Genomic DNA, 144,179 nt, shown 5'->3' with positions numbered 1-144,179 from the left:
GTTAATTCGGTCACCGACTGAACTGAGTTAGTCAAAACAAATTAAGTAACTCTTTCTTTAACGTTAATTGAACCGTTTTTTTTTAATTATTAACCGAACCAAACAAAGTTTGGTTAATTCAATCGGTGACCAAATTAACCGAAATATTTTATAAGTTTTTTTAATTAGATTAATTTAGGTTTAATAGAGGTATTTTTCATTTGGATTAAAATTTGATTGGGTCTTGAAAGTTTACTGGGTCTAGTGTGATTAAAAAATAGTTGGGTCTTAATTATTAACGGGTTTAAGCTTAAAATATAAATGTAATATATATAATATATTAAATACTTAATATGTTCGATTAATTAGGTTAATTAACTGATTTCGAACCAAATTAACTGATAATCGAACTTTGAAAATTTTACCTGTTAACTAATCTAACATCCATTAATCGGCTAATTAACCGAACTAAATTTTGGTTCGGTCAATCAATTTAGTTAAATCCGAACAATGAACTCCCCTAAGTAGGGGAAAAATATAATATTATGTTTATATTATATCACTACCTTCCCAGACATCTGTGAAAACTAATTATCCATAAGGAATTCAAATCTAATTTTTCCAACTTCAGCCAGAAGCATAGGCCATAGCAGCTTCTATGTGGAGAAAAAAAAATCCAGTCAGCGTTGACTGTAGCAAATCAGTATACCATTTAGAATAAGGATTTTTTTAATATAAATGTAAGAGCCTTGAATACAATAAAAGTAAAAGAGCTTACTTGGAAAATTAAAAAAATTAGTGCTTATTCTATTTTCCATTTTTAATGAAAAGAAAAAACACGCAACTGCTTAATCAATTCCTCATGTAGTGGGAAAAAAATAAGGATAATGGGAAACAAAAATTACCTTGATGATTAACGTAGGGTCAACGAATGTTTCTCTTATCAAACCCCAAGCTTCCACAAGAGTTCTTTGAACTTGAACTGTGTTCGACGGTCACACAAGAACCCAATTCAATGTTTAAAATCATGTCGGACAGTAAAAGCCAGAAAAACAAAACACCTCTTGAGCGCGGGAAACAGGAAAGCAACGGTGAGGGACTCAGCAAAAGCCGGAGAATCACTACAAACAGAGGCCAGAGCCGTGGCCGCAGCGGCGAAACCAACAACCCCTTTTGTTAGCGACTTGATCAGGTCATGAGTGGTGGATTGTTGCGTAGGGGCCTCTGTTTTAACCGATGGATGATGATTATTGTTGCGGTTTAAAGAAGCAGTGGGAAATGAGGCACTCGGTTTTCTGGGAATGCCACGATTCATGGATGAGAACCGATGAGAAAACCGAAGAGTCGTGAGGATTTCAAGAGATCAAAATTCGGGAGATATTTTTGTTTCGGTGAAAGAATAATAATGTTTGGATGGTGGGAAAATTTGAAGTTTGTAAGAAGCTGAAAGTGAATTTCTTTCTATATTTTGCTGGCGGGATTCTGGTGGATCGGGCCCACATGAATCTAACGGTGTGATATTTATTTATTTCCATTTTGTGGCAATGAGATCTGTTGCGTTGCGTGTTTGAGTATCTGTGAAAGGAAGAATCCACCACCGTCTGCAACATACCTACGTATAAGAACAAGTTATATTAAATGGTTCCTTTTGTTCTATTTTCTTCTGATTTTGGCTACTTAACTTTTAATTGTTATGTTCTGATCACACTCTTGTTACATTAATTATGAGATATATTATTAAAAATATTAATTTCTAATTTAATCTTAAAATTTAATCAAAATATTATTTTTTTTAAAATTAATCATTGGCATCTGATCAATTAACCAACTAATTCATATCGGGTATTGTAGAGGTAAGGGTGACCCTCCTAACCCAGTTTGCTCCATTTGCAAACATCAGGATTTAAACCCCTGACCTTGATTAAGGGACCTAATGCCTTATATTACTAGACCAACTGGTTGTTGGTATAAATTTTATAAGAAAAAATTATACACCGAAAATCTTAGAATATATATCAAAATTGAAGGATACATAGAATTTCATGTTCATCTTACTTTATTTATTTTTTTCACTTATAAAATTCTAACTAATATGTTTAAGAACTATGAAGATATTAGTCGTAAATTTCTAACTAATATGTGAATAAGGACTGTCATCTCTATGAAATTATGCTTGAACAAAGTTGCTTTTTAATATTAACTAATGCTGGGTCCGTTAGTCACAAAGTAAAGCTATACCACATATGATATACATAAAATGTTATGAGATGAAGAAAAAAAGTTGGAAGGGAAACTCCAAGCTTCTTGTTCCATCATCCCCATTTGCTGGAACACTCTGTGTCTTAAGCTTTGCTCCAACATCTTTAACCTCGGTGTCTCTCCTTTCGGTATCACGTACTACCTCAAAGCTTTTCTGCAACTGTACTGATATCGCATCACCTCCAAAACCCCATCACCAGATCAAATGAGTTCACCGCCGTCTGCATTTGTTCACAGTCATGGTTGTATCTCCAGTCCACCTTAGAAATTTAACGACCCCCACTAATCATTTTGACATGACTAGGCTAAGGAAACAATGCAAACTAGGAATCAATGAAAATCAGCAAGCTTCCGGTTACAGAGAAGAGAGGGGACTAGATCACAAATAATATATATATATTAGAGTATCATAGATCAGATTTCGAGTCTTTTTTTCCCATGCCCTTCAAAATCACAAGCACAAGAAGAATAATAACACCAATTATCATAATACAAACATTGCTGCTACAGTCATTTTAACTGTCTAATGCAAAATTTACCAGAAAGAAAAGAATTGATAATGCATATAAACTTCTGTCATCTCATGACCATAAGAAATATGTTCGGAAACATGTCAAATGAAAACGGACTAATGTAAGTGAATGTGATACATAAGTTCCTGCCCATATGGAGGAGGGAGCTCGATCTACTGCTGTTTCTCCCGTCTTGCCACTGAACTCTCCCCCTCCTTGAGCTTTCCTGCTGCAGCCCTGGCAGTGGTTGAACGCTCTGACTGAGAGAAGCGAATCATGATTTGCATGAGAACAGTAATAACGGCCAAGCCAATTGCCGACAATGCAATGCCCTTCCATGAGGAGAAAAGTGATGACAATCGGAGGAATCTGAGAGCCCCGAAAGCCATGATACATGCCCAAGAGGATACAACCTGACCAAGTCATGTTAGTTCCAGAAACAACTCTTATGACACTGAAATAGCTAGACAATGCCACATTAACTGAAAATTCATTAATAAGAAAAAGAAAGAGCCTCACTAGAAGAGACTTAATTGGCCGACCAATATCCTGCAATGGTTGGTCACTGAAAGTATCATCAGCAATGTGCTTGTCCAACAACTTGTCCTACAAAAAAAAACAATGAGTAGGAAACTGATGCATAACTACCGCAAGCACAAGAACAAATATGATTAATTGTTACACATAAAAACATGACAATGCACAAGCTTGTCAAGGCTAGAGTAATTCTTCTTTTCTTTTTTGAGAAACAGTGTCTACTAACACAACTAGATGAATAATACCTTCTCCACAAACAGATCTTTACACCATTGTGCAATAGCCTCATCCGTTTCAGGCAGTTCCTTCATGAGGTGTCGTTTTATGTGTACGTGCACCTGCAAACGAGAGAGAATATATCTTAACAGATGAACAAACCCAATACAAAGATCAATGATACCGGTAGGTTTAATCATCATAGCTTCAGAGTAACATATATGTTTCCGCCATAAAAAAAGAAATGGGTAAAGCAAATACTATTTCAGTATGACCTATGACTATTCTTAGTGGGTTGCTTCCAATTCCATACTTCAACCTGCAACTCAACCAATTCCATGTTGCCACAAACCACAAGTAGTTAACTGATTCCTAACATGCTCATGGCCAACAAACTTTTGGCCTTCACTCCTTGGATTCTAAAAGATCAGATAAGAAGCATGCCCTTCACATCGTTAGAAGTGAAGTCCTTGTAAATACTCAAAATCCATGCACAATTATGCAAAAATATTTGACTTGTTTTACATTTGGGATGAACTCTGACTTACCACGGAAGATTCCCCCTTGAAAAGTCTAAGCATTGTAGGTGAAGGTGAGCTTTTTGGAATAGCCACTGTCACATCATAAATGGCTGGGACAAATGAACGCATGTGACTTACAGCTGAAACAAAACCCTGATGCAACACAAGTAATATTGATATTTCAGGCATATGTTTTTCATATGGAATAACAATTAGTAAGGGCCTATAAGAGGAGAGTGGCTATTTTCAAAATAAAGTGCTTCATTATTACAAAAATGTAAAACTACAGCAAACATGATTAACTCTGAACTAGGACCGGGAACATATGTGACAGTGCTATCATAGCTGAGGCTGGCTAAGCATGGAACATGTGCAAAAGAAGCAAACTTGCAAGGCCAGAAACTTAGTGGCTGGCAAGAGTTTACAACAAAATCAATCTATAATGCTTTGAGGTAAAAATATTATGAACCTTGAACTGAAAGAGTGCTAAAACAGACATGCATTAAAAAAAATAAAAAATGAAAAATAACCTATAATTTAACAAAATGATATAGGTAGTATTAGAATATTATGAATCTAGACCGACAGTTCCCCACACACAGAGACATACATGATACGTATATATATATGATACCTAGATAAAGATGATAAGAAATTGAAGAAAACCAGATCAGCAAAATCCAACTTTAGTACGAGGAATCAAAATGTTTCTAAGTCTAGACAATCCTTGTGAGGTCGCATATTCTTGAGCTGCTACAAGCTTTGCTTGCGTAAAGCGAGTTCCCTCTACAAAAAGCGCCAGCCAAAATGGCTGTGGAAAGTCCCTCAATTGTTGTAGGCCTGCCTGCAAATATAATTCCACAAGATTTTGACAAGATAGCTGAGGTAATTTGAAATCAAGCATGCATAAGGACACAGCACAGAAATATTTATGGTCACTATATCTGTATACCGTATAGAGGTATATGTAACCAGCTACATAGTCTGGGCTCTTCATTTTTCATGAAGTACCGTGTCCGAAACTCGGATATGGGGATATGATCCCCAAGGATCCTCCAAATATATGGAAAAATCTAAGAATACCCGTGTCGGATACATATCCATATCCGACACTTGCGCATGAGTCCAAGTAACATTGGTAACCAATGATGAAGGTGTGTGCCTATGCGCTCAGGCACATCCAAAAGGATCAAAAGCCCCTCAAAACCTCCCAGGCGAGGTTCTTTCAAAGAGGCAACACTTGTCTTGCACTTGAATGCACTGCACTTTATTCTAAGCACAGAAAAAGCCAGCTTTGCCGTTCGGACTTTTCAGGTTCCTTTTTTTTCTTTTGAAAGCCAAAATACCATAAATGTTATCTTTATTTTATTAATTAGTCCGACCCACCAACTCTTTTGGGTTAAGAATTCAAAACAAGTTTAAAACATTGTGATGTAACAACCTTCGATCTCACTTAATCTCTTTCAATCTTAATGCTCTGTCTACATCCACTTTTTTTCCTATTCTCTATCTACTCTTCTATTTTCCATCTCTTTTCTCTTTTTTATGTTTGATTTTACAGTAGTATACTTTGTTGTTTAAAATAGAAGACATTGATCTGTTGTAGTAATAAAAACCAGAGCAATGTATGTTTTGTCTCTGCTTTTATGTTATAGTAACTCTTTTGGGATAAGAATTCAAAACAAGCTTTTGGGTTCATAGTTTGTACAGTATACTTTGTTGTGTCAATGTACTGTAATTTACATGTATTACATAATATTTTTTATACATTATATATTATGTAGTGTTTTATTCTAGTCCGATGAGCACTTTTTCCATGCCTTGTGCCTCAGGCTATATGGAGGTCTTAGCGCCTCGAGTGAGCCTAGCTCCCTTGACAACACTATATGTAACTCTTAATAAACATGCATCAACAAAAGTAAAAGAAAACTTCCACCTTTAATGTGTTTTCATCCTTTGCCCAGCTTTCTTTCCAGAAAAAGATACCCAGAAAACCACATTGACCAACCGATGACTTGCACAATCAGACATGGTTCTATTCTTCATAACTAAGCACAACTAAATTAAACTTGATTCTTTATACAGTGAGATTCACAGATGGAAAATAAAGAAAAAAAAATCTAGACTTGAATCACTTCAATGTATGGCCTATCTAATTGTCACTATAAAGAACAAAATTAACTATAGCAAACTCATAATAGCATTTGTTTCATCATTTTGCTTTGGGTAAAAAGAAAGGAAGACGAAAATGTTAACAATCAGAAGTTGAGCCAAATAAACAAAAGTAGATAAGAAAAGGAATAAACTGCTGCTTCGACAGGAAGCTTGTTTATTCATCACCTAGATAAATTTCATAAATTTATATGACCATATTCATGAAAATTTTAAGGTCATGTCATGGTGGGAGGAGAAAGGCGAGAACACGAAGAGGGCGAGGGAGAATCGGGGGAAATGAGACGAGGGTTAGGGATTGAGAATGAGGGATTGGGAATTCTGGCACGTGAAGGAAATGAAGATAACTTACCTCTAGAGCAGATCAGCGGGAATGGATTGGATATGAAGCAATTGGAGCGACCCAAGGAAATTAAAATAGCTGAGCCTAATAGTCCTTATCTGCTAAACAAATGAAGAAGGAAGGAAATTGTTAGAGTCAGTTACAAAGGACAGCCAGCTGGCATCCTTAAGATTCTGATAGATTGTAACTAAATAAAAATGAGCTGGGATGATGTATTTTCCTCAGGATATGAATGAACACGCTTTTCTTCTCTGAAATCTCTCAATTTTCTCTCTATTCCTATTACCTATTTCTCAAATTCTTTTCTATCTATCCCAAACCATAACAATTGGTATCGAGAGCCTTGATTCTGGCAAGTAAATCAAGAGCATGACAAAGAAAAACCAGAGTATGGAAGCTGATTTATCGGGGTTGCAGAAACAGATGGAGGAACTAACAGCCTTGGTGAAATAAGGTCAAGATGAAACTAATCCACCCAAATGGTGGGAGACGCAGAAAAACAGGATTGCTGCACTAGAGGCAAGAATGTCAACTAATCAAGGTTATGTGGAGGAGCTGTTGAAGATTTTAACTGGTAGAGGTGGTGAACAAGAGCAATCTGCAGGTGATCAGGTAAATACTCTTAATAACTCTAAAAATGTGGAGAGAAATCATTTTTTAGTGACTATAGAAAAGGATATAAATCAAGATTCACTTATAAACCTGAGGAACCGTGGATTTTGAATGATAAGCCGGATGCTTGTTTAGCCCTTAAGAACAGTTATAGGCCTGAAAATCAAGTGGGTGAAAACAGTAACAATAGACCTATGATGCATGGACGGAAGCTGAAAACAGGGGACAAGGGGGTTCTTTTAACAGTGTAGGGACTATGTGGCATAGACCCAAAATTGAGTTGCCATTTTTTGAAGGGATAAATCCTAGGGGATGGTTGCAGAAGTGTTTGAAGTATTTTTTTTATGCAATGTTCCTGTAGATCAGAGGGTGGAAGTTGCTACTATGTATCTTACAGGAAAAGCTTAAATATGGTTTGATGGCTATATTATGCAGAAGCATCATGTAACATGGCATGAGTTTGAAGCTGATTTATGTCATAGATTTAGTGATAGGTCTTTTTCTGACATTGTGGAGGAATTCACTAAGCTTACTCATAAAGGATCTGTTGAAGATTATCAAGAAAAGTTTGAGGAGTTGCAACCACACATGCTGTTACAGAATCCTACTTTGGGTGAGGATTTTTTTGTGTCACTTTCTATAAGTGGACTTAGAGAAGACATCAAACATAGAGTAAAAGCTTTAGATCCTAAAAATTTATCTGAGGCATGTAAACAAGCTAAGCTCTATGAGTTATCTGTGGAGTTTGAAAACAGAAAGTTGAGACCTTCCTTTAAAGTCCCACCCTACCCAAACCCCATTATTACTTCCAAGACAACTTCAGTACCACTGCCTACTAAATCCACACCAAATTCCAATCCTAAACAGAATCTCATTGATTATAGAAGGCAAAATAACCTTTGTTTTAAATGTGGAGAAAAATTTCAACCAGGTCATCAGTGTAAAACAAGAAACTTCAATATGATGATTGAAGAGGAAAATCCTATTCCTACAGAATCTGTCCCTACTGACTCAGACCAGCAGATCATGCAAGAGGAGGAAAGCTTGGAAATTTCTATGAATGCAATTACTGGGTGCATTAGTCATAACACATTGAGGATTCAAGGGACAATTCAAGGTAGACCTTTGAACATACTCATTGACAGTGGTAGTACACATAGTTTTTTGACACCACAATGGGCTGATGCTGGCATTCAAGTCCTAACTCCATACCCTTTAGCTATTACAGTAGCTAATGGTCAACAATTATATAGTTCATCAAGATACAACAATGTGGAGTGGCAGATGCAAGGACACTATTTCATACATGACTTTAGACTCCTTAAATTGGGGGGAAGTGATATGGTGTTAGGGGTTGATTGGATGAAGGTCTTTAGTCCAATTTTGATGGACTTCAATCAGATGACAATGAGCTTTCAACATCAGGGTGAGAATATTGTTATACAAGGGCAGCAACCTTCACTGCTTTTGCAGCAGATTTCAGGTGCTACCTTACTGAAAATGATAGCCTCAGATGACGCTATTTTAGGACATATGGTCTTATTGAGTATGATTGAGACTCCTAAACCCATTCCTGTAATTCTTCAACATCTTTTAAAGAGGTATAACACTATTTTTACTGAACCTAAAGGGTTACCACCTAGAAGAGCTCATGATCATGCTATTCCTCTCAAACCTGGGTCTAGTCCTATCAATTTGAGACCATACAGATTTCCTCATAACCAGAAAATAGAAGTGGAACAACAAATTGCTGCTATGTTGTCTTCCTCTATTATTCAACCAAGCAAGAGTCCCTTTGCTTCTCCATGTCTTTTAATTAAAAAGAATGATGGTACTTGGCGGTTTTGTGTTGATTATAGGCAACTAAACAATCTCACAGTAAAGGATAAGTTTCCTATTCCTGTTGTGGAGGATCTATTGGATGAGCTCTATGGGGCATTTTATTTTTCCAAGATTGACTTAAGGTCAGGCTATTGGCAAATCAGAATTAAGGAGGAAGATATCTACAAAACAACATTTAGGACTCATCAAGGGCATTATGAATTCAAGGTAATGCCTTTTGGTCTTACTAATGCTCCTGCCACATTTCAAGCATTAATGAATGATTTATTTAAATCATTTCTTAGAAAGTTTGTTTTGGTGTTCTTTGATGATATCCTAGTTTATAGTAATTCTATGGCAGAACATATTACTCACTTACAGCTAGTTTTGGAGGTTTTGCAAGATAACCAATTGTTTACAAAGCTGTCCAAATGTTTCTTTGGACATACTCAGGTGGAATACTTGGGGCATATTATTTAAGCAGATGGAGTAGCTACAAACCTTAATAAGATAGAAGCTATGAAGAATTGCCCTCTTCCTAGATCTTTAAAGTCTTTGCGTGGATTTTTGGGATTGACTGGTTATTACAGGAGGTTTGTTAAAGATTATGGTGCCATAAGTAAGCCTTTGACTCAACTACTTACTAAGGATAATTTTCAGTGGACCACTACAGCTTTGAATGCTTTTGAATTGTTAAAACAGGCTATGTGTGTTGCTCCTATTTTAGCCTTACCTGATTTCAGCAAAAGTTTCTGTTTGGAAATAGATGTTAGTTCAGGAGGAATTGGTGATGTGCTATCTCAAGAGGGCAGACATATTGCTTATCTAAGTAAGGCCCTAAGTCCTAGACATGATGCCCTCTCTATTTATGAAAGTGAGTATCTTGCTATTTTATTAACAGTTTCTAAGTGGAGGCATTACTTGGAAAGTAATCCTTTTATTATTAAAACTGACCATGAGCCACTGAAGTATCTACTGGAGTAGAAACTGACCACCACAATCCAAAAGAAAGGGTTGACTAAGTTGTTGGGGCTGGACTATTCTATACAGTACAGAAAAGGTAAGTCCAATACTGTAGCAGATGCCTTGTCTAGGCAATGGGAAGATGTTTGGTTACTATCTTACTATGGGAACTACTTTGCTTATTCCTAGCTGGGTACAAGATGTTGAAAACAACTATAAGGAAGATAAAATAGCTGCTGATTGGATTAATATCTTGACTGTGTCACCTAATGTTTGATCCTAATTGGAAATTTTCAAAAGGGATACTTAGATTTAAAAACAGAGTTTACATTGGTTCTAATGGATCTCTTAGACTCCAAATTCTTCAAGTTTTACATGATTCCCCTCATGGAGGTCATTCTGGGACTCAAGCTACTTATCAGAGGATTAGGTCCTATTTTTATTGGCCTAAGCATAAAGCTATGGTAGTCACTTATATCAGATACTGCACAGTTTGTCAGCAAATTAAGGTGGAGCATATATCTAAACCCATACTACTACAACCCCTTCCTATTCCTCAACAAGCTTGGGAGGTGATTACTATGGATTTTATTGAGGGCTTACCTACTTCCTTAAAAAAAATTGTATATTGGTGATAGTTGATAAGTTTACCAAATATAGCCATTTTATGGCATTGTCTCATCCCTACACTGCAGCTGAGGTTGCTAAGCTATATCTAGACAATGTCTACAAGCTCCATGGTCAACCTAAGATGGCTATTTCAGATAGGGATAAAACATTTACTAGTCTCTTTTAGAGAGAGTTAATGAAACAGTTGGGTATTATAACTCTATTCAGCACTGCTTACCATCCTGAAACAGATGGTCAGACAGAGAGAGTTAATCAATATCTTGAGCAATATCTAAGAGGACTCTGTTTTTTGCAACCTAAACAGTGGGCTAAGTGGTTGGCTCATGCGGAGTGGTGGTATAATACTACCTATCACACAGCCTTAAACCTAACACCTTTTCAGGCTCTATATGTTATAAACCTCCTACAATGGTTTGGCAACCAGAGGTTACAGTGCATTATGTGGGTGAATTGATGAAAAGCAGGGAAGAAATAAGGCAATTGGTGAAACATCAACTAGAACAAGCTGCTAATAGAATGAAGCAAGAGGCAGATAAAAAACATACTGAGAGAAGTTTTGCAGTAGGGGATAAGGTTTACCTGAAGTTGCAACCCTATCGTCAAACATCCCTTGCCCTGAAAAAAAAATTTGAAGTTAGCAGCTAAGTTTTATGGACCATACAAAATTATTGATAGAATCAGAGAAGTTGCGTATAAATTAGAATTACCAGAGAACTCTCGGTTGCACCCAGTCTTTCATGTCAGTATGTTGAAGAGGCATATTGGGCCAGCAGTATCATCTTCGACAGAGCCTCCTGTGGTAGATGAATAAGGTCAGTTTCGTATAGAACCAAGTCAAGTTTTAGGCAGAAGAATTATCAATCGAGACAACATGCCAGTTACTCAGTTACTAGTTCGATGGACTAACCTGAACGATTCGCATGACACCTGGGAAGATTATTCGGTGCTCCGTGGTCAGTTTCCATCTTTTGATCCTTGGGGATAAGGATCCTCTCGAGGGGTGGGTATTTTCATGGTGGGAGGAGAAAGGCGAGAACACGAAGAGGGCGAGGGAGAATTGGGGGAAATGAGACGAGGGTTAGGGATTGGGGATTCTGACATGTGAAGGAAATGAAGATAACTTACCTCTAGAGCAGATCAGCGGGAATGGATTGAATATGAAGCAGTTAGAGCGGCCCAAGGAAATTAAAATAGCTGAGCCCAATAGTCCTTATCTGCTAAACAAATGAAGAAGGAAGGAAATTGTTAGAGTCAGTTACAAAGGATAGCCAGCTGGCATCCTTAAGATTATGATAGATTGTAACTAAATAAAAATGAGCTGGGATGATGTATTTTCTCCTCAGGATATGAATGAACACGCTTTTCTTCTCTGAAATCTCTCAATTTTCTCTCTATTCCTATTACCTATTTCTCAAATTCTTTTCTATCTATCCCAAACCATAACAGGTCATTATTATGATTGAGGATGAAATTTAGAAGAATTTTAGGGTTTTCAGAAAGAGAGAAATTTAGATACAGAAAATGTGCTTCATTCATCAGATAAATCCTCAAAAGATCGGTACAAATTATATATCTATAGTACCAGCTGTCAAACAGAATCTCTAACAAAATAACCACCCTATGCTGACTCATCATTCCCTATTCTTTCCCCATACTCTTCTAATAGACCCAAGCCCAACTTAAAAGCCCAACAGTAATTAAAAGAAAATTATCATATAGACCCATTAACCCCTCATATACCTCAGCCGACTCCCCTAATCTCTTCAATTCCCAATTCGTCAGATACCTCGATCCCTAGCCTTCCAGTAAAATCCCTAATTTCCTTCGAGATTTTCCCCAATTTCTACTATTACTTCCCAACTCTTCCCTTCGCGATTTTCCCCAAATCAACACGATCAAACCCTAACCTTCCTGTCATCATAACAATACCCCCTTCTCCAGATGATTCTTGTCCCCAAGGATCGAACTGAGGGAATTGTTGTCTCAATACTGTATAATCCTCCCAAGTTGCCTCTGTCTCTCCCATATTTGTCCACTGAATGAGCAGTTGAATAACTGCGCGATTCTGTCTTGTAATCACTCGTTGATCCAAAAACAAGGGCTGGATAAATCTTCAATTGTCCATTCGATGCGGCCTCTGGAGGATCGATCGAGATAAGTCCTTTGTTCCCCACTTTTTTCTTAAGTAAACTCACGTGAAAAACTGGGTAGATCTTCGAATTTGCTGGCAACTCTAGTTTATAAGCAACTTTACCAATTTTGCTTTGTATCTTGTAGGGTCCAAATAACGAGCAGCAAGCTTCAAATTTCTTTTGAGGGCCAGTGATGTTTGTCTATAGGGTTGAAGCTTCAGGTAAACTTCATCGCCAACTTGAAACTCCATGTCTGTTCGATGCTTGTCACTCATCTGCTTCATTCTGTTAGAAGCTTTAAGTAATTGTTCTCATAGTAGTGAATTTAACTGTTCCCTGTGTTGCATGACATCTTTCACTGCTTCCACCCTAGATTCTGTTGTCCATGTCACATTAGGAGCTTTATACCCATATAAAGCTTCAAATGGTGTCATCTGTAGAGCAGAGTGATAGTTAGTATTGTACCACCACTCAGCCTGAGCTAGCCATTTGGACCAAGTCTTTGGTTTCAAGAAACACATACACCTCAAATACTGTTCCAAGTACTGATTCAACCTCTCTGTCTGGCCATCTGTCTCAGGATGATAGGCAGTACTAAATAAAGTAGTTGAACCCAATTGCTTCATTAATTCTTGCCAAAACAGACTAGTAAAAGATTTGTCCCTATCAGAAATAGCCACCTTAGGAGGACCATGTAACTTGTAAACCTGATCAAGATAAACTCTAGAAACCTCCACTACTGTATAGGGATGAGATAATGGCATAAAATGAGCATATTTAGTGAATTTATCAATCACCGCTAAAACGCAAATATACTTTGTTGAAGGTGGCAATCCTTCAATGAAGTCCATTTTAATCACTTCCCAAGCATTGTTTGGAACTGCAATAGGTTGTAATAACCCTGGCTTAGAAATAGTTCTATTTTAGTCCTCTGACAGATATCACACTGCTGTATATGCTCCTGAACTTGAATTTTCATCCTTGGCCAGAAAAAATAAGATTAATTTTCTGATAAGTAGCTTGAATACCTGAGTGACCTCTTTGTGGTGAATCATGCAAAGCCATAATTATATTCTGCCTCAAATTCCCTTTGCTGCCCACATAAATCCTATTTTTGAAATACAAGACTCCTTTCAGTAATTTCCAGTCCTGTAATTGATCTGGATTAATAACAAGAATAGGTTTATTTTCTTGAGCTAGAGCATCTTCTTCATAACTCTTTTCATATCTTGTACCCAAGTAGGAGTTATAACAGTAACTCTCATTTGAACAAATTCACCAGAATCCATTGTTGTCTAGAGAGTGCATCTGCAGCTTTGTTAGACTTACCCTTCCTATACTGAATAATATAATCCAACCCCAATAACTTTGTAAGTCCCTTCCTCTGAATAGTTTTAGTTAACTTCTGTTCAAGTAAATGTTTCAAGGACTCATGATCTGTTTTAATGACAAAAGAACTATTCTATAGATAATGCCTCCAATGGGAAACTGCCATCAAAATGGCCAAATACTCCTTCTCATAGATTGAGAGATCTGCATGCTTAGGACCTAAAGCTTTACTCAAATAGGCTATAGGTCTTCCTGCTTGAGAAAGAACAGCTCCAATCCCTTTAGAACTAGCATCAGTTTCCAAAAAAAATTTCTGCTCAAAATTAGGCAAAACCAAAACTGGAGCATTACACATAACTCCTTTAGCTTTTCAAAGGCTGTAATAGCTTCTTGAGACCAATAAAACCCATCCTTTTTCAACATATTGGTTAAAGGCTTACTCAGTTCCCCATATCCTCTGATGAATTTTCTGTAGTATCCAGTTAAACCCAAAAATCCTCTTAAAGCTTTCAGATTTTTAGGCAAAGGCCACTGCTGCATGGCTTTAATTTTGGTAGGATCTGTAGCCACCACATCAGCTGATATTAAATGCCCTAGATATTCCACTTGCTGCTGTCCAAAGAAGCACTTACTTCTTTAGCATATAACCTGTTTTTCAACAGCACCTCCAACACTGTTCTCAGGTGTTGTTTATGCTCTGCCAAGCTAGGACTATAAACCAAGATATCATCAAAAATACAAGAACAAACTTCCTTAAATATGCTCCAAACAATCATTCATTAAAGCCTGAAAAGTAGTTGGAGCATTAGTAAGGCCAAATGGCATTACTTTAAATTCATAGTGTCCTTAATGAGTCCTAAAAGCAGTCTTGTAAATATCTTCCTCCTTGATTCTAATTTGCCAATATCCAGACCTCAAATCAATTTTCAAGAAGAAAGCATCCCCATTCAATTCATCTAACAAATCCTCCACTATAGGAATAGGAAACTTATTTTTAACCGTAGTAGAATTAAGTTTCCTATAATCCACACAAAATCTCCAAGTTCCATCTTTCTTTTTAATAAGTAAACATGGAGAAGCAAAATGACTTTTACTCACCTGAATAATAGAAGAGGACAACATCTCAGCAATCTATTTTTCAACTTCAGCCTTATGATGATGAGCAAATCTATAAGGTCTAAGGTTTACTGGTTGTGTTCCCTGTTTAAGGACAATTGCATGATCATGTTGTCTACTAGGAGGCATTCCTCTTGGTTCTTCAAAAACTTCTTTAAACTCTTCTAATAGGTCTTCTAATGGTAAAGGAATTTCACTGCCTTCTACTTCAACACTTAACAAATAAATCTCCCCATTCAATTCAATGTCCTTCTCTGCTAATTCTGTAATTTCTCACCTGTGATAGATCTGATTAATGACAGCTTTTGAGACCCTTTTATAACTACAGTTTCTCCATTCTTCTCAAAACTGATAGTTTTAGTTTTAAAATCCATCATTATAGGGCTGAATTCTTCCATCCAATCCACTCCCAAAACCATATCACTACCTCCCAAAGCTAATACTCTGAAGTCATGCTGAAAATCATAGCCTTGCATCTTCCAGCTCACCTTATTACTCTTAGCAGTACTGAACAACTTCTCACCATTAGCTACTGTGATGACTAATGGTTGGGTATGTACTAATTCAACCCCTTCCTTGGCCCATTTAGGAGTTACAAAACTATGGGTGCTGCCACTATCAATTAGCACATTAATAGGTTTTCCTTTGATAAAACCTTGGATCCTCAGGGTAGTATGTCCCACATTCCCTGTAATAGCATTAATAGAAATTTCCAAGGTCTCTTTAGGTTGATCTTCCCCTCTCCAGTCTCTCATTCTATTAATTCTTGTTCAGCATAATCAGTAGGTTCCTCTTCCTCCATACAGTTGAGCTGTCTCACTTTGCACTGATGTCCTGGAGCAAATTTTTCCCCACATTTAAAACACAAGTTATTGGCTCTCCTGTAATCCAATAAACTCTGTTTGGTACTCGTATTAGGAGGAATTGTCTTAGGTAAAAATCCCTTATTCCCACTGCTCTGTTGAATATTTGAGGGATTATAAGAAAAAAATTTGTTAGCCACTTTATACTTCTTCCCTTCAATCTCATTAGCCAATTCATAAAGTTTTGCTTGCCTGTAAGCTTCAGATAAATTCTTGGGCTCTAACACCTTCACCTTATGCTTTAATTCTTCATTGAGACCACTAATGAAGCTGGAAACAAAATAAGCCTCCCCCAGATGCATGTTCTGTTGCAGTAAATAGGGTTTTAGCTCTTCAAATTTTTCTTGATATTCCTCTACACTCCCCTTCTGCATCAACTTATTGAATTCTTCAATAATATCAGAATAGTTTCTATCCCCAAATCTGTGACACAAATCAGCCTCAAATTCATGCCAAGTAACTCTATATTTCTATAATATGTAACTATCAAACCAGGTTTCATCCTTCCCTACTAAGTACATAGTAGCTATATCCAGTTTTTCCTCATCTGGAATTCCAAACAGATTAAAGAACTTCTGACATTTCCTAATCCAGCCCCTGGATTTGTTACCATCAAACATTGGTAACTCCAATTTGGGTCTCTGTAACACAGAACTTGTATTCCCAAAAGGGTTTTTACAGTAGCTTCTAGTATCAACATATTCATCTCCTCCCCCCTTAGTCTCACTAGAACTACCCATCCTATTTTCTTTGCAACTTGAATTAACAGTTTGATGACCAGTAAACCCTATAGGTTTAGAAGCTAATATTCCTGGTTCATTCGGTTGAAAAGTATATTCTCGTGCTCGCTAAGAACCTTAATCAAGCAGGGTTGTTACCTCCATTTTTGTCCTGTTTCTCAACTGTTGTTGGTTGGTTCTTCACTGACTGAGGTGAAACCTTCTCCTCAGCTGCTTGATTGACCATCTGCAGGATTCTCTACAAATACCCCTGTTCTCAATCAATCCTTCTTCTACTGATTAAATCCTTCCTTCCAACACATCTTTCTGCTCGGTCCACCACGATGGTAAAGATTCCTCTTTCCCTTCCATGGTCTGTTCTGGTACCTCACTGGTTCCAGTCTTCTGTATCTTCCTTGTCTTTCCCAGCGTGAACTACTTGATTTTTTTTGGATCACAAAACACAGCTCTGATTACCAATTGTTATGATTGAGGATGAAATTTAGAAGAATTTTAGGGTTTTCAGAAAGAGAGAAATTTAGATATAAAATGTGCTTCATTCATCAGATAAATCCTCAAAAGATCGGTACAAATTATATATCTACAGTACCAGCTGTCAAAACAGAATCTCTAACAAAATAACCACCCTATACTGACTCACCATTCCTCTTCTTTCCCATACTCTTCTAACAGACCCAAGCCCAACTTAAAAGCCCAACAGTAATTAAAAAGAAAATTATCATATAGACCCATTAACCCTCATATACCTCAGCCGACTCCCCTAATCTCTTCAATTCCCAATTCCTCAGATACCTCGATCCCTAGCCTTCCAGTAAAATCCCTAATTTCCTTCGAGATTTTCCCTAATTTCTGTTGTTGCTTCCCAACTCTTCCCTTCGCGATTTTCCCCAAATCAACATGATCAAACCCTAACCTTCCTGTCATCATAACACATCCCTTCATACTCCAGACAAACTCACTTAACACGTGATAAGCAAACCAAAGTTCTTACTATGACTAAGAATACTAGATTTGCAAGTGAACAATCCTATTCCAGTTTTAAAAGCAGAAGCTAATATTACATAGGAAAAAATTGAGGAACATTGACCATAATGTCAAACTAGTCAACTTAATATTCTTTCTTATCTCTTTAGCTACCTATTGCATTAATTACATCTCACACTTTATACACATTAACATGTAGCTCAAGCACAACCAACTGTGTATGAAAATACTATGCACATGCCATTGTCACTAGCTATTACCAGTTAAAATTGAAGACAAATATGAGTATCATATGAAACTAAAAGAAATGGTGACAAACACAATCTCATGATAAAAATTTGTAACTTCAAACGAATAACACCAACACATACCAGAAGGAATTTTGATGATTTCTTCATAAAAACTAATGTACTGCCAAGACAACCTGATCGCTGTCAATAGCAAATGTAATTGTATCTTAGCCCAGAAAGCATTTTAAGAGAGAAAAACAAAGTTAAAGTGACAGGTAGAAATTCCGAGCACAACCAATATGTTTTAGAATGGATGTTTCAACAGTATGTAAATGTTCTGAGTTGGAATACATTAATACAGACCTGAGCCAAAAACCCATCCAACTAACCAATCGATATCACTTTTGTGATTGGATAAGACAAGGGCATGTTCCTTACCTGAAAAAATCAACAATATCAGATGGAAAGTAAATGATTCAAAAGATTTAGGATAGAACAATAACCATTATCCATGTAACTCTAAGCCTAAGACCTAAGTTTCTTAGTAGAGGAAATTGACGTCACCCATAAAACTGAAGCTTTCATGGTCAGCAAAAACTTTAATCTGTAAATAAAATGTATCAAAGATCTAAAGTTAATTTTCAGGAGAACTAAAGAAATGGCATTCATGGTACCAGTTCTTTTTCCACATTAAAAAGGTTGGCTCAATAAAAGTCAATAATTAACAACTATTCATATAACACCTATCAGCCCTTAGAGGAGATAGGAAATTCACAACAACTGTTCAAATCATTATTTGCCTAAAATCTAGATGAATTGAGAATGCACCGATCTTTATGCCTCTGGACACCAAAAATATGAGTTGGGCAAACATTCTTACCTAAATATAACTTACCCAGCAAAGTTTGCCACATTCAGAATCCCAAACAAAGCAGAGAGAATCTTTAACTCGATTCTGCATCTTGGTACTTAGCATGCAAAGATTATTTTGGAGACCTACTTTTGAAGTCTAGTTGGAAATGGAAATATAAACAATTTAAGCATTTGGTCATCATAAAATGCTGTCTCAGATTTCAGGATTAAACATACAATGCCAGAAAGGATTTCAGAATTCAACTATGCTATCTTCAAAAATGCCCAAAAGGAGTAATGTCTTCAACATGATTCAGAATTAAACAATGAAATAAAAGACTTGGTTAACACCTTAACACCCGCCCACCAATCAACAAGCCAAACGAGTTCTAGCCACAACAACTCTGCCACACACGGTTGATCTTTCTATACGTCTTGGACAGTGGCCGGATGAGAACAAAGCATACTGCCTAAAAAAAACTTCATATTGTATAAGATTGAAAAGGGTCATTGAACAAGTGAGTAAAAACAAAATTTACACACACCAATGAAACAACTGAACCAACTTATCTAACCTAATAAATTTTGATTGCTACAAAAACATAGGCAACAAAATGGACTTTAAAAATCCCATTTTTAGTATCAAATAAAGCGGAAGCTTGTAAAAGCTGAAATCAAATATCCCAACTCAAATTTTTCTTTTTCTTTTTCTAAATTTTTTAGCTCATAAGTAAAGTAGAATCCAAACCCGTATTTGTATATACAACTCATTAATAGTTCATCTCAAAAGGAAAACCCTTTATCGGCATTTTCCTTTTAATCCACCACATCATAATTGAAAACAAAACGGGAAAACGCAGAAATCAATATTCAACAAAGAAAAAAACAGAGCAACCCTTGAGAAGTAAAAGAAAAGAAAAGAATCTATCGAACATTATAAAGGGAAAAACAACCTGAATGAGATTGACAACGAGGCCGGAGATGAAGAAGAGAAGGCCCAATGGAACGATGACAGTTGCTGCTACAGTCGCCATGGACCACAAACTACTCCAGCTCTAGAGAAAATCGTAGCAAAAGGATGGGTTTGTAGTATGAATTGAGATTTTAGATTGATTGGTTAAGGAAAAAGGAGAAGATTGTTGTAAATATATGCATTGTTATATATATATATATATATATATATATATATATTATATATATATATATATATATATATATATATATAGGGAGAAATCTTTGTTTATATGTTATAGAAAGTAGGAAAAAAAATATGAATGAACAAGGTTGATCCAAATACATAAAATAAATAAAAACGCCAACAACTCTTATATCACATTCACATCTCTCCTTTATGGGATCTCATAATTCTCATTAGAGGGAGAATTGGTTTTTTTTTCTTATAGATTTATTTCTAATTTTTTCATTAATTCGGATAGATACATATCGTATATCTAGTTTTGATGAGTGAGCCTCTAAATAAAGATTTTATGCATATACAAAATCTCGAACTTGACACTTACTTAAATAATATCAAATTAGAAGAGTTGGTTTTAATAGATTTAATTTGATAATATTACATCAAAATTATTATTAATTTTATGTTTTTTATAATTATATAACAAATGTATATTAATTAAAATAATATTGATATGGTATTAATAATTAAACTAAAGTACATCTTAAAATATCATAGATAAAATTATAAAATTAATGAAAATTGTTTGACACAAATGATTGAGATTCATAAATTGAGCTTGTAGATCAAGTTCGAATTCTTTCAACCGTCACTCCGGTATGACATGGGTCTAGACTGGGAGTCACGCTTACCTAAACTTTTTATTCACCAAAAAGAAAATTAATTTTATTCATAATATTATCAATTAAGATTCGTGTATAATTATGATATGATAAAATTAAAAACATTAATCTTATGGGTCAACTAAATTTATGCTGCAATGATAAAATATTTTAAGTGCTGAGAAAATTGAGCAGCAGCAGATGCTATATTCTTAGAAGAACTTTTTCCGTTAGATTGAGTCAGATTTTTAATATACTCAATTTTAATTAAAAATTAAAGTTATCCGTATTCAATTCAGATTTAGAAAGATTTTATTCAACATAATATGACTTATATTTTAAGTTAAAATTTATATTTGAGTTGATCTAAGTATATACAAAATTTATTTTTATTATATAAAATATAAAAAAACTATTATTTAATTGTTTATAAATATATAAATAATAATTAAAATATTATACTCCATCAAATCAGGTCAATTTTTCTCATCTTAAATTTAATTAGACCGATTAACCATACCTTAAATCTAATTTAACCCGACAAAGAATTTTCAAAGTAAAAAAAAAGAAAAGAAAAAACTTTATTAATATTTGAGTGGTTGCTGTAAGTCCATCTTTTGTTGTTCATTAGTTTCTTTTCCTCAATTCCTCATGTCCGCTGCTCTGTCTGTTTTGCTTTTTGTGGTTCTGAATAAATATGTAATGTAATAATAAATCATAGCCATAACATAGAATATGGTTGGAATATTTATATGCCTTGCAATTAGTTACATATCTCAATTCATTTACTAAACAAATATAGAAAAGTATAGACTTCATATCATTCATTACATCATATCTCAATTCATTTACTAAACAAAACCATAATTTTATAAAATAACGTGACATGTTAAATTAATAAAAAAATATCATCTGATTTTTCAATTATACTAAATTTTTATTTTACTTAATTTTATTAAAATAACGTTTATTATACTCATAGAATTGAAAATAAAATAAATATTATTTTAATTTCATATTATAAATATTAAATTTGTACTATAAATTAAAAATTATTTGATATGATATTATAATTTTATGGATGTATGATTTTTAAATTATTTTTAAAATTATTAAATAAAAATTAAATGTTTAAATCACATCGTTAATAAAAAATAATTTTATTATTTGAAACTATAAATACTTGGACCACAAAAAAACAAAAGTTTTTATTTTACAAATACAACACCAATTAAATAAATAATTAGTTATAAAATAATTTTCGTTTAACAAAAATTAATTTCATTGAACTTTTTGAAAATACGTTTTTAATTATTTTTTATTAAATGATATGATCCAAACATTATGACTTTTTGTTTAAAAAGTTTAAACACGATTTTAAAAAATATATCAAAATTATAGCATCACATTAATAAGAAAAATAAAAATAATATTTATATGGTATAATAAAATAATCGAAATAACCTTAACTTTTAATAATGTATCAAGTAATTTATATGGTATAAATTTAATATTATAATATGCACTAAAAATATGGTATATATGTAAAATTTAATAATGTAGCAATCCATAACTTAAATAAAAAATACATTCAAACTGAAATAAAATAATTGAAATAATCTTAACTTTAATGATGAATCAAGTAATTTATATGGTATAAATTTATATTATAATATGACACTAAAATAATATTTAATTTATTTACATCCATTTTATTTTAAATTTAAGGAACATATAAATTATTTTAATTAAAAATTAATAGTAAAATAAAATTTAGTTACAATTAAAGGGTCCAATGAGATATTTCTGTTAATTTATCATGTCACGTCATCTCTTAATTATAGATATAGTATTGTGTATTTTTATAAAAAATCTAAAATTTAATGTTTATTATATAACTTTGAAAGTTTAATATCTAAAATAATTATTTTAATATAATTTAATGTCTATTTAAATTACAACTTATAAAATAAGTAATAAAAATCAATATTTAACCTTCATTCCACCAAATATTATAAGATTAATACGATGGTGTAACAGGATCATCAAAATAAAATTAATCAATAAGATTTACTTTCTCAAACTTTTACAATCTTCATACACAGAACAAAATGCCCAAAAGGGCAATATCCATTTATTTATTCTAAACAACAATGGCTAACCTGACAAAGATCAGATTATTCCGAATACTTTTATTTTTTTTACTTAGAGGTCATAATCAACCAAGCAGTGATTTAGTCCAAATAAAATGCTAGAAAATCGGATTAAAACTAGTATTCTTAGACTATAATACATGTAAATGAACACGATTTACACAAAAATACTAGGCACAAAAATACAAGAAATAGTCGACCGAACCACTAGAAGAATTTAACATTCGAAAGTAATAAAAGGTGGTTTTTTTACTTGTTCATTCATTTTTCGCCCTTGCATGTTGTGTTCTTGCGATTGGCTCAGAAATCCTGAAAAATGCTAAAATGATCAATGAAACAGGGGGAGTTTTCAAGATTTACTTTGTAGATCTAGCTGCCGAGATTGTGTTTGAAAAATTATTTGGATTTTAAAACAAGGAAGGGATGAGCTTTCGAGAAAAAAAAATCAAAATTTGCAGTCGATGAACAACGGACGGTGGCGGAGAGGCGGCGTGGGGCAGCTGATGGTCGTTCTAGAAAATGTCGCCTGCGTTCTTCAAGATTGAAGAACTGGGCGAGAGGAAATGATAGAACAAGGGACGTTGTTTCTGGTTTTAAAATGAAACCTAAGTTTTAATTTTTAACTCTTATACAACCCATTAAGGCCCGAACCGACCCGCGCGACCCGATCCATTACCAGGTAACCGCATGTTTTGCTTTAAAAAAGGGTTAACTTCGTTTTGGTCCCCTTGTCTTTAAAACTTCCATTTTGGATCCAAAATTGAATTTGTACTCCAATTTCCTTTTGATCTGGCTACTTGATTGTTTTCCTATTCAATTTAGCCCCCTGTTAAGTCAATTCGTGTTTATTATTTTAATTTATTTATTTATTATTATTAGTATTAAATATATGTTTTTATTATTTATATTATTTATGGTATATTATATATATATTCTATTCTTATTATTATTGATTTTTTTTCATTTTTCATTTATTTATTATTATTATTATTACTTTTAGTATTTTATTTTATTATACATACATTTTTATATTTGTATATTTTATTTATGCTATTTTATTTTCATTGTGTTTTTTTAGTTTTTTTTGTTCTTTTATTATTTTTCCTTTTCTAAAAACACTTGACCTTTTTTATTATTCTTGTATATATTTTATCTTCATTTATTTTATTTTATTCAATTTCGTTTTTTTTCATGTTTGTTTCATCCATTTATTTTCTTTTTATTCTTATTGGTTTCATTTATTTCTTTGGTTTACTCTTTAGTTTTGTTACTTCTTGTATTATTATTATTATTATTATTATTATTACTATTATTATTATTATATTATCTTTTAACATCTTTTAATTTTTTAAGGGTATTTCCGTAGACTCCTTAAAGGTAAGTAATTCGGATCAATTTTTACCTTTTTAATTAAACTTGCAATTTTCTTAATTTAAGACAACTGGAAATTACGTAGTACCGAAAGGGCATTCAAAGGCTAACTCTTTATTGACTGTAACATACTCCCTAATCCGACACATCTTTGGTAAGACACATATCATGTAAGAAATAAGGTATCCGATCTACTTATTTGTTTTAAAATGAAAGATCGGTGGCGACTCTTATCCATTTTCCTAAGTCGAAGCCCAATTCCCCCACCCGAAAGACGGTTTCGACAATATGATATTATAATTTTATGAATGTATGCTTTTTAAATTATATTTAAATTTATTAAATAAAATTTAAATGTTTAAATCACATCGTTAATAAAAACAATTTTATTATTTGACAATATAAATACTTGGACCACAAAAAATACAAAAGTTTTTATTTTACAAATACAATAACAATTAAATAAATAATTAGTTATAAAATAATTTTCGTTTAACAAAAAATTAATTTCATTGAACTTTTTGAAAATATGTTTTTAATTATTTTTATTAAATGATATGATCCAAACATATGACTTTTGTTTCAGAAGTTTAAACACGATTTTAAAAATATATCCAGAAAATTATAGTATCACATTAATAAAATAAAATAATATTTATATGGTATAAATAAAAATAAAAAATAATCCTTAACTTTTAATAATGTATCAAGTAATTTATATGGTATAAATTTAATATTTATAATATGACACTAAAAACTAATGTTTAATTTATTTACATCCATTTTGTTTTAAATTTAAGGAACATAATAAAAATAATTTTAATTAAAATTAATAGTAAATGAAATTTAGTTACAATTAAAGGGTCAAATGAGATATTTATGGTATAAATATGGTAAATTTTAATAATGTATCAATCCTTAACTTAAATAAAAATACATTCAAACTGAAATAAAAATAATTGAAACAATTCTTAACTTTTAATAATGACTCAAGTAATTTAATGATATAAATTTATATTATAATATGAAACTAAAAAATAATATTTAATTTATTTACATCCATTTTATCTTAAATTTAAGGAACATTATATAAATTATTTTAATTAAAATTAATAATGAATTTTATAAGATAACAGTGTTGTGTCTATTTTTAATGATAGATAACAGTGTTGTGTCTATTTTGTAATAAATCTAAAATTTAATGTTTATTATACTTTTGAAAGTTTAATATCTAAAATCTAAAATTTAATGTTTATATATTACTTTTGTGTCTATTTTAATGATAAATAACTGTGTTGTGTCTATTTATAATAAAATCTAAAATTTAGTGTTTATTATATTACTTTGAAAGTTTAATATCTAAAATAATTATTTTAATATAATTTAATGTCCATTTATAAAATACAACTTATAAAATTAGTAATAATATCAATATTTAACCTTCATTCCATCAAATATTTATAAGATTAATACGATGGTGTACAGCCACATCATCAGAACAAAATTAATTAATCAATAAGATTTACTTTGGCAAACTTTTACAAATCTTCATACACAGAAACAAAATGCCCAAAAGGACAATATTAAGCATAAGCAATAAGCATAAACAACAACAATTTCCCAAACGCAAATCTCAATTGTGCAGAGAGAAAGATCGGTGAATCAGAATTTTCCGGATTTTTTTAAAGAGAAACACTGGATACAAAACCCGTATCATTTCCAGAAGCATCCCAAGTTCACAATAATAAGCCAACAAAAAAAAGTAAAGATACAGTTGGGGGCGGGGAGTGTCTTATTAAAAGGAGGAGGATAAATCTACCTAGACAAGTGAAAAATGGAGTGGAAGATACGAGAAAATCCTAGACGGAGACGAGATACAGCCTAAGTGTGTACAAGCTGGTCTCTCGCATATCTTCCATTGCCTCCACGATAGGCTTAGACTCCGAATCGGCGGCACATAAGGGTCAACGGCACCGCCGAGAAAGCCACCGTGAAGAAGAGTTGCAGCATCTGCTTTGGAATTTTCCTTGATTGGTTTTCTTTCGTCTTTAAAGAAAATTCAACTTTAAATGAAGAAGGGAAAACGTGGTAAGTAGTTGGGGAAAATTTGTGGATGGATTCCAACTCCTTCCATTTTATAATATTGGTGGCAGGGCAGACCTCTCTACACAATTTTATTTTATTTTTTTATTTAATTTGGATCTGATTTTATAAGTCAATAAAAACAATTGGAATTTGATTTATTAATCATTTTTGCCTTATTTAGTACTCCTTTTGTCTTGGGTTTGAGCTGTACAATTTGGAATTTTAGTTGTAATATTGAATGGCACATTTCAAAGCAATAAATTGGTAGAGGGATCACCATTTTCTGTAGGATTTTCATGAAGTTAATAAATTTTATTATAAAACATATAAATTAATATAAATATTTTCCTTTTTAAAAATATTTTTTTAATATTTTATTTATCTTTTAAAATTATTAGAATCAATTAAAAAACTCTCGGTTGACATCTCTCCTCCTCCATAAGTTGTGTGTTCAATATCTATTATGAACAAAATTCCCCTTTTCTCCCCTAAGTAGAAATTGTTCAGAAAAATTAATAGGATTGGTTAGCCGAAGTTTGAAAGAACTTAAAAATAAATGTAGTTTAGTTTATCTATGGCGGATTGACCCTTTTATTCTGGTATTCTGGTTCACTTGACCTCATTTGAGTCTAGAAAAGCTTTGTATAAAGCAGGAAAGTTCAGGAGAAAAAGAATGTACTTGAATTCACATGATTCATCACATAAACCCACTTTATACGAAGTCTAGATTAGCCACTAAATTTATCAATATATAAAAAAAAGCATTTTATAAGTCAATATTTATTTATTTAGCTGAAAGAAAATATAGTTTTCCTTAAGGTTCTGGACTCGAACAATTACATCGACAAGATGTGTGCATGCATTGTCAATGATTAAGAAGGACGAAAAACATATTATCTTATAATCGTCTAGGCTAATTAAAAACATAAGATAACTTCCCCTTAATTTTATTAATTTATTCATTTTAATTCTTGAATTTTTATTATATATTTTACTCTCAAACTTTTATTTATTATCAAATTAACACCGAGTATAATGTTTGGTATAATTTTTTTTTAAAAATTGAGAACTAAAACAGAATAAAAATAATAGTTTAGATACTAAATTTTTAGTTTAACTATTTTTTAAATTGTTTCAATTTGATAAAAAATTAAAGTTTGAGAATCAAAGAAAAATAATTAAGGACTAAAATGATATTATATGAATATTTTGAAGGTAAAAATAACTTATAACTATCTACTTCAGTTAGCCCAAAAAAACTTGGTCTACTCTTATGGCCCAAGTCCAACTGACCTGAACGGCTATAACTTAACTATAACTTAACTATCCACTTCAATTCTAGCCGACGGATCTAATGTATCATCAATTCCTGGAACCGGCAAATCCCCCAACTCAAAACCTCCCAAAACCCTTTGAGCCAAGTCTCGTTGGAGCAAAACTACAGAAACTTCTGCAACATTCTCTCTTTAACCCACAAAAGGTCCCTTTCAAAGGGTCTCCAACTCCATGCCCACATCATCAAATCAGGCATCCAAACCATCCCTCTCGTTTCCCATCACCTCATCAACTTCTACTCCAAGACCCAACTCCCTCTCTCTTCCCGTCTAGTCTTCTTCGAAGCCCCACATAAAACTCCTACTACATGGAGCTCGGTCATCTCCACTTTCGCCCAAAATGAACTCCCTTACCTCGCTCTCTAGTTCTTCCGTGACATGCTTGGGGATAACATCAGGCCTGACGATCATATCTTCCCTAGCGCTACTAAGTCATGTGCCATTCTGGGAAGGTTTGATATCGGACAGTCGATGCATTGCCTGGTTTTGAAAACTGGGTATGATATGGATGTGTTTGTAGCCAGTTCTTTGGTTGATATGTATGGTAAATGAGGGAAAATTAAGGATGCAAGGAGATTGTTTGATGAAATGCCCGAGAGAAATGTTGTTTCTTGGAGTGGGATGATATATGGGTATGCTCAGTTAGGTGAATTCGAGGAAGCTTTGGCGTTATTCAAACAGGCTTTATATGAACGTTTGGACGTGAATGATTTTACTTTTTCCAGTGTTGTACAAGTTTGTGCTAACTCGACTCTGCTTCAGTTAGGTAAGCAGTTACTTGACAGGCAGGTCCAATGAGTTTTAATGCATTGCGAGATAATAATTTTATACTCTTATACTTTTATCCTGTAATTAGACATGCACAAAATCGGATAAAAAACAGATCCGGATCGGATAAAAACCGAATCGGTTTTTTCACTTAGTCAAAAAATAGATTTAAAAAAAATCGGTTCGAAATTTAATTGGTTTGGAGGGTCGGATGGTTAACCGGTATAACCGGTTTCGATTTGAAAAAAACTAATTTTTTTAAAAAACTGGATAAAAAAACCGATGGTGGTAAAATGGTGATTTTTTAAGAAAAAACGATCACAAAAACCCCCCAACGGTTAGTTTTTAAAACCTCAAACCGGATTTTTTCGGATAAAAATCAGTTTTTAATCCGGTAAAAAAATCGATCGTCTACTTTTTTCCCAAACCTGTTATACTATCCGGTTTTTAAATATCCGATCCGATTTAAAAAAATCTGTTTTTCCCAAATTCAGTTTCAAATATTTTTTGTTCAAAATCGGATATTTGGATTTTTTGTGCACTTCTACGTATAATAGACAAAACATAAATAATTTTTTTAAAACAAAAATGTAATAGAAATTATAGTTAAACAATATTAATACTAATACAAACCAAAACCTACAAGGCTACGAATATCACCAAAAACAATGCCTTCATGCATCTATTTTGAGATAATCAAGACTTTGTAAAATTTGACTTTCGATGTTTAGAATTGCTAATTCGTTCAATTTATTTTGAGTCATCGTGCTTCGATATAATTAGCAATTCAAAGCTTAATCTTAATTTTAATTGATCACTACTAACTCCTTATTTAATTGTCTTAATTGAAATGGTAATGAATCACCCTTTCTAGGGTTCACACCAACACACTTGGAATTTTCAATTCCAGAAAAAGAAATATATAATTAATGAATTATTTGTGCAAAATGAGGTGTGAACCACTGATGACATTAATTAAGGATAATTTAATTATTACATTAATTTTTAATATTTTAACCGTTATAATTTATATTTTTATTTACGTATGTATGCACTTAGTGTAAACTTGGACGTTACAGTTTGATCTGAACCTGTCAAACACGTAGCATTCAGTTCTTCCTTATATTAATTAATGAAAACAAATGTGATTTAAAAGGAAATTTGGAACCCAACTTTGGTATGCCCATGCCCCTACATGCTGCTCTGGGCCGTCGTCCATCTAGCACATGTATTGGGCCGGCCCTGTACTTGGGTTGTGCTTTAAAACGAATTATGACCTGTCAAGTTTCGTGGGGAGTTCTTTGATATATTTGTATTCTAAGTGTGGAGTGATTGGAGGGGCTTATCGGGTATTTGATGAAGCCTCTGTTAAGAATCTTGGGATGTGGAATGCAATGCTGATTGCTTGTGCTCAGCATTCACATACTGAGAAAGCTTTTGATTTGTTTAAACGGATGGAAGTCCTTGAGGTCAAACCGAATTTTATTACCTTTTTGTGTGTGCTCTATGCTTGTAGCCATGCGGGGCTTGTTGAGAGGGGCAAGCGTTACTTTGAATTAATGAAGAAATATAGAATTGAGCCAGGTGATCAGCATTATGCTTCTTTGGTTGATTTATTTGACCGCTCAGGTAAACTGCAGGAGGCACTTTCGATCATCAGGGAGATGCTTATTTGGCCAACAGAGTCTGTCTGGTATGCTTTTCTAACCGGGTGCTGAATTCATGGGAACACTGAATTGGCGGCCTATGCTTCTGATAGGATCTTTGAGTTGGGACCTGTGAGCTCAGGTTTGCATGTGTTATTGTGTAATCCATATGTTGCCGTTAGTAGATATGAGGATGCCGTCAAAGCTAGGAAGATGCTTAGAGACCGAGGGATTAAGAAAGAGACGGGTTTGAGTTGGGTTGAGGAGGGAAATAAGGTTCACACATTCGCTGTTGGGGATAGGTCCCATGCAAAAACAAAAGATATCTACCAAAAATTAGAGGAATTAGGAGACAAAATGGAGCGAGCTGGTTATATTGCAGAAACAAGTTTTGTGCTGAGAGCCATCAACGGTGAAGAAAAGAATCAGACAATCAGATATCATAGTGAAAGGCTATGTAACATCCCAAAATATGAGTTAGTGACTAAATTGTAAAACTTTAGAATTTGGTGATTAAAGTAGGATGATTGAATAGTTTAATGATTATCTAGAAGAATTGTTAGTAATTATTAAGTGAATTGAAGGGCAAAATGGTTATTTGACCAATAAATAAATTAAAAGGTGATAAGGATGAGATATATACACATGAGAAATGAGAGGGAGAGGAAATAAAGTTTCCATAATTCTCTTCATCCTTCTCTTTTCTCTCCATCGTGAACTAAGCTAGAGCAAAGGTGAGTTTTCTGATTAGTTGGTTATTTGATAAATTAAAGGTTAGGTTTTGATCATTAGATGATAACTAAGCTTAAGGAAAGCTTAAGTTGTCTTATAATCAAAAGATGAAGAAGTTATAAGAGATTAAAGAAAATGAGTTTTTAAATGAATTTATGGAAAAGATAAGTTGATAAGTTGAATTTGAAGTTAAATTTGACTTGTCATCATGCTAATTAAGGAATATGAAGTGTTAGAATTGTATTTATAACATATTGAAATTGGAGTATGATTCTTGAATTACATATGAGGGATAGGATTTTGAGGTTAAATATGATTTTCATGAATAAAAGTTGATTTAAGTAATGATGATTGGGTTTAATGACATGATAGGGGTTTAAAAGAGAAGAATTGAGTGAAGAATTGATGATTTTCGGGCTTAAAATACAATTTTTGGGCTATTTGCATCGATGCACATTCAATGTGTACCACTGCATCAAGGATAAATCCCAAAAATTGTTCAAGGTGTATCGATGCACATGAAGTGCATCGATGCACTCCTTTAAAATAAAAACATCGAATGCCATCAGTGTATCGATGCACAAGTAGTGCGTCGATGCACCCCCCCTTAAATGCAAACATCGAATAGGATTTATGTATCGATGTATAGATAGTGCATCGATGCACCCGTTAAGGGATGCATCGATACATGGTGTAGTACATCGATGCATACCTTCATTAAAAGATAAAAATAGCTTTCTTTTTAGCCTAAGGAATGATAGTTTAGAATATATCAATTACTCAATTAGTATACTGATATGTATCAATGTATTACTATGTAGATTTAGAACGTAATCTCGTTCCAGAACAATTGAAGGATTATAATCGAGTCAAAGCAAGGCTAAGGTGAGTACATATTATAAGTATGGTACAATGGAATAAGACTTGTGATAAGTCTAATTCCTATGTTGATTTTCATAGCACAATAGTTATGAACATGCATACATGATAATTATTATGATACATGCATAAAGTATATATGTTCGTATGATTTGATAAATGATATATGTGAATAGATTCAAATGCACATGTGATATGGTAAGTGATATGAGTTATATGATCACAAGAGAAATGACATGAATACATGAACATATGAAATATAAGAATAATGCCCATGGTATACGAATGAGAGCTATAGGTATAGTTGGCATGCCAAGAGTCGAGGGTTCTACGTGGTCCTTCGGGACATATATGTATCATTTGGAACATTTACAGGGTCTTTTGAGATAGATTTGATCTACTGGAATATGTATATAGTTATTAAGGAGTGGTCATTCGGGACAAATACAATACATAGGTCATTCGGGACAAATTTCATAGCCCCTAGTGGGATCCATACGAGCTGTGGTGACAGCATAGTGCACAACCTCAATGTACTCGAATACCTTGAGTTCAAAAATGTACATGGGCCTATAAAAGGTTATCAAAGGTAATTGTATTGTTATAGTATATGTTACCATATTATTATTGTTTACATTGAATTGTATATGACATGATTGAATGGATAGATTGCATGTTTATATTTATACGAAATGCATTATTATTATATTTATATGTCTCATAAAGAATCAGGAAGAGCGGAAATAGGGTGGCAAGAACAACATCACTGATAAAAGATCAGATTAGAAGTAACAGATAAAATGTCTTTTGTTGTGTATAATGTTGGCATGTAAGAAAAGTGTCTGTTACAAATGCTTTGATCAGTTTTGTTTTGTTTTGGTTAATTTGTGTAAAGTAACAATGTTATTTTAATGAAAGTTTTAAATTTCCTTGATTTTTCGTCAAGAGTCAAAGTTTGAAAAGTCAATGTGACACATCGGACTCGTATCCAGGTCGGGTACAGATTGAGGGTGTTACAGGCTAGCTGTTGCATTTGGGCTCCTTGCCTTCCCACCAGATAGGGCAATTAGGGTTATGAAGAACTTACGCATCTGTGGTGATTGTCATACAGCAATCAAGTTTATGTCCAAGTGCACTGGAAGAGTAATTATTGTGAGGGATAACAACCGGTTTCATCTTTTCGAGGATGGAAAATGCTCCTGTGGTGACTATTGGTGAATGAATTATAAGATGCCACTGTATCCTAACAAAACTCTGAAACAAGAAGTGAGAAATTTATTGAAAGAGTATCGTGTGAGATAATGAAGGAGCCAGTTATTTTGAGGATGTTAAAAATGCTTCTTTGATGACTATCGATGATCGAGTTGTAAAATAATATTTATTGTACCTTAACAAAATTTTGAAATTAGAAGAGTAAAACAAAACGATGAAAACCTTTTTATATGATGCTTCTCTGATGGTTAATCTATTTTTGTTTATGTGCTGTTTGATGCTCAAGGATTACTCAGGCACTCTCAATCTTTTTGCTTGTAACGTGTTATTTTGGTGCTCACTATCCTATGTTTAAATGTAATGTTTTATCAGTGAGCAGTGATGAGGCTTCATGTATTCCATGTTATTATGGCTTTTTTTTTATTGTTTTGTTATTTACCTTCAATGGCTGATTACATCTGTTGCATGTATTTGTGGACTTCACTTTCTTTGAAGTTAGACTTGCTAGTCATAAACCTTTGTAAAGCAGACATGCTAGAGATTAGCAGCCACTTTACTGTCTGTGGCGCTGATAAAGTGTTAATCAATAGATAGTGGGCCGAAATTACCCCATTTCTGCTCATATTCATTGAGGTTTTATCATCGAGGCAATCGAAAAGTCTCATTATCAAGAAGAAAGGCTTCTGAAGGGCCGTTTTTCTGCATATTAAAATGTATATTCCTGGTTTTCCTCTTATTTCACAGGCTATTGCTAAGTGCTAACTTTAAAAAGAAACACTGTTAGAGAATATGTTTTCTAGATTACTTTTGAATGTTTATATCATTAGATATTAACAATAGGAGAAGGCGAAATTTGCTTCAGCTTTGGGTGCATCAATTTCCAATGACAGATGCCACTGCCTGTTGTTTTGCTTTCCTTAAAGATCAACCCATTGCTTTTATAATTGACATTGTTCTTTTGTTTTTTCTTCTCTCCTTTGGGTTGTTTTCAGTGTAATGCTCGGATTAAATCAATGACTCTTCCCTATATAAGAGTACATATTTATGAATTTCATTGTTTATTATCATTTTATTTTGTACGAGAATTTCAGAAAATATCATTCAACTCTTGTTTTCATTGATTAAAATTATAGTTGTTCCAACTGCTAATAAATATAGAAGAAAAAATCCTTTGGATATCGTTTTTCAAGGAGGTTGCAGATTTTTTTTTTCCTTTTCTTAGAAAAACAAATGCGTGGTAGAACTTTTACGGTGGAGCGAGAGAGATGGTTGTTTATCCTCCACAAAATGAGAGCGGCATTCTCCATTTTTATTGTATATTTAAACAAGCATCTTACTTTTTTAGCTTCAACCTTGTTTTAATATCAAAGCAAGTTATTGCTGAAGGCCACGGTGCATAGAAATCATTATCCTACCCTGTTGAAACCACGACTGGAACAGGAGTTTGCTGCACCAATCGTGGTTCTTGAGCAATTTATTTTAATAATAATATAAGTTCTTGTCACCCTTCATTTTTTTTATAAAAAAATTGTGAACTTTCTCTACGTTGACGAACAAATTATTTTAAACATTTTCGTGGGAGTTCTGGGCCTTGTTTATCTGAGGGAGGTTTACGCAATACCTGGTCGTGTAGAATTCATTTTTTTGAAGAAAAATTCCATCAAAGTTACTTCCTAATCAACCCTTTCCCTTTTGAATTCCTGTAAGTCCATTTCTATTCCTATGAATTCTTTATCTTCCCCCTCATTCTTTGGAGGTTCTTCAACTTTGCATGCAGGAAGAATTCATATATATATATATTTTTTGTTTTGACATTTTCACTATTATAAAAAGGTGGTGATATCTTAGCCATTGAACTTGGCACACACCAATTGCTTGTTGGCAACCGCCCTCTATTCATGGAGGGTGATGGCGTTTCAAGTCTGTGGAGCAATATGGGAAAGTTGCCCCTTTTCGTGTTTTTCAGAGATTCTAGGTATTCTTCATTTTCCAAGAAGTATTTTTTTGTTGTTGTAAATTTCTCCAAAGTTTAAAACAATGATCATGGTTGAAACTTTAAACCCGGCTTTCCATCTCAAACTCTCACCCGAAACCGACAAAGAAGAAACGCCATGACCATCTGCTCTTTGATCACTTTTGCAGGAATGTTCTGAAGAAGGATGAACTAGGCATGGAAATAGCAAACATCGGATTGCCTGCAACGCTTGCTTTGATGGCAGACCCTGTTGCTTCTCTAATAGACACGGCATTTATTGGCCGCATGGGTTTGTGCTCACTTTCTTCTGGCCTGATAGTGTGATATATTTACTATTATAATGTATATATGAGGCTTGAACACTTGACCATGTTCTAATATGTATCGGATATGGGTACAGAAAATTGTTTCTCTTTCTAACTATGCTACATATCCTAGTAAATGAAGTTGATTTTCTATGTTCTGAACATGAAGTAATACTTAATCAGTTATAAGATTTGGTTTCATTCTCTCTCTCTCTCTCTATATATATATATATCTTTTTGTATAGGTGCCTTGGAGTTGGCTTCTGTTGGAGTGTCGGTTGCAATTTTTAATCAAGTATCAAGGATTACCATGTTCCCACTAGTCAGTATCACCACTTCTTTTGTTGCTGAGGAAGAAGCTGCTAGTAAAACTAGTACCGACATAGAAGAAAACACCGGAAGTGATTATGATGCTGACCAGGAACTGGTGCCTCTAACTGGTATGCTTTCCACATTCTTTCTCCCTGCTTTTGTTGAAAGGCTAATCCGAGTTTCGATAAATTGCATTCTCAGACAAGGTTCACTTGGCGTCTTTGATTATATCTGTTACTTTTAGCATGTTTCGGCTTATCTATAATTTAAGCATTGAGAATATAAATATGTCATTTGCAGGCGGCAGTGACATGAAAATACCCAAACCTGAGGATAAAAGAAGGCATGTACCATCAGCAACTTCAGCTCTGATAGTTGGTTGCATGCTTGGAATAATTCAAACTTTGTTCCTCATTTTCACTGCTAAACCTCTCTTACTGTACATGGGCGTAAGACCTGTGAGTGTTCATTTTGTAGTTCCCTTATTGCAATTTTGTTAGCTTTCTACTTTTCTGTTAGCAGTAAGGATACTGCTTTTGCTTTTTCCAGGATTCTCCTATGGTCAAGATAGCAGCACAATACTTGATGCTACGATCACTCGGTGCTCCAGCTATTCTTCTCTCATTAGCTGCGCAAGGGGTTTTCCGGGGATTAAAGGACACTAAAACTCCCTTGTATGCTATCAGTAAGCCAGCTTTCCTTTTAATTAATAATCATGTTAATTTTGTTGGAAATCAGAAGCAGGGTGTGGAGGCTTATTCTGACAATCCCCTTGAAAGGAATTCACTGAAGGGGACTCTTAAAATTTGACAATGCCCTTTCCATATAATTCAATGGATATTTTGCACATTGCACATTGGATTTTTAGGATCTATTAGAGGCTTCCATTGCAAAACCAGTTTCGTATCCTACTTGTCATTTTGGATTCTCAATCATGTGTTACGAATGCGAAACATTATTATCAAATTGCAAGGGATCTCATTATTTATCAGAGTTTTTCAGTAAACTACCCCTCATAGTTGTTTGCAATTGCTAATGCAGTCATTGGAGACTCCGTAAACATTATTCTGGACCCTATACTTATATTCACACTTTGTCTGGGCGTCAATGGTGCCGCCATTGCTCATGTAGTTTCTCAGTAAGTTATTTTCATTTTGTTGGTTCATTGGCTGTATCATCTATCTGGTATTTTAATGCGTCTTCATCTGGTTAATCACTTAGTGCATCGTATTTGTAGGTATTTAATCTTTCTCATACTCGTTTGGAGATTAGTTGAAGATTTCGTTCTGTTGCCACCAAACTTTAAAGACCTACAATTCGGTCGATTTCTTAAAAGTGGTGAGTGCTTCGATTATGGTACTTAAAAATCTCCAAGAAGGATGTTTAATTGTTTTAAGTAAAACAAAATAAAATCGTTCAGTAGGGACTTTGTAATCCAGTTTTGTTCTCAACTTTCTTTCCAATTGATTTACCTCAATTGCTGTAGAAAGAAGATGATACAGAACATTTGCAGGACTCTGATATCTTTGACTGTCCCCACTTCAGGATTTCAGCTATTGGTTAAGGTGATATCTGCGACATCCTGTATGACTGTGGCGGCTTCATTAGCGGCTAGGCTGGGACCGAAACCAATGGCTGCATTTCAGGTTTGCTTCCAGATTTGGTTGGCAACCTCGTTGCTTGCTGATGGATTGGCTATTGCAGGACAAGTAAGATTTCATTTTAATTGAATGAACCACCATTACATTAAGTTTGCCCCATATTTTCGCGGCAAGTTTTTCTCTTAGAATTGGCTTTGTTCGGAACCAATCGAAAGCATAAGTGTCCTTGCTTTCCGTTCATCTCTTTTAGCAATAGAATCAAACTGCAATTACATTATTTTTCGAAAGAGTAAACTTCAACATATTTCTCACCTTATCCAGGCAATCCTTGCAAGTGCATTTGCAAAGAAGGAGTATGAGAAGACAGTTACTGTCGCTGCTAGGGTGCTGCAGGTACTAACTCTACATTAACATTACAACTTCACTTGTTTCACTTTGCTTCTTTGCTCTAAATTCTGCTTATGATTTCTATCTGCAGATTGGTGTTGTTTTGGGGCTTCTTTTATCTTTTATTCTAGTAGCTGTATCACAATTCGCTTCGACTTTGTTTACAAATGATTTCGATGTTTTGGAACTCATGAACATCAGCTTTCCAGTATAGTTCCCTTCCTTCATCAAAATCCTACAAATATTCATTTATTTCTTCAAATACTAACTTGTTCGGTCATCAACATTTTCTTGTTAATAGTTCGTTGCAGTAACTCAACCAATCAATGCTTTAGCCTTCGTTTTCGATGGAGTTAACTATGGAGCTTCGGATTTTGCATATTCAGCCTCCTCCATGGTTAGTTCAATTGCAACCCCACTTTGCTGAATAAATCTTCCTACCATACGAATCAAACATAATATCCAACGATGTTCAAAGCTTTTATAACTTTCTTCTGTCATTTTCCTAGATCGTGGTTGCAGTTATGAGCCTCTCTTGCTTGTTCGTACTTGCCTCCAGCCATGGCTATGTTGGCATCTGGATTGCTTTGACCATCTTTATGTGTTTGCGTGTGTTCGCCGGTCTTTTGAGGGTAGGAACCGGCATGGGCCCTTGGAGCTTTCTCCGCAGCTGATCGCTGGAAATGTATTACTTCACTCTCCTTTTTGACCTGCATCTGACTTGGGTGTAAGACCCCGATGGCTGGTGACAACTTGGGGTCTTGACGATCTTAAAACGGAGCCAGGTCGGATCTCAAAGTGGAAAAAGTTGCCTCATCACCCATTTTTTCATTCACAGAAAGGGGGCATAGAACTTGTTCGCCATTCGGCCTGTCTGTCTTTTGTTTAAACCATGGGATTTGATATCAGCCGGTGCTGATTTCAAATTGCCAATGGAATTCACATTCTTTTGTTTAGGAAAGACAACAGATTCTATCAATAAAAATATACCACTTTCTTTCACTTTGTGCCATACGTTTTTATTATATTTGCTTTACATATCTTTGTTGATTTACGATAATAATACATTATATATAATTAAGATAATAATACAGACTTCTCTCTTTATCCTCGCATCTCTTCTTCTTCTTCTTCTAGTTTTCCCTTATTAATTCGTTCCTTTTATTTATAAGATATATAATCATTTAAGTTACTCCATTACTTTTAAGTATAGCATACTTATTTTTATATTATAAAATTATTAAAATTAATTATAAATTAAACAAAAAAATAAAATTCTGATTGATTTGAATAATAGTGAGTTTTAAATTTCTAAATTATAAACCGTTCAAATATTACTATTCAAATTTATATTCGATTAATTGATTTTTTTCCTCAATCCTACCCACAGACGTAAAAGAAACACACAATAACAAATGCAGGCGAGACTCAGTATCCAAATCATTTTTATGTCAAGATATCAAATATTTGCCATCGTCTACAAACGTATCAAAATTCACTATTAGTGCATTTGTGCCAAATCTTATTTAGTGTAATACATCATGCTAATATCAATTACTTCATGTACATGTTTCATCCTATATATCCGATCAGCGATGGAAGTGAGATTTTATGTTAAGAGACGAATTTATAAAATTTTAAAGAACGAAAACAAATTATTAATAAAAAATACAAAAAAATATATATATCTAAAACATATAAAATTTGAAAGTTTCAAAGAGACAATCGCTCCGATCTCCGTCCCTAGTCCATTATTGTATGCGATAATTAAATCAAAAGACTTCATACTCAAAAGTATAGCAAGAATGCACATATCAAAGCATAGCTCATATCAAAATGAACATATACGGCATAAATTTCGGAAGCAGGAAAAACTTGCAAATGAGTAATTAATCACAAGGCATTAAAAAATTCTTAGGATATATAGTTTAAATAATTTATTTAAAAAATGTTTAAATAATTAAAAATGTGTCTAATCAATAATCGGATCAGATAAATGATAATGATAACATATGTGAATAGGTCTTATTAAATTCTATTAATTAATGAAAGTAAGCTTAAAAGATTATATTTATACCCCTAATGTTTAACTAATATAAATTTTGATTTCTTTACATTTCTCAATAAAATCAGACAAAAAAATCAATCCATGCCAATATTTCATTACATATTTAACGGATAAGTGATAAAAAATCAATCATAATATTAGTCTCAAAATTAAGAATTTAAATCTCATAAAAAATTTAAGAATTTAAAAAATTGACGAGGGACATGTGAATTGTTTTACTTTGTGTGAATATCTTCTCATTTTTTATCGTTAATCTCATTCGTTTATTTTTACTCATTTAATAGTCCTAAATCATTGTAAAATTAAAAAAATTTAAGCCATGTAATTAGATTATATCCCTTATAAATATAATATACCTTATATTTTAAATTATTATTTTTATCTAAAAATGACAACCGCTTTACTTTTATATCCAACTAGTATTTAACAATAACAATAATAATTTCTCAAGAAAAAAATAGTAATATAATAAATTTTCTTATTATAATTAGAACTTTAGGTTTATTATAAAAATTAGTATGTGAATTTAGCCATTTTTCTCACATTGATATTTGAACTCACTTTTTTTAAAATAATATATTTGTTGCACAAAATTTTAGTCGAGTCTTATGTTGCTTTCTATATGCACAGAATTTTACACATGAATTCATATGCAAAGATTTACTTTCAATTACAGATGCGCATATGAAAACTGCATATGAAGACTGTTCAACCATGTATTTATTTATACATGCATTGTGTAGATGCTCGATTTCGTCCGGGGACTGCATCGGAGGCTTCGTATCCAATACACAATACAAATTTGGACCAATGGAAGCCTAAATCAGCCCAAAAAGTAGTGTTAATTCCAGTCCAGTTCACGTAATCCTGCAAGACATGGACAGTTACAGGAAGATTTAAAAACAGAAAACGTGGATGCCATTTTGGAGGGAATTGATGAAAAACTGAAAGAGTTGGTTTTTTTATGGGAAATTAACTACTGGAAATTAAAGGGAACGGGGAGGAGGTTACATAACAAAGGGGGAAAAAGGGAATTAACCATCAGAAACGGGGCCAGAGGAAAAAGGAAAGAAAGAGAGACAACAAGGGGTAATCAGGGAATCAGAGAAAGAAAGAAGGAATTCCTTCTTCATATTACTACCGTTTTTGAGCCAAAAAAGGGGGACCAGTTTCAAAAGGCATTTGGTTATCATTTGGAAACATTTTTTTTTCGTTTTTTGGTTGTAAACGAAAGAGAAATTAAAAGAGAGAGGTCTTTCTCTAGATTTTTGAGAGAGAAGTGTAAACAAACAAAGGAGAAAAATCATCAACAACGAAAAGGGGGGGACAAATTCAAGTCAGTGAAATCAAAGGATCTTCTTTTCCCTTCATTTTTTTACACGCAGAACAACACAACAAATTCCTTTTTCATTTTCCTTTGTAACAGAGGAAAGGTAAGTGTTAAAACTCATTTTTGTATTTGAGGTGTTTTTCTATATCTATAAAAATCAATGGAAATTTCTTAAGAATATTCGATTTTGTTTTAGTCTATAGTGTATGGTGTTTGTGTGTGGGTATGTGAGTACTTTGAAATGGAAATATAAGGATAAAGGGAAGAGAGTAGTCTTACCTTAGGTGTATGGTGTCTTTGTTTATGTAATATTCTGCCTTTGGTTTCCATGGTCGGGCGTCGGAGAGGTAAATCTGATAAGTCGGTTGGGTGAAGACAGCGAGCTTCTAAGGTCCTCGTCGAGAGAGTGAGAAGATAAAAACGAGATTCTCGGTTCATATGGCTTAGCTTGGGTTTTCCTCTTTGTTGAATGGTTGTCGTCGAGTGGAGTGGCCACCAAGGTGGTGGTCGATACGACCGTTGTGAGGAGTAGATAGGAAAAGGTGGTCGTTGTTTCCAATATAGTTGGGGTAGCCAACCGTGTATGGTGATGTTTGGAGAGCAGCGCCGTGGGAGAAGAAAAGGGGAGAGTTGAAAGCCAAGAGAGAGCGGCAGGGAGTGATAAGTTAGCTTAGGTTATTTAGTTTTGGTTTTATGTTAAGATTTTAGGGTAAATTAGTGATTAGCCATTGCAGTCTAATAGTAAAATGTGTTTATCCTAATTTTACTGTTTTTCCAATTTTAATTTTAGTTATCGTTTTGTTAGGTTATTCACGTGTAGATCCCTTGTTTGTATGTATACTCATATTTAGGTCATTGGTTTGTTTTTGATTTGCAAGCTGAATATTACATTTATTTAAATTTAGTCATCTTTTAATACATACATATATATATTTTAATTTATAGTTTAGCATGTTATGATTTTATTTTTTTATTTTAGGTCACATGTATACATTATATGTTAATAGGCATAGTTTATAATTTGTAATTAAAATATACGTATATAATTTTTTGTATGTCACATTGTATGATATTTTTTAATTTTGTTTAATTAATTTTTGGCATGACATACTTTTTGAATAATTTGCATAATAGCCTCACGTGCATAACTCGACATAAATACATAATCGGACTAAGGGTAATACTCTTTTAATTTAAAATTGTCTTGAGTGGCTTGTCTTAACTGATTAGAGAGTCGTTTTGACTATTTTAAATTAAAAGTGTATCCCGATAGTGAAACCTAAAAAATCGATTATTCACCTAAACTTTGGGAATGGAAGAAAAAGAAATGTTCGTCTATTTAAATTTATCGAGAAAAGGTTGTTATAGCTTTTAAGATCTGGTCTCGATATTTGTAAATAATCGAACATTCTTTATCTTTCTAAAACGACTTGGTAATTTTAATTTAATTTATTTGGGTGCATTTGAATATTATAATGAAATTTTAATATTATATTATTTTGAGTTGAGTAGGAATTAATTTTTTCAAGTATTGATAAATTATTCTTTCTCGATATGAAATAATTTAATATTACTACATTTCATTGTAAAATTCACATTTTTTTGGGATCATAAATCAAATCAAGTTCGAATTTGTAAAGTTCATTGCAAAGACATTAATTAATCGACTAGGTACCGTTTTAGGGCGTTGTGGGGGTGCTAATCATTCCATACACGTAACCGACTCCTGAACTCGGATTTTGGTAACGCATACTTTAATTTGTTGTTTTAATTAAAATTAATTTTTATTTAAAATAACAAATATTTTTTGGGTGCCCAATCACACCCTAATCAAAGATTGGTGGCGACTCTTTGAACCATATTTTTTCGATCGTAAAGGAAATCCAAAATTTTTTCGAAACGAAAGGTTTTTAAATTGCATTTGTTTTTAAATTAAAAATCAATTGAAAAAGATAATTAAAAAATTAATGTGGTTTTCAAAATCTCACATTTTCACTTTTAAGGAAAAATCGTTTTGACACATTGCATTTTATCTTTATTTAAAAAAATTTAACTGTCGAAGGTCTTCTACAGAAGCTGCTCTCAACCTGGCGTTGGGGGCAACCTACTACATGACCTCCCCCTTACCCCATAACATATGAGAATATGATTTTGTTGTTGTATTTGTTGCCTGAACAACTCAACAGTCAATTAGGTGGTTGATGTTCATTAACTAATTAAAAGGACGATTTTATTAAGTGTCATGTGTTATACTTTAATTAATTGTTGAAATATCATATCAACCCTGTATATTAATTTAATTTTATTTTCAATTTTAAGTATAGATTTCAAATTTATTTTCAAGCTTGGGTGCTAATTCGAGATAAAAAAAATTAAAGATCAATTTCAAAAAAAAAATGCTGAGTTTATCTACCAATTTATATAATAATCCTTTATTTTATCTCAAAATAAAATAATTATAAGTAAATGGAGTGTTATTTAATAGGCTTAATGTTCAAATAAGTGTCCAAATTATATCTTTTTTTTCCAAATAAGAGCCTAGAGTATTTTTTAGCTAATCCATGTGCCTAACATTACAAACGTTACCAATTTAGGTGCTCGAGCTGTCAACAATATTAATTTCCTCCGTTGAGTGACATGTGTTACAATTTGGTAATTTTAAAAATTTCATATAAATTTGGAAATAACCCCAAAACTTTGAAAACTTTCATTTTAACCCCTAAACCTATGCAGACCACGATCCTTTGCCATCGACGAAGATCCACCCGACCTCACCTCCCCCGTTAACTAAACTCCTATGAAATCGTGGCCGATCGACGATGAATCGACATTTTATACCCCGCAAACCCTAGGATGAAAACCGCGAACCCACGCGATTTCGACTACCAGTTGACTACAACTATGGTGACGTATAACTAGGATGATAGCAGGGACTATGTCGACGGTGGTGATCGTGGTCGAAAAGGGCAGCGACATAGGTTAGTGTTAGGATTTGGGGATTTTGAGGTTTTTTTGTAATTTAAAAGAAATTAGAGTTCTTTTATAAATATAATAATGTTTTTAATATTAAAAAATTTAAAATCACTAGATTGTGACACCTGTCATTTAACGGAGAAAACTAACGACAGTTATTGTCTGAACACCTAAAGTTGTCACGTTTGTATCGTTGGGCACCTGGATGGGTTAAAAAATATTGTAGACACCTATTCGGGAAAAAGTATAGTTTGAGCACTTATTTGGGTATTAAGCCTATTTAATATGATGACACATAGGGGGTCCAGATTATAATAAAACCATCAAGTTGTGTTCAAGGTATAAATATTTGGCAAGCCGCAAACGTTAAACGCATGAAACATCAGTATTTTATTTAGCATATATATTTAGAAGAAGAGGTTAATTGTTATTTCGCTGTTTGGGCAAAGGCTGAAAAATCGGGGATTGTTTACCATGCCTTAGATTTCCAGCCATTTTTGGCATGATTCTAGGTATCTTTCGAATTTTTTAGAAAAGAATGTCTGATGAAAAACCCACCTTTTGTCATCCTTTTTCTTATTAGTTCTTTCTTTTTCTTTCCAAAATCAATCCAATTTTGTTCGGTTCTTATCGAATTTCGATTCAACATTGCATTTTGTTGATCTCTCTCTCTCTTTTTGGTTGAATTTTTAATCCAGGTTTCGATAGCAGTGAGTCAAAGAATTTAGCTTGGTTTTGATTTGGGGATTATCTTTAAAATTTTGAAACCAGGATTATTGTTCATAGGTTGGTGATTGGATTTAGGGTACCCATTTTTTGTAAAGCTTTTCTTTCCCTTCTGGACATTGAAGTCCTACTTTTTAATGGCTTAGAAGGGAAAGAAAGCACAAGGATATTAAAATATTCTTAGGTATTATATAATTTAAAAATCATAAATACGAGAATGAGCATCTCCGGAGCCATTTCCAGGCATGTCATGCCTGCATGCGGCAGCCTGTGTTTCCTGTGCCCGGGACTACGTACAAGGTCCAGGCAGCCTGTTAAGAGGTACAAGAAGATGATTGCCCAGATATTTCCTCGTAAACAGGTTTGTGTTTTCAAACTTTCTACTGACATAAAATTTTATAATGTTCTTCTTTATAATGCAACCATGCAGGTGACAGTTGACTGATCTGTTATAGAAGCATTTTTCCCAGATTTAAGTTATTTCGTATATGTTCTTCTTTATAATGCAAGCATGCAGGTGGCAGCTGACTGACCTGTTGGAACTAATTTAATTCAATCGTTAAATAGGATTTAGCTTTTCAAAAACTTAGTGTTAATGATTCTCTAACTTTATTATGGATGATATTTGCAGCTTTAACATTTATTTCTTCTGCTTTATTAATCATATAATTTAATCCATTTTCTTCTGGTAGGGGAAGGACCGAATGAACGTAATATAGGAAAACTATGTGAATACGCTGCAAAAAATCCTTTGCGCATCCCGAAGGTACAATATATTTGCAAACCTCAGGATAATGCATATCTCTATTGATTAGAAATGAAGAATTTTTTTCCCGCAGCATGCACAGTTTATAGCTAATGAATCATGTAAATTTTGTACCAGATCACTAGCCTCCTTGAGCAAAGGTGTTACAAGGAGCTGAGAAATGAGAAGTTTGAATCAGTGAAAATTGTTATGTGCATTTACAGGCAACTGTTGATCTCTTGTAAGGAGCAAATGTGAGTTCCTTTTTTTCCCTTGCAAAACTCAAGGATTTGTATCTTACTTTTTGGTTATATGAAGACTTTTGCATCATGAGATCTTTTGTTTTTATAGGCCACTATTTTCCAGTAGCTTATTGAGCATAATACAGACTCTGTTGGATCAAACACGGCATGATGAGATGAGAATTATAGGATGTCATACACTTTTTGACTTCTTGAATAATCAGGTTGGTGCATTTATTTTCAAATGTTAGTATGTTTATGGCAACAAGCTTAAAACTCTTGTGAAATTCTGCAGGAGGACGGGACTTGCATGTTTAAGTTAGAAGGCTTTATTCCACAACTATGTAAACTAGCTGGAGAAGGTGGAGAAAGTGAAAGGGAAAGAAATCTATGTGCTGCTGGAATGCAAGCACTTTCTTCAATGGTATACATTCAAATGGCTTCTCTTTTTTTTTTTTTGAAGTGCATCGTCTTAACCTCTTTGTAGGGTTTCTGGAATATAGATGATAAAATAAACCCTAAATCATATAATTAAGTACTAATGGCCTATATAAGCTTTGGGAAAATATACTAGAAGAAAACATGATAAATTGCATATTTAATTGCCCAACAATTCACACAATTCCATTTTGGTCACCTAACTATTTTTTTTCCAAAATCATACATTTGGTCTTATTTTAATCACCCGTAGTTAAAAAATTAATAAAAATATTGACGTGGTATTTTTTAATTTTTTTCAATGAAACATGACATTATCTTATGATGACACGTTAGCATCACCATTAACAACATATGACCAAAATAAATCAATACTTAATGTTAGGTATGATTTTGAAGAAAAAAATAGTTCAGTGATCAAAATGGAACTGCATTAATAGTTAGGTGAGTAAATACTTAGTTTATCCAAGAAACTAATATGCAACATGTATAATAAACGCAGAAGAATCTAAACCAGAGTTATGTGGTATGAATAAACCTAGAGTTGAGCAATATCGTGTTGATTTAGGGTTGTCTAGCTTGGCGTTTGGTGTTTCCCCACCCATGATCGGAGATCATCCGTCTCTAATTCCTTTATTACGGATTATAACAGAGAAGTTACAAATGTCAATGACGAGAAGATTGAGAAGCAGAAAGCATAAATTTAAGGAAGAAAGAGTTCAAAATTTCATTTCATTTTCGTCATAAGAAAACCCTAATTGATTTCGATGGATTTTACTCCATCCAATTATGAAACGACATTGTTTACCCAAACTCCCATATGTTTAACTAAAAGAACTAAAACATAAAACGAAAACTTCAGAAAGACGCGTATCAGATAGGAAACAGAACATTTTATCGGCGTGTGAACCCCAAGTGCTACCCCCTACGGTCATCAGAAACTGCAATCTAGCTAGAAAACCTCTGGCGCACCTCCGTGTGCCGCCGGTGAGAACAACAAATCTCTCCACGAAGCAGCCCACGAGAATAATAATTTAAGAAGTTATTTGAAGAGAGGAAATCTTATTATTCACATTCTAAGCTAACCTATTTATATCGTTTCCTTCCGAGAAGGAAAGGTAGAATTCTGAGGTTGATATATTTAGCTATTCAAAATGCAAATTTTTATCAATGCTTCTTACTGTGTCCCAGGCTTTCCATAACATCATAGAAGTCTTAATTTGGAAATAGTTGTAAATGGCGATAATATTTTCCTTTTCACTAATTATTTCTTTCTTTCTTACAGCTTATGTTTTCTCCTAGTTCTAGCTGTATATGGAAGTATTCTAATATCTATTTTCTTGTGCAGATTTGGTTTATGGGAAAACACTCTCACATTTCGGTGGAATTTAACAACGTAAGCAGATTCAGACCTATTTACATATCACTGCAAGTTCATTGCCATGATATTCATTTTATTGGTACCTATATTTGCATGTTTTCTGTTATTAGTGATAGATTTCATTTGAAAATCTTCAACTTTCTGATATGGGCAAAACAGCTAGATATTAGTATGATCAGTTTGTTTTCTTATGATATAAACGCGTTGTTCAAACTTACCCTCTGGATATTTCCATGTTTGTTCCATTGCAGAATATTTTCATTAGTGATTTATTTTCCATCTTAAAAGACATTTTTTAATTATCAAAACAGATTGTTTCAGTAGTCTTGGAAAATTATGGAGACACAAGGAAAAGTTCAGAGAATCCTAATGGTGCCCAAAGTCAGTTGGAAGAAGACGTGCCAAAAGATGAGGGTCATGTCCCCATCACATTTCCTTCTTGGGACACAATTGTGAATGACAAAGGAGAACTAATTGTCTCAGTGTAATCACATTACTCATGTTTCTGATTCATTTTTGTATTTTACTTCTTCATTTAATTTTAAATAATTACCTTTCAGTGACTTTCTTTTTTTTTCTCTTATCACAGGGAAGATGCCCAGAATCCCTCCTTTTGGTCCAAGGTTTGCTTACATAACATGGCAAACCTAGCCAAGGAAGCTACAACAGCACGACGTGTTCTCGAGTCTTTGTTTCGTTACTTGGATAATGAAGACTCATGGTCTCTTCAAACTGGTCTTGCCTTTCCAGTCTTAAAGGATATGCAGCTTTTACTGGAGAGCTCTGGTAGCATGCATTTTCAACATTCAATGTCTGATTTTTTTGCCTCCTTTTTTTTACTTGTAACAAGTTAGAGAAACTTATGCTATTTATTCATTTTTCTCTGTTTGCAGGACAGAACACACATTTATTGCTATCCTTATTAATTAAGCATCTTGACCACAAAACAATTCTCAAACAACCTGACATACAACTTCAAGTTCTAGAGGTTGCAACCTCTCTTGCTCAACTTTCAAAAGTTGAACCTTCTATAGCAATACTTGGTGCAGTTAGTGATGTTATGAGGCATTTGCGAAAGAGCATACACTGCTCTCTCAATGATGCAACTTTGGGACCCGAAATTATACAATGGAACAGGAACTTTAAAGAAGCTGTGGATAATTGCCTTGTACAGTTATCAAAAAAGGTGGGGTCACTCTCTTGTCACTCCTAAGTTCTAGTGTGACTAGATAGTTTGAAATTGAGCTAGCTACTGTGAACAGGTCGGAGATGCAGGTCCAATTCTTGATGCTATGGCTGTGATGTTGGAGAACATCCCGAATATTACAGTTATAGCCAGAACAACAGTCTGTGTTGTTTATCGCACTGCTCAAGTTGTTGCCTCAATTCCAAATCCATCCTATATAAACAAGGTAATAATCATAATTGTTAATGATTTTTTGGTGACTAACATTTCATGTTGTTGTATGCTGTATCTTTAATTATATGGTGTTTCTTTGTTCCCATAGGCATTCCCCGAGTCTTTGTTCCATCAATTACTCCCAGCTATGGTCCACCCTGACCATGAAACACGAATCGAAGCTCACCGTATTTTCTCTGTTGTTCTTGTGCCTACTTCAGTTTGCCCTCGGCAATCCTCTGTTACTTCAGTAGCAAACAAAGCCGAAGTTGTTCAAAGAACACTTTCAAGAACTGTCTCAGTCTTTTCTTCATCAGCTGCCCTTTTTGAGAAGCTAAAGAAGGAGAAATCCTTCTCAAGGCAGGGTTCTTCTATAAAAAATGAAAACATTGCTAGTGAGGGTGAAATTAAAAACAGCAATAATACAGTCCTGAATCGATTGAAGTCATCCTATAGTCGAGCATACAGTTCAAGATATCTCCCTGTATCGTTGGAAACAGATGAAATTTCTCCAAGCAATTCAAATACGGTATCTTGAAACGATTAGCACTAAAATGTGTTTGAAATTGGTTTTCTTAAGCTTATGTTTATTTAACTATTTTTATTTGCCAAATGTCAGGAGTCTGATTCTCTACGGCTTAGTAGCACCCAGATTAGTCTCTTGCTTTCATCGATTTGGGCACAGTCTGTCTCTCCTCAAAATACACCACAAAACTATGAAGCCATTGCTCATACATACAGCCTTGTGATGCTCTTCGCTCGAGACAAGGTAATTGCTCAACCTTTTGCTTCCTGAAAATGGATTTGGGGTCAGAAAGAAGTACAATAATTCTACCTAGAGTATCAGGGTCTCATTTTTGTCCGATAAAGAAACACTTGTAGGACCACATGGTACCTTTTGCTTTGCAAGTAATTTGTGTAGACTATGTGAACTTATCAAGTCTTTTAACTGCCTTTTATATGAAAATTTTAGTTGATTGTCTAAGTGGCTTGTTGGCAACAGAAACAGAAAAAGAAAAACTTCTTTCATTGTATCGGTAACATCTAAATGATATTCGTTCTTTTCTGGAGATCTAATTTCTGTATAGTCATTTTTAATATAATGCAGAACTCTGGCAATGAGTCTCTCGTTCGTAGTTTCCAGCTAGCCTTTTCGTTGCGAAGCATCACTCTTAATGGAGGTGAGTGTCCAGAGTTGTAGCTGTCTTTGCAATCACATGGGTTTGATTGGTGTGTGCTTTCTTTGTGTTACTCTTCGATAACACCCCTGGGAAAATAATAATAATATAATAGTAATAACGATAATAATACTTACAAGAATTTGAGTCTGCCTTGCATGAAACGAAAAAAATACTGTTTATTTAATCTGTAATCATAGTAATAATCAGAAATGTTTAGCTCATACATGATGTCACCAAGGTTTCTCTCCTGCAGAAAGAAAGGGAAGCAATAATTATGATGGATTGGAAATGTAAGAAGCTCTCTTAAGGACATAAATCCAATAGGAAATATAGCAGATGTGTTCTTTCAAATCTTACTTTTAAATGAAGCATTTTATAACCAAGTTCCAGTTTGCCACATACACAGTCACCATACAGTATTAGCATATAATGTTTGGCAAAAAGATGCTAGTGTTGATACTCTAAGAAGAGTGGAAGGGAATTTAGAAAAAGAAAGATTGAGAGATTTCGAACGGAAAGGGGAGAAATTTTGTTCTTATTGCTTTAAAAATAAAAGAACCAGCCTGCTTTTATAGTCTGAGAATTAAACTAGGTATCTTCTTCTTTAACCTTTATCTCCTAAGAAAACCCATCTTATGATAAAACCTAATCCTAAGTAAATTAGAACTCAGAATTTAGGATGAACAAAAACACCTTTTATACTAGTTTAAATCACAACAGCTTTCCAAAGCTAGATTTTTCCTGTAATCGGTAAATGGTCCAAATCTGATTTCATATCAACAAGTTCAAATGTAAAACCATGAAACGTTTGTTGATAATCTGTTCTACAAAAATTATCTTTAAAGTATATCTTGAGAACCTCTTATAAACTCTTTTCATGAATGCTGCACATGATATGGTAAGAAGGATTTGGGAAGATGTCTCGGTTCATTTTAATTAGATTATAACATCGGTCCTTGGAAGAAGTAACGGATAAGGAAATGAAACAACTAACTTGGTATCTGTTATTGGGGTATTATCATTTCCTTATTCTGAACTTCCACTATTGCTGCAGGGCCACTTCCACCATCGCGCCGTAGATCTCTTTTCACCTTGGCAACTTCAATGATCCTGTTTTCATCAAAAGCATTCAGTATTCTTCCTATTGCCTATATTGCCAAGGTTACTCTAACAGAAAGAATGGTATGAAAACTTATCGGTCATGATCTTCATTACTTTCTTTTCCTTGCTTCTTACTTCTGCCTTTTTTTCATCTGTTAATTAAACACCTGTTATTGTTCTATGATTAATAGGATGATCCTTTCTTGCACTTGGTGAAAGAATGCAAGTTAAAGGCAGTGGAAACCAGGCCTGACCAACCAAAAATGTTTATGGATCTGAAGAAGATGACAATTTGGCTTTAAAGATGCTCTCAGAAATTGAGATTACCCCAGAGCAACGCAGGGAAAACCTTGTTTCAGAGATCTTAAAAGGCTTAGGAATTTCATCAGAAGTAAACCTTTTTATCTCGTCAAAGAACTAGTAATTTTTGTTTTAATTACATTACACTGATATCTTGTGAAAATACACGCAGCCTGAATTGTCAAATACACGGGCACAGCTGCTAAGTAAATTCTTGCCGGATGATGTGTGTCCTCTAGGTGCCCACTTGCCTATGGATGCACTACTTAAAGTAGACGGAGCTAGCATACAAGAAAATAATCCTTTTAAGGAGGTAAATTCTCTTGCACTACCCTCGAAATTCATCTGTCAAAGCTTGGAACTCATGTGATTTCTTTTGCTCAGCAGGAAGCTCCATTTTCCTCTATAGATGAAACCAAAGATGATTCAGGGTTGTCCCAGGGAATTCCAAAACCCCTGGATGTCAATCAACTCTTAGATTCAGTACGTCATCTATTTCATTCTTTTTACTCCTAGTCTTTAAAGTACAAGCGATCAAACTCATATTTATTTGCTCTATCGACACAGGTAATGGATACTTCAGATCAATTTGGAAGAGCTTCTGTCTCCACCAGACCTGACATGTCTTACAAGGATATGGCTCAGCATTGCGAGACACTCCTGAATGGGAAGAGGCAGAAGATGTCTGATCTGATGGGCGTCCATCTGAGTCAAGAAAGCTTGACTTGCTGCGGATCTTTTCAAAATCCTTTCGATGACACAAAACAGGTAGGCCCTTGATTCAATGAAATTTATGCATGTTTATATTTATCATGCATGTGTTGAGTGGTGTTATCCCACATCTATTGAACTATTGGGTTTCTGGTGATCTAACAAACATCCAAACCCCAACTTGAAAATGCAGACTGGCCCTGTCCTCGAGCAAACAGATGGTACTAACCCATTCAAACAACCAGTCGGCACAGAGTACCAGAACCATCTCCAGCCTTTCAGTTTACCAACCTCAACCCCATATGATAACTTCCTAAAAGCTGCTGGTTGTTGATCTGGTGATGGATCGGATACCAATATTATATAATAAAAAAGCGCAACATCTGGCGATCTTTCCGGTAGAAGTTTAAAAAAAAATCCATATCCTATTTAGCCAAGATTGAAAAATGCAGTGGAACTGTTGATTTTAAAGCTCAAAGATGTTTCTGCTACAACCAATGCTACCACCTTTTCTTCTAGGTATACAATGTATGCCCAGCATTTGGTTGAATTTGTAACTTTTTCCATAATTTAATCCATTCATCCATATGCATCTCATTAGTTTCATTGTTTTTTCCCCTCCATCTAACATTATATGATTAGATAATGTCGAAAAATTAGAACAAATTCGTACTATAATACTATACATAATTATAATTAAATTTGTATAGAAACTTAAACAACTCGACTCGAACTTCATAAATCAAACTCTACTAAAAAAATTGAAGTTTGAGTTATAAAATACAACTTGTCAACTCAACTAACTCAATTATTTTTTAACTTGACATGATTGAGTGCTCACCCCTAGCAACAGAATCATGATTAAAACAACATTCCTCCTCAATACAATGCATGTTTGATTCATCTCATATATTTTTATACATTAACTCAACTCACAAATCTTCCATTCTAGCGGTCCACCATAACATTTATACCTATATCTGTTTATATTTTCTGCAAATTACAAAATATTATCCTTGGAATTTCAAAGGTGCCACAAATTTGTCCTAATTAAAGTTTGAAAGACTGATATTTTAAATTTTTTGAAGCTATAATCTCTATATATTGCCTTTTCCCAGTTGTAGTTTTGCACAACCAAAACATTAAAACAAATCTGAATTAGAAAATGAAGAAGCAAGCTGGTTCAAGTGTCGTCTTAATTCTCCTTTGCTTTGTTTATATATTCGCAAGCGTTGAAGCTCAAACTTGCAGGCCTAGTGGGACAATAAGAGGGAAAAATCCTCCGCCTGGGCAATGCAACACTGAAAACGATTCTGATTGTTGTAAAGTTGGGAAGCTCTACACAACATATAAATGTTCACCGCCCGTTTCGAGCCGTACAAAAGCAACGTTAACGCTTAACAGTTTTCAGGCGGGTGGGGATGGTGGCGGCCCGTCGGAATGCGACAATCAATATCATTCAGATGATGACCCTGTGGTGGCACTTTCAACTGGGTGGTTTAGTGACAAAAGGAGGTGCTTGAAGTATATTAACATTTATGGTAATGGAAGAAGTGTTAGGGCTAAGGTGGTTGACGAATGCGATTCAACGATGGGATGCGATTCGGACCATGATTATCAGCCTCCTTGCCCTAACAACATCGTTGATGCCTCCAAAGCAGTTTGGAAGGCTCTCGGAGTTCCTGAAAGTAATTGGGGCGGCATGGATATCTACTGGTCAGACACCGATTAATCTCTCCAGTCATAATTTTTATCTGTATTAAAAACGTTGTGTGTTTTAAATTAAAGTTAAATTAATATTAATGTAAAAGTCTTAAAGCATTAAAAGTATGCCTTGTATCTTAATCCTTAGTTGCTACGAGGAACGCCGAAAATTGTCTAAAACATATATCGACAGGTAAGCTGAGCAAACAAAACAAATGGACAGAAAGATGTCATGGAATGAAAATACTCCTATCAAAGTTCACTACGACATTGTTTATCCACATAATCTCCTTATGCATAAAAGACATCAAAATCTCCTCGATTATGTCATACTATAATCCTAGAAAGAATATCTAAGAGGCAATGTTTATCCACCTGCTTACCAAAATTATTAAAACATCCAAAGCTTATAATAGAATCGTGGTAGCGTCATTGTTGGTCATTGTGCTAGGCCATGTTAGACATTTCTTTCACTTTTAACAACAGAGTGACTCGTTTATAAAAATATTATCAATAATGCATTTGCTTTATATATAACACTTTAGACCCGATCCTTATATAATGTGTCTAAAATGTCATATTGGGTCATTAAAGCAACACCAAAATCAAATTCTTTTTCTTTCCCAAATGTAAACTCATACCACAGCATAAATACCAAGATAATTAAAATAGTTTATACAAATAGGAACTCCATGACAATTTGATACAAAACAAAATTATGTATGTAAAAAACGTTTATAGACCAAATCCCATAAATAAGGGTCATATGGATATATATATATATATATATATATCCACTAAAGTAGTTTGTATTGTACTCTAAACACGAAGACGTTGGATATTTTACAGTGAAGATATTCCTCCAATAATCCGAACTACTTACCTATAAATAATAAAGACATCTGAATGTTGAGCTAACAAAGCTAAATGATACACATCTACTCCACTATACTATTGGCAATTCATTAACATATGCATGCTCGATAGTATAAGCAGAGAGGCAGAGATCTAAACGTGCAATTCATTATCAACAATTATCCACATAATAGAGCTCTCGTTCTCATACTAGTTTCACCTGGCCTCAGTTACAAATCAATATATACAATGATCACAATATCACACAATGAACACATATGACCAATAACATTGGCACCCGATATCACATAGTAGTCATGTAGCCAAAATAAGGAATCTAGATATTACTTAATATCGATAATGATTCTCGTCACATGAGTAACATGTGGTTGTCCGATCTCACATAGCATCAAACAAGGTGGAGGAGAATCTGATCTCAATTAGCCTTTGTAACAAATCCCACAAGAAGCCTCAAGAAGAGGTTATTCGGCTTCACATAACATCGAACTAAGCATGCATAGATAATTCCTCACACAATAAAGCTCACAAAACACACATTCCATATCAGCTATATTTTTTTAATCTTTTACGTTTACAGTTTTGATCAATTTAACTGTTAATATTTAAAAATAAATAAATAAATAGTTGTACAATATAATTTTTTTAATCTTTTACGTTTACAGTTTTGATAAATTTAACTGTTAATATTTTAAAAAAATAGTAATTGTACAATATAATTTTTTTTAATCTTTTACGTTTACAATTTTGATCAATTTAACTGTTTATATTTAAAAATAAAAAAAATAATTGTACAATATAAAATTTTAATATTTACTTTTACAATCTTTTAAGGGTCAGATCGTTAAAATAGAAGAAAAAAAACCTTAAAAATTGTATATATAAATTATTAACAATATAGGAAGGGAGATCAACTAACCCCAAATACTATATTTTATACATTAACTCAACTCACAAATCCTCCATTCTAGCGGTCCACCATAACATTTTATACCTATATCTGTCTATATATTTTCTGCAAATTACAAAATATTATCCTTGGAAGTTCAAAGGTGCCACAAATTTGTCCTAATTAAAGTTTGGAAGACTGATATTTTGAATTACTTGAAGCTATAATCTCTATATATTGCCTTTCCTCAGTTGTAGCTTTGCACAACCAAATCGTTAAAACAAAGCTATAATTATAAAATGAAGAAGCAAGCTGGTTCAAGTGTCTTCTTACTTCTCCTTTGCTTTGTTTATATATTCGCAAGTGTTGAAGCTCAAACTTGCAGGCCTAGTGGGACAATAAGAGGGAAAAATCCTCCGCCTGGACAATGCAACACTGAAAACGATTCTGATTGTTGTAAAGTTGGGAAGCTCTACACAACATACAAATGTTCACCGCCAGTGTCGAGCCGTACAAAAGCAACGTTGACGCTTAACAGTTTTCAGGCGGGTGGGGATGGTGGCGGCCCATCAGAATGCGACAACCAATACCACTCAGATGATGACCCTGTGGTGGCACTTTCGACGGGGTGGTTTAACGACAAAAAGAGATGTTTGAAGTATGTTAACATTTATGGTAACGGAAAAAGTGTGAGGGCTAAGGTGGTTGACGAATGTGATTCAACGATGGGATGCGATTCGGACCATGATTATCAGCCTCCTTGCCCTAACAACATCGTTGATGCCTCCAAAGCAGTTTGGAAGGCTCTCGGAGTTCCTGAAAGTAATTGGGGCGGCATGGATATCTACTGGTCAGACACCGATTAATCTCTCCAGTCATAATTTTTATCTGTATTAAAAACGTTGTGTGTTTTAAATTAAAGTTAAATTAATATTAATGTAAAAGTCTTAAAGCATTAAAAGTATGCCTTGTATCTTAATCCTTAGTTGCTACGAGGAACGCCGAAAATTGTCTAAAACATATATCGACAGGTAAGCTGAGCAAACAAAACAAATGGACAGAAAGATGTCATGGAATGAAAATACTCCTATCAAAGTTCACTACGACATTGTTTATCCACATAATCTCCTTGTGCATAAAAGACATCAAAATCTCCTCGATTATGTCATACTATAATCCTAGAAAGAATATCTAAGAGGCAATGTTTATCCACCTGCTTACCAAAATTATTAAAACATCCAAAGCCCCTTTTTGTGGGCCCTGGGCGGGCGTCCCTTTTGGCCTAGGGCCGGCTCTGTGCCTGGGTTGAAGATTGCATGGGAAAATAGATTTGAACGTGTTATTGTCCAAACTGGTTGCCTTCATGCAACCAAGATTGTCGAGGGTACGGATGGAGTCGATAGCACTTCGGCTTTGATGCATGCGATCTATAACTTGAGACATAAAGTATGGGCTACTGATATTCAATGGATTCCGTGAGAATGTAACAAGGTGACGGATGCACCAACAGAACTTGTGAATCATGATTCCGTGAACGTCATTCTTTTTGCCTCTGCTCTACCAGACTTTTTTGCTTTGATAGATTGAGCTGCAAATGGCCCGTCATACTTAAGAGCTTGATTCAATTCAAAAATATATATATTAAAATATACTATGCAAATAAAACTATTATCTATCGTGGTATAAAAATGCACCTGATAATTAATAACGCTAATAATGCATGAAATTAACTAATAATAAAGTATATATTTACAATTTCAAAAGTTAATATAAATTTCTATTTAAAAATATATTCAAATATTTTAAAATTTGAGAAGAATAGTTTTTCGTTCGGATGACTTATAAAATTACATTTCAACAATTTAGAAGACTATTCCACATATTATTTTCACGAAGAAATATTATCCTTTTAAATGTTTACATATACATATATAAAATATAATAAAATCCATATAATATTAAGAAACTATATTTATATTTAAAATATGAAATTACAATTGTAGACACACACTTAAAAATATTTATATATAATAAAGTAACAAAAACATAATGTATATCACCTTTTATTAAATTTGTTAACAAGATAAAAGAAAGTGGAAAAAGAAATTTATTTAGAGTTTGACTTATTGAATGGTTGAATAGCAACGATGCTTTGAAATCTATCTTGTATTTGATCTGATTTGGACAAATTTCCATATGATTAACTTATCAACTGGACAAGGTGAACGCCGTAGGAATTTCCATTTGCTTGCCTCAAGTTGACGGTGAGCATTAAAATACCGAGGCAGGATAGAATAAAGGACGCTACGTTCCCTGCTGCGAAATTTCATATTAATTGTCAAACGACAACCGCCATTTTTGAGCTATAACTGTGGAGCTTCACCACCGTAGTTTCTACACAGTAATAACTCGATCGTGTAATAAAGAAACCCTAAAGAATAGCTAAAAATATCAGTTTCATTCATCTGTTTGATTGTTTTGGCGCTACCAACTGGTTCAAATGGTGGTGGAATTTCCATCTACTGGGGCCAAAACGGCAACGAAGGCACCCTAGCGGAGACTTGTGCAACGGGGAGGTATGAATACGTCAACATAGCCTTCTTGGCAACATTCGGCAATGGCCAAACTCCCATGATAAACCTCGCCGGCCATTGTGATCCCTATAGCAATGGTTGCACCGGATTAAGCTCCGACATTAAATCGTGTCAAGCCAAAGGTGTTTAAGTCATTCTTTCGTTGGGCGGAGGTGCCGGTAGCTATTCCCTTGCTTCCTCCGATGATGCTAGGCAAGTTGCGATATATCTTTGGAACAATTTCTTGGGGGAACATCTTCGTCTCGACCGCTAGGACCCGCTGTTCTCGATGGGATCGATTTCGATATCGAAGGACGGGATGCCCGTTCCTTTCGGGATATAACAAGAAAGGGAAGAAAGTGTACTTAACGGCTGCTCCTCAATGCCCGTCTGATGATTGGGTCGGATATGTTGAAAATCCACCGAAAGGTGGAATTAATCCACCGAAAAAAATGTCAAAATGGTTGGCTAATTGTTGAAAATTAGCAATGGTATAATTGTATATTTTAGTCATTGTAATTTAGGGTATTTACAAATTAGTCCTTAAGCTTCAACTATAAATACCCTAGCTCATTTAGCTTCAAAAACATCCCAAAACATTATAGATTTCTTCCAATACTAGAGAATTTAGAGAGTTTCTTGAGAGTTGTTTTCTCCTTTTTATCAAGAGAAAATTATCATTGTTTTCTCCTTTGTAGATCGAGAGAAGTTATAATTCTTATTTTCTCATAGTGAAATTCTTCTACTGTTGCTTGGTTTTTACTGTATATTATTTAGGGGTTTTTCCACGTAAATTTTGTGTCTCTTTATCTTCATTTTATTTTCTCAAATTATCAGTTGCGTTTTTACTCTATCCGATAGTCGTCTTCCGCAACAATTGGTATCATAGCCAGATTGAGTGTGTAATATCTGCTTATGGTTGAGGTGTCTTTATGGTTGCCTATCCGTAATAGAAACTATGGCAACGAAATTTGATATTGAAAAGTTTAATGGGAGAAATTTCTCATTGTGGAAATTGAAGATGAATGACATCCTGAGGAAATATGGTTGTCTAGAAGCTATCAGTGAAAGGCCGGTAGATTTCACATATGACAACAAATGGATCGAAATAGACAGGAATACTATGGCAAACTTTCATCTAGCATTAGCAGATGAAGTATTGTCAAGCATCAAGGGAGAAGAAGACAGCTAAGGAGATATGAGATCATCTCACCAAATTGTATGAGGCCACATCGTTGCACAATAAAATTTTTCTTAAGAGGAAATTGTACACTATCCGGATGCCAGAATCTACTTCAGTGTCGGAGCACTTGAACACGCTGAACACTTTATTTTTTCAGCTTACATCCTTAAGTTATACAATAGGAGAACAAGAACGTGACAAACTTCTATTTCAAAGTCTACCTGATTTGTATGATCAACTCATCATCAACTTGACAAACAGTAATGTCACCAGTCTAGTCTTCGATGACGTTGTGGTTGCTATTCTACAAGAAGAAAATCGGCGTAAGAACAAGGAAGACAGACAAGTAAATCTACAACAAGCAGAAGCATTGACAACGATGAGAGGGAGATCAACGGAACGTGGCCAAAGCAGCAGTCACAAACATGGTAGATCAAAGTCGAGAAACAAAAAGAATTTAAAGTGCTACAACTGTGGAAAAGGGTCACTTGAAGAAGGATTGTTGGAGTCTAAATAAAACTCCAATCCAGGCAATACCGCAAATACTTCGATGATGGAGATGATCTATGCTGTGAAGCGTCAACCACCGTGGAAGGTAGAAGAAATATGCATATATATGCTCATTGATTCAGGAGATATATCACATGACCTCAAGAAGAGAATGGTTTCATCATTATGAACCTGTTCAGGAGGATTGTGGGAACCATAAAATTGAAGATGTATGATGGAACAATTAAAGTTGTTCGAGATGTGCGGCACGTGAAAGACCTTAAGAAAAAATTATTATCCTACGGATTGTTGGATAATAATGCAAGCAATATTGAAACACGGAAAGGAATCATGAATGTGTTCCGTGGAGCGCTTGTGGTGTTAAAAGACGAAAAGATAGCTACAAACTTGTACATGCTTAAGGGAGAGACTTTGCTAGAAGCAGAAGCCTCTGTGGCCTCATGTAGTTCCGATTCTGCAATACTATGGCATCAGAAACTTGGACACATGTCAGAACAAGGAATGAAAGTCCTTGTGGAGCAAAAACTACTTTCAGGCTTAACGAAGGTATCACTTACTTTGTATGAGCATTGCATAACAAGTAAGCAGCACAGGTTGAAATTCAATACATCAAATTCTAGAGGCAAAAGTGTTTTATAATTGGTTCACTTTGACGTATGGCAAGCACCAATTACATCCCTATACGAAGTAAAATACTTTGTCTCATTTATTGATGATTACTCCAGGACACGTTGGGTGTACCCTATTACGAAGAAGTCAGATGTGTTTTCAACTTTCAAAAACTTCAAAGCGCGGGTGGAACTTGATTCTGGAAATAAGATCAAGTATTTCAGAACAGATAATGGAGGAGAATACACAAGTGAAGAATTTGATGACTTTTGTAGGAAATAAGACATCAAAAGACAGTTCACAGTGCGAACACTCCTCAACAAAATGGAGTGGCAGAGAGGATGAACAGAACTTTGTTACAAAGAACAAGAGCAATATTGAGGGATGCAGGCCTAGAAAAATCATTCTGGGCAGAAGCAGTCAATATTGTCTGTTATTTGGTGAATCGAGCTCCATCAACTGCAATAGAGCTGAAGACACCAATGGAGATGTGGACTGGTAAACCAGCTGATTATTCAAACCTCAATGTATTTAGAAGTATTGTATACTTGATGTACAACTCCCAAGAAATTTCAAAGCTAGATCCAAAATCCAGGAAATGCAAATTCTTGGGGTATGCTGATGGTGTAAAGGGGTATCGCTTGTGGGATCCCACTGCCCGCAAAGTGATCATTAGCAGGGATGTTATCTTTATAGAAGATAAACTACAAAGAAAAGAAGAAGATGGTAGCGCTGAAAAGTCAGAGACTACACAAATACATTTGGAAAAGGAGTTTGAACAAGGAGATTCTTCTGAAGCAGAACCAGTACATGATGAACAAGAACCAGAGAGTTCTGAAGCTCCAACAACTCGTCAATTAGATCGTGTGAGAAGACGTCCCAATTGACACTCAGATTATGTTATAGAAAGTAATATTACATACTGCCTTTTAACAGAGGATGGTGAGCCATCAACATACCAGGAGGCAATAAACAGCTCAGATGTCTCACTATGGATGATGGAGGTGCAAGAAGAAATTGAAGCCCTTCATAAAAATAATACATGGGACATTGTGTCACTACCACAAGGAAGGAAGCCAATTGGTAACAAATGGGTCTTCAAAAACAAGCGAAATGGTGATGATCAAGTGGAGAGGTATTGTGCAAGACTGGTGGAAAAAGGATATGCTCAAAAAGAAGGTATTGATTTCAATGAAATCTTTTCTCCTGTGGTTTGACTAACAACAGTTCGAGTAGTTTTGGCAATGTGTGCTATATTAAACTTACATCTAGAGCAGCTAGATGTTAAAAACAACTTTTTTTCATGGAAATCTTGAAGAAGAGATTTAAATGCTCCAGCCTGAAGGTTTTGAAGAAGACGAAAAAAGAACTTAGTTTGCAGATTGAACAAATCTCTGTACAGTCTAAAGCAGGCGCCGAGGTGTTGGTATAAGAGATTTGATTCCTTCATTATGTTCATTGGATACAACAGACTTAATGCAGACCCTTGTGCTTATTTTAAGAGGTCTGGTGATAACGATTTTGTTATATTGCTGTTGTATGTGGATGACATGTTGGTTGCAGGACCCAACAAAGATCATATTGAAGAATTAAAGGCAAAACTGGCTAGGGAATTTGAAATGAAGGAATTGAGATCAGTAAACAAGATTCTAGGGATGCAAATTCACCGAGACAGAAGTAATAGAAAGATTTGGCTTTCACAAAAGAATTACTTGAAGAAGACCTTGTCACGATTCAACATGCAAGATTGTAAGCCAATTTCTACCCCTCTTCCTATTAACTTCAAATTATCCTCCAGTATGAGTCCTAGCAGTGAAGAAGAGAGGATAGAGATGTCTCGAGTACCGTATGCATCAGTTGTGGGAAGTTTAATGTTCGCTATGATATGTACAAGACCAGACATTGCATAAGCAGTGGGAGTGGTTAGTCGGTACATGGCGAATCCAGGCAAAGAGTATTGGAATACAGTAAAGAGGATCCTGAGATACATCAAAGGGACCTCAAATGTTGCATTATGTTACGGAGGATCAAACTTAATAATCAATGGGTATGTAGATTCTGACTATGCAGGGGATTTGAACAAAAACAAATCTACTACAGGATATATGTTCAAAATTGCTGGTGGAGCTGTAAGTTGGGTTTCAAAATTGCAGTCAGTTGTGGCTACATCCACAACAGAGGCATAATATGTAGCAGCTACACAAGCCAGTAAAGGAACAATTTGGTTGAAGATGCTATTGGAGGATCTTGGGCACAATCAATAGTATGTCTCTCTATTTTGTGACATTCAAAGCGTCTTGCATTTAGCAAGGAATCCAACATTTCATTAAAGGAAAAAACACATACGAGTTCAATACCATTTCATTCTTGAAAAGGTGGAAGAAGAGACAGTAGATATGCAAAAGATTTATACCAAAGACAACATAGTAGATTTCATGACGAAGACGATCAATACCGATAAATTTACTTGGTGTCGATCCTCTTATGGCCTGTCAGAGACGTAAGCAACATGAAGGTACAAGGTAGAAAGAATGGTGTGAAGATATGATTGTTCCAATTAAATCTTCAAGTGATAGATTATTGAAAATCCACCGAAAAAAATGTCAAAAATGGTTGGCTAATTGTTGAAAATTAGCAATGGTATAATTGTATATTTTAGTCATTGTAATTTAGGGTATTTACAAATTAGTCCTTAAGCTTCAATTATAAATACCCTAGTGTCGCAACCGTATTTCGGTTGGGCCCCGGGATTGGGCTTCGACTTGAAAAATGTGGATTGGGAGTCGCCACCGATCATTTATTTAAAAATAAATGGGTTGATCAGATACCCTATTTCTTACCTGATCTGCGTCTTACCAGAAATATGTCGGGCTCGGGAGTCGGTTACGGTCAAGGAAAGATTAGCACCCTTGAACCGCCCTTTCGGTACTATGTAATTTCCTGTTGTCTTAATTAAGAAAATTGTGATTTTAAATTAAAAGGTAAAATTTGATAATGAATTACTTACCTATGATTAATTGACGAAAATACCCTTAAAAAGTCATAAGATGTGTCAGAGGGAAAAAATGAATAAATGAAAAAATGAAGAATAAAAATAAGTAAAAATAATAAAAGGAAAAATAAATAAATAAATAAATGAAATATTAATATATATATATATATATATATATATATATATATATGAGTAAAATAGAAAAATAATCATAACAATAATAATAGTAATATGAAAAATATAATATAATATAAAAAACCAAAAACAAAAAAAATAAATAAATATAAACCAAATATAAAGTATACATATAATGATAATTGACTTATATATAAAATTATTTAAAACATAATATATATGTATAATGTTAAAGTAAAAAAAAAAACTAAATAAAGATAATTACAATATATACAATATATAGTAATAATACGCTTATAAGTAAAATATTAAAAAAAAAGTATATATATATATAAAAATAATAAAATAGTATTAAAAAATAACCAAATGAATATAAATAAATAAAAAATATGTATAGATAATAATAATATATAGTGTAAAAAATCAATTGAAAATCATTTAAAAGAACATACGTATATATTTATATATGACAATAATGTAAATAATAAAAAATAATAAAAATATCTATACAATAAATAAAAGGACTATATAAAGAAAAAATAAGATTGAGACCAAATTTGAAAGACAATTACTTGATATTACGCATTAGGGGGATAAAAAATGAATACGCCCGGGGTAGATCTAGGTTCGAAAACTTCGAAACCCCGCTCATTTTTGGTCATCGGCGCAACCCACGTTTTGGGTTATTCGAACCAAATCTCAAAAAAATAACGTGCACATGCGAGAAATAAACGAATCAAAAAAAAATGCTACCTTTTATTTCCTTTTCGAATCGTTTACAATAGTTTTGCCTTTGTATTTTTCGTGTTTTCCTCTGTATTTTGTCTGTAAATCGTGTCTTACAATAGTGAGTTACAAATGGCTATTTATAGTGCTTGTGGATCTATCTTTAGGAGTTTTAAATCATAGTAGAACTATCCTATTTTTAGGAGTTTAAATCCTAGCCAAATTCTATCATATTTTTAGGAGTTTGAATCCTAGTAGGAGGAAAATATGTGTTGACAGCTGCCCCTCTTTGCCCATAGTCGTGTAACGGGGATAGGGAAAAGATTAAAAGACACACTTTTCGTTCGGTGGAGTTGAAAATTGACTCTGATGTTTCAATAACTCCCTGTCGAATTGAGTTACGGATGACTCCTCCGTCGTGAAGCCGAGTTCATCTTGAAATGATTGAAATTGAAGCCGTAGTCGGAATTTGAATCAGCACGTGGCTTCTCGTTGCCCTTCGGTCTTCTTCTCGGTTTAAAAACCTTGGATCGAAATCGAACTCAGAAATCTTCATCGACAGATAGCTTTTGCTTGAAAATGGTTGTTTGTCACTAAAGCACGGTTAACCCAGGTCCTCTTCTCGACTTGAAAACCTCGACTGCAACCGGAAAGTAATGCGATTGATGTGTCATCGAGCTGAATGAAATCGAACTCGACAAATTTGATGGCAGATAACCATTATAGCCTTGAGTTATGCTGTAAATGATGTGCCTTGGAGCTGAGCGTAGTCGAACTCGAAGGTCTTTGTTGACAGATACTCCTTCTTTGAGTTGGATATCCTTCGTCGTGAAGTTGAAATCCAATTTAAAGATAGATGATGCTTGTGTGCACGATTCCCTTCGTCGTGAATTTGAAACCGCGGGTGACCCCTTCGTCATGAAGTTGAGCCTGGAATTGGATATCCTTCGTCGTGAAGTTGAAATCCAAGTAAGTAGCATTGTTCCGAGTCCAATATCCTCCGTCGTGAAGTTAAAATTGGCTCTGGAATTGGGAAATTGTTTGTTGACAACCACCCGTCCCTTCGTTGTGAAATTGAACTTGTGTTGTCTCGAGTCCAATATCCTTTGTTGTGAAGTTGAAATTGGCTCCGAAATTGGGAAATTGTTTGTTGATAACCAGCGATCCCTTCATCGTGAAGTTGAACTTGCGTTGTCTCGAGTCCAATATCCTTCGTTGTGAAGTTGAAATTGGCTCTGAAATTGGAAAGTTGTTTGTTGGCAACCAGCGGTCTCTTCGTCGTGAAGTTGAACTTGCGTTGTCTGGAGTCCAATATCCTTCGTTGTGAAGTTGAAATTGGCTCTGAAATTGAGAAGTTGTTTGTTGACAACCAGCGGTCCCTTCGTCGTGAAGTTGAACTTGCATTGTCTGGAGTCCAATATCCTTCGCTGTGAAATTGAAATTGGCTCCGAAATTGGGAAATTGTTTGTTGACAACCAGCGGTCCCTTCGTCGTGAAGTTGAACTTGCATTGTCTGGAGTCCAATATCTTTCACTGTGAAGTTGAAATTGGCTCCGAAATTGGGAAATTGTTTGTTGACAACCAGCGGTCCCTTCGTCGTGAAGTTGAACTTGCGTTGTCTCGAGTCCAATATCCTTCGTTGTGAAGTTGAAATTGGTTCTGAAATTGGGAAGTTGTTTGTTGACAACCAGCGGTCCCTTCGTCGTGAAGTTGAACTTGCGTTGTTTGGAGTCCAATATCCTTCGTTGTGAAGTTGAAATTGGCTCTGAAATTGAGAAGTTGTTTGTTGACAACCAGCGGTCCCTTCGTCGTGAAGTTGAACTTGCTTTGTCTGGAGTCCAATATCCTTCGCTGTGAAGTTGAAATTGGCTCTGAAATTGGGAAGTTGTTTATTGACAACCAGCGGTCCCTTCGTCATGAAGTTGAACTTGCGTTGTCTTGAGTCCAATATCCTTCGCTGTGAAGTTGAAATTGGCTCTGAAATTGGGAAATTGGTTATTGACAACCAGCGGTCCCTTCGTCGTGAAGTTGAACTTGCGTTGTCTGGAGTCCAATATCCTTCGTTGTTGAAGTTGAAATTGGCTCAAAAATTGAGAAGTTGATTGTTGACAACCAGCGGTCCCTTCGTTGTGAAGTTGAACTTGCGTTGTCTGGAGTCCAATATCCTTCGCTGTGAAGTTGAAATTGGCTCTGAAATTGGGAAGTTGTTTGTTGACAACCAGCCGTCCCTTCGTTGTGAAGTTGAACTTGTGTTGTCTCGAATGGCATGATATCCTCCGTCGTGGAGTTGAAATCACGGATGGCCACTTCGTTGTGAAGTTGAGCCTTGACTTGAATATCCTTCATCGTGAAGTTGAAATCCAAGTATTGTATGTTGCAGGTGGACACAATTCTCTTCGCCGTGAAGTTGAAACCGTGGAGACCCCTTTATTGTGAAGTTTGGCTTCAAGCTAGATATCATTCGTCGTGAAGTTGAAATCCACTCTCGAAAAAATTGTGTTGTTTCGAGAGAAACTTTCAATTTGGTCAAAGTGTAGCTTCTTGCTGCTGAGTTAAGCAACCAACATGAATCTTTAAAGGTGCTTTTGAATCGAGTATCCTTCGTCTTGAGGTTGAAACTTGACTCTAAAAGCTGTAAAAATTTATGTATGTGGAAAATGATAAATATGATGCTCTAAAATGTATGCATAAGATGCATGTAACATGAATTGGTTATATTTTATCTCCTGAAAAAGGTCTGATAACTTGCATTAGGATGTTGAATCCCCAAATGATACCCCAATATCCAAAAATGCCCCAATATTTGATGTTGAATCTTCAAAGATGCCTCAAATGTTCCTCATTTCTTGCTTCAGCATTGATTCTGAGCATGAGTTTTGTGTCTAAGAGTCACATGTCATTTACCAAGATCCACTCTAGAGAGATTGTCATGTTTGAAAAAAAAATGTTTTTCTTTCTCTTTTATTTTCAAAGTTCTGAAAAATATCAATAAAGAGTTTCAAAAAATGTTTAATCAAATGTTTTGAAAATATTGTCTCTTTCACGGTTTTACAATTGAGACGAATCATAAAACTAGAGTTCATTGGATATCAAATGTTAATTACAATGTTAATCCTTCAATAAATTATAGTTATTTGACACGTGCCAAGATCAAAGCTATCTTTGGGAAATGGTCAAGTAAAGAAATGATAAAAAGGTCTCAGGTTATTCTGTTTGGTCAAAGGTTTGGCATTTGATGCTCAAAGGTTTGATGAGGTAGCTTGCATGCTCCTCTACTGGAAGTGTTCTCCGACTCCCAGCTTTCATAGTCACATTTAGATTGTGCGATGCCTTATCAAGGAATTTGTGTGATCGCCTCAGTTGCATAATTTTTATATTCGAGCCACCTTTTCAGGTTTTCAACTCAAATCCTCCTTTGGTTTCAAGACATTATTCAGGATTTACGTCTTGAACCCCCCTTTGTTATTTTTCTCTACCATGCATTAATTACATTGTTTTTTGCAAACAAAGATTAATCCTGATGGGCGGGATGAAATCTGAAGATATTCTCTTTTGTTTAGAAATCCATGTATGATTAGAAGGGACTTGTAAGGCACGTAATGTAGGCCAGGGTTCATGGTTATGAAAGAAAAGGATAAATAGGCCCAAACAAGTGTTTCATGGTGTTGAACCAAGGATCAATTCATTCTGGTGCCTTCAATCTTGCTCAAAATGTTTCTCTCTTGATGCTCTATGATCTTTGAGTGAAGTGATTTAGTGATTCGGGAATGATTGTGCTTGATCAATCTCATAGTTTGAAGCTTGATGTACCATTTGTCTTTAGGGAATCTTTGCATGTGCTTTTTTGTCCATTTTTCTTTTTGATTTTTATTCTTTTTTTCCCTTTTTTTTTCTTCTTTTCTTTTTTGTTTTTGCCCTTTTTGTTTTGATTGAATCTTCGCACTTGGCATTTGGCTCACCTTTTGGTATCTCATCTGAATCAATGTCTTCGGTCATGTGAGCATATTTCTTCCACCTTGCCCCCCAGTGTGGAGGGTGATCCTAGGTTAGGGTTGAATCAGAAGAAAAATACTACAGGCTCAAAAGGGGACACAAAGGATATATTTTTTCTCCTGTTGTGAAGGGATAAAGAAAGAAAGTCGTTCATCATTTCATACATGTAAATCTTCACAGAAGAGGTATCCCCAGGGGGATAGATTTTCAAGATTAATTCTATTCACATGAAAGCAGTATAATTAATGCATGATAGAAATATTTAGAATGAATTTTTCTTCTTTTTTTTCCAGATGTCTTAATGTTCAGGCTCCCCGCGAGATACCCCAAGTTGGTTCTTTAGAAGAATGCTCATGTTAAAATGAACAACTCAATGCCTTAGGTTTTAATGGTAAGAAAGGTTATTTTTGAGTCTAAAAAAGACAGTTGTGTGATCTTATTGACTCAAAGAAAGGTGTGGGTGTATCAAAAAGATAAAGGTAATGTTCAAGAATTTCAAAGGGAGATAATGTCAAAATTTGGTCTTTTTGGTAATGACCATGAGTTATTTTGGGTAAAGAATCAAGGTATTTTATTTTGGGGTTTGAGACAGGATAAAAAAAGTCTAACCTTGTCATATGTCAAAAATCTATAATTCTTGAAGAATTAAAAGAATCCTTAATTCATTTAATATTCGAAGAACTAAAGATTAGAATTTGTTCAATTGCTCAACCTTAGAAAGTAGCATAAATTCAATCCTTTAAAAGATTAAGCAAACGATGAAAGATTAGAGACGTGTTTAAACAAAATAATCCTCTAAGTGCAAATGGTATATGCCATGCCCCCTTCTTCGGCCGTTTATGCCCCTGAATCCATCAGGTTTTGGATCTTGCGCTTCAGCGCCTTATAGTTCTCAGAGGAATGTTTGGGGCTTCTTATGTGGTAACACCTAACAGCTTCAACATCGTAGTCCTTAGGATATGGGGATTCTTTTCTTAGATCATCTTGGCCGACTTATTCCTACCATCAGCTGATCAGGCTCTTTAATGTTACAATCTTGCTTCCATGTGGTTAAATCTACTTCATCGAGTCTTTCATGACTTAATTTCATGTTTGTGATAATGCTTGAAAATGTAGATGAAGATGCAAAAAGGCAAAAAATGCAAAATGCAAGAATACATGAAATGTTTGAGGCATTGATCCAGAAAAGTGTCAATTATTATAAATAATCTTTACTTAGACAAAAAATGTTTTATCTTGTAAGAGATATAAAAACGATCAAAGGTACATTCGGACTAAATCCTCTAGACCCCGAACAGCTTCTAGTAGATTAACAAGTCTTCTGTCTTCATCTGTCACTGGTTGTATGCCTTTTCGGACCATTCCAGCTTCCCTTGCCAGGCCGTGTAGATGACGAGCTACCTTCTGCACTTGATCCAGGAAGTCTCGGATGACTGCGTCTCTGGCCTTTACCCTTTGTTGTGCTTGCTCCCAACGGAAACGCCACTGTAAACATCCATCGAAGGGCACTATCTGAAGCTTGTTTGCTTGCTTCTTGAACCCATCTACATTAGCTTCTAACTCAGCTATTGCTTTGCCATATCTCTCATGTTGTTTCTCCATATCAGCCATCCGGATTCTCAAGCATTGGTTTTGATGCTGACTGCCTGCTAAGTGCCTCTGGGCAGTCTTCATCTGTTCCTTTCAAGCTCTCTAATTCCAGTATTTAGAAGCCACTTTCAACTTAGAGTTATTATTGACTTTATCTTGATACCCCTTTCTCAAGTCTTCGAGCTCTAAACTGACTATTTTTTGTTATCTTTCTAGTTTGTCTGCTCGATCTTTCTGAGAGTCGGCATCTAGATTCCACTGATAGCGCTCAGCCTCAAGTTCCTTTATCCTCTTCCCAGCTCATTGTTCACAGCTTCAAACTTTGTTTTGGCTATCTCAAGTTCAGAAGAGACGGGCCTGAGATGTTCCTCCATGGTCCGAGTGTCCTCACAGTCTGGCACCGGAATATTGTCATTTTTCCTCAATCTTCGCCACTCCACATAGTCCGGAGCAAGCATGTTTCTGGCAGCTACCATATCCATCCGGAATACTTTCTTCCATGAATCGACTGATTTCTTGATCATCTTCTTATAGTTATCACCGTGATACTCAAACTCTGATTTAGCTAGTCCGCATGTTACTGGGACAAACTGACGTGTCCCATAATGTCTAAGTGCTAACAATGGAGCATACCCAACTGCATCCCAAAGTTCAGGTAAGGTCATAGTGTCAGAGTCCCCACATTGGAAAACAACGTCACTGAGGAACAACCAGGGGGCTCTCCAAGTAATATCTCGGTCTTGATAGATGAGTGAAGACTTTTATCCACTTCTCTTTTGAAGTTCCTTCATGCCATTTCATGGTGATGAACTCTCTCAAAGGTGAATACGTAGTGCTAAATCGGTGGTAGGCAACCCAATTAGTCTTCTAGAAGTGGCTGTGAATCCAGACTTGAAGGAGCTGAACACATCCAATGAATCTACCTCCGCCAGCTCTTCGGCAATGGTTGAGAGACCGAAAGGTCTCGGCTAAGATGGTTAGTGCTGGGTTGACTCGTTTCAGAAGTTGCTCAAACAGTTCCACCACGGCTGCGTCAATGCATCCCAAAATCTTCGGAAAGATGATCAAGCCATACAGACCTAGTGCAAAAAGGTCTATAGTCTTCCATTCATCAGGGTGGTCATTCATTAGTTTCCTTATGTGGATCCATTGAATTCCTTGCCTGTTACCTTTGTTTCGGAGTCAGTCAGTCACCCACTTTTCATCAACTCCTGCAATCTTAGCCAGTCTGTTCTTGAAAGGCTGACTCTTTATGTGTTTGATGTAGGCTCGCTCTAGTTTAATGCTTTCACAGTGCAATAGTATAGTATATTCCTCGATGGTAGGTACCATGTCCTCTTGGTTAAAAGTGAAGCAACTGTATCCCGGGTTCCAGAATTGAACCAAGGCTCTGATTAAGGGCTCACCGGTCTTAACATGAAGCAAAAGTGCAATGTCATCATACCGCTGACTGAACTTCTAACAGTCCCAGATATTTTCGATCATTCTTCCAACAGTCCCAGATGTCTCGAAGTTCTTGCACATTGTTCTGTTTTAGGCTGATAGAGGCATAGCTAACAAGCTCTGACACATAACTTCCTTGAAGACTGTCTCGAAGCTCTGACACATTGTTCTGACCATAGTCGTACCTCGGGGTTTTTAATCTCCTGTATTACAACACCTTTGTCCATTAATGCAGATTATTTATGGTTAACGAACACGTTTTTTGGTGGATCAAGACCTCTTTTGAATGATGCAGATGATGAAAATAAAATAAAATAGAGGAAAAAAATGAAAATAGTTAGTAAGGTAAAGATAATAATCAAAGCAATCATGAAAATAAAAGTCCTACCCCACATGATATCTACCCCACATGCTTATTATTCCTACTCGGATATGATCTCTATCCCGCAAGTTGATTTTGAACAAGTCCTAACCGCATAAATTTCTAGTTCACATGTTTTGAATAGAAAGTAAAGTAGAAAATAATTTCGGCATCCTAGGGTTTAAAACGAGATTTTGGGGTGGGCCCTAACTCCTTGTAGTCTCCGAGTTTAGGTTCTAAAAAAAGGTACTCGAGTTCTCCTTATCGGTGCCCCCTTGGGCTTACCAGACCCTTAGTCCTAAACCCATCACAGGCTTGTGTGGACTAAGTTAAACTTGAGAGGAAACATTCCCTTATGCCCATACGGAGAATAAATTCACTCGAAGGCATAAGGTATATGAATCCCAAAGGTTACTTGCTAGGCCCATACGATGAATAAATTCACACGAATGCGTCGCTTTCACCCCCACTTAAAACGGGTTTGGAGCTCGGGTATAGAGCCTTTGGATGAAAAATATTTAAGGGCTGAAATCATTAAAAAACGGTCAGTACAACTATTTACTCGAAAATATAATCAAAAGTAAGTAATAAGGATCGAAATGTTACCTTAAAATTTAAACTTACCATTTTCATTAAAAAAAACAACTGGAAATTACCTTAGCCTGACTCACTTACCTATGTCCCCAGCGGAGTCGCCAAGTTGTCGCAACTGTATTTCGGTTGGGCCCCGGGATTGGGCTTCGACTTGGAAAATGTGGATTTGGAGTCACCACCGATCATTTATTTAAAAATAAATGGGTTGATCGGATACCCTATTTCTTACCTGATCTGCGTCTTACCAGAAATATGTCGGGCTCGGGAGTCGGTTACGGTCAAGGAAGGATTAGCACCCTTGAACCGCCCTTTCGGTACTATGTAATTTCCCGTTGTCTTAATTAAGAAAATTGTAATTTTAAATTAAAAGGTAAAATTTGATAATGAATTACTTACCTCTGATTAATTGACGAAAATACCCTTAAAAAGTCATAAGATGTGTCAGAGGGAAAAAATGAATAAATAAAAAAATGAAGAATAAAAATAAGTAAAAAAAAATAAAAGGAAAAATAAATAAATAAATAAATGAAATATATATATATATAAATGAGTAAAATAGAAAAATAATAATCATAACAATAATAATAGTAATATGAAAATATAATATAATATAAAAAAAAACCAAAAACCAAAATAAATAAATATATAAACCAAATATAAAAGTATACATATAATGATAATTGACTTATAAATAAATTATTTAAAACATACATATATATGTATAATGTTAAAGTAAAAAAAACTAAATAAAGATAATTACAATATATATACAATATATAGTAATAATACGCTTATAAGTAAAATATTTAAAAAAAGAATATATATATATATATATATATATATAATAAATATAGTATTAAAAAAATAACCAAATGAATATAAATAAATAAAAAATATATGTATAGATAATAATAATATATAGTGTAAAAATATCAATTGAAAATCATTTAAAAGAACATATGTATGTATATATATTTATATAATGACAATAATGTAAATAATAAATAAATAAAAATATCTATACAATAAATAAAAGGACTAATATAAAGAAAAATAAAGATTGAGACCAAATTTGAAAGACAATTAACGTTGATATTACGCATTAGGGGGATAAAAAATGAATATGTCTCGGGGTAGATCTAGGTTCGAAACTTCGAAATCCCGCCCATTTTTGATCATCGGCGCAACCCACATTTTGGGTTATTCGAACCAAATCTCAAAAAAATAACGTGAACATGCGAGAAATAAACGAATAAAAAAAATGCTACCTTTTATTTCATTTTCGAATCGTTTACAATAGTTTTGCCTTTGTATTTTCCGTGTTTTCCTCTGTATTTTGTCTGTAAATCGTGTCTTACAATAGTGAGTTACAATGGCTATTTATAGTGCTTGTGGATCCTATCTTTAGGAGTTTAAATCATAGTAGAACTCTATCCTATTTTTAGGAGTTTAAATCCTAGCAAAATTCTATCCTATTTTTAGGAGTTTGAATCCTAGTAGGACGAAAATGTGTGTTGACACCTAGCTCATTTAGCTTCAAAATCATCTCAAAGCATTTTAGATTTCTTCCAATACTAGAGAATTTATAGAGTTTCTTGAGAGTTGTTTTATTCTTTTTATCAAGAGAGAATCATTATTGTTTTCTCCTTGGTAGATCGAGAGAAGTTGTAATTCCTATTTTCTCATAGTGAAATTATTCTACCGTTGCCCGTGGTTTTTACCCTATATTATTTAGGGGTTTTCCACGTAAATTTTGTCTCTTTCATCTTCATTTTTATTTTCTCAAATTATCAGTTGCGTTTTTTGCTCTATTCGATAGCCGTCTTCTGCAACAGGAAATGCACTCAAAACAGGTCTAATGGATTATGTTTGGGTCCAATTCTACAACAACCCTCCTTGCCAATACTCATATGGCGATATTATCAACCTCAAAGATGTATGGAAACAATGGACTTCGGCTATCTCTGTGACGAAGATTTTCCTCGGCCTACCGGCAAATCCAGATGCAGCGGGCAGCGGTTTCATCCCGGTGAATGATCTAACATCCAAGGTTCTCCCAGCTATAAAGAATTCCTCAAAGTACGGGAGTGTTATGCTTTGGTCCAAATACTATGATGATCAAAGCGGATATAGCTCTTCCATCAAGAGCCATGTTTGATATCTATATATAATCAATATGTGTGTTTATTTATCTATATATCTTTATTTATATTATAAACTATTTCTATTGATATGTGCTACCGGAGTATATATTCAAATTATAATATTATAAACATTCCATTAATTTTATAAAAATATAAATAAAGTGAAATATTAATAGAAAACAAATACACAACGTTTGCCATTTTAATATTTATTTGTATTTGCACGTAAATCATTTAATACAATTCTATTGATTGATTTGATGTAATATAATGTTTTTAAAATATATAATTGCATATTTAATTATAAATTACTTTTATATTTAATTATAAATCATTTAACTAAAAATATTTAATTATGTTATTATATTTTTTACTTTATAATATTACTATTTAACTAAAAAATCGTGTTATTAAAATATCACACGAAGAACTATCACTTAAATCAGGAGGGTTTATCGTACCTAAAAAAACAAATCAGGAGTTTTCTCCCTAAATTATACTATAAGTGCTGCTAACCGTCAGATGGAAAGAAAGAAAGTAGGCCGTTGGATCTAAAGTGCTATAAATTAAACCTCGTTTCACAATGCTGCAGCTGACTCGTTAATTATACTCTTCAAGGTTGCTCCTTCACCTTCCCTCATCGCTGGTCTTCTGCTTCTCCTTGACCCGAGGCCCGCAGCGCAGGTAGCTCCGACCCGATTATTTAAAGGGTTCAAGATCCTTTTGCATTTCTTTAGATTTATGTGTTTCGCTTCCTTTTTGCGTACGTTTGTTATTAAGAAATAGAAATTGCGCGTGTGTGGGTGTCTTTCTTCTTTCCGGTTTTATTTATTTTGGGGGGATAAAGGTTTTTTCTTTCACGTTTTGAGTTTGAATGGATTTTATTAATATTGAATTGAATGAGATCAGGAGATTGATTCATTTTGAAAGACAATAGAATAGGGTACCATCATGTTGATAACCACTATAGATGATGATAGTTGTGAGTTTCTTCCTAAATAACGTTTTAAATTGCCACTGATTTGATGCACATATCATACTAGGAATGTAAATGTCAGGTCATTTGAATTTCTGGTACGTTGGATAATTTAGTTCTAAATAACTCTTTGTTAGGTGGTAGTTCTGCTGGTAGGCGGCCTAACCAAGATAAATTTACAGCGGATTTTAGTGTAAAATGTTATCATATTAGTTCTGAATAATCCTTTGTTAGGTGGATAATAATTTCAGTTATAATCGAAAATTTTATATTGAATTATAATCTAAAATGTTATTTGTCTACTTTAAAAAATTACACAATTGTTAATAATTTCGGATTCAACCAAGAATATTTTGACGATAATTTTTTAGATTTCAACCGGAATAGTTACATAATTTATATAATTTTTTATGAAATGGAGAACATAATAACCTAAAATATTAACCAGATTAACCTAAGGAGTTACTTTCTTGTTAAGATTTTCGGTTACAATCGATTTTTATCATTTTTTTAGTCTTATATTAACTAGTTGTATTTTAGACTCATACTGTCTGCCATGTATATTGTTCTTTCATACTACACCTTGAAATTCATTGCTGCACCCCAATTTTTATGTATTTTTTTTATCTTGGGCATGGTTTCTTGGCTTACAGCTTGAAAATGGCAGCGAAGTATATAATTGCGTCTGTTGCAGCATCCTTTGCCATTGCCTATGTATCTGATCAGCTTGTTTCTGATAATAAGCTTTTTGGAGGTGAGTTGCTGTTTCGTTTCTGAAGCTTTTTAATATCGATTATTTCAAAGGTTTAAGAATTGTTGTGTCTCCTCCTCAACTCAGGGACTACACCTCGCACTGTAAAATGCAACAAATGGTGGGAAGAAACTGATAAGAAATTTCAGGCATGGCCACGCACGGCTGGTCCACCAGTGGTGATGAATCCCATCAGCCGCCGGAATTTCATTGTTAAATCTGGTTCTGGATCTTGAAGGCCTGACGCTTGCTTCTGTTCTCACAATGAGTTGGGTTTTTATTTTCTATTCCCTGTGAATAAATTCTGGTGCTAGACTTTGTTTTGTCTGGCTTTGCAATCATTCTTTTTCTTTGTGCCTTCATTACTATTACTTTTCGAATATGATTTTAGAACAAGTTCGCAAATTTTAAAGAAAAAAATTTTAAAAATAAAAATAAATTACTAATAAAAAATAAATAAATTATATAATAATTTAAAATTTTTAAATACAATCATTAACCTTTTAACCTATCTTACTTATAATATATATATATATTGACAAGATCTTACTTTTACGATACTTTGGAAAATATATTTGATATCAAAGTCGATTTTGTGGTTTTGCTGATATATCACTTAGGACATGGGCTCTTGTTTCAGTGAAGCATGTTATGATTGGAGACTGGAGAGGAGCTTTTGTTATAGTATTAAAGAGAGAATATTACGTATTTCTATTTTGTTATAATAAATAATTGTTAAAAAATTCTAAACATAATCAGATTTGTTAAATCTTTTAAAAATAATTTAAAGATTAAAATAAATTTAAAAATATGTTTTAAATATTTTCTAATTGAATCATTCTTTTTTAAATTCATACTTAATCATTTTTACATTTAAATCCCTATGATCACAGTAGCCATTGAATCGATTCACCATGCAAAAAGATTGATTACTTTATAGAAAAGACTAAAAAGATCTATTATTTCTCTCGAAGGATTGATCCCTTGATAAAATGGAAAGGTCTCTTCCCTCGAATGATCGACCTCTTGACTTGCAACGGTCGAATATTTAAAAAAGGATTGATCTCTTTCACAAAACAATTGATCCCTTGTTATCATAAATGATTTATATCTTTGTAGGCAACTACTCTATTGCATTCCTAACTATTAGTAAACATAGAGAAGGTATAAAAACAAGCTCAAAACATTTCAAGAACGATAAGATATATTATTAAAAGTATATAGACTTTGTTTAAAAGTGTGACCACTCTAAATCATTGTGCATAACTTTTAATATTTCGATTGCTTCTACAATAAATTTTAAAAGATTAATTCACCACCCCACTTAACATATTTCAATTAATCGATCAAGGTAATAATTTTATTTGATTATTATTTTATATCGATTAATTTTATTTTGTGACTCGAATGTAGGGGGCTTTTAAATTTGTAATCAATAGTATAATGCAACTCTTGTAAAAAAATGGTTGGAGTAGGTTAGATGGAATTTTTTTAAGATCAGAATTAGATTTGTGGGCTATATAATATCACATAATGCGAAAATTTAACCAAAAATTAAAGAAGACAAAAGAAAGACCAACCAACTCATTATCATAAACCTGAAATTAGAGTTAGACAAGCCATCCACGTCATCCTTTGCCAGCTCAAAACAAATTTAAAAAAGGGTAGTTGCAACATTACAGACAGCATCTAACTATTATATGCTTTAGCCCCCCTTAATTTAAAATTGTGTTGATAGTTTATTTTATCAGCTTCTTAATAGATTATTTTATAATAATTTAAAAATTTTAAATTAAAGATAATTATACTCAAATATATTCAAATTTACGATATTAAAAATATCGATCAAGTTAAAATTCAATCAGAAACTTTATAGAATAAAATTAGAGACAATAAAATAAAATAAAATATATTCAGTAGATTTTTATTACTATCTAAAACATTTTAGATTTTACTTTTATATTTTTTGTAAATATGTTAAATGAATATATACTAAAATCATGCCATGCATACTTTATAGTATATATATATTAGATATTATATATTCCAATTATGTTAATAAATAAATTAAAAAATGAAATCAATATGACAAAAACAAATATTAATAATACAACAGAAGATTTCCAACATCCATACTATTAAACGCATACATAATAAATAATCAAAATTGGATATATATATATATATATATATATATATTTTATTTTATATGAATCATATTATTTTATAATAAGTATTAAAAAAATGTGAAACCATTAAAAATAATATATATTATATTATTTCAAGAATATTATTGTTTGAAGGGGAGAAAATTATTTAATACTTAAGAAAAGGGGAAAAATAACATTCCTGAAAAAAATTCAAAAATTATAACCAAAAATATTTTATTACTATGAAAAAGAATGTTATTAAATTAAATATGAGTATATATATATATATATATATATTTAAAATTATTATTTTAATAATGATAATGATATTTTTATGTGAATCGAACGTTCCGTAAAGGAAAATACAAATACATACGAGAAACATATTTTCGGTCAAAAAGTCTTGCAGAATCCTTGCCTGCTGCAGAGCTCAAGAAATATGCAAGGGTTTTAATGATGGAGGGAGACGTTTTTGCCAGATTTAGTGCTCTGTATGCATCTTCTAGAGCTTTTAAATTCTCTGCCGACTGCCAGCCATCACAACCACAAGCTCTCGGGCCAGTTCTTAAGCTGAAGTGCTCAATCATCCTAGTCCAACCATAAAACAACAAATGTTAAAGTTACTAGGATAAAAAATGAGATTCACAAAGGGGAATATATTTGTATACTTAGAAAACGAAAGCAAAATAAAATAGAAAAGTTTCCTTTTTTTCCCCAGAAGACGACCCACAGAAGGCCAAACTACTAGTAGTTGCTTTACATACAAATTTTACATTAAAGCCTGCCCAAACCCACCACTCTCTTCCCTTCACTTGTCGGCAACCACAAGAAAGATTGTCTATCAATTCTGCTTCATTTACTCAACATAAACAAAAAAGTATAGAGTCAAGCTAAATGAGTGAAGCTGAGGATCATATGTGAAGATCTACCCTGATTTTAGCTTTGTAGATTCCATAAGCAAAAGATCAAATGTTGGTCCAAGACCGTGCAGTTCCCAAATCTTCTAAGCCTTCCCAGATCAGAACCCTCCCTACAATTCAACCCAACAGGTTCTCTGAGTCCAAAAGCCTCGATTTTTCCACATGGGTTTCCAAGAATTTATACAGAATCATAGCAATCTTTGTCCTGGTCTCCACTGTGGCCGCCGTTTTCTTCCTCTACACTTCCACCGACACGGCTTCCTTCATTTGCCTCCAATCCCAGACCCAACGCGCCATGGATACCATATCTCTCCCTCAAATCAACTGGAATTCAGTCAAACCCATTACTGACAAGACTACTCCGTACGCTAATTTCAGATCGGAGCAGTGGATAGTTGTCTCCGTTTCGAGTTACCCGTCCGATGCGTTGCAAAAGATGGTGAAGATTAAAGGGTGGCAGGTTTTGGCAATTGGGAACTCGAAGACTCCCGGAGACTGGAGCTTAAAAGGTGCCATTTTTTTGTCCTTAGATATGCAAGCTAGTTTGGGTTTCCGTGTTGTGGATCATTTGCCTTATGATTCTTATGTTAGAAAAAGTGTTGGTTATTGTTTGCGATTCAACATGGTGCTAAAAAGGTCTTTGATGCCGATGATCGGGGTGAAGTAATTGATAATGATATAGGTAAACATTTGATGTAGAATTGGTGGGGGAAGGAGCTAGGCAAGAAGTTATATTGCAGTATAGTCATGATAACCCTGATAGGAAAATAGTCAACCCTTATATTCATTTCGGGCAACGGTCGGTTTGGCCTAGGGGGTTGCCATTGGAGAATGTAGGTGAAATTGGACATGAGGAGTTTTACACTGAGGTTTTTGGTGGGGAACAGTTTATACAGCAAGGAATTTCAAATGGGTTACCGGATGTTGATTCGGTGTTCTATTTTACTAGGAAGTTGGGATTGGAAGCCTTTGATATTAGGTTTGATGAGCATGCACCCAAAGTGGCACTTCCGCAAGGTATGATGGTACCGTTGAATTCATTTAATACGATTTACCATTCATCAGCATTTTGGGCCTTGATGCTCCCTGTTTCTGTTAGCACAATGGCTTCAGATGTATTGAGGGGTTATTGGGGACAGAGGCTTTTGTGGGAGATTGGTGGTTATGTAGCTGTGTATCCACCTACAGTTCATCGGTATGACAGAATCGAGGCATACCCCTTTTCAGATGAGAAGGATCTTCATCTGAATGTAGGTCGTTTGATCAAATTCCTGGTGTTGTGGAGATCAAATAAGCATAGGTTATTTGAGAAGATATTGGACTTGAGTTATGCTATGGCAGAGGAGGGGTTTTGGACCGAGCAGGACCTCAAGTTTACTGCTGCTTGGCTTCAAGACTTGCTTGCTGTTGGTTATCAGCAACCAAGGTTGATGACATTAGAATTGGACCGACCACGGGCAACTATTGGTCATGGGGATCGAAAAGAATTTATCCCTCAGAGACTGCCATCTGTTCATCTAGCAGTGGAAGAAACAGGAACGGTTAGTTCTGAGATTGGGAATTTGATTCGTTGGAGGAAGAATTTCGGAAATGTTGTGCTTATAATGTTCTGTAATGGTCCTGTGGAACGTACTGCCTTGGAGTGGAGATTGCTTTACGGGCGGATATTTAAAACTGTGGTTATTTTGTCTGCGAAGAAGAATTCAGATCTTGCTGTTGAAGAAGGTCAATTAGGTCACCTTTACAAGTAAGTTTCCTGAAGAATCATTTCCTTAACCAAGACATTATGCTTTTAGTTTATCAGTTTATTTGTCTATGGTGCATCTTGCTTAGATCTTTGATTTTTGAATTTTTCTTCGGAGAATGAAGTTACATTCTGGTTTTCCAGATAGCTTTTCCTTTGAGCCACTAGAGTGTAAATTTGCCTTATTTCTTTTTCATCCTTAGCTAGGAAGTCATGATCTTAACCTTCGATTTTGTTTTGATCTTGTTGATTCAAATTATTTTATAAAATTTGAGGTAGTGAAATTAAGAACTACTAATAGCAGAGTCTATATTTGTCTGTGGAGGGTGATATGTGTTGTATAAAGCAGCCCTTAATCATTTTATCTGAACTCAAAAATAAAATAAAAAATGAGTGAACTATTGAAATTAACATACAAATTTGAACATTGGTTGGAGGAAGTATGATTCTCACTGCTCAAATGCTTTCACAAGAATTTCATGATGGAAATCATGGAATCATTTACAAAAAGGTTATAGGTGCTTGGAATGTTTCTGGTATTAGATTTTTTCTCCAATTGGGGCTAGCTGTTCCAATATCCAGGCATGGTTTCTTCTTTTGCACAATCATTAAATCAAGCTATTAACTCGAAATATACTAGATATACTTTGTGAGTTGTATTTGACTCGGTTATTTATGCAAAGGGCTTTTGTTAGCCTTGAGCAGCAAAAGTTGTATTTTAATAAATCCTTGCATAAAGAAGATACACTATAGTGTTTGAAACTGGGTTTTGCAACCTTTTGATTTGCTGGTTCTAGATAGTATCATCAGATATTTTAAAATCTCAAATATTGTCCTCTTTTCTGATTTTATTCATCATGCTCGACAACCTGTTCCTTTCTTGTCGAGCCACTCTCTTTTTTAGCATCTCTGCTTTTTGTTGCTGCATCATACCTAGGCTGTCTCTTCTCACTGACTTCAATGAGGTTTTTGCCTTGTAGGATGAATTGAGGGGAAACATCTCTTTCAATCAAAATCTGTAGATTCATGATTATTTTTTGACTAAGAATTTTCTTTATTGCTGTTTAAACCTCCCTCTTAAGCACAACCTTGGAGGGTAAAAAATAATGCACATCCATATTATTTTCAGAATAAATTAATTGTGTAAATAATTAATCATCTCCTTGAAGGAGTTATCTTATAGTGCAAATGGATCTTTCTAATATAAATTACACCATAATTGCCTTTTCTTTCCTATTATGCTGACATGTAAGTTAGGTTTGGCATTAAGTCAATTAGGTTGTTGGTGTGTTCCTTTCTTCTGAACTAACACTTCCTAAAGGCAGCAAATTGTTGTTAAATGGTCAATTAATAATTGATAATCATGGAAACTTAGCTCTTAAGTGAAGCCATACCTATTTTACCAGGCATCTGTCATGTTTACTAATTATCTCATAACATATTTTACAGGCAGCTACCCAAGATATTTAATCGGTTCCCTAGTGCAGATGGCTTTTTATTTGTTGAAGATGATACCGTTCTTAATTACTGGAATCTACTACAGGCAGACAAGACTAAGCTATGGATTACAGATAAGGTACCCAAGCCTTCTCGGTTAGCATTTTATTTCTTTGGTGCCTACTCTTGATATGTTCTTTTAAATATTTAAAACTAATTTTTATTTGTAATTTTTCCCTAGGACTTTGGCTTTTATCTGTTTCTTTTTACCATTTATAAATGATTATATATTGTTCTGGTAGGTATTTGTGTTTTTCAATAGATTTGCCGTTTAATGAAGGAAGCAGTTTCAATTGTTATAAAATTGCTGATCATGAGTAACTAATGAGTCGTTATTATTTGTCTTGGCAATTTGATGTGATTTAGGTATCCATGTCTTGGTCAACCGTGACAACCAAAGAAAATTCGGATTGGTATTCAAAGCAAGCAGACATGGTAAACAAAGTTGTTAGTGCAATGCCAGTTCACTTACAAGTAAACTATAAAGAAGTTGTGAAGAATGAGCAGAGCCTCATAATTTGCAGTTCTGAGATATTCTACGTTCCTCGGCACTTTGTGGCAGACTTTGTTGATCTGGTTAGCCTGGTGGGCCAATTAGATATCCATCAAAAGGTTGCTGTACCCATGTTCTTTCTGTCAATGGATTCACCCAGGAATTTCGATTCGGTGCTTAGTACAATGGTGTATAAGCAAGATCTACCTTTAACTAATTCTTCCTCAAAGCATTATTGGGCACAAGCACCGGCAGTTCATCCATGGAAGGTGTCGAGTGAAGAGGAATTCATAAAGCTAATAAGAATAATGGCAGAAGGTGATCCCCTCCTAATGGAATTAGTTTGAAGGTGACAAATTTGTTTGACACCAAAGAACTATGGTTGGATAAGGACCACTTTTGTAACTGTAATACCAAGCAAATGTTTTCATTTTTTGTTTGTTTTTTTTTTTTTGGGGGGGGGGGGGAGGGGGTTCCTTAATTCTTTTCAGGGGAAGGGAACTTCTCTGTAGATGGTTTATCTTTGTATGATTCTTTTACTGATTGGAGATTCCCTCCAAGGGTCTCATTTAAAGAGTTGCAATGTCTCTTTTTTCCCCTTAGCTGCAAACTATGTTGAAATTCCAACATCATATTTATTAAAACAAACATCTTTAAAATACATTTTTTATTTCACCTGAGTACCTCAAGAAAACTGCATTATTCAACCATAAAACACTAATGGGCTCATATTTAAATCAAACTCAAAACTCAAGCCTGCATCAAACAAGCCCAAACCCCATCACTTGGGTCTAAAGCCCTTAACCCGGAAATACTTATATTATATTGAAGTTCTTTTAAAAAAAAATAACTCAAGACAATATATATTTTTAAATATGACATCAATTTTTAGTTGAAATTAGGATGTTTTAATTTGAATAATTGACTATTGAACTTAACTTTGGTTCTGAATTTAGATGTAGACATTTAAAGTTATCGTTTCTTTTATATAAGATGATAACTTTATAGGTGTTCGGTCGTATCTAACTCAAAACGATTTGATACAACTCTATTTTTTTATAAAAAAAGAAGTAGGTATGAGCAATTATAAAGGATGATATTTTCAAACCTAAAAGCAAATTCAACATTAATAATTATATATTAAAAAAAATTAAAAATATATAAATATATAAATTAAATATAACTCGGACGAGCTAGATAACTTAACTTTTGCATAAATTTTGATTGAATGGAAGTAAACAGATCATAGCTGAATACAAAACGGAATTATAAATGAGAATCTAAATACATTTGAAAATATTTTTATAATTTATTGCAAAAACTAAGTAATTAATAGAATTAATTCATTCTAATAAACTAATTTACTCTTAACCGATTTATAAGCTCCCTACCAGTGTCCGACTATGAAAACCGTGAATGCAACATAGCAACTATGCATCCAACAATAATGTTTACATTGCTACATGATGATACATCATGTGATAATGATCTAAAAGGGTAATGGTTCAAAACAAAGATTACCAACAAGTTTAATGGTATGGGTTGTCTTTTTAAAAGGTCTTGTATGAGTTGGCTTTTTTTTATTCATATTTAGGGTCTGTTTGTTTGGGGAAACCAATTACGGAATTGGTTTTCCCCGAAATCTCGTGTTTATTTCACGTAATTTGTTTTTCGGAAAATATTTTCAGTATTTGGTTGGAGGAAAACTGATTGGTCAACGTAAAACATTTTTCTGGTCAATAGAATTTCCTTTGTGTTTTCTGGAAAATGACTTACAGTCTGATTTTCCGTAAGTCATTTTCCGAACTTTTCACTTCAAAGAATAAATACTCAAAACAATTTTATTTTATGAATTTAATATTAATAAAATATTTAATATCATTTTAATCAAAATATTATTAAAATATATTTATTATATTTCTAATAATATAATATTATATTTTTAATATTATAATAAAATAATCAATTATATTATAATAATATAATATATTATATTTTTATTTTAATAATATATAATAAATTATTAATAAAATTTATATTATTTATTAGTTTCATAGAAATAATATTATTAGTAATGAATAATATTATTTATATATTTAATATTAATATAAAAATCTAATAATATTTTAATAAAGATATTTAAAATATACTAATTAATATTTTTAAAATATAATATAACACTATTACTTTAATAAATAATTAATATAATTTATAATATTTTATTTCAATAAAATATACAAATATTTTTATTTTTATTAATAAAATTATAAAAATAATATTTAATAATAAATAAATTATTTAATATTTTAAAAATAATAATATTAAGTTTTATGATAAATAATATTATTTATTGTATTTAATATTTGTAATAAATAATTTTAAAAAAAATTATCAATTAGTGGAAAAGAGGTTTAAACAATATTTTCCAAACACCGTAAAACGTTTTCTAGATGTTTTTTAGAAAAATATAATTCATTTTACGAAAAATATTTTCGGAAAACGTTTTCCAGAAATGTAATTCATTTTCCATAATTCAAATTTCAGTAATTTATTTTCCAGAATTCAAATTTCAGTAATTTATTTTTCAGAATTCAATTTCCAGAAAACCAATTACAACTGAACAAACAGACTCTTTTTATTTATTTTTAGACTGGGGTCAAACTTGTCATCTAATATGACTTTTTCTTCAGATTTTTGTGTTATTGTGACTTTTTTTAATGTCCCTCACCATATTTGATTTCTCTTAAGTTTTACAATTTTATTTATCATTAAAAGAAGTTGTACACTTTTTATTTAAAAAAATTAATTTAATGTGATATTTATAAATTAATAATTAAATTTGAAACCGTTTGATATAAACAGAGAAATATGAACAAACAAATTTGATAGTCTTAAGTGATTGGAAAAGACTAAAAGACCTTGTATGCCTAGAATGATTAAGATGTTTATGTGTATTAAAATGATCGAAATGTCTCTCTGTTAAAATGATTAAAACATCTTCATATGTTTAAAAGACTAGTCACCTTATATGCTAAAATGATTAATGTTCTCTGAAGTTGTGGAATTATTAAATTACCCTTAACTTATAAAATTATCAAAACACCCCTTAAATTTAATGATTAGTTTTAAGGCTCTAGACTTTGGAAAATTGTTAAAACATCCATACAACTAATGGGTTACCTTAATATAAAAACATTAGATGATGCTTAAGTATGTGATAACTTATGTTGACTATCTATGATTAATGCATATGTCTATTCTATAAATTTTGTGGTGATGATATGATGTCTGGCCTTATAGGCAATATTATTATGTGTGACCTTGTGTGTATTGTATTTTTATGGTCATGTATGGTGCATGATTATTAAGGTCGTTAGAGCTATGATCTAATTTCTTCTTGAATCAGACATGAAGTTATAATCAAAACAATGGTAAAAGTGTGAGGCCTGTAGGACAAGCAAAGGAACAATTGGAATAGATCTTGTATCTTTGGACATAGTGAAAATTTATTCTTATCTATTAATGTTTTTTTTCCTTTTAAAGTTTTTCATATAGATTTTGGTATTCTAATTTTTCATTCGATCATATTTATTTATCTTTAACCATTTTGATAATCATAACAAGGGCATTCAATATTTGATTATGGATTGAGGACATGGGAGTGAGCACTAATACCCAATATTTGAAATGGATTTAGACAATGAGTGAACTTTGATATGGATTGAGATATTGATAAATGAACTTTTATATGGATTAAAGGAATAAAATTTGATATGAATTGAGACAGTGTTGAATAATTATATTTGATATATATTGTGTTTGTGATACGGTTTGTAAATTACGATAGGACTTATAATTTGATATGATATTTTTAACATGTATGTTCTATGTCTGTGAATATCTAATTTGACGTATATTATTATTGCGAATTACGTTAGGGCTTACAAATTGATACGATTTGAGATGGTGTTGCTATGATTATATTTGATATAAATATTAAAATTTTAATACATTTCATAAATTTTGTTATCTGTTAATATTTGAACTATGGTGAAAAGAAAAGAAGAGAAAAGACTGAAAATAGGAAAAAAGAAGGTAATGCTAATTTAGTAAAAGTTCCATCTGAGCAATGCTATGGTCACCTGATATTTTTACAAGTTACGATTTTTGTTGACCTAAAAACCCTTCCTTTCCTTTCAATCACTATAATTTTCTCTCTATTGCTTCTTCTTTCGGTTTTCAAGTTTCAACCACAATTCATTCATTCATATTTCAGTTGCAAATCTCGAAAAAAGTCTGAGAAAAATGAATATATAAAGTTGGAGAGAGAAACACAGCAAAACACATGACGATGCCGTTGCAATAATTCACTTTTTCTTTCCCAACATCTTCCGTTTATTTTTTTATTGCCTACTCTGCTTACTCCAAGAGGGAGAGAGATCTTTCTCAAGGTACCCTTTTGCCATCATCATCATCTGTTTCTGTTTTTCTCTTATTGGTATCATCAAACTCATTGCTTTGTTGGGTTATCACTCATTTGGATCTCCATTTTTTCGTGTTTGTTTTCATGTCTGTTGATCTGGGTATGCTTGATCTTGTCTAAACTTTAATGGCTTTGTCCCCCTTTTCCCTTAACTTGTTTTGATCTGATTATCTGCTTGTTAAAGCTTTATTCTCACAAAGTAAGTGTGAGCGAACATAAGAGTTCAGTTTTTCGGCAGGGGCTGTTTAAATGGTTTAATTTGTTATTGTAACCAAACATTATAGATTAAAAGATCTTAATTTAAGTTTGAATTGTTGAATTCTTCATATTCAGTTTTTCCTTGCTTTTTGATCCCGTGATTGATCATGTTAATTGCTGCTTGGATTGCTCATCAATGGCACTATGCTAAAATTCCGTTGCTGCCTTGCAGCCTTCTGATTTTTGTGTGATCAAACAAAAAATACATTTCTTTCCTCAAAGTTCTCATTGTTGATTGATCTTTGTGTCAAGTTTCGAGCAAGATTGATTAGGGTATTCTCCTAAGAGCACGCGACAACTGCAAGCAAACGTTTGGAACTTAGTGTGTAGTATTTGTGGTCTTCTGTTATAATATAATTAAAATTATGGATTATTGGTTTAAAGAAAATCAGATTATCTTATTTAATTTTTTTGGCCAGAATAATATGAGATTATTAAATTTCATATCATGTGAAGTTGTCAAATGTGTGCATATGGAAATATGCTTCTTCTTTTTTAAGTTTAAATAGGAATGCTGGTTGGAGATCCGCTGTCAATTATTTGAACTTTATCTTGATGTTTTGAATTCAGCAATGTGTGATGTATACATTTAACACATCATTCATGTTTACACAACCTGAAAAGTTGCTATTAATCTTTTATATACTGGTGCGGACTATAAAATGCGATAAAGGAGATTTAATTTTATGGTAGATGTCATTCTTATTCTATTTTTATCACCAATTTTGCGACCAGGCTCAGCCAAGTCTTAGTCTTAGTATGGATACTGTCAATAGAAATTAAAGCTGTAATTACTGTAGTAGATCTGGTTTTGTTAGGTAGATATACATTCTTAAGACATTAGTCTCTTCCTTCTGATGTGGATCAAGTTCCAGACATTAATGTATGGAGGGGAGAAGATATACCTTGAAAGAAGGTCGTAAGACAGGATTCAGCTATTAGATTGTTGATGTTATTTAGAATTGTTTTACTTAGAAAAATACATGTCAAGTCATCTGGGTTGCATGCTGGACACATAAAGACTCTCTGAAATTTCTTAATGTAGGATCTTTAACAGTACATAGTGTCGCAGCATTGGCTTATTACTGAATATTGTGAAAGCTGTGACTTCTTTTTGATTGGTTCTGTTATAACAAGAAACTCTTTTTTCTAATATGGTCGTGATTATTGCACTGTTTTATTTTGTTTTCTTCTTATTAGTGCACTGTGAAATAGGAACATAATTTTAATCGACTAAAATTATTGCAAGTATTGATTAAAAGGGTTATTTTTTTTCTTTTTTTAAAAAATATTTTGTACTGTGGCTTAAATTGTGAGTGCATAATAAAATACATGTATTTCTCCAGTAAGTTTTGTGCAACTTCCTGATTCGTGCAGGTTGGATTCTCAAGTTGATCTGTTATATTTTTGCTTGATAAAACATCAATAAAGAACTCTGAGAAATGTCTAGCCCAGCAAAAGTTCTGGATCCTGCATTTCAAGGAGGGAGTGGGTCAAAAACCGTATCCTTAAGATGAAAGGCATATAATGAGTTTTGAATTTATGTACTTGAGTTTTTTAACTTTTTCTTTATATAAGAGCATATATATTTATTTAAACTTAACTTCTGATAAGAGAGATCAGAATCAATATTTTTCCAACACCACCACGAAAACAAATAATGACATATGCTTTTTGTTTTCTTTTTAGACGTGTGCTTATGTTCCATATACATATATGCTACATGCACCACATGCCCTAAAGCTAAAAATGATGAATTTACTATACCACTTGGCCCTATCACATGAGGCCGGACCAAACTTCTTAAAGACAAGCTTCAAAGCGCAGTTCAAGCATTCATCCGGAAGGGTCTAATAGCAGCAGATTTGCAACAACTTTTTGAAGGGGATCCAGTTGTTATCCGGTCGACATGTCTTCTGGAGATACAACCGTCTGTCTCTTATCTTTCCAACGGTTCTTGAATCGCATCAATCCGATATCGGGAACTCAAGATATGGTCATTTTACTGAAGACGGTGCATGCAGGAAATCCTATACGGGATTAATACGTTATTTTGTAAATATTACGAATTTTCAATATTTATATTGATTATTTGTAATATAATTTAATATAGGATGATTAATTATCTTTTTAGGATCAGATTTATTATTTTATTAGGAATTAAGGTTGGGTTAAAACAATATTTTTAGTTATTATTATTTTATTAGGAATTAAGGTTAAAACATGTTTAGTTTATTAATATTTTATTCTTTAGTTATTTAAGACCTTTAGAATTCAACCCCTATATAAAGGAGGCTTCATTCAACTTTGTAAATCAGATTTCTTTGATCAATAATACAACAAGAGTTTGTTTTTGCAAGTGCTGATTGCCTTGTGCCTTCGAAGCTTCTTCTCCTGGAGTTCTTTCAAGTTCTTGTGAGGGAGATTAATCTTCACACTCCAATTTGCCTTTTCATCGCGATTAGGAGGGTTGGTTAGAGCCATATTATCGTGTTTGCCTTTTCATTACGACTAGGAGGGCTCGATAGGACATTATCCATCGATTTTCCACATTCATCCACGCCATCAATCATCTTTACCGTTCACTTTCATAAGGGAGATCTTTGATTTCTTGGTTATTTTCTCTATTCTTAATTCCTTTATCTTTTGTTTATCTTATTTTTAATCTTGTTTCTTTTCTTGTTTCTAGCACTAAAAGAAACCCTAAAGAACCCTAGCTATTGCCGTCACCTTCCTCATTCATTCCTTATTGTTCTTCATCGAGTCTAGAGCTTTTCTAGGTTTGATTCTTCAACAAGAGCAACGTTCATCAATCCGCCACCGCTTCCCTATCAATTGGTATCAGATTTGGGCCGATTCTTGGAGAGAAACAAGCAATCTTGCTTGTTCTTGCACACAAAATCGTCAAGGTACCCCAACGGAGCTAGTTCACAAACGATTCAGCGTTTCAAGTTCTTTTTATTTAATTTTAATTTAGATTTAAATCCTTCTTGTTAGTTTGCTATTTTTTTTCAAAAAAACAAAAAAAAAGGCAAAAAAAAGCCAAAAAAGCCAAAATTTCAAAAAAATTGCAAACGAAAGTATTTAGGGTTGATTTTATCCATATATTATATTCATTCTAAGTGTAATTCCCAGTCCAAATTTCACCCCAATCGGAGTTCATTGGAGCCTTCAAATACATCATTCAAGTTTCATCGGCAGATTCGGTTTAGAATCTTGTCGAATTTCTTGAAAATTTTACAGGAGGAATTTCGTGGTGAAAATTTCCAGATTGAAACTTCATATATTGGAGATCATTCACACAAAATATCAGAATTTTTGGAGATCAAGAACAACTTCGAAAAAAAGTGATCAAGAAAACAGATTGTTTGAAGACTCACCGTTCAACAGAGTCTACTGGATACTACTGAAGGTATTTGGTTCTGAAATTTTACAGGTGGTTTCTTGACGCATCGAAAGACATTCAAGAAATTTTTCAGAATTTTTGGACACCGGTAACCCCCTCAAAAACGTTGCTCAAGTTGATCCAGCGTTTTCTAGGTTTTCTGGTTTGGTCCCTTTTTCTTTGACTCTTAGTGCTTTAGGTTCTTTTGTTTTTCCTTGTTATTGTTCTTTTGCATTATCTAACACATTATCTTCTTTGTGTTAGTAGGACTAAAGAGTTTGCATACTTATTCCTTCTTTGCATTCGCGTTCTCTTGGAGTCTAACTTTTGTTTGGCCTCTTAGAACTTTTAGGTTTTTCTTATCGCCTTTGCTAGTAATCAAACTCCGATACGAACTGTGAAAGACTACTTGGTATAGTGAGTTTTAAAGAGTACAAGATCGGCTTACTTGCCTCTCGTTGTGTTACTTTCTTGGAGTGACTTGTGAGGTTTCTTGCTTTGTTGAATTTATTTATTTTATTCTACTTTAAAATCTTCTTTGAGTGTTATAATTGCAGGATGGGCGACAATAACAATGAGACACTTACGGCTATCTTAGCCACACTTGAACGACTCACAACTCAATTTGATCAACTTAACAATGCCTTGAGAGAACGGCAAGAACTACAACTGGATCAACCAAACCAGAATCCAAGGCCAAACAATGCTGAACTTTTGGCCCCCAGGCGAGCACAACCACGTTTTCAAACACCCGAACTCTTTGCAAAACCAAAGTTCACGATCCCGTCTTTAAAGGAGACTACGACCCAGACAAGTACATCGATTGGGAAGGAAAAGTTGATCTCTTGTTCGCATACCATGACTGCCCCCAAGCTGAACAAGTTCCCCTCATCACCTTGGAATTCGAAGGATATGCTCACACTTGGTGGATGCAAACAAGGAAAAAGATCGACAACTACCAAATTCAACCAATCAGTCTTGGACCGAACTCAAACATGCCATGAGGAACCGATTTCTACTGACACATTATACACGAGAAGTTAAACAACGACTACACCGACTTCGACAAGGTAGAAGTTCAGTTGAAGATTACTACAAGGAGATGCAGTCCTTACTCAATAGGGCTAACATGAAGAAGAAGAAGACACCATGTCAAGATTCGTCGTTGGCTTAAACTCAAACATCACTGATCTTCTTGATCTCCATGGGTACGAAAACCTCGAAGATACACTAAAGAAAGCAATGACAATCGAAGCACAAATACAAAGGAGATTCCGATTCAGAGAACATTACAAGGTACTTCATTCTCTTACCAAGGTAATACTTCAAATCCTTCCTCATCTTCTACTCCATCTTCTCAAAAAAAGTCGAGAGATGACAAACTCGACAAAGAAAAACAACGACCAGCGAAGAATGAGACACTTCCAGCCCCTAAAGACGACACCCGAGCAAGAGACATCAAGTGTTTTAAATGCTTAGGAAGAGGCCATATCAGCCGCAATTGTCCAAACACGAGGACCTTAACCATACTAGGTGATGGATCTTACAATTCTGACTCTGATGACGACCTCGCCGACATTCCAGCACATGCCGAAGCCAAAGAAGACAGTGATGACTATGGAAGCGATAAGTACAATGGCACAATCTTGGTGATCCGTCATACATTGAACATCCAAGCATCCGACGAGTCTGACATACAACGTTCCAACATCTTCCGCACACGCTGCCTAATCAAGGAACAACCATTCTCCATCATCATTGATAATGGTAGTTGTGTCAACGTCATTAGCTCCAATGTTGTTGAATCACTCAAACTTTCTTGCCAACGACATCGAAACCTTATGCTTACAATGGCTTAATGAGAGTGCCGAGATGAAGGTGGTTAAACAATGCCTCGTTAATATCAAGATGGGAAAGTATTGTGACGACGTATGGTGATGTAATTCCGATGCAAGCATCCCACATTCTCTTAGGACGACCTTGGCAATACGACAATGACGTCACATATTATGGTCGAAAGAACATTTACACAATTCCAATAAAAGGTAAACCGTTCCGACTTAACCCCTACCCCCCAAAGAGATTTCATAGATCAACAACGAATTCTCAAGGAAACAGGGAATTTGAAACAAAAGGCAAAAGAGGTCACAACCGATAAAAGCCAAACAAATGACCCACGGGTGGTGAGTGAACCTCAATGTGAAAATAAAAGAGTGTCTCAAAACATTTATGCGAGTGCAAAAGACATAAGAGATACCCTTTTTCAAAATAGGCCGTGCATTCTAGTCCATTTCAAGGACTCCATTTTATCAACTATCACTAACATCACAGATTTGCCTAGTGTGTTTTCTTCTCTATTACAGGAGTTTCAAGATGTCTTAAGCAACCCACCGGATGGTTTACCACCTACAAGAGGAATCGAACATCAAATCGAATTCATCCCTGGATCAACCATACCAAACCGCCCCGCTTACCGATGCAATCCTGAAGAAACGAAGGAATTGGAACGACAAATAGATTCATTATTACAAAAAGGACACATCCGTGAGAGTCTTAGTCCTTGTGCAGTTCCGTCATTCTAGTTCCAAAGAAAGATGGCACATTCGAATGTGTGTAGATTGTCGACCTATCAATCGGATAACAATCAAGTATAGGCATCATATTCCACGCCTAGATGATATGTTGGATGAACTACATGGTGCAAGTATCTTCACCAAAATTGACTTGAAGAGTGGTTACCATCAAATTCGAATGAAAGAAGGTGACGAATGGAAAACAGCATTCAAGACAAAGTTCGGCTTGTATGAATGGCTTGTTATGCCCTTTGGACTCACAAACGCTCCAAGCACCTTCATGAGATTAATGAATCACGTTCTTAAGGAGTTTATAGGTAAATTTGTTGTCGTTACTTGATGACATTCTTATATACTCATCTTCTTTTGATTCTCATGTCATTCACGTTCGAATGGTTCTCGAATTTCTTCGACGAGAACATTTATATGCTAACATGGATAAGTGTGTGTTTTGCAGTGATAAGCTTATGTTTTTAGGCTTTATAGTTAGTGTACAGGGTATTCATGTAGATAAAGATAAGGTCAAGGCAATTCAAGAATGGCCCACGTCTACTTCCATCACCGAGGTAAGATCTTTTCATGGTTTGGCAAGTTTCTACCATCGCTTTGTCAAAGATTTCTCAACCATTGCTGCACCATTAACCGAGATCATCAAAAAGTCAGTTGAATTCAAATGGGGACCACTACAACAAAAAGCTTTGAACTTCTTAAAGATAAGTTATGTTCTGCCCCTATTCTTCATCTTCCCAATTTTCTAACACCTTTGAGCTAGAATGTGATGCTTCAGGCATAGGCATTGGTGCCGTCCCCATGCAAGAAAGACAACCTATCGCTTACTTTAGTGAGAAGTTAAAAAGTGCACAATTGAACTACTCTACCTACGACAAGGAACTTTTTGCACTCGTCCGAGCACTCGAAGTGTGGCAACACTATCTTCTCCCTAAAGAGTTTGTCATTCACACGGACCATGAATCACTCAAATGGTTAAATGGACAAGGTAAGTTAACAAACGACATGCTCGATGGGTTGAGTTCATTGAATCTTTCCTTACATCATCAAATACAAACAAGGGAAGATAACATCGTAGCTGATGCATTATCCCGACGATACACACTTATCACTTGAATGCATGCTACTGTTCTGGGTTTTGCACATATCAAAGAACTTTATCCTAACGATCCAGATTTTCTGAGATTTATAAACAATGTGTAAAAGGTGCTTTTAACAAGTTTATCTTGTAGATGGCTTTCTTTTCGCCATGAACAGGTTGTGTATACCACAAATCTCTTTGCGAGAATTCTTGGTTCACGAGTCACATGCCGGAGGACTATGGGACACTTCGGTATTCACAAAACACTTGATATGGTCATGGAACACTTCTTTTGGCTGCACATGCGTAAAACAGTGGAAAAGATTTGTGCATCATGCATCACGTGCCAACAAGCAAAGTCAAAGGTAAATCCTAATGATTTGTATACGCCTTTACCAATTTCTTCTTCTCCTTGATCGATTATCGATGGATTTTATACTTGGCTTACCCGCACTAAGAAAGGACGAGATAGTATTTTTGTGGTTGTGGACAGATTCTCAAAGATGGCACACTTCATTCCTTGCCATAAAACGGACGATGCAACACATATTGCTTTATTCTTTCGAGAAATAGTCCGCCTTCATGGCATTCCTCGCACCATTGTGTCCGATCGTGACACTAAGTTCATAAGCCACTTTTGGAAGGTATTATGGGGTAAGATTGGCACAAAACTTCTCTATTCCACTTCTTGTCATCCTCAAAACCGATGGACAAACCGAAGTAATAAATCGGATTCTAGGATCTTTGCTAAGAACTGTGGTAGGTAAGAATACCCGTAATTGGGAAGAATGTTTACCTTTTGTTGAGTTTGCTTATAATCGATCCATTCACTCCACAACAGGTTATTCTCCATTCGAAATAGTTTATGGTTTTAACCCACTAACTACTTTGGATCTTATTCCCTACCTTTAGATCAGGTTGCCAGTTTAGATGGTGAAAGAAGGCTGCTCTTGTCAAAGACATTCACGCCAAAGCCAAACTCAAGATGGAGAAAACCTACGAGGCAATCGCAAACCGAGTTAACAAGGGCCGACGACATGTCACCTTTGAACCAGGAGATTGGGTATGGGTTCACATAAGAAAAGAAAGGTTCCCGACACAAAGGAAATCCAAGCTAGACCCACGAGGCGATGGCCCATTCCAAGTTCTTGAACGAATCAATGACAACGCCTACCGCATTGATCTTCCCGTGAGTATAACGTGAGTGCATCTTTTAATGTTTCTGACTTATCTCCTTTTGATATTTCAGATTCGAGGACGAATCCTTTTAAGGAAGGGGGAGATGATACATGCACCACATGCCCTAAAGCTAAGGATGATGAATTTACTATACCACTTGGCCCCTATCACACGAGGCCGGACCAAACTTCTTAAAGACAAGCTTCAAAGCGCAGTTCAAGCATTCACGGAAGGGTCTAATAGCAGCAGATTTGCAACAACTTTTTGAAGGGTATCCAGTTGTTATCGGTCGACATGTCTTCTGGAGATACAACCGCTGCTCTTATCTTTCCAAACGTTCTTGAACCGCATCAATCCGATATCGGGAACTCAAGATATGGTCATTTTACTGAAGACGGTGCATGCAGGAAATCCTATACGGGATTAATACGTTATTTTGTAAATATTACGAATTTTCAATATTTATATGATTATTTGTAATATAATTTAATATAGGATGATTAATTATCTTTTAGGATCAGATTTATTATTTTATTAGGAATTAGGTTGGGTTAAAACAATATTTTTAGTTATTATTATTTTATTAGGAATTAGGGTTAAAACATGTTTAGTTATTAATATTTTATTCTTTAGTTATTTAGGACCTTTAGAATTCAGCCCCTATATAAAGGAGGCTTCATTCAACTTTGTAAATCAGATTTCTTTGATCAATAATACAACAAGAGTTGTTTTTGCAAGTGCTGATTGCCTTGTGCCTTCGAAGCTTCTTCTCCTGGAGTTCTTTCAAGTTCTTGTGAGGGAGATTAATCTTCACACTCCAATTTGCTTTTCATCGCGATTAGGAGGGTTGGTTAGAGTCATTATCGTGTTTGCCTTTTCATTGCGACTAGGAGGCTCGATAGGACATTATCCATCGATTTTCCACATCCCACGCCATCAATCATCTTTACCGTTCACTTTCATAAGGGAGATCTTTGATTTCTTGGTTATTTTCTCTATTCTTAATCTTTATCTTTTGTTTATCTTATTTTTCTAGGTTTGATTTTTCAACAAGAGCAACGTTCATCAATCTGCCACCGCTTCCCTATCAATATATATGCTACTTGTTTTTTGCATAAAGACTGTTGCATTTGACATCTTATAGCGGGACTGAAATCTGGCGTATTGAGAATTTTCAGCCAGTTCTGTTGCCTAAGTCTGACTATGGAAAATTCTATATGGGGGATTCATATATTGTCTTACAGGTGAAGATTCTGTTTCTCTCTTGTTTTCTCTATTTTTGTGTGGACGCACACCGCAGTACATGGATTTTTTAACTTATTATGGGCCAAGATAAATCATTCAAGGTGATTTACTGCTTTTTTTGTAATGTCTCAATCACTTCTTTTATATGCTATTTTTGTAGACAACATCTAGCAGGGTTCATATCTATATGATATACACTTCTGGATTGGTAAAGATACTACTCATGTGTTTTCACTGCATCTACTTTACTCTTCTTAATTTGTTCAGGATTTAAATGTGCCTTCAAATGAATTAAGACATCTTTCGAGATCATTTTCTCACTTGCAGGATGAGGCTGGATCAAAACAATTGATCTGGATGCAGTACTAGGAGGGCGTGCAGTGCAGCGCAGGGAACTTCAAGACCATGAATCTGACAAATTTTTGTCATACTTTAACCTTGCATTATCCCATTAGAAGGCGGCGTTGCTTCTGGATTTAAAAAGGCAGAAGAAGAAGAGTTTGAAAGGCAGTTTATATGTCTGCAAAGGAAAGCGAGTTTGTTAGATTGAAGAAGGTATCCGATGTTCACTACATATGTTTGATGAGTAGGATAGAAGAAGGAAGAAACAAAGTTCCTTGAACTAATTATATAGTATTTAATGACTATTGAGAATCAACTGAATACCATTTTGTGTTATGCCCTTCAGGTCCTTTTGCTCGATCTTCATTGAATCACGATGATGTATTATCCTGGACACACAGAATAAGATTTTCAGTTCAATGGTGCAAACTCTAATATTCAGGAAAGAGCAAAGGCATTAGAGGTTATCCAGTTCTTAAAGGAAAAGTATCATGATGGAACGTGCAATGTTGCAGTTGTTGGTAAGGGTTTATGCATTTACCGGATCAACAATGCTGTTTTTTCCACTTTCCTACTAATCTATGAGTACTAATTGAATTGCGTGAAAGGTTTATTTATTTTACTCTGAGGCTAGTATATTTGAATATACATTATGTAATCATTCTGCAGATGATGGAAATGGACCTGGGTCCGACTCTGGTGAGTTTTGGGTTCTGTTTGGTGGTTGTTTCACTAGGAAAGAAAGTTCACAATGAAGATGATGTTATTCCCGAGACTACTCCTGCTAAACTTTATAGGTATTTTATGTTTATTTTTACTAGTGGCGAATGAAGATTGTGCCTTTAAAGTTTTGCTAGATTAAGATGCAAATACTATGCATCTTTTTATATGTTGGTAACTATAATTTAGTTTCTTAGTGATTGCAACCAGATTACTATTGTAAGTAGGCAGTTGAAAACTTTTTGGTTGAATATTATTTCTGTTACCATTGTATTTGGAGGTATATGTCTTATAAATTGCTAATTAGTATTCACTGGTTTCTGTAGCATAACTGATGGTGAGGTGAAGATAATAGGAGGGGAATTATCAAAAGGCCTACTGGAAAACAACAAGTGCTATATACTAGACTGTGGTGTGAGGTTTTTGTATGGGTTGGACGGTGACACAAGTAGAGGACAGAAGGCTGCCTGCAAGTTGCCGAGGTAAGCTTGAGCCATGGTATTGATTCTTCATGTATTTTAAGAAACACGAATTCTCATTCACCTTTATCTTCAGGACTTTGTTGGTGGCCAGAAAAGACCAAAACAACCCGCATTACCCGTGTCATCCAAGGGTATGAAAAATTTCATTCAAGTCCAACTTTGATTCTTGGCCTGCAGGGACAACACTGCTGGTGCTGAGGAGGGAAGAGGAAAAGTAGCCGGTAGGGATCAATTACTAAGTTGCAAATTACACTTATATTTGTGGTTAATATTGAATGGTGTTTTTCTACTTCTAGCTTTGCTGAAGCAACAAGGAGCTGGTGTCAAGGGATGAGCAAAAGTGCTCCCGTAAATGAAGAGTTCCTCCTTTGCTTGAAGGCACTGGAAAGATGGAGGTCGAGTAAATAGTCTGCTTGGGTTTTGCCAGTTGACTTAAAAGACCAAGTCTCTTCGCTCAAATACAGTGTTGCTTATTTTTCAGGTATGGTGCATCAATGGCAGTGCCAAGATACCATTGCCAAAAGAGGATGTTGGTAAATTCTATAGTGGAGACTGTTACATTGTGCTTTATACCTACCACTGGGGTGAGAGGAAAGAAGATTACTTTCTATGCTGTTGGATTGGAAAGGATAGCATTGAGGTAAAATGTTTTTCTTAGTTGATATGAAGTAAGTTGCACAATATGCCCTTGCCCTTTCAGTCATTCTCCTTCTACTCTCTGTTCATGATAGAACTTACAGTCACATAGCAATGTGAAACAGTGGAGTTCGATGTTAAAAAAGTATGGACTAGAGTGCTGCCAATATGAGCTGTTTGTCATTACTAAATAATATGAATGCCTACCACTCATGGAATTTAGAGTCACCTTTGTAATTTCATGCACATGTGTAAAGTTGGATCTCCACCAAATTTGGATTCTTTAGCTGCCAATTCATTATCATTAGTTTTTGTCTCTTTTCAAGATTAAAGCACTTCCAATATCAGAGCCCCGCTTTTTTCCATTCCTCATGTTTCCGTACAGAGAAAGAGATGCTTTTGTAGTTACATGTGAAATTGATGGACCATTTTTCTGGTGATGTCCATTCCTGCTATGTTATTGCTAAAAATATACATATTTCTTAAATCAGGAGGACCAAAAGATGACTGCTCGGTTGGCTAATACAATGTTTAACTCGCTTAAGGGGAGGCCGGTTAAGGTATCATATAACCTTTGGCTGAATACCATGATTCTAATGCTTGTGTTGCTAATATATGCTTCTTGCAGGGTCGAGTGTTTGAAGGTAAAGAGCCACCGCAGTTCATTGCACTTTTCCAACCTATGGTGGTCCTTAAGGTATTCAATTTAACCTCAAATTTAGAATCTCATTTCGAACTGCTTGAGGGTCTTGGTTTAGAATTGGATGGTATGACTAATTTTCCTATGAACGATTCCTATCTAGGGGGTCTAAGCACTGGTTGTAAAAAGATAGAAGACAAAGGCTTGACAGATGAAACCTATACTGCAGATTGTGTTGCTCTATTCAGATTTCAGGAACTGCTGTGCACAATAATAAAGCACTGCAAGTTAATGCTGTATGTATTAGTTGGTTATTTTGTCAATTTCCCCCCCTTTAAAACTTACATACAAATCACTAGTTCAGTTTAGTTATTTATTTTTGCATGCAAGTACATTTTAGACCCTAACCTGTTGACACCATTAAGTAGAACCTTGTTTGATGCAACACATTTTTCAATTTGCACTGACAAGTTGATAGTTGAACCTCTGTTTGATTTTGAGGAATTTCTTTTAAAAGTTTGGCAAGTTAACAGGCAAACAATTGAATGTTTCTATCTCTTCTTTTCCCAATGAGTTTCTTTCATCGACAAAATTTGATGCATCAAAAAGATATCCCATTGTTTTTTTTTCTAGTTTAACAATCTTGCCTATCTCAAATAATTTGAGATTTTTTTTCATTTATTTCTGGAAGTAGTAGATTAATCTCTTCCTATCACACTTCCAAAAGCATATATTATTCATAATTTGATGCATCAAAAGCATTATAGTATTCATCTTGTCTATGAAGTTTCCATCCCTTCTGCTATTCTCTCAAGCAATGAAGAAAAATCCTTTTGCTATGATTTTACTAATTATAATGTGACATTATTTATTTAGCCAATGAAGCTTACTCATAATGTCCTTGGCTTTTAGTTCATTAGTGCTATAAAAGAAATTTGTTTTCCCCTGCTAAGGTATCTTATTTACATTTATATGTTGAAAAGCAGAGAAGGGAACAAATGCATCTTCATTCTCCCTTCATTAGATGCAAGCTAATTATTGACATCAAATTTGTGATGATGATTGTATTCCAACAGTTTATTGTCATGCTGTGTGCAGCACTGTCATTCCTTTCGTAACCTAACATCAATGCTTTCTTTTCAAAAAAAAAATCTTTTTTAGGTGGCAACATCATTAAACTCAACTGAGTGTTTCCTCTTGCAATCTGGATCTTCAATTTTTACTTGGCATGGAATCAAAGCACTTTTGACAGCAGCAATTAGCTGCAAAAGTGGCAGAGTTTCTGAAGGTATATTCCTTATACAAGTTACAGTCTAGAATCTAAGTTCCACCAATTCGAGTTGACTAATTAATCACTACATCTAAAATGCAATAACAGGAATATATGCTGTATATCAGTTCTAATCAAATGGTAAGATAATTCTTGTAATGTACAGTAATTTTTTAGCGTTCTATTTAAGTTTTTCTTTGATCAGAATTCGGCTTATTGTACCTATGTATTTGCAACTTTCTCCTTTTGAATTCTTCTGAATACTTGTGAGACAAGATAAAATACTGAAAATTAAATATTTAGTTGCTTTTTTCATCTCTTGCATATGTATATTTCTAGAAGGCATTTTAGTTATGGGTTTCACCTAAATGATAAAAGTCAATAATTGCACTATCTAGTTCTTTCAAGCAACTCCTTCAACCATTTCAATCATTCATATATTCATATTCTTTTGCATTCAGCCTGGAGGTTTCTCTTAAACATGCTAAAGAAGGAACGGAGAGCAATGCCTTCTGGTCTGCACTTGGGGGGAAACAAAGTTACCAGCAAAAGGGCATCTACAGAGACTGTCAGGGATCCCCACTTGTTCACTTTCTCTCTTAATAAAGGTGTCTTTTCTTATTATGATGTGTGATTTGCTTCAGTTGTTAATGAAGCTTATTACCATTCTAACTGTTCTTTCCATGATTTTGTCTTTTCCACATGGACATCTCAGGAAAGTTTGAGGTGAGTTTTTTTTATGATGTAATTACAGTCGTTCCTACGGGCATCCAAGTGTCTTCTATGTATAAATTTTCATTCCGCTGTGCAGGTTGAGGAAGTTCACATTTCACTCATGATGATCTCTTGACAGAAGACATTTGATACTTGACACACATGCTGAAGTGTTTGTTTGGGTTGTCAATCTGTGGACACCAGAGAAGCAAATGTTTTTGAAATTGGCCAGGTATAAATAAAACATTGATTCCTTCATTCTTTTATATTTCCAATAAACACGTTATTCATTTTAGAAGTTATTTGCAGAAATATGTAGACTTCGCCGTGTCTCTAGATGATTTGTCCCCAAATGTTCCACTTTACAAAGTTTTTGAAGGAAACGAACCCTGCTTCTTCACACATTCTTTTCATGGATTCCACCCGAGCTATTGTATGTGTCCATGACTGGATTTTTTTTATCCTTTTGATTTACTGTCACTTCAATTAATGTTAAATCATTTTTGTATCATTTTCATCTTCATCAACAAAAAATTATGAGCATTCCTATTTTCAGCTTGTTGATTCAAAATGGGAGAATATTTAGAATCTGTATGGTTTCAACCAGAAATGTTTGAATACCAATGCAATTGTTTTCTAATGATAAAATGTTTGAATAGTTTATGTAGAGTCTGTATAACTAAATAACCATTTAATCACACCTTTAGCCATCAGATGTACCTGTTTCACATGTTTTATTTTCCTATGCACTAAATATAGTAAAATGAGGGAAAATAAGCATACCAATTGATATCAGCATTATAATGTGATGTCACTCGCAATGTACCTGGATAATAAATAATACGTAGCTATTCTTGAATTGATATCGTATGACACCCTTTTTAGTTTTCAAGGGTGGATTAACAGAGATTTGACTGACATTATTCATCCTTTCATATATATTGCATTCAACTTTATCTGTTTGATATTATACTTAGATATGCTCCTTGACACAGGTGGAAGGAACTCATTCCAGAAAAAGGTGGCATTGCTCTTTGGAGCTAGTCATTCTGTAGAGGCAAGTTTTTCCTTAGTTCTCATGAAGTAAAATTTTAATGCTGAAGTTTCTGTCTGTGCTGAGAAATTTGGATCATAAAAAAATCTAACTGAGGTTATTGAATTCTTTTTGGCTTCCTGTTAATCTTATTATGGCTTTTTTAACAGGTTAAAAAAATGTTTAGTTTTTAATTCATTGTCGATTTCAAGAACCATTTTATATTAATCATACCGCTACAGAATTCAGAAAGATGGCGTGTCTTGGTTGACATGTAAAGAAAGTTTTAAGATGAATTTAATTACGCTTTATGACTGAAAATTAGTAGTGGTGCTCCTAAAGTGGAGCCTTGAACCTGACCTTTAGCTTTTTTGAGGGTGACGATTGTATTGGTAAATTAAGGACAAGTGATACTATGTCATGTTTGTAGATGATAATTCCTTGGTCTCTCTTTTCTCAAAAGGAAAAACAATTATATTTACTATATGTACTAGTTTTCCTGACTGATGATTCCATGCTCTGCTGAGACAGGTCAAGTCCAATGGAACCAAGGGGGTCCCACTCAAAGAGCTTCAGCTTTAGCTGCCTTATCTTCTGCATTCAATCCATCTTCTGCGAATTCTCTCTCTCTCAATATGTATGTATAGTTTCGACTGCTTATACGACTTAACTTTTCCTGAGCTCTTTTCTGTCTTTTTTTTCTACCGTATCTACTTTGAAGTCTCAATTAATAAAACTGAAGAGTTAGTAAGTTGAACCTGTTAATTCATCTATATTAGCTGTCTAGTAAGTTGAACAGATTTTTTTATCAAGGTTGAACAAGACTATTAGCTGTCTAATCTGGGAAAAGCATTTTTGCTTTATGGCGTCTTTCATTCAAAACTTCAAATGTTGTCAATTTGATTCTTATGTTTAATTCTTTGATATGGTTCTGCACCTTCCACTTGAAGCCCTATTTTACAAATGGTAATTTATCTAAAGTCATCACGTTATGTCATCCTCACCTGCCCCTACTTTGCGACCCTCTCTTCTCTGATATGGTTATGTACCTGCTACTTGAAGCCGATCTGACATTAGGTTTTCACTTCAGAAAATGAACCATTTTGAATTATCCCTTGTACTACTTTTTCTTTTCCTTTTTCTTTATTTCTATCTAATGAGTTATGACAATGGTTGCTGCAATTTGATTTCAGTTTTGCCTACATTGCACACACTAATTCATTAGTATTGAAAATTGACACTAGGGAATGGTGAAACTTCATATCCACCATATTATCAGGAATCTAGGAGAACCATTTTATCATTTACTTTCAGGAACTATAAAGAAAGTCATGGTGTTTGATTAACCTTATTGCCTAAGCAAGATGTCTAGTTGTTCACATCATACTCAATTAGGGATGGACTCTAATTTGATGCTTTATTGGCTTCTGATTATCTTGAGGGTTGATTCATCAACTTTGTTTTATCAATCAGCAAAGACCAAGTGGATCAGAGAAGGGTTGCAAGCATAGGTTACTAGTAATAACAAGAAGGTGCTTCATACTGTCTTTTGGATGTTAATGAAAAGAGAATGTTTGGATTATATTTTTTTTAGTCTTTAATTTTCCCTATTATCATTGTGTTGTATTTTTTGAAAATTTAGTTTTGTTTTCTCCATCTCAGATAATTTCGGCCTGATAATACATTAGTTTCTTCTTTTTTTAATGTGTTTGAACATCAGTTCTGCCTGTATCGCCAATCATGTATATTTTAACTTTAGCTAGTTTATTTGACCCTTATGCTTTCTCCTCCATTTCCTTGATACATGTCCTATGTATTATTTGCTTTCTTGTATATTATTATGGCTAATTTTCTGTGCCTTTATTTGAGAATTCGAGGCATTTGTTACACTGCTTATGAGTTAAGGATTTGATATGTGCCATTGTTGCAGTCTCAGGCTCGATCCAATGGAAATAATGGTGGGCCTACACAAAGAGCATCAGCTCTAGCTGCCTTATCATCTGCATTCAATTCATCATCAGCAAGCAAAAAGTCAGCTCCAAAGCCCTCCAGCACAGGTCAGGGTTCGCAAAGGGCAGCAGCTGTAGCTGCTCTTTCTGCAGTTCTTACTGCTGAAAAAGAAGACGCAACTGCAGGATGGATCCCCCGCAAAATCTGCTAGCAGCACTCCTGCTGTATCTACCCCACCTTGTAAGAACCCGTGTATTTTGGAATAAGAGATATCTAAAAAACAGAAACCATTGCTTTAAGCTGGCCCACGAGAAGTTGCTGAAGCTAGCTTCTTTATTGAATTTGACCTCATTTTTTTCATATAATTGAGATTGTACAGCCGAAACGAAAAGTGAAGCAGACCCTTCTGAAGTTGAGGATTCTCAAGAGGTTGCTGAAGCCAAGGAGACAAGTGTAGTACCTGAAACCAATGGGGTGGATTCAGAACCAAAGCAAAAGATACAACTGGATGAGAATGGTACATATAGTTATGAGCAACTGAAAGCCATATCTGGTAATGCTGTAACCGGAATCGATCTCAAACGGAGAGAGGTTTGTTCTGCCATCAATGTTTCAATGTTTTAACTATTTATCTACTTTCCCCGAACACATTGTTCTTACTCTTTGATTACCCAGACTTACCTGTCGGATGAGGAGTTCCAGACAGTTTTCGGTATGGAAAAAGAAGCATTCTATAGATTACCAAAGTGGAAGCAAGACCTGAAGAAGAAGAAAGTTGATCTATTCTAAGAATTCCAGCAAGTGAGATTATGTGCTTCATCTGCATTCTGACTAGCAATCCGTCATTTATTTTGATCTCAAAATCTGTTTGGAAAATTGTGTTGTCGATGGTATACGGTTTCTGGAATGGTATGTCTTAGCATCCAAGATTTTATCATATGATGTTGTCTGAAAGAGTGATATTTTTGGGGGATTTTATTTTTTCTACCTTCTCATAGTGACACACATAGTAGACAAGGACAGCTTTGGCATGACAAGCCAGCATTCTTTCACTTGGTATGCCGTGTATCTCCATAATCATTGTTTGTTATTCAACTCTCATTTACTTTATTTTCCATTGTTTTGATTTGTTAAAGGAAGGTGATGTATATGATATTGCATTTGTATTGAACTCCAATATAAGTAATGAAAATTCATTGTTTGAGAGAACCTTTTGTTTTCACATTCTTCTTATTATAGATTGTGGGAGATGATTGGAATAGATAAGCTTATTGATTATTTTCTTTTCTTTTTTAAATTTTTTTCTTGGTGAATGAAAATATTTTATACACATTTTGAAAGTTATTCAACCATAATCATTTACGCAATAGAAATATTTATATAATTCTTTTATTTGAATGGGTTTTAATTGTTTTATTTAAAGAAAATGATATTTAGGTATTTTTAGCTGAGCTATTTAGGGTTAAAAATAGAATTTTTATGATATTTTTAAAAGGTTTACATTTTGTGGTAGCGTCTCCTTGAACAATATTATTTAATGTTTGGAAGAGAAACCTGTCATTAGTGTATTTTGAAAAGAAAAAGGATATAAATCCAACAGAATTATAAGACCATCATTTTGGTGCTTTGGACAAGATTTTTTGAGCATATAATAATATTTTTAGGGATAATTGGTATTTTTAAAAGTTGTGTCTGAAAATAATGACAATATAAATCAGATTTTGATTAAAAAGGATTAGCGTATTCCAATATCAACTAAAAATAATAATGGGTGAACTATTAAAAGTGTTGCTTTCCTTTATATCTGTTCAATTTTAGTTATTGGTTTAAAAAAAAGTAGCATTTTTGATAACTTACATTATCAATTTATAACGTTTTCATCATTGGGACATTAAATATCATTAGTTTAATGATGTGATATGACAATAAAAGAGGTTCGTTTTTAATTTGACTATTGAACTTTAGATAAAATATTAATTTAACCTTTAAACTTTCATTAGAATATCAATTTGTCCTTTGATCATTAGATAAAATATTAATTTATTCTATGAATTCAACCAAAGTCTCCCACCCACGACCTTCGCTCACCGCCATCGTTGGTGACTATTGGTCACCGTCGTTGACAATTGTTGGACTCCAAAATTTCTAAATCACTTCCATTTGACAAATCTAATTTTTGGTTCATCGAAAAATACCTTAAACTCTATAAATTTAGCCTAGGATCTTTTTACTTCCTTTAAAATTAAACCACAAAGATAAATGTATTATTGTTGTTTGATTTTAAAGGAAGTCAAAGGGTTCCATGCTTGATTTGTAGAGTTTGATATATTTTTTTATAAAACAAATATCACATTCACGTTCAGAAGGTCAAATGAGAGTGATTTGTAAAATTTAAGGCCCAACAGTCGACGATGAATGATAATGAGGCGAGTGACACTGTGACAACTGAGGGTAGGTGATTTTAGTCAGATTCAAGGATTAAATTGATATTTATTTCAAGTTCAATGATCAAATTAAAAATTAATCCCTTTCACTAACGTGCCACACCATTAAAACTAAAAATATTTAACGTCCCGATGACCAAAACATTATAAATCAATAATATAAATTATTAAAACATAACTTTTAAAATCAATGACCAAAAATGAATTAAAAATGATCGTTTTAATACTTTACTCAATAATAATTCACATATTTTAAAAAAAAGTAAAATCCATTATAATATGAACATACAATGCTAGATTTGTCTCTTTCTTGTCTTCTTCCAGCCGGGCATATAATTGAACATCATTTCTTCACCATCCACCATGTTTTGTTTTCCACATTATTACAAAATTATTTAACAAAATCTAGAGTAATATAATTCTACAAATAGAAAAGAAAAGGAAATATAACAATAGAGTGATGGGTGTAGGTCCAACTCATTTTCAAACTTTCGAAACGTGACTATTAGAAGCGATAATTCCAAAATTTAAACATAAATTATAAAATAAATAGAAAATATATACAGTATACTTATTGAATAACAAAACTTCAACATACATATAGTGAATATTATTTTCTATAAAGTCTAATTCATATATATTTTTCTCAGAACAATCCCATGACCACAAGAATCTACTTAAAACTTAGTTTTACAATCTAAATGTATCATATAAATTATGTTTTAATGAAATAATAATAATTTACAGATGAAAAAAATTATTCATTTTTTAAAATTTTCTGAAAAGCCAAAGTTTCTTTTATTTTGCTAGCAATCCCTATAAACAGAAGATTCCACTTCAATTAAACATATTAGCTTCATAATTACGGAATTACTATTACCATGATGGATAATTGAATAATCTGAAACTGAGTTGGGACTCAATCCCATAACTGAACTGGGCTTCCTGAATTGACTCAGTAGATGTAATCAAATTTATGTTCTTCAGTATGTGTCCATTGCCGACGAGTTCACTCAAAATTCCCGACTAAGAAATGGAACTCTTCTTCTTATGCTGCATTGTAGCTCTGACTATCTCCGTCAGCATCGCATTGCTTAGTCTTCGAATTCCCCTAGCTCCACCCATCAAAATCCCCGAGTTAACCAGGTGATGAGACTGAGTTTTCTCCGAGTTCCGCTTGTTATGCTTACCGGAGCTTCTTTCCTTCGCTAATATATAAACCGACTCGGGGCTCCGATTCCTGACACGGCCAAGCGGGTCACTCAGTAACATTAAATTTTTAACATCCGATAACATTACATGCTTGAAATTTCGCCGAAGCCTACCCAATAACATCGGGTAAGAAGCCCATCTTCTCAAACTCATCGGAACGTGATCTAGGAACCCAGCCAGCGAGTTCTCAGGATCCAACCCATTCACATCAAACCCCACAACCGAGCCATAAGTCAACCGAGTTGACTCACAACCTTCAGCTTCAGTTGAATTACTATAACTTCCTCGGCTCTTCTTTCCCCAAATAGTCTCCTTCACATCTTTCTTCCCAGATTTCCAGAACTGGGTCGAGTCAAAACTCAAGACCGAGTCACGTAAACCCTTACTACCACTCGAGTCGTTGTAGTGTCGAACAAGTTTGAAGAAGGATTCGTTCTCTTCCTCAATAACAAAGCTGAATCTCGAAGATAAGGAAGAAGATCCGAAGAGTAAAACAGTGTCGGCTCTCGAAGTGACGCCCGACCTATGCAAGACTCGCAAGAAAAGCCTGAGATAATCTTCGTTCACATCTTCGATAACATGGCCGACAACAAGGTCGTTCATGGCTTTCGTGCCGCGCCTATACAAAGTTCCCATCCCTTGTAAAGCGAAAGAAGCACTGGGTTTTTTATTGCACTGTAAGGATTTATGACCCCACATTGGAAAGAACCATTGGGAAGAAGAAAGTTGGGGTTTTTGGGACAAGATTCGACGAGGGGTTTCCATGGCTGGTGAGGTTCGAGTGGAGGGTTCAAAGGTGGAGAGCGTGAAGAGGAGAAGAGTGAGGGGAAAGAAAAGAGCACAGAGGAAGATGGTAGATAAAGCTTTACTGAGAAGTAGACCGGAGCTTGTTCTGCGAATGGAGTTGGCGATTTTATTTTGGTCTTCGGGGAAGAAGACCAGGAGTAAACCCATGGCGCCCCTGCTTTCTTTGTTGGCGATGGGTTTGGAGTTTGGCTTAGCTGCGAAACTCATGTCTCTCTTCTCTCTCTTTCTCTAGCTATCTGCCTATCTCTTTTCTTTTTGGCTTCGAGTGGAAAGTTTCAGAACAACAAGGGGCTGCTATATTTCACTAAAGCAAAGTTGTTCATAATTACTTAATTTGCTAGTTATTTAAAATTAAGTGTCCTCTCCTTTCTCATTTGTTTTTATGGTTTATTGTTTTAGGGTTACAGTACTAGCATATATGGTTCCTGTAGTAGCAAACCGCATATATCACCACTCCATGATAACTAAATAAAGTGAAAGGGAAAGATGTAGGAAGGACAAGTGGGTTTGTGTGAGGTCCCCGTCCCTTGTTTGCAAAATGCATGTGTTTGCTTCTTATTGGTCATGTACTTATGAGGGTGTGAATGCATGCATCTCTTCCAACCTTATCCCAGTCTCATTCCGAATGGAAGCTTCCAATCAAGCCAAACCAAACCAAACCTCAACACCCTTTTCTTTTCTTAATTGTAATTTGGATTAACCCGTTCTTTGTTTTACTATCTATACTTATAGAAGTCAATTTGATACCAATTCAGTTAGTGGTTAAAGGGAGTTTTCTCTCTTGAGATTTTGGGTTCGAACAATTATGTTTGTAGGGTATATATACATTGTCAATGGTTAAAATACTATTTTTTAATCAATCCATATTATATATAAAATATTAGTGAATTATTAAATTTTCTTCACTGTTTAAGCAAAATAACTGGGCTGCCGAATAAACTGTGAATTGGGCTGTTTTAAAAAATTGATCCAACTTGAAATTTTGTCGTAGGCTTGTACACAAGATCTAAGGCTGGTGGGTAAGAATTTGGGCTTCATGGTTGGCTGAATTGAGCACTAGCTTGGGTTTAGACACATTTGTGGGTACTATCTGCTTCTTGGACATCATTTTGGGCTGCAAAATGGTGCAACTTAATTAGAAATAAGGGTAAATGTTTGTAATAGTCACTGTGTTTCATAAATGTTCTTACTCACCGAATTTTTAAAACAATAACATTTTGATCACTTATATAATTATTTTATAAAGTTTTGGTTATTGAGACTGAGACGTTAAATGATGTGATATATTAGTAAAAGGGGTTATTTTTAAGAGAAAATAATCTCATTGACCAAAAATGTGAACTTGGACTATCGCAATGCGAATATGTAAATCGCAATGCGATAGTCGACTATCGCATTGCGATTTACATATTCGCATTGCGATAGTCGACTATCGCATTGCGATAGTTCAAGTTCGCATTGCGATAGTCCAAGTTCGCATTGCAATAGTCGACTATCGCATTGCGATAGTTCAAAATCGCAACGACTGGTTGTATTGCATTTGTTTCTTAAGAATTTTCTCTAAAAAGATAGTATTTGCGCGGACGTGTCGAAGACACATATTATCACGACCCGACCCGAGACGAGACGGACGGCGGCGGCGGCGCGCGAGAGTCCCCCTTGTTCTCTATCACTCAACAAGGAAGTGGGAAAGCCAAGCCTTAAATACCATTCCCAATAGTGTTTCCAATACTATGTGGGATTGAGCATTACCAACACTTGTTCCCAATACTATGTGGGATTGAGCCTTAAATAGTGATATTATTTTTGAATGTTTTGCTTAAAATTGCAATAATCGCGATTGATTGTAGATTAACATTTAATTATGACATATTTAATCGTATAATACTAATGCAATTGGTTGCTGATTCAATTGTTTTAAGGTGCATGATTGTTAATTGTTTCCTGAATAATCACATTGTATTGGAAACAAGTGTTGGTAATGCTCAATCCCACATAGTATTGGAAACACTATTGAGAATGGTATTTAAGGCTTGGCTTTCTCACTTCCTTGTTGAGTGATAGAGAACAAGGGGGACTCTTGTGCGCCGCCGCCGTCGCCGTCCGTCTCGGGTCGGGTCGGGTCGTGGTCGTGGTCGTGGTCGTGGTCGTCCAAGTTCGCATTGCGATAGTCGAAGTTCGCGTTACGAATCTGGAAACTGATTTGCGATACCGAAGATCGCGTTGCGAATTATCGATCACATTGCGATTTAGTTGGTCATTTTGGCAAATCCAAAAAAAGTTGGTTATAATCGTATATTATAAGGTATTTTTGGTCAATGAGGTTATTTTTTCTATTTTTAATTTGATACCTAAACTTTATATAAAATACTAATTTAACCTCTATATTTTAGATAAAATATCAATTTAATCTTTAAACCTAACTAAAGTCTCCGTTATCAGTCGCCACTCACCACTATCATCGATCATCGCCGGTCACCACCAACTGCCACAAGTACTTGCTCGTGTTTGCAATGGTAGTATGGAAGGATTTCAAGGCCGTTAAAAATCGTTCCTATTATTCAAAATATATCTAATTTTGGATATAATTAAGAAACACGATAGATGAGAATGTTTAATATATAAAACATAATATACATGCATAAATTTAAAGAAACAAAGTTGTCTCTTTCCCTAGCAAAGTATTGCAAATGCTTCTACATCACATGCTAACGATGCATTGGGTAGCTTTCTAAAATTGTTCAGATTTTTATTTTTGGATCTACATTTGACTGTCAAACAAGATAATAAATTTGCGGAACTTGAGGCATTTTTTTTATGAAATTGACATTAAATTCACATTTAATAGGCTAAAAAGAAGTGAATTAGATGTCCATGATAGTAGTCGGGGTGACAGGAAATAATTGATGACAATGGTGAGCGGTGACTGACGATGAGGGACTCCGATCAAATTTAGGTTTAAATTGATATTTTATCTAAAGTTTATGAGTCAAGTTAATATTTTATCAAAAGTTCAGGGATAAAATTAAAAAGCAACCCTTTTTTACCATCGTGCAACATCATCAAACTAACAACATTTAATGTTTTAGTGAGCAAAATGTTATAAAATGAAAATATGAGTGACCAAAATATTACTTTTTTTAAAAAATTAGTGAGTAAAAGTAAACACTTCCAAAACGAAGGTGACCATTGCAATAGTTTACCCTAAAAATAATGTAAAAACCTAAGTATGACGCCAGAATGAATCTAACGAACTTTAAACATGTTTGTTGGCGTGTACAAAACATCATAAGCTTCCTTAGAATGTTAAAATCATCTGTTTTCCCCATCTATGAATCTCCATTCCCTCCTTTGAAAAGATTCACCCTCAAACATTCTTTTTTGTTCACACTAGTACATATTTATTATACGTGGAGTCGGTGGTAGATTTATAAATTTCTTTTAGGTAAGAATACATACATTAATAATATAATTTTTTTTTATAGAATTGACAAAAATAAAGGTTAGAATAGGAGCAACCAAATAAAATAGATAATTAACCAAATAAAATTCAGATTTGAGGATGAACACGTTAAGATTAGATCTACCTATGTGAGGAGCAATTTAATTGAAACCTCTCAATATATCAAAATATTTTATCAAAAAATTAGAAATTAAAATATTTCTATAATTGTGTAGAGTAGGGATGGGCATGGGACCCGAACCCGACGGGTTCTAACCATTTCGGGTCGGGTTTTTTAAAAAAAATTCAGGTTCAGGTTTAGGGTGAAAAATACCCGATCCGACACGAAAATTATAATTTTATCTTATATATTTAGGAATAATTACAATAATACCTCTCTATATTATTTTTTCAATTAAGTCATTGTTTTTATTGAATAAAAATAATATTTTTATTATTATTTCAGGTCGGGTCAGGTCGGGTTTTTAAGTTATATCGGGTCGGGTGAAATCTTGTTTCGGTCGAGTCGGGTCGGGTGGACCAAAAACCCGACCCAACCCGACCCATGCCCATCCCTAGTGTGGAGGTATAATTTTATACAAATATAAAATTTTAAAATCATTTATTAGGTTAAAAACTTAATTCAATGGATATATATTTTTTATCTTATATTTTGAGTGAGCCTCCATGTTTGAGTGGATAATCATCATTGAAGAAGTCTAACATTAATTATATTAGGAGTAAAATTCCCCTTTTCCTAGATAAAATTTATTAGAGAAAAAAACATTTTATGATGATAAATAATAATACACTATTATTCTTATTGTATATTACATGTAAGTCCATAATCCAACATAATCTTGTAATTGCCCATTTTCTTCTCAACCTCCAGCATAAACATGTGACACAAGCTCATTTATGTCATTGATCATTCAAGTCCCCACTTCAAAAAAGATTCATCAATTAAAAGAATAATGGGTGCATAAACTTGTCAATGGTGCATAGTAGTGTCGGCTGTCTTTGTTTAAGCTTATCGTCCTTCGCTGATTCATCTCTTTTATGTCTTTGATCCTTACTCAACAAAAGCTAGATCTTGTCCCTCAACAGAATCTTCACTTTTTGGACAACACAACACTATTCTATTCCCTTGTCACTATTTGATTTATTTTATGTTTCCACTTTGTTTCTTTTTCACTTTGCACAATCATTGGAGACGGATTGCACCTTTGCAAGTTTCCTATATGAAGTTTTGTGTTTCGAACTCTAATTCTCACCATTTTATCGATTTCACTCGCTTATTATCTTATTATGGCATTTCTAATGCAACAAAATTCATCATGTATCAACTACGACGACAACTTCGACAATAACTTCCTTATGTCTTTCCTTGAAGAATCATTAAATGAAGAGTACGGCAATGAAGAATTAGATAGCTTGATGAGATCGTTAGAAGCCGAAATCAATCCGAATCGAATTGATACCTACAACTTAACGATGGTTCTAGAAAACCTTCGTGACGGAGAAGAACCGAGCAATGACACGAACTGGAACATGGATATCGAGGGAAAGGAAGTGGAACTTTTTATTGAGTTTGGAGATGATTATTTGGATTTGTCCTTTGATGATGTCCTCCATGAACAAATGTACACAGTTTCAAGGATTGAAACAGATGCTATTGGAATTTTCAGCTAGATGGTATAGATCATTTTGTCACTTTATGATTTTTCACATCTTATAATTTTTTTAATAGTCTGAAGTGATTATAAAATAATATTTATTTATATTTTTTAACCAATTGATAATGTAAAACACACGTTGCAAATGCAACTACTTGATCTTAAATTCTCTAGAGAGAATAATATTTTTTTTTCCAAAAAAAAAAAACCAACTTGATGAGTTTTCCCGAATCCCATAGCTTTGAACAAAAATGAGTAAAAGTTAAATAACCAAAATGTCTAAATCTTGTACAATACAAATATCGGTAGAATTTTGTAAAGCTATTCGGGGCAATTGATTAAACAAGTCATTAATTTAATACAATTATATACATGTAATTTTGATTTATAATCATTTACAAATGAAAATTTTGTTTTAATTCAATTGTATACATTTTATAAAATAATCATGTTCATTTATTTTTTTTTATATTATATTAATACAATTATTTATATTTATAACATGTGATCATAAAATGGTGTTATGCTGATAATTATAATAATGATTTATTAAAATTGAATCAAATCAGATATATGTATAATTGTACAAATTAAATTTTTTATGTATTATATTATATACTTAATAAATTTATGTATAAGTTTAAAATTTATTTATGATAAACAACAAATGAATGAAAATATCTCGAACGATATAAAACTATATGATAGAGTATTTTTATGAAATTATGATGGAATTCTTTAAATACATCATTTATAATTAAAAATAAATAAAAAGATTTTAAAGATTTTTCTCTAACTGATCAAATGGAAATCTTAAATTAAATTTTTATGGTAAGTTATTTAAATGATATTTTATTTTTAATGAAATAATTATTATAATATTCAAAAAAATTGAAATATAACACACACAATTTTGAAAAGAAACTAAAATGTGAAACATGAAACTAAAAAAACGATGAATATCATGTAAATAAATGGACATATTAAAATTTAAATAGGACAAATCATTAATATAAAATTTTGAGAAATTAATATAAACATGGTATGAATATATAAATGACATAATAGTAAAAAGAACCCTTAGTGTTTGTCCTATTTTTCAATCACTTTCTTATTTTTTTCTTGTTAATTTAAATTCTATAGTTCTAAATTTTTGCAAATAAATTCTTTTTGAAAGATCAATTGATAACACTCATAACAGGGACAAAACTATGCTTCGTTCCCGGGGCCACTGCCCCCTATTTTTATAATTTAAAAATATACATGGCTAAATATCAAATTAGACCTTATAATTGTAGTTTATTTTTATTTTACTCTCTCATTTTTTTATAATTAATTATACTTTACCCCTCTTGAGCTGGTATGTTTTTTTTTCACTCTTGATCTATGATTTTATTTTGAATGTTTGAACTCATTTTATAGTATTATAAGTTTATATAAAACAATGTTATTTGAAAGATTTAAAAAATATGAAAATAGAATTAAAATAATATGAAACAGGATTATATTATATTCTCCTTTTATTAGTTTTGTGAAAGATATAATGTGGATGCATGTTATTCTACCATACTTGTCTGCAAGCACACTTCCCTCAACACCAAAAACCATAATAGACATTTCTATCAAAATCAAATGAACAAATCGATTTCCATTATATTTGATTACCATATTTAATGCTTTAATTTAAAGACTCAAAGATAAAAATAATAATATTGCAACCCCAAGTTGGCAATGGTGCTTCGAAGATATACATTGTCGGCTCTCTGGTTGGTTGAGTCAGATACAACCAATGGTGTGGGATATTGCCTGCCTGTAAAGCACTTGTTGCTACACAAAGTGGAGATCTTTCTTTGGAATCCTTCACTTGAGATATACTTGACACAGTAATTATATGAATGGAACTTTGATTGATCAGCACTTAACACAATAATTATATGTTCTTCCTTTGTTTCTTTCTTCTTTTATTGTCCATTTGGTTGTTTATTTAATTATTGATTTGAGTACATGTATGCACCTTCGGTGGGGTCTCCCAAGTTCAATAACTTGGGCTTAATTCTCATCAACAATTTTATTACAAGTATCAACTTTACTTGCAATAATATCCTCATGAGCATTGACATGACATACTACACACTACTAAACGCAAACGTATATATATCTTTTATCACAAATAAAGTTTAACAACTAAATCAGTCTTATTGAACCTCAATGAAGGCTTAATTTTTGAACCTTCGACGTTATAAATTCTTACGGAGAATTGAACTTTCTTATGTTTCTCAAAATCCCACTTTGATTTGCTAATGTCATGTTGAATATGAAATCCTCCTTTATTCATTTCAATCATAATGTTCTCACTCCTTTGCTACATGGATGTGGTTGGCCCATCTTTTGTTCTTTGTGGTGTCAACAGGTGCACCAAAGTGTTGGTTGAACGATAAGAAAATATGGACCAATGCAATGTTTGCTTAATCTGTTTATTTGATTGCCCATTTTCTCCTCAACATCCAACATCAACACGCGACAAAATCTCACTTATTTCATGATTATCCAAGGGTCTAACAAATTGGCAATGAACTCGTCAATGGTGGGTTATGGTGTTCATGTCTGAGTATGATGTCTTTTATGCCTTTGGTCACACTCTACAAAGGCTAGATCTTGCCTAACTAGAAAATCTTTCGTGCTTTAACAAAATAATACACTATTGTCTACTCACTTTCCTTATCACTATTGGTTGATTGTATACTTCCACTTTGATTCCTTTTGAAAAATTACATATCAAAATTTATATATCATTAGTATATTACCTAATTATTATAGATAATTGATTGTTTTAATTTGATTAACAATATCACTGTTGTAATATATAAATGATTTAGGTTTGATCGTTTTTTAAATGCACATTTTCTTCTAATTTATGAATAAAGAGATTGAAATCTTTCATTTGAGATATATTTAGATTCATGTGTCGGAACACATTAAGTGACTTTAGTGGTTAAAGGGAGTGTTGCTCTCTCTAAATGTCTCATGTTTAATCAGATGCGTCTACATGATATGTGTTGTAAATAACTAAGAGAGATTATGAATATATACTATCTTGTAACCAATCCAGACTATTAAAAAAAATCATGTGACTAAATTTAATTAGTCTAACTTTGATTTGTCACCATTTCTAAAATAATTGTATTTCTTTGTTCCATCTTTTCCTAGCACAACCATTCGCTATCAGACAATTACTAGGCCTATATAAAGCCTACTTTCATTCCAAGGGTTTGCAATTCTCAAGTCTTGCTTGTCTTATGGTTTTTCATTTTTGGTAGGCACATCCTTATACTCGATATAAATCCTAAAATACTCTTAACATCTCTATAAAACTATGGTCATAAACACAACAGTTGCAAACACATAAGTATATCAAATCCAAAACTACATTGAGAAAATGTAAACACTACCAAAATGTTACAATAGGTGTCGAACATACAAGGAGAAGCTGATTTCCTATTAACATGAATGCTCCCAGACCAGCTCATTTGCTCATATCATATGCTAAACCTTTGCTTTTTTTCTTTCTTTCTTTCTTCTTTTCACTTCTATCAGCCCCGACGTAGGCACTCGAATCAATTCCAGCAGAATGTGGCAAAGCTCCAAACCGATTTCCAAATTCCAACAGCTGGAACGAATAGTGAAGGATCGGTTCAAGCAGATGGAGTGCATCATTGACGACCCACTTCACACATTTTTGTTCTGAGATGCGTGAGGAACTTTAAACTCTATTCCTAGCACTACAAGAAAATATACATTTAATGACACACGAACGATGACACACGCTAATTTATGACTTGCAAAAAATGTATCATAAAAAAATGTCATGTTTTTTAAAATCTGAACGATTTATGACTTACAATAATATGTGTCGTATTTAATAGTCATAATCCAAAAAATTTGCAAGAACACGGAGTACAATTTTAATTGTGTGTCATCTATAAAAGTCGTATTTTAATTTCCCTCCATTATTTTCGTCCTTTCCCGCTTCTTCCCCCTCGATAACAAAGTTCTTGCTTCCCTCATTTTTCTCTTTTTCCCATTTTCTCTTTGCAACCTCCCACTGGTTTGGCCATTCACCACAACGCAGACGAAGGGTTTGGGAGGATTCAAGGCTGGGCAACTCCGGATTTGGGAAATGGCAAAAGAATACAGTGAAGAAGATTTTGTAGGAAATTAAAAGCAGCTGCCTCTCTTAATTTATTTCTTCAATTGTTTTACAAGGCTCAACGGTAGGAGTAAGAAGAATCTAGAAATTAATTTGCCTATAAAATAAGGTTTTCTTCTAATTTTTCTATCCAAATTCTAATTATTTGTTTGCCTTTTGTTTGGATCCGGCAATACTTGCCATGAAATCTGATTTATTTATTTACTTGTAAGCTTGCGAAGTTGTTAGGCTGAATTCATATTTTCTCCCTCTTTTGTTCTTTGGGACGAGATCTCAGCCTTATCTTTCCACTGCTCGATTGGATCTAGTTCTTTCATCGTTGTCAATTTCGAATTCCTTAAAAATTTAAATTCAATATTTTAAGCGATCAATTGGTGTTGTTAATTTCAGTAGATTTGGATCGTTAATTTTTTTGGATAGGGAACACAGAATGTTGAATGCTTGCTTGTGGAGATTTTAGATTGAATAATAGGAAAAGCTGGAAAAGATGCGATTGTTGTTTTGTTATACATAATTTGTCGAATAACAAGCTTCTCATATGATTCTTCTGGCCATTTCTAACTTGTATAGATTAGAAGAGTTGTTGCAGAGTGCTGAAATAACTTTAGCAATGTAAACTAGAACTTGAAACAATGTTTAGAGGACTTGACTGTGCTGAGTTATTTGTATTTGACTCACTGGGCTCGATCTTTTGGTTAATTCCCTTTTAATGCTGGAGTTGTATCCATTTAATTTGGGTCTCTTATTTACCAATGCATATGTATTTCTGATGTTTGGTGAAACACCCTTTTCCTGGGATCAATGGTTATGATGATAATTAATTAATCAATGTTTCTGTTTTTTATATTCTTTTTTCTGGTGTATGGGGATAAATAAGTGCTATGAATTTATTCATTTTCTTTGAAGTTAATAGGATGAACCATTGCTTATGCTTTTGGATTGAATTTGTTAACCTTTTAATACTAAATTCTACTCCTGAAAATTTACCGAGAAATGTTAAGATATTCTCAAGATCGCACAGAAGAATGAAGTAAATTTCAGTACTGATTCTAGCCTCTCCAACTATAATTTACTTGTTTAGACTTCTCCTGCGATTGGACCTGAGCATGAACTATATTTTCTATTGGAACTTCAGCAAGTTTGATCCTGTTTTGAACTGTATAATTAGGCCATTTGAATCGTTCACCAATCACTTAAGTTCTTTAAAGTTTTTCATCTTTAAAATCATTTCTGCTAACATCAAAGGGCATATTTTTATGTGTTGTTGCCTGCTTAATTTTTCATGATGTTTTTATCTTTGTTGTTGACTCTGACATCTGCATGGATTTGTTAGTTGTTCTTATATAATTGTGGTCACTCTATTCTTTCATTTTCTTCATTGTAGAAAGAAGTGAGAATCACTCCAACAATGGCACATCAATTAATTCAGGTAAAACATTTTCCTATGATTTTTGCTCATCATGGAAATTTAGAATATTTCTCATACCTGTTCCATTTAAATCCTTTCCAAACTTATATTGCTTCTTTTTTTAGATCCTGAAATCAGAGAAAGTTGAATTTGTGGTAGCTCTATATAAGGATAAGAGGATTTTATTTTCAAAAAATGTCTACTTAAGTACTTAAGTTAGGAAGCATATGCAAGAGAAATTAGTGAACAAGAAAGTAATTGACTACTCAATCTAATGGCCTTTCACGTAGAAAAACAAATAGCGTGCCAGAAATACATGGAAGTGTTTTTCTTTGTCACTAGAACATTAAACCAGCATGTCATTTACTTGTTGAAATTGTTAATAATAAATGGCATTCTCTCATTAATGGCAACTATATGAGCTTCTGTTTTGAAAAATCTAGATGATGTATATGATCTTTCTAGTCATGTCATTAGTATTTACAAGTCCATATTTGTTGATATATATGCACAGGTTTTATCAGTTTTGAAGATTGAGAAGGGCAGTCAAATGCCAGAAGATTACCCCAAATCTTTCAAAGAAGCAGTTGTAGTATTTCAACATGCAAGAATGTTCGTATGAAGGAAATATAATTCTTCATTGATCCATTTTTTGATTTTATAAACTTTTACTTTCAACTTCTTTTGCAGATATGATGCTGAAATCAAGGAGTTGCAACATCTGAAACATCTTACAGAACAGCTTATACATTATCTAGATGAAGGGCTTCATTTCCTGGGATCGTATCCTTTCTTTTCTTTTTTGTTTTCCATTTTTTTTACTTTGATTCTCAAGTTACAATGAAACTTCAAGTGATGCAACCAAGAGGTGATTACCAGGTATGAAGAAGAAATAGCGGAAATTGAGAAAGTGGTACATCCATAAGGTGAAATTATTTTTCTAATATTTAGTAAACAAATTTCAATTATCTATAATGTGATAACAATACTTGATGTTGGTAATACGTAACAAATATATTTGATAACAGTACTTTTGACTCAGTCGCGAACACGAATGCAACTCAGGAATTGATAATAAGCTTATTTTTATTAATTTACATATGTTTAATTATTTCTGAAATGCCTTATTTTTTTTCTTTTACTGCAACATGATATCTTCCAGCTCGTAGGAGTGCCTCTTGTTGAAAATTGTCTTGTTGGATTTAACAGCTCCGTGTTTGCTTATGGCCAGGTACTGGCCTCTTCATTTTCTTTGATTTCATGCATGAAATATTGTTGTATTGATTAATACCGTTTTTCAATTTCTGGTCCGAATAAAATGGTTTCATTAGACTGGCAGTGGAAAGACTTATACTATTTGGGGTCCAGCAAATGCCTTGTTTGAAGAAAATTTATCAAGCGATCAGTAGGGCTTAACTCCTCGTGTGTTTCAGCGTTTATTTGATCGTATAAATGAGGTGAAAGTTTTGAATTTATGCTCATCAATGAATTTGTTGATTTTTTGAATTTTAAGAATAAACCATTTTCAATAGTTTGTGTTCTGACTTTCTTTATTCTATAGGAGAAAATTAAGCATGCTGATAAATATCTCAAGTATCAAATCCATTGTTCTTTTCTTGAGGTAGAGTTAATTGAATTATTTTGATTCTTAGTTTTGACATAATTGGACTGTTTAGCGTTGTACTATTCTTGTTCCTTATCACTTCATTTTCAATTTTCTTTTGCAGATATCATAAGTCGAGAAAGGACTTGAAGTGTTGGTCAATAAGAATGTATGAAAACTTTTCTGATACACATCTGTCATATCATACATACACATTAGTCATACAACTATCATATGGACTTGACGTAGGATGCTATTCTAAACAAATTAATGCGAGTACTTGTTAGCAAGACTGAAAACTATGAATTCGTGCCGTGATAATGTATATAATTTATATGGGAAGTTTTACTAATTAAATGTGTAAAATTTATTTTACATATGCTTCAAAGAATTCATATGTAAAATTGGTCATTTTAGTACTCTTTGATAGTTATATACTTCACTTTAAATAAGTATAAATTATATATTTATTTTATATTTTTTACTTAGGTTGGAGATGGGAACGAAGAATACACGGATGATGACATTGATGATATTCGTAAATAATGAGTATCTTATATAACAAACTTATTATGCCGTGATATTTTGTATCGACATATGATTACAATATTTTTGATAAATTAATGTGAATATATTGTATGCAAATGGATTGCTTATATATAATATGATATATATATATATTTAGTATTATGAGACATTAAATGTGATTTAGTTTGATTATTTGTCAGTCTACATATATATATATATATATAATTTACGAAATACAATCACGACACACGAATGTGTGTCGTCTTTTTTAATGACGTGTGCTTCAATGACACGCAGTGTAAGTCATAAATGCGTGTCATAAATTTATGACTTCATTTATGACGGGGGCTTTAATGACGCTCAATGCGCGTCATAGATTTATGACACACAATTGCGCGTCATCTGATATTTATGTCGGTAGCTTCAATGACACGAATTTGTGTGTCTGCATCTATAGATGACGCACAATGCGCGTCATTAAAGGGTTTTTTTTTCTAGTAGTGTAGATAAAAAAATAATGAAAATGCATTTTGTAAGGTATAACTCATAAATATACCGGTAAAGAGGACAGGGGATTGAACATGGTGAGTGAACATCAGTTGTCCTTACAAAGAAAGTCTCGTAGAGGGGTTACGATTATGTAGGTTGGGGTGCGGGGGCGCAGGCCCTGCGATACGATACATAGTTAATTTTGTAATTATGTACCAGGATTTTCAATTATAAATAGAGATATAATTATTAAATAAAATTTCTATCATAGCCTAGGCACCGAGGACGTAAGCACATTGTCGAACCTCGTTAAAATTCTTGTGTTCTTTCATTTACTTTACCCGATTCTTTAACGCATTTCGATGCTTTGCTATGATTAAGACATTCGTTATATGTTTTGCTATGAAACTATGCTATGACTATGTTAAAGCTATGTCTAACTTAATTATTTGAAATCAAAATATTATTGGCAACTCGATTTCTCGGTGTCTAACATGTTAATTAGTCAAGGTCAAACATCAAATCTCCTACGGACTACTCTAACCTTTTGAAATATATTTAAATATTTAATATTTTTTCAGTTTATAGATAAAAAATAAATAGTATAAGTATTATATAAAATATTCTCAAATAATATAAATAATAAACTATTTAATAAAATAAAGTTTTCTATAAATAAATAATGACATATGATAAAGATGCATGTATGTATATCCATTTGTATAATCTATCATTTTAACTTTTCTGTTTGATTCCGTAAACAACAAAATGTAGTGTGGTATCGCAATCAACAACCATGCTTTTACCTGACCGACCTAAAATTCCATGTGCTGCACGCGGATTGTCTGGCCTACCCTCATGCCCAAATCCTTTAATCTCAGCCGTTCAAAATATTAAATATCCCCTCTCTCCCAGTTTTGATGATAAGGTAATGGCTGTTCCCTACGTATGAGGTCTATAATACCCACGTGAATGGGACCCACCAAATAATTTCAATTTAATTTAATCTAAGCTCATTTATGTACCTACCATGTCCATGTTAGCTTATTACTTGGAAAATGCCGCTAATTATTTTTAGCAAAAGTTCCCCCTCCCCCAAAATAATTATATCTATAGATATGATAGTAGTGATTAACTTTCCTAATTATATATTAAATATTAGATTTAATATTTATCTAATTATCTTTAAATTTAGATGATTAAATATTTAACTAATTACCGTTAAAATTAGAGGATTAATTTAACTAATTTTGTAAATGTAAAAATGTATAAATAGTGAAAGTCAAAATCAACATTAGGCAAACACGCTTACAGGTTTACCAAGAGCCGACGAGGGTTGTTGACCTGACCCACCTGCCCGCCTGCGGCCTTCTTTCTTCGGTCACACTGAACCTTATCCTTTCACACCGAGCCTAATCAGGTTCGTTCCTCCCGCCCTATATATAAAGTCCCATCTTCAATAGTTTAGCTGCCATAAAGTTGATCAGAGAATTTTGGATGAATTTTGGATTACGCTTCTCAGAAGGTACTCGTTAAATTGAATCTCACAAGTTTTCAATCTGTCTTTCACGGTTTTTCGTGTGTTTGGATCTGTTGTTTTGGTGGCTAGAAAAAAGTAGTGGAATTGAATTTTTTATTGCTATAAAACTGAAAATCCGTCTTTCACAGTTTTTCGTTCATTCAATTTCCTACGGTATGCGATCTTAATGTTCTTTGAGCATATATGATCGTTTTTTGCAGTTTTATTCATTCTCATGATTGGATAGATTAATAGTTGGCTGTGATGATTTGAAGTTATGGTTGTTTTAAAGAAGAATGGATTGATGGAATATTTTCTTACGATTTAGTATTTTCATTAGAGATCTGATCGCATAATTCTATAAGGTTGTGTTTGGATGAAGAATTCGGACGAAGAATTTTATTTATGTGGGATTTTAAAGTTTCAACTGAATTTAGTAAAAATCTCTCAGAATTTAAAAAATTGTATGGAATTTCAAAATAGTTTGACTGAAATGGCGTCAGCTGATTTGTTATGAGAATCAAGAAACACAATTTTGGAGACAGGCTCTAGTCTTCTACATAGGTTGACTTCAAATGCTTTGATTGATTGATGATCGTAAAGACTTCGGATGAAAAAGTTGTTTATTTGGAACGAGCTAGGTTACTCTTGTTTGATAAAAATTGGATTCCTTTTACTTTCATTTTAAGGATTTCTAATTTTTTGGTTCTAACTTCCAGCGGCCGGTGATTCCATAAGAACTTTCAAAATCACTGGTTGAAGCCAGTTGTGAGTTCAGAAAGAGGAAAATGTTTTCATCTAGATTCTTGACTACTTAAGCTGTTGAGTCATTTATCAGGATTGTCTAGATCTTGAATAGGAAAGCTGGACTTGTCGTGAATCCCCCACCAAATTACTCATCTGTTAATTTGTTGATTTCGTTTAAGTTGTTGTATATTTGTGGTACAGAGTAAAGTGATAAGTAAAAGCAATCGATAGAATGGCTCTAGTTGCTGGAGGAAGGTCAACCTTGAACCCAAACGCCCCTCTTTTTATTCCGGCTGTTTATCGCCAAGTGGAGGATTTCTCACCAGAATGGTGGCAACTGGTCACACATCAACATGGTACCGGGACTATTGGATGAGCCAGCACCAGGACGAGGATGGTTTCTATAATAACGCTGAGGATGATGGCTTTGATGGCACTGACATTGCTGATTTGCTTCCCGATACCTTTGACCTTATTTCGGATGAAGATCTCTCTGGTATCGATCTTCAGTTGGAAGAGTTGGTCCAGGAAATGGAAAGCACATCACCTCCTTTACCATCTAATGCTGGTACCGGTACGAATAACCTCCTCTGCCTATTACATTTAGAAGGGTAAATTGCTTACATGTTTGGGAACAGAGAACTATGCGAATTATATATCGAAGATTGTCACTATTTTTGACCATCTCGTTGATTCAAATAGGCTTGGAGAAGGATGCTGAAACCCTGATGAAGAATCTGAGTTTGCTGCAATCAAGTCCAAGGTCATAGGCAGACCGCCAAGAATGTGAACCCTAAAAGAAGCTGCTGAGAGAATCTCGTTAGCTATGTAAGTGTTTCTCAAGCATCAGTAGTGCGATTTCTAGTTAGTTTAACTGTTCTTGTATCAGTCCTTGTTCTGTCCCATGCCTATGTTTCTACTTGACAGAAAATGAAATAACAAGTGTAAAAAATTGTAAAATTTTATAAAAGAACAAAAAAAAAAATCTTCTTCTTTCATCTGCCAGAATCATTTATATATTTATTTATTGTGCGACCGAGCAAAAATACTAGATCCGAAATATATGTTGAAATAAAATATCTTGAAATTTTTGGATGAAGTCATCATTTGGTTTTTACAATTGGGGGAGAGGTAGGGTATGGACTCAAGATAAGGAGGATGTTACTATCAGGGTTGGAGAGTAACTTTTAGAAGGATACTTGTAATAACAATATAATAATTAAGATAATTTGTGAAGCTTAGAAGCGTGCAAGAACATTCCTTGAAGATAGATGAAGCTTCTTTTTTCTTGAGCGGGGATGAAAGAATAAATTATAGCGCTATGTTTCATGTTTTCTTTTCCCTTTTCTTTTTATATCAATTTATTGATATGATATATGATGTTTGAATTTAAGATCTCTAGAAATAATATGATTTTACTAAAATCATTTGATTCATGTTTTCAAATAAGCCACATTTAAAACGTACGCATAACAAGTTTCCTAGAGATATACTAAAGAACAAAAACACCACCATCTATATATATGAAAGTAGGTGATTATATGACAAGGAGTGACCAAAACTCTATTTAATTCGATTTTTTTTAACTATAAGTTACTTGAAATGAATTATTTGATTAAATTCAAAACTTCAATTTAGATAATGAAAAAATCAAAATTTAAAACGTCATTTTGATAGATCTTCTTTTATTTGTTAAAATCACAACCCTACATGAACTCACTTCAACCTGGTATATCTGATCACCAAACGGTTGATTTAAACGTATTTAAACCCCAACCCTTGGGTGAGCAAGATGACACGGAAAAATTATATTCCATGCTTCCTCAAATTCTCACTATTAATATTAGAGATGAATTAAAAAGGTTTGCCCTTTTATTTGTTTCTCTACTTTATATTCGTTTATTTAGTTATTATCTGATATTTTTTCTTTTTCATTTTAAAATTTAAAAAATATTGATATTTACATTTCCTAAATATCAATATATTACAACTTTAAAAATTCAAGCCCTGCAACGGGGCGTCTTCCTAGTATTATTGTATATTCCATTTCAATGTGTATATAAAATATAAGCATTTTTACTAATATACTAGTTTATGTATCTAATACATGTGCATGCTTGCCCGAATTCAAGATTATTTAATTATTCAATCCCCCCAAAACAAAATTGAAAAACCAAATATTCATTCTTTCTCTCTCATCTCTTTCTAAAAGAGATTGAAAAATTCATTGTACAACTTCAGTAAGATAGTATTATTCTTATATATATATATAAGAGGTGTACGTTTCATAAGTTATTAAAGTACTTATTAAAGTTGTTAAAGGAAGATTTTGAACCTATACTACTTTAAAATTAATATACTTTAAAATCACTAATAAAAAAACACAAAACACATTGAAGTAGGATTAGTTTTGATTACATTCATTAGGCAGAAGAAAATGCTGCAAATATCTAAGCCCATCTTCAATGCTCAAATACCTCCATTCCACAATCCTCAATAATCCTACGCTCAGTTTCTCCACTTTCATGTCTGCGCCGCCAATATAAAGCTTCAGATCAGCACAATCCCACTTCCCACATCGCTGGAGCAACACCCCGGACAAGGAAGCTCCTCCGAGAACCATCCTTGCGCCGCCCTGGACCTGGAACTCAACTTTCCTTTCCGATCCATCATTTTAAAAACTGCTTCCCATCCTTCTAAAACCACGTTCCACGTTATGTTTATCTCTTCCACAGATTCAATCCCCGAAAAACTCCCATGTTTCACGTCAATATCGAACTTGAACACTTGGTTTCCTTTGATGCTATTGACCTTGCTCCGGCTTCTGCTACGTCCAAGATGGGGACTCCCTTGGAGGACAATTCAATAGCAAAGATGAGATTTTCAATGGAAAGACGTGGCTTAGACGGTGGTTTGTGACGGCGTTTGAAGGCGGCGAGGCCGATAGCATAGAGTCGACGATACGGGACGGAAGGACAAGAGATTTTGAGATTAGACAAAGAAGGGAAACTAGAGGCGCAAAGGGGTGCCAAACGAGGTCTAGGGACAATGCTTGAGACCATGATTTGGAAACACATGAAGCAATGGCTAAAGTTTGAGGATCAAGGTAGTGAGCAACCAAGACAAGGGCCTCCCATGGCGGTAGAGTTTTGCCTTTGGGGTTTCGCTCGGACATTAGCTTTGGTTGTTTTCTGTCTGCTACGTACGATCCTATAGTTTTGGTTGTGTTTTTAAGGACGGGGCGTTTAGCTGTTGAGGTTGAGACCTTGTGTGTAGGCCACGTGTAGTATTATGGGATGTTGCATGGAAATCATTTTACACGTCAGCTAGGAGAAATAGGTTCTATGCATTACACGTGCATTTTCATGTTATACACACGTCTCATGGGGTTTAGATTTCATGTGAATCTTGGACAGGCCCACAGTTCGAAACTTCAAAATGTATTACATCCAAAGGCCCACTTTATGAACTAGGCTAGCTTCAAGAATTTTGTAAGGATCCACAGTTAGGATTTTGTAAGGCGCCATTGGAGTTATTACTAGGAATTATCATGGATTGGTCATAGGGTGCAACGCTCGGAAGCTGGAAGGAACCCTTACAGCAGAGAACGTGGAGGTGGAGGCGGAGGCGGAGGCGTTCAATGCAGGGGATTGAAATGGCCAGCGAGATCGGATGGAGGATGGTGGACATCGAAGGTGACTTACGTAATTATCAACCGACAGAGATCAAGGAGAGATCAAGGGACACTGATCTCTCCTTTGTGGGCATGCTACTTAACAAATCTCGGACAATATTAACAGAGCTTACTTCTTTAAGGGTGAAGCACGCTCCAAGGGCTGCAAACCGAGTGGCTCACGAGTTTGCTAGGTGGGCAGCCCACTGTACCTTACCGATTTGGTTTGTTAGTGATGTTCCTTGATGTATTTGCAATTGACTGTACATGATGCTATTGGTATCCAATGAATGAGTCTCTTATTGTTATAAAAGAAAAAAAAACATACTCATCACATTAGATTTTTATTTAGAGAATTTTAATTTGAACTTTTTGAGATGATATTATTCAAAATGAAATAGGATACTATTTTTTTGTCCTCTGACTATGAAAAATTATAAAATGATCCATTGATTATATAGTGTTGCTATGTTGAGTTTCTTTACTATTAAAAATTACAATAGATCACTTGATTATTAATATGTTCTAAAACCATCATTTTCCACTAAAAAATCGACGACCTTTGAGCTGGACGTTAACTTTTTTGATCGAGATATGATAAAATCTGAGTATTCGTTTACATTATGCCGTCGAGTCAATACTTGAAACATTATTTTGTTGAGTCATTACTTAAAAGTAACAATAGTGCCAATTAACATCATTAAAATATAATTCTAGTATGATAACATCCAACTCAAACAACCATAAATATTTTTAACAGAGAAGGATGAGTTTGTGACATATGAATAGTCGATAATCATTTTATAACTTTTAATAGTTGAGAGACTCAACAAAATAATACCCTATTGTCGGGAGACCATTTTGTAACTTTTAATCGTCAAAGACTCAACAAATCAACACTCTATATTCGAGAGACCATTGTGTATTTTACCCTATATTCTATAACTATACTATATATTTATTAAAACATATTTGAATGTGTCAAAAAAGTGCTTCTGTATTGAATTAAATGTACAATAAGCTTACAACTATTTATATACAATTGCTAACCAACTCATCTAACAACTGCCTAACGGTTCCCTAACAATCTATCTAACAAACCAACCATTTCTACAGAATAATTCCAAAACAAGTATTAATGTGTCTTTTGAAGGATAAAGCAAGGTTGAGGCGTAGGGGCTGGGGCGTTGGGGACATGTTGAAAAGGTTTAATTTTTTTTAGATATTGAATATTCTGAAATTAAAATTTTATCAATTCGTATCTGATTCAAATTATTCAAAATTTTAAAAACATATCGGATATCTGAATTTTTAAATTAAATCAATAGATTAATGAATCGAATCAGTCGAATCAAATACTTTTTTCACATCACTATTAGTCAAGGTGGCTTCTAAAATTGAAATAATAAAATAAAAATAAAAGTGGAAATTTTAAAGTTTAATATTAGTGGAAGCGAGGAACCAAAAGCAAAGCCAATATGTATTGTCTCTACCCTTTCATATAACTTATGGGGCACTAGTTTCAGGTCTGGCTTAATGCACCTTTTGTAACGTTTGCACCATTGGATGTTTATAAACCACAGTGTATAGTTTTATGTAACATTAGTGAATTTGATAATATCACATCGTTAACAATAAAATTAAATCAATTTAATTTTAAACTTATTGATAACGTGTTATCATTTAGTTCACTAACAGTACATAAAAATTATCTTTCTTCAGTAGATCATATATAAATATAATTTATAATATTTTTAAATAATCATGTCGTATTATATTATTTTCTAATACATCATTTCTTATTCATATTTTCATGTTTTGTACAATCAACTATAATTACATCGCATCTTAATTATATTTCGTAACATATTGATTTCATGTTTAGACATTAGTTATATCATATCTAATTAGATTTAATGGATAATGGACGTTGACCTACCAAGCATGCACCTAGAGACTTTAAACATTACAAAAATGTGGAAGCATCACGCCACCATGTGGACAACTAATGCCATGGATGCTATCTTCTTGATTCATCACATTTTTCCTTTCCTACCACTTTTCTCAAACTTTATCTTGACATTTCTTTAGGAATCAATGAAGCATTATCTCAATGATAAAGACCGAGATTCATAACATCTAAATGCGGAATTTGTGAACTTAAGAGTGATTCTAATGTTGAGCATAGTAAATTAGTTGAATATTGTTATGTTGTTAGGAGTTTGTTAGAAGTCAGTTAGAAGCAGTTACATTAGTATTAAAACTATAAATATGTAATTTGTGTACATTTGATATGATATGAAATCAGAAGTATTTTTCAACATGGTATCAGCCTAAATTCGGTCCTCCATCTTTTGCTTCTGTAGTCTTTTTGGCACCCTTTTCTATTCCTTTTCATACTCACCCATCCTCGTGTAATTTCTTTTTTTCCCCAATTTCTTTTCCCTTTTTTCTCTCGACATGCCTTCTACTGAGGAAATTGATTTTACTCATCTGTTGTACCTCCATCCTTCCGATATGCCTGAGCTTCTCCTCGTCTCTCTGCCGCTCGTCGGGTTAGACAATTACAGCATATGGAGTCGCTCAATGAAGATCGCATTGCTGGCCAAGAACAAGCTAGGGTTTATTGACGGTTCTTGTTAATGTAGTGATTTCAGCGACGCTTTACAAGTCCAATGGGATCTGTGCAATGCAGTGGTTCTCTCTTGGATTATGAACACCGTCAGTAAGGATTTGCCGGCTGGGCTGGTATTTGCCTCCAGCGCTGCTTTTGTTTGGAGTGATCTACAGGAACGATTTGATAAGGTAGATGGCTCTCGTATTTTTTTATTGCATAGAGAGATTGCTACTCTTTGTCAAGGTGAATCTACTGTTTCTGGATTTTTTACTCGCTTGAAAATGTTATGGGACAAGTACGAGTCCTTGATTCCCTTCACTGCCTACGATTGCGAAGTTTCCCAGCAGAATATGAAGCATCTCGTTCAACAGAAGCTATTTCAGTTCTTGATGGGTTTAAACGACTCCTATTCAGCAATTCACAGTCAGATTTTACTCATGCAACCTCTGCCAACGGTGAATCAAGCCTATTCCATGATGATTCAAGAAGAGTCTCAAATGTCTCACCTCTCGGTGGCTGCTGCTAAGGATACAGTATCATTTTTTTCCAATTCTGCTGCTACTCTTGACCGTAGACGTTTTTCTGGAACCTGTGCCTACTGTAAAATTAAGGGTCACAAGAAGGATCAATGCTATCGATTGATCGAATTTCCCCCAAATTACAAGTTCACAAAGAAGAAAGAAACTTCAAGTGCTGTGGCCAATTCAAGTGTTTCTGTTAACTCCTTGTCTACATCTACTCATTCTAATCATGTTGCTAGTTCAAGTGATGTGCCTTCTGCTCCGGTGTTCACTCAAGAGCAATATACTCAAATTATGCAGCTGTTGAACAAGCCACCAGATTATGCGGTTAATATTGCAGGTATCTTCCCTAATAGTTCCATACAATCTAATGCTTCGCTTAAATGGATTATTGACACAGGGGCAACAGACCATATTTATATGATTTTAAGAGCTTGGATTATCCTACTACTTGTGATTCATCCACACGGTTCATTACTCTTCCTGATGGTAAACATGTCCCTGTAACCCATCTTGGTTCTTGTTTCCTTACTTCAGACTATAAACTTGAGAATGTTTTGTTTGTTCCCCAATTTAGACACAATTTTCTTTCAGTGTCTCGGCTTACTCAAGATCTTCATTGCTTCTTCACATTTTATCCTGGTTTCTGTCTCTTGTAGGATCTCTCCACTGGAAAGATGAAGGGGATTGGTAGGGAATCAATAAGCTTATATTTCTTTGAGTCTTCTTTTGCTTCTGGTTTGTATTCTGCCTCAAGTCAGTTTTCTTTTACTGCTTCTTGTATGGCTTCTGTCAGGTCCAATACATGTATTTGGCATGCTAGATTAGGGCATATTGCCTTTTTTAAGATGAATAAAATAGATTTTATGCACTCTGTTAAAATTCAGCAAGACTTAGTTCACAGATGCTCTCTCTGTCCTTTAGCTAAACAGCCCAGGTTGCCTTTTCCTATAAGCACTTCCAGGTCCTCAGTTCCATTTCAAATTATTCACATTGATTTGTGGGGTGCATATAGGGTTTCTACACATAGTGGACATCGTTTCTTTTTAACCATTGTTGATAATCACACTCGAATGCCTTGGTTATATCTGTTGAAGCATAAAAATGATGCTCTTTCATCCCTGAAATAGTTTCTTTCCTTGGTTAAGAATCAATTCTCTGCTTTAGTTCAAATAATTAGGAATGACAATGGCTCTGAATTTTCAACTCTGAATGTTCTCATTTTTTTTCATCTCTTGGCCTTATTCATCAAAGCTCCTGTGTCGGTACTCCTCAGCAAAATGGGGTTGCTAAAAGAAAACATAGGCATATTTTAGAAGTTGCTCGTGCTTTACGTTTTCAATCCAATGTACCTCTTAAATTTTGGGGTGAGTGTGTACTCACTGCTTGTATATAATTAATAGGCTCTCATCTTCTGTGATTTAATGGAAGACACCATTTGAAATGCTTTATCATAAATCCCCAAATATGTCTCATCTCAAAGTATTTGGTTGCTTATGTTATGCAACTAAGCCACATTATAAGGATAAATTTTCTTCAAAAGCCATTTCATCTGTCTTCTTAAGTTATTCTACAACTCAAAGGGTTGCATTCTCTTTAATCTTGAACAAAAAAACCTTCTTTGTTAACCGAGATGTTGTTTTTCATGAAGATGTCTTTCCCTTTAAATTTGCATCTTCTAATCATTCTCTTTTCCCTCCTAATCCTCACATTTATGATTCTGATTTTTTACAAATTTCATTCCCTTCACCAGTTACTTCAACCTCTTCCTCAGATTCTGTTTTACCAAATTCCTCAGAATCTTCTCCTGCTCCTTTATCTCCCAATTCAACAGACCCTCCTAATGTTTCAACAGATATAGTTACAGACATTATTCCTCCTGCTTTTGTTCCTAGTTATATATCTACTAGGATTTCTTCTAGAGTTTCTAAACCTCCATCTTGGTTGAATGACTATGTTCATACTTGCCAATCCACTTCTCTTCCAGGTCAGTATCCTATATCTAACCATGTTTCTTATTCACATCTACCACCTCATACATAATCTTTTGTATTTTCTGTTTCTAATTCCCTTGAACCCAAGAATTTTCAAGAAGCCCAATCTGATTCTCGCTGGGTTAAAGCAATGCAGAGGAAATTCATGCTCTTGAGTTAAATAAAACTTGGTCTATTGTTCCTTTGCCTCCAGGAAAAGTGTGCATTGGGTGTAAATGGTATTTCGAGTAAAATTCAAGCCTCAGGAGAAGTTGAGAGGTTCAAGGCCAGACTTGTGGCTAAAGGCTATAATCAGAGGGAAGGGATTGACTTTGTAGAAACCTTCTCATGTTGCTAAACTTACAACTGTCCGTTTTGTCCTTGCTCTTGCTGCAATTTTTAATTGGCCTTTATGGAAAATGGATGTTCATAAGCCTTTCTCAAGGGGACTTACAATAAGAAGTTTATATGGAATTGCCTCAAGGCTTTTGTAGTCAGGGGGAGAATGTGGTGTGTAGACTACAAAAGTCTCTCTATGGTTTAAAGCAAGGCTCAAGACAGTGGAATGCCAAACTTACTGAGTCTCTACTTTTAGCAGGATATGTTTTAGAGTATATATGATTATTCTTTGTTTACTAAGAAGCATGGGACTAATATTGTGGTGCTTTTAGTTTATGTTGATGATTTGATGATTACTGGAAATGATGTGAAATTGATTGCTAAGTTGAAAGAGGTTTTGCATAAGAATTTCAGAATGAAGACTTGGGAGAGTTGAAGTACTTTCTTGGTCTAGAAGTTTTAAGATCAAAGGAAAAAATACTTCTAATCAGAGGAAATATGCACTTGAATTGGTGGTGCAAAACCTGTAGCAACACCTTTAGAGCAGAATACCAAGCTTACTACAGTGGACTATGATAGTTCGTTTCAACAACATCAGAGACAAGGAAAAATTCATTTAGTTGATAGCTTACTACAGTGGACTATGATAGTTCGTTTCAACACATCAGAGACAAGGAAAAATTCATTTAGTTGATAAAGCAGAATTTCAAAGGCTTTGGAAGGTTGTTGTATTTAACACATACAAGACCAGACATAACTTTTTCAGTTCAGCATTTGAGCCAGTTTATGCATCAACCCAAAAGGAAGCATACGGAAGCTGCTCTTAGAGTAGTAAGATATCAAAGAATCCTGGTTTAGGATTATGTTAAAGGCTTCGAGCAATTGCCAGCTTATAGCAAATTGTGACTCGGACTGAGCAACTTGTCCCATGACAAGAAGTCAGTTACATGATTTTGTGTCAAACTAGGGAGTCATTAGTCTCATGAAGTCTAAAAAACATAGCACTATCGCAAGATCATCAGCAGAAGCGAGTACAGGAGTATGGCCATAAACCTCAGAACTTATTTGGTTGAAAGGGTTACTAAAAGAACTAGGAGTCAACAATGCCAGCCAGCAAAGATTTACAGTGATAGTAAGACAGCCTTACAGATTGCAGCCAATCCAGTGTTCCATGAAAGAACAAAGCACATAGAGATAGATTGCCATTTATAAGGGAAAAAATTCAGAAGGGACTGATTCAGACAGTGTTTTGTTCCAACCTCAGAACATAGGCAGACATTCTAACAAAGGCACTGGAGTCTCACAGCGTGAATATCTCTTATCCAAGTTGGGAGTAAAAGATGTTTTTACAACCCAATTGAGGGAGTGTTGAGCATAGTAAATTAGTTGAATATTGTTATGCTGTTAGGAGTTTGTTAGAAGTCAGTTAGAAGCAGTTACATTAGTATTAAAACTAAATATGTAATTTGTGTACATTTGATATGAATGAAATCAGAAGTATTTTCAACATCTAATGATAAAGGTTTTTGTTCTCCTTAATGATGTAATTTCAAACATCACTATTTTCACGTGTGTTGAATTTACTAAATCAAAGTCTTCTAAAAAATTGGGAATTTGTAAACTATGAAAACATTTGGTTTCAAGAGTGAAGCCCTTTTGTTTTGGCTTCATAAATTGTGATAATTATATGGTTATTGTTTCATATTATTTGGATAATTTTTGCATTAATGTTTGTTATCTAAATAATATTTTAGCCCCTAATTCCTTTCCTTTTTAAAGATACAATATCAATTAGTATCTTATTCTATATATTATATATTACTTGAGTTCATGTGTTCGAACGACTACATGCAGGATGTACATGCGTTGTTAATGATAAGAAAAAATTTGAACAAATTTTAGCTTGTAATCTCGTCATACTATGTATGTATGTATATCGGAAACATTCGAGATTTCCACTTTTATCTAATCATCACTTCAATTATTGAGCTTTTATCCACATTGTTGGGTTTGTTCATACATACATTCTATATATAAGTGAATAATCGGAAAAATATTGTAATTATTTTAAAATATAAATGATAGCTATATATTATATTAAGTTAGGCCCAATCAGATTTTTTTCACTATAAATCAGATCTGACTCGTTAAACCTAAAAAAATATAATTCAAAGATGAATTTTCAAAATAAAAAATGACTTGACTACGTCGGGTCGGATCAAAACTTGTCGGATACGAATAAAAACAATCATTCTTACTTTCAATGCTGACTATCACCAATGATGTTTTTAATTTTTTTTAACATGAATTTAATATTTATTTTATCAAAAAAATGTTATATTAATTATTTTCTTAATAAAATATATTAACAGAATTTAACAGACCAACAATCAAAGTATAATAACTAATAATATAAATGATTGAAATTTAAAATTTTTAAAATTAATGACGAAAATAAAGTGGATAGAAAATAAAATTGACTTTGACTATACTTTACCCGATACAAGAAGGTGAAGAGCGAAGACGGTAATCACAACGATAAACGGTAAAAACGGCTTTGTACATGCCGTTTTTCATTTTTTTTAATATTTTGATTTTGATTTTTCTATTCAGTTTTAAAATATGTATATATTGGCCTTCCACCTCTGCATGTAATCTCATTCTCATGGCATTTAAGACCAAATTCTTCCTTCACGTCCGCTTCCATATTCTTCTCGTTACTCCTTTAATTATCGTCTTCTCTTGCTCTTAACTCTCCTCCCATCAACCCTCGCCTTCTTTGCTTTTATTTTTTTTCTCTCTCTAAAACCCTTATTATCACCCCCATCCCCATGTATGTTTTTAACTTTTTAATAGATTATGGTGCTGTTTCTTACTATGGTTTGGTGGTTTTGCTGCATGCTAGATATGTATTGTTTCATCTGCAGGCTTAGAACAGATATTACCGTCGATCTTTTATCACAAGGTTATTGGAGTTTCAGATTTTTCTCTCTTTTTTGAAGCGAAGGCTGCCTCTCCGTTGTTTCTAAAGTCCTAGAATTGATTCCAGTTGAGTATAAATCCTTTGTTCCTCATTTTCGTTTGCCAAACCTTTTTCATTCTGTTCTACTGTTTATTTCACTCTGTTTCTGTTGCCATGTGCATCCTTCTCAAGGGGTTAAAGTCATATACCAAACAAAAGAATTAGAGGAACGACAAGCTAAATGGTTAAAGGTTCGTTTTTTGTACTTCATTTCATTGCTCAAAAAGGCACCTGTTATGTGTCATAAGAGTCTGATTTGATTTTTTTTTTCGCTTGTAGTCGGCTCTGGAATGAGACTTGGCAGGAAAATTCTTCTATAAACCATGTAATCATGAGCTGTTTTGTAAAACATCGCTTAACATGGAAGTGGCTATTGTAATGTCTAGGGTATGCTATTGCATTTTCGTCTATGCATAATCTATATGTTTGGTAGCATAAATCCATGTTGACTATTAGGTAAAACTCTTAGCCTTACTATTTTCCCTTCATTCATTTATAGGATGCTGGCATGGATTGGATTACTCATCTTGATACCGATGAGCTTATTCATCCTCTGGGTGCTTGTGAGTACTCTGTCAGACAATTGCTGGCAGATGTGCCTGGAGATGTTGATATGGTTGTCTTCCCCAATTATGTGAGTGGATTTTCCTCTATCTTAGATTAAAGGTTAAGGAGGTTTAGTTGGTGAAGTTGTATTTTTATTCTTCATTTCATTGTTGTTGACACAGTAAGTGATTATATCATGTAAAATTTTCAGGAGAGCAGCGTTGAGCGGGATGATATAAGGAACCCTTTACTGAGGTATGATATCATCTATTTGTTTCTCATCATCTCATGCTTTGCTTTGGCTAGTTTATAACAATGAGTATTATTAATTTGATGGGAATGATTCTATGTTCTATCTTTGCATAGGTATCCATGTTAAAGAAGAACTATGATTTTCCTAAGGATGTGTATTTTGGAAACTACATGGTGGCAACCCATGGTAATTCAAACTACTTTATAACCTATGGAATCGGGAAATCAGCTGCTCGTATTAAAGACCATCTTCGTCTGAATGGTGCACATAGATGGCATTATTACATGAAGAGACTAATGTCGGTATTAAAGTCAAAAAGCTCTTCTTTCCTTAACTACTGCTATATAACTACCTTGATTTTATGTAACATACCATAGTGAGACCAAGTTCAATGAGGTTGCTGTTCTGTGTTACACATACACCAAGTTTTCTGAGCTCACCTCAAGGCGTGATCGATGTGGCTGCAAGCCTACAAAGGAGGATGTTATAAGATGCTTCATGTTAGAATTGATAGATCTGTGAGTTCCAATTGATGTCTGACTTTCCTTTTGGTTTCCCTTGCCCTTGCAATTACTTAGAGAATTTCCTGTTTTACCATTTGGGTTATCCATCTAATTTAATTTGAGCTTTTCATTTTTCCTGCCATTTATAGATAACGTGTTCTCTAAAATTGATGGCTTTTTTTGCCTTGGGAAAATTAATTTATGGCTTACCTGTCAGTGGGTGCAAAGTCGAGTGCTACTTGCAACATTTTCAAAGCTAGTTTAGAGGCAGATTGCTGGTTTATATCAGGATTCTCCTCTTATTTTCTGATTTGGATGAATGTTGAGCTTATTTTGTATCTCTAACTCTAGATATTAACGTGTTTACATAATATCATTTGGACAAACACATTTATTTACAAAAGAAAACGGCAAATCAAGAAGCTATTCTGAATGGCACTTTCAATGATATCATTTGGGATTAATTTGCTTACAGTTCTGTCATTTTATTTCATACAGGCATTCATGATTGCTTCAACTGCAACGGAGGAGGAAATGCTTCGCTGGTAATGCTTATAATTACATTTAAATATACTCTGTTTCCGTGTTTTTTGTTTCGAATAAACCAAATAGAGCTTTTGGAGTGCATGATACGGGACAGGGTTCTACTTTTACAGTAAAAAAGTTTGTTTTTGAGGAGCTATTCTGGATGGCACTTTCAGGTGGAATGTTGATTATAGAAAGTCCAAGTCAGACATCTAATGACATGTTGAGACTAACAGGAAATGACTTTAGTATGTACTCTAGTGACTTTTGTAGGTTTACTTCATAGATGTGGCTGTAAGCACTTGTGTCAAATGCCTAACGTTTTTTGGGCTTTCTATAGTTAAGTATCTCTTTGCAAATAGTGAGACGGTATATTTATCTTCCCTAGAGGATGAAATTCTTTATACCAACAAACCTTTTCTATGGTTATGTGTGTATGCCTTCCACAAATAAAATGGTTTTTCTTAGGTACCGTGACCATGTGGTGTCGACTAATAAAGCATTGAACTTGAAGCTTTTGACGAGGGGTGTTTTTACTCGGACTTGTTCACCCATGGTAGGTAAAACTACTACACCTGTTTATTTGAAGCCTTGTGGTTGAAATGCCGGATCCTCAAACCATTCAACTTTTCTTCTCTATTCACAGGCTATAATTCATGGACTTAGGGAATCTGGTGTTTTTATTTCTTTGGTGCAGTCGGCACAGACAATACTCTCGCAGGACAAGTTGTCATCAGTTGAGAGTAGCAACTCTTCTAGCATAGTAGATAAACCCGGGGTCATTTCTTCCAAAAAAACTGGTGTCAAAGAGGCTCAGGCAACTGCCAGAAGGATCTTGGAGATCAATGAAAAATTTTCTGGTGATTCAGCAATTCCACTACTTTCTCCTCCAGCCCCGGATGATTTGACAATGGAGTATAGTGAGAGATTAAATTCATAGCAATTACTGCCGGCCTCAGTGTTTCTGCAAAGAGTTACTGAGATTTAAATAGTGAAACTACTTGACAGTAGGTCAGACAAGTTGGTTTTGCAGTTACAATGAGGCACTTCCATAATCGGCTTTGTTCGGCTATTCCCGATCATTACCCAAGCGCTGTTGTACATTGAGGTTAGATCATACTAGGCATAGGGAGGGATTTTGTTTTGACAATTATTGTTTCATCTTGATATAAATGGATACGTAGGCTAATAGTAGTGGAAACACATTGCTGCTCATGTGAATATATTCAGAAACAGCATATTGATGTTTCATTGTTTTGCAGTTGCATTCTGGATTTGCTTGATACCTCTGAAAATAGTATTAAAATTGCAGGCTGCATTTGATTTTGCTGTTAAGTTTAGCCATCCATAGGAGATTATTGCTTGATTCATAATATGCCACGCTGATTAAGCCTCCCAGACCACCAATAATCTCGCATTGTGCCAACGATTTCATTAATCAAGCAATCACTCATTTGCTTGTGCTCCTATGGAATATTTGGAATCATAGAAACTTGTTGGTGCATGAGTAGCAGCTACAATCTGCTTGGTTAATTGTTAGCAATTCCAAGCTCCTTCAACAAGAGTTTGAAACTGCCAATCTGAAGCAAGATTCTGACTTGGATCCAGCCGAGTCGCGATGTTAGACACGACCCCCAGAGGGCTGCATCAAATTAATTCTGATAGGGGCATACTTGACAACTACGGGTAGCAACTGAAGGAGTCGTTTGCATGTGATCAGTTTGAGCATGAGGTGGAATTCATACGTTACACGTCATCTGATATATGGGTTAAATTAATCTACGTGTGGATTCATGCTTGGTTAAACCAACAAAATTAAGGTCAATATCTTTTAAGTCCCTAAGATAAAAGCTTACAACAATAGCAATGAGATGTTAGGGTTCACTCATGCAATCTGCAAATATTCCTCTAACAATGAGTATCATTCTCGGATTACTTGGTCATTAAGCTAAAATCCACATGTAGAAGGTTGACCAGATTGTGAGGGAGAATGCACCCAGTAAATAACTCCAGAGCATAATCACCGAGCACTCGCTTTCTCCCACCTCCAACAACTCTGCGATTATGCCTACACTCATTCCAGGTGGAACAGCATACTGGATCATAAGTACAAACTGATATAACATATCTGATCCAACCATACCTAGACTGCACGCAGCTTTAACAATGCCTATGCCCAACAGTGGCATGAACAGATATCGAACCAGGATCACCCCTATAATCACATGCAGGCCTACTCCTGATCTCTTCAGACCTGCGAATCGAATTACTAATAAATACCAAGCATTATGTGTTTCCACGAATCGACATGTTCGAATGTTACCGTTTAGAAGGTTTGCACCGACTATCAAGGTCATGCAGGGAGTTGCAGGGTCTCTACATGTCAGTTCATATGTTAGTTCTTCTTAGGAATATGATGCCACTGAGAATCCAACAAGATCATATGGAGACTCATTCATCAAAAGTCTCTGTACTAGGTTGCTTACCCAAGCAAGGAAGCAGAACCGTGAAGGGCACGAAGAGGAGCACTGTCGCCAATCAACGCCTTTCGGATCTGAGAAACCGACCCAATCATAAATCCAAGAATCTGTAACGAAACAAGAGATCGACTAAGGGCAGCTAATGAAGAGAATATCCGATTTTAGCAGTAAACAACTCATTTCATGTCATTGTTGACAGTAGTAACATCTGAACCATATGACAATAGGTAAAATACATATTGCCTTGTCCAAGAACATTATTCAAGGCTTTTGACCTTTAATAATGCATAAAAAGTGGGATTCTGCAATTTTCTTTACCTTATTATCATAGAAAAAGTAATTGATTTGCAATCAAATATATACATCAATTGCTCCAAAATACAAATATATACATCAATTGCTCCAAAATACAAATATATAGACAGAAAAGACGTGAAATAAGTTTCAGGATACCGCTGCAACTGTCGATGGTGCAAATATCATCTTGAACTCGATCTTCTCACCAATCATATTGATAAAGTGAAATATCTTCTCAATAACTGGGACCTAAACAAGTTGGAAGTTAAATTGTATAAAATTTATGCATTTCTTCATTCATATAAAGTTTCCAGAGTGAATTGCAGACAATATGAAGCTTGTGTGTGCTTCATTAACTTTTAGATCATAAAGTAAAGTTGGAATAACCTGTATTCTTTTAACAGAGCCGCTGCCAGGCATTTCAGCACACTGTGTCGAAGAAGGTAGTAAACTTTCTTTCCAACTCTCCACCCGTGTTTTCAAACTCTCTTTTAGAATTTCTATGTCCGGTGTTGAATCGTCTCCGATTGGGGCAATGCTATTATTTGCACACACTCTCATGATGATATACACATAAGACCATATAAATTGCTCCTACCGCCATAGAAAGTGAAGCATAAGCCTCGGCAGAAGTAGAGCAGGCAGATGAATCTCCAAAAGGACTATTTGCTTCCTGACAGACAGCCGGTACAACGATAAGAAGCAAGTTTCCCACATTTCCTGCAGTCATATTAGGAACAACAAAGGGTTTATGATCATTAGCAATTGCCCACACTACCACAAACGAGATGTTGCACTTGCACTCCCGCCACCTACCTGCAGAACAGCAACCAATGACGAGGCCATGCAGATGTGGGGGAGTTCTAGTGATTTGGATGAGGAACCAAGCAAGTGCTGAACCAATTACGAAAGTAAGAAGGATATTTATTGGCATGAACCACCTAAATCGATAGATAGAAATCAATGAATTGCAGTGTTAACAATGAAATAAATAATTATAAAAGAATTGTTCTGATAAGAAGTGAAATTTAACTGACAGGCTGACCAAGCTGTCGAAAGTGATGGTCTCAGCGAGGCTGCTAATCACAAGAGCGGGCAGAACACAAAGTAAACAAGCTGGTCACCAAAGAGAGAAAAAATTAGATCACTAACAATGTGTATGCTTTGTTTGCATATAAACAATTACTCACACCCATAGGAACAAGTGAAAACATAGCACTTTATAATGTTCTCTGAATGAAATGAAATATTACTCGGAAGGAAATAAAAATGGAAGACATTAAAAATTAGAATCAATAGATCTTGAAATGTCATTTTGTAGTGCTCTCTTTCTGACAAGGGGAAAGTTTTATACTCTTTTAGGCGGTGCACCCTGGCTCAGGGCCCTCAATTTTTATATTTGTAATGGGTATCCCCTAATTTTTATATTTGTAATGGGTATCCCCTAATTTTTATACCTATAATTGGATCCTCTAATTTTTCTTAATTTTATAAAATGTTTAATCTTTGACATTCTTTTCTATTTTTCTTATTAATTCATTATTGTGAGTTAAATTTAGCCATATTTTTCTCTCCTTTTCAAATCTCATTATTCGATTTATCAAATATTCTTTAATTTTTAGTCTTATTCAATCTCAATCTAACGATAAATTAATACGTCATTCTTTATTTTTTATTTTTTATTCAAAATCAAGGTCCACATCATACACACGTTCAATTTTAATCATTAGTTGTATTTAAGGTGTATTCTTAACCAAATAATAAAAATGATGAGTTTGACAAAATTTAAACATTTTTTTATAATTTATTAATATAATATTAAATTTATTATTTTAAGTAATGAAATATACTTTAATTCTATAGTTACATATTTTTAAGTTTTCGCTCATGATCCAAAAATACCTGAGTTGACTCTTCCTCCATATTAAAATATTCATATATGCGCATTATATTACTATCATTAGTGATTTTTTTTTTCCATATAAGAAAGAGTGAAACCTGACGATCATCATAACTACAATCTCTCTTATTATATATCAATAAAGTCTAATTTTATGTATTTCATATAAGAATGGATTTTTCCCTTTTTTATTAGAAGGGATTTTGCCTTTTTTTTATTAGAATGGATTTTATTTTGAATAGCATTTTGTTGATTTTCATATTAATAGGATGTGGATTTGTTATATTTTAGTTATTGGATCGTTAACCGTTATTATCCCAATCGACATGTCACGTTTAAAAATAATTTGATTTTAATTTTAAATAAAATATAAATTTAATCTTAAACTCGACTTTTGTTTCTTAATTTACTTAAATAACATAATTTTTAAAATAACATCTTTTTTGAATTAAATGAATCCCATCCATCGTTTATCTTCACTTTCACTGTATCTTCTCTTCCTTTTTTGTTAATTTTATCGAACTTTTAAAATTAAATCTAATTGAAAATCAGGAAAATATATTGATGGATGTTTAAACTCGCATTTATGTATGCCATTAATTAAAGTTATATTTTCTAAGTATATTCATGTATGA

The 144,179-nt window shown here is 34.0% G+C and overlaps 3 protein-coding genes, 3 long non-coding RNA genes and 8 pseudogenes across 6 annotated transcripts; 10 read left to right on the top strand and 4 right to left on the bottom strand.

Annotated features, from left to right (window-relative positions):
- Nucleotides 1–2,881: 2,881 nt before the first annotated feature.
- On the bottom strand, nt 2,882–5,021 carry LOC120216550 (1-acyl-sn-glycerol-3-phosphate acyltransferase 2-like). The gene is made up of 6 exons (XM_039213930.1): nt 4,977–5,021; nt 4,710–4,868; nt 4,052–4,177; nt 3,533–3,625; nt 3,270–3,356; nt 2,882–3,163 (listed from the first exon to the last, which is right to left on the bottom strand). The coding sequence occupies exons 1-6, from the start codon at nt 5,019–5,021 to the stop codon at nt 2,924–2,926; spliced, it is 750 nt and encodes a 249-aa protein (XP_039069861.1). The 3' UTR covers nt 2,882–2,923.
- Nucleotides 5,022–11,140: 6,119 nt separating this feature from the next.
- LOC120216906 lies at nt 11,141–11,636 on the bottom strand. The gene is made up of 3 exons (XR_005525104.1): nt 11,473–11,636; nt 11,273–11,359; nt 11,141–11,180 (listed from the first exon to the last, which is right to left on the bottom strand). It is a non-coding gene; the product is annotated as an uncharacterized LOC120216906 (long non-coding RNA).
- Nucleotides 11,637–27,584: 15,948 nt separating this feature from the next.
- Nucleotides 27,585–32,798, top strand: LOC120216536 (annotated as a pseudogene).
- Nucleotides 32,799–34,627: 1,829 nt separating this feature from the next.
- Nucleotides 34,628–38,189, top strand: LOC120216889 (protein DETOXIFICATION 42-like). The gene is made up of 12 exons (XM_039214170.1): nt 34,628–34,763; nt 34,931–35,052; nt 35,314–35,508; nt 35,681–35,838; nt 35,930–36,065; nt 36,422–36,518; nt 36,618–36,718; nt 36,926–37,089; nt 37,303–37,374; nt 37,460–37,576; nt 37,670–37,769; nt 37,882–38,189. The coding sequence occupies exons 1-12, from the start codon at nt 34,687–34,689 to the stop codon at nt 38,040–38,042; spliced, it is 1,500 nt and encodes a 499-aa protein (XP_039070101.1). The 5' UTR covers nt 34,628–34,686; the 3' UTR covers nt 38,043–38,189.
- A 6,521-nt stretch (nt 38,190–44,710) lies between these two features.
- Nucleotides 44,711–52,380, top strand: LOC120216528 (annotated as a pseudogene).
- A 709-nt stretch (nt 52,381–53,089) lies between these two features.
- LOC120216899 lies at nt 53,090–56,295 on the top strand. The gene is made up of 2 exons (XM_039214181.1): nt 53,090–53,686; nt 55,807–56,295. Exons 1-2 carry the CDS (start codon nt 53,129–53,131, stop codon nt 56,293–56,295), a joined length of 1,047 nt encoding a protein of 348 aa, XP_039070112.1. The 5' UTR covers nt 53,090–53,128.
- Nucleotides 56,296–57,625: 1,330 nt separating this feature from the next.
- Nucleotides 57,626–74,314, top strand: LOC120216519 (annotated as a pseudogene).
- Nucleotides 74,315–78,919: 4,605 nt separating this feature from the next.
- LOC120216879 lies at nt 78,920–83,408 on the top strand (annotated as a pseudogene).
- Nucleotides 83,409–87,011: 3,603 nt separating this feature from the next.
- Nucleotides 87,012–96,944, top strand: LOC120216873. The gene is made up of 3 exons (XR_005525100.1): nt 87,012–87,264; nt 88,932–89,056; nt 96,926–96,944. It is a non-coding gene; the product is annotated as an uncharacterized LOC120216873 (long non-coding RNA).
- A 598-nt stretch (nt 96,945–97,542) lies between these two features.
- LOC120216508 lies at nt 97,543–100,027 on the top strand (annotated as a pseudogene).
- Nucleotides 100,028–104,793: 4,766 nt separating this feature from the next.
- Nucleotides 104,794–106,019, top strand: LOC120216868. The gene is made up of 3 exons (XR_005525098.1): nt 104,794–105,053; nt 105,193–105,404; nt 105,489–106,019. It is a non-coding gene; the product is annotated as an uncharacterized LOC120216868 (long non-coding RNA).
- Nucleotides 106,020–108,018: 1,999 nt separating this feature from the next.
- LOC120216859 lies at nt 108,019–109,675 on the bottom strand (annotated as a pseudogene).
- A 14,323-nt stretch (nt 109,676–123,998) lies between these two features.
- LOC120216845 lies at nt 123,999–125,857 on the top strand (annotated as a pseudogene).
- Nucleotides 125,858–140,781: 14,924 nt separating this feature from the next.
- LOC120216834 overlaps nt 140,782–144,179 on the bottom strand; it is a 3,707-nt pseudogene continuing 309 nt past the window's right edge.

Source organism: Hibiscus syriacus, unplaced genomic scaffold (assembly GCF_006381635.1).
Source record: "Hibiscus syriacus cultivar Baekdansim isolate YM2019G1 unplaced genomic scaffold, ASM638163v2 tig00000765_pilon, whole genome shotgun sequence".
NCBI classification, from domain to species: domain Eukaryota; kingdom Viridiplantae; phylum Streptophyta; class Magnoliopsida; order Malvales; family Malvaceae; genus Hibiscus; species Hibiscus syriacus.
Note: the sequence above shows the minus strand (reverse complement) of the source record. Positions and strands in the feature narration are given on the sequence as shown.

Excerpts from the sequence above, each read along its gene's own strand:
- LOC120216889 (XM_039214170.1), top strand. The coding sequence starts at position 34,687 with ATGGAGGGTGATGGCGTTTCAAGTCTGTGGAGCAATATGGGAAAGTTG. Across the intron at positions 35,509-35,680 it reads GGAACTGGTGCCTCTAACTG|GCGGCAGTGACATGAAAATA; the intron begins GTATGCTTTCCA and ends TGTCATTTGCAG. Across the intron at positions 37,375-37,459 it reads TCGCTGCTAGGGTGCTGCAG|ATTGGTGTTGTTTTGGGGCT; the intron begins GTACTAACTCTA and ends TTCTATCTGCAG.
- LOC120216550 (XM_039213930.1), bottom strand. The coding sequence starts at position 5,021 with ATGAAGAGCCCAGACTATGTAGCTGGTTACATATACCTCTATACG. Across the intron at positions 4,869-4,976 it reads GTTACATATACCTCTATACG|GCAGGCCTACAACAATTGAG; the intron begins GTATACAGATAT and ends TTATATTTGCAG. Across the intron at positions 3,164-3,269 it reads GGCCAATTAAGTCTCTTCTA|GTTGTATCCTCTTGGGCATG; the intron begins GTGAGGCTCTTT and ends TGACTTGGTCAG.
- LOC120216899 (XM_039214181.1), top strand. The coding sequence starts at position 53,129 with ATGAAGAAGCAAGCTGGTTCAAGTGTCGTCTTAATTCTCCTTTGCTTT. Across the intron at positions 53,687-55,806 it reads TGGATATCTACTGGTCAGAC|ACTTGCAGGCCTAGTGGGAC; the intron begins ACCGATTAATCT and ends GTTGAAGCTCAA.